General features: G+C 46.4%; 2 protein-coding genes across 2 annotated transcripts in view; both read right to left on the bottom strand.

Moving 5' to 3' along the window:
- Nucleotides 1-45,447: 45,447 nt before the first annotated feature.
- NTSR1 (neurotensin receptor 1) lies at nt 45,448-109,952 on the bottom strand. The gene is made up of 4 exons (XM_026054905.1): nt 109,184-109,952; nt 61,777-61,978; nt 48,489-48,579; nt 45,448-45,889 (listed from the first exon to the last, which is right to left on the bottom strand). Exons 1-4 carry the CDS (start codon nt 109,874-109,876, stop codon nt 45,640-45,642), a joined length of 1,236 nt encoding a protein of 411 aa, XP_025910690.1. The 5' UTR covers nt 109,877-109,952; the 3' UTR covers nt 45,448-45,639.
- A 30,397-nt stretch (nt 109,953-140,349) lies between these two features.
- Nucleotides 140,350-144,179, bottom strand: part of SLCO4A1 (solute carrier organic anion transporter family member 4A1) — a 16,018-nt gene continuing 12,188 nt past the window's right edge. Inside the window, exons 10-11 of the mRNA XM_026068322.1 lie at nt 143,866-144,014; nt 140,350-142,828 (exon numbers count right to left, since the gene is read on the bottom strand). Coding sequence (XP_025924107.1) covers nt 142,679-142,828; nt 143,866-144,014 — 299 coding nt within the window. The 3' untranslated portion in view covers nt 140,350-142,678. The remainder of the gene's footprint in view (nt 142,829-143,865; nt 144,015-144,179) is intronic.

The following is a 144,179-nucleotide window of genomic DNA, read 5'->3' as shown; positions in this document are numbered from 1 at the left end:
GGATACAAATTCGGGGGCTGCAAAGCATGTTCGGGAACTGGCTCATGCTCCTGCCTGTCTGCAAACAACCTGTCCCTTCTGGGTTGGATTTTTTGTTCTTGTTATTTAATATGATTTGCAGCCTAGCAGTGAGCTGCCCCCTGCTTTGCAACGCACCCTAGCAAAACTGAGGGGCACCTGCCCCATGGCAGGTAACACCCAAGCTGCAGAGCCGGCACTCACCAGCTGCAGTGGGAGCCACCGGCGAGAGGGCAGGACTTGTGAGGCGGTTCAGACCCCTGCCCCATCCCGCCGGGACCTCRCGATGGGATAAAACAGCCTGCACACGCTGCTCTGGGACATCAGATCCCTCACAGAGAACGAGGGCTGACCCACGGCAACAACCCTTTCTCAAGGTGACACACCTGAAATAAGGCAAGATTAGCAAAACACCTGGCGAGCCCCTTAACCTTGAACTCGAGTTAGGCAACGGGAACGGTGCTAGCGGCCAGTTTTGAATCACATCTTCAGTAAGGTGTCAGCGCAGTCCTGGTTTCCTGGTGCCTTTCTCAGTTGTGTCCACGAGACCGACAAAACTACAGGAAACTACAGATTCTGGGTTTTTCTGTTCCTGGGGAGACAAAGCTTCTCCTTTAGCTCAGCAGCTGATCCCTGGGCTTGTGAGACATCTTTTATGTTGTGTGACACTTCACTTAACTTTGATCAATAAATAGGATGTTCTTCCCAGCCACTGCATTTCTGTTTCCTCCGCTTCTGCAGTAGTGCCATTGATATTTGGGGTAGGCTTTACGGAGAGCTGAAAATACCCTCTGCCCCCGTATTTTTTTCATCTTTCTGCTTTCACCAGCTCCACAAAAATACTCCAATGACATTTCTGCCTCTCTTTTGCCATTAACAACTATTTTTTTTGTGACAAGAGCTATAGTTGCAGCCCGCATGCAAAATTTTGCTGTTATTTTAAATAACCATCTGCTCTCCCCACAGTCTGCTACCTCATCCTTAATTTCTTTATTTTTTGGGATGTTTATTTTGATTAGCCTTGTCACATGGCGCTATAAGGAAATCTTGCTTCTCTTCACATGCTGTTGCCATGTTCATACAGAAAACTGGCTTACAACCAAAAATATGTTATTTTTTTCCATCTCTCCCCCATCTTTTTTTTTTTTCCAGAATAAGTTTTATGTAACAAAGTGTTGTGTAAGGAGGAGAACAGCAGGGAGTGCATCAGGATTTGTGCATGGATTTTCTTTTCATCTCTTTCACAAATCCACTATGACACATTGGGCAAGTCGGTACAGCCCAGATGTTCTTACTGGGATCAGTGCAACATTTACTGAAGTCGGTAAAGTAGCTCCCTGTTCACACCTGCGTAACGAAGATTAAACCCTAACCTTGTGCAAACAGAAAACCTTGCAACAACCATCAATACCGGCAAAGAGCTGATGTGTTAAAGTAGGTCACTTTTGTTTTTTTACTCTAAAATTACCAGTACAAACAGAGCCTGAATTTCACACTAACATTCACATTTGCATGSCAGGTTTGCGTGTTTGAGATTAATAATATGCGTGCTGTTCCCCTGGTAGATGAGTGACTGGTCTGCGTGCACCAGGCTGTGGTAACTAAACAGGCGCAATTCTGGCTGGGAATTTATGCATGTGATGGAAATCTGGCATACTAGAAGAAATCTCTGAGAAGCAAAAAATCATGAAGAAAATAGTGCTCATTTTGCAAATGGAAATTTAGCTAGTCTGGGTTGAATGAGGAAATGTAATTTGGCTTCTTGAGACAAACATTTTCTGAGGAAATATAGTCCCGCTGAGCGGTTTGCCTGCATACATTACAATTCTTGCATAACTATGGGGAACAAACCGAAGAATGGTAGTATTGAGATTACTCCCGTGCTGCATTTCAGTTGTGCTGTGCTTTCCTTGGGACTGATTTTGATGTTGACCCTGGTGATACAAAACAAAAGCAGCTCCGCCGAGCTCGGYTGAGTTATGCTGGTGTAGATGCAGGGAAGAGGGACTGGAATCGGGCTCCTGTGAACAAGCTGTAATTAGCTTAATGAGTCTTGGTTAGTGTCGGTGCACAACCTGGTATGATTTGTTCTCATCTCTTTTATCAGTATAAACTGTGAGTAATTCTACTGGTAAAAATTAAAGGAGAGTAAGGCCTTTTGGTTCTCTCAGGGATTTCAGAAGTTCACTTAAGGTGTAGTTCTGTGGTATGAAACACGAGGGATTCCTCCAGAAGCTTTAAAAAGATATCTTCTGCAGTTTTAACACCACGCTCTGCTTTCAGTGGTGTATGTCGGGAGTAACTCTACCGAAATCAAAACATTTCTTGAGTTTCTTCCTGAATTAATGATATACTGATCTCATTATGTAGTAGCTTTTAGATAAATTTGAAAGCATTTATCTTGCTTTTTCTGCGGCTAAGCTAACTCATATTATTTCACAATTTCTGCAGACTGAGCATGAGCACAGGTAATTAGCAAGTTCATTTCATGGGTGTCTGAGCCCAGAATTGTTATGCCCCTGACACATGTCATTGCAACTCCTCTGGAAACAAGAGTAGAAGTCTAATTAGGATGGTTTATCCATTTTCCTTCCCTTTACTTATCTTAAACTCCATTCCAGATCGACTCCTTTCACTATTTATTCTGCCTACCCATTCTGCTAGTTTTTTTTCTGAAAAAGATAGAGAGGTGCTGCAGCGATGTACTAACACTTATCAACACTGGCCAACAGAAAAGAAAATCTTCATTACTGCTGACAGCCAAATAAACATTTCTTATGTTATCTACACAGTGCAGCCATGGATTCAACACAAGAAATTCTTTTTCTATACAGTATCCCTTTCTCTAGGCTGCTGTTGACTGTCCTTTGGTCCTTGTGGGAATTCATTGGGTTTATCTGGTGAATTAACACCACGAAGGGCTAGGAAGTACATCATTTCTTACAGCACAAGGATACACACTGCTGCTGCTCACGTTACTCAGTGAACAGCCGTGATGAATAATCAAAAGCAGCTCATCTGTCCAAGACAAGTGAAAGCCTCATAAATCTTGTTAATGCAGAGACACAGACTGGGAAGCTGGAATCACAACTCCGCAGAGGATAAGTTGGGAGATGTCCCGGGGAAAGTTTCCTCAGCCCATTTACAGAATGCTCCATTCTGATTATTTTTAACCTCGGGCAACACCAGGCAATTCTCAAGCAACCAGAAAAAGAAAAACTTTCCAAAATCTTTAACTGATTTTATTTTTAAAAGACGAATGAGTAGCAAAGAAAGTATTCATTAACTTAAAAAATAAAGGATTGTAAGTATTAATTTTACTCCCTACCCCAATTACATTCAAAATGATCTTTTGCCTTATCCAGTGACTGAAAAGACATGGATTTTCATTCAATGCCCAGATCTTTTTTTCCTCTTCATACRACTGTAGCCAGGAAATCCAATGAGAATCTCTTTGCATTAGGCATTTGTATGTGTGTCTTATAAAAGCAGATCTTGTTCCCAAGCTCTTACAAGTCTATAGCTACTGAAATAAAAAGGGTTGATAAAGCCAGGTATTATAGAGTAAGCCAAAGCTGCCTCACTAAGCTTGAAATCCTATGAATCCCAAAGAGTAAGAGAGAGAAGTTTTGGTTACATTTGATAAAACAGAAAGAGTTCCCAAAGAAATTCTTATCTGGTAAACCTCTTAGGAGAAGGTGGCCTGGCAAAGGAGATGGACTTTATTAGTGTCCTTGTTGAGGGAATGGTTGCAGCATGAGCACAGCCCTGAACAGACACCAGAGAAGCCACACAAGAAAGAGTCATTATGAATACTGCAATCTTTAAAGAAAAACTCCAGACAAAAGAGCATGCCTTAATAAATATTTACAGAATCCAGCTGTGAAACAGGCCTGTAGGCTACCAGGCTTCATTGGTTACAGAACAATGTGCTTATGAATATCCTGGGAGCATCCAGTTTTCTTCTTCCCTGCTGTTACCACATGCCTTGTCCTGTAAGTGACTTGATTGATAGACTTTTGTCAGTGAGTTCCCCCCAGTCCTGCTGGAGAGTCAGGCGGGTAATGAGCAGAGACACTGGAGGAACTAGATGGAAGAGGAAGGCAGGCACAGTTAAAGAACTTCTCTGTCTTCCCAACGGTGCTTGGAAGGCAATGTGGTGCCCTTCGGCTTCTTTATAGAGTGCTGTGAAATCTACAGTGCAATATTTCTTGCTGTGAAAGTCTTTAATCATGAAGCAGCTACCTGCTGGACGTGGGAACAGTGCACATCTTCGTCTTCTGCATCCTGCTGGCTGTGACTGCRCTGCCTGATTAACAGCAGTAGAAACCTTCCCTTTCCCCCACTCCTCCAGGTTCTGCTGCAGGGCTCTGTACAGGAGAAGCTCCCTGCAGAGGTACTCCATGGCCTCAGTTTCAAACTTTCTCCCAGAACTGGTGTCTTTCAGGCTTGGGACAGCTAGACCAAGCCATATTCCAAACCTCTCCACACCACTCCTGAGTCAGCCAAGGGAACAGCTATTAAATCATGTGAATTAACMCCTCAATCCCTCTGGCTAGTGCTGGGCACTTGTCCCTGCACCTCTTGCCCGAAAGAGCAGAATGCAAAAGTTATCAGTCAAGGCAAGACACTGGTGGAGCAGAGCAGGCAGTTCTCATAAGACGATGCACTGCAGTTACAAGGAAAGCTACAGCAAATCGCAGAGGCTGGGGCAATGCTCTTTAGTTCAGTGCTTCATTTCCTTTTCTATCCTGAGAAGGCACTTACCAACCAGGATCCCTCTCCAGAACAGGAGTATAATAAAGACAGYCTCAAGAACCTGTGATTTAGCTCTGTGCCAGAACTGGCAAGACTTGAAAGGTAAATGCTGGATGAACTGTATCAAATTTCAGCACACCGCAGAGATGAGTACACAACACAGGGCAAAAGGCGAGTGTGAAGGACAGGTTAAAGAACTGATCGACATGCACTACCCAGTGCCCTCTTCCTATTCAGAATGGGCTTAACTGGTACCTGTGTTTAAATCATACCTACCAGCTGGTATCTTCTTCTAATTATGCCTAATGATATTTAGGGTATGAAAATTGTTGGATCATRCATACAGTTCTACCTAAATTACCTCTTAACTAGCTAAATCAGGAGTTACTCCATTGTACTCCGAGGCATTGCCCCACTATAGAATATATCTGACAGCTCAGATGCTTACTTAATTTCCAAGGGAGGCTTTGCCAGCCCACACTGAGTTCCATAGTACTTATGTTACTTRAGCAGTTTAAAGCTAGCTGGAGTCTATCTACAACGACAGTCATAACTGGTACATACCCTCTGTGGTGAGTACGACGACTCACCTCTGTCCCTCTGTCATCTGCCGATGGATCTGCCTCTTCTCCGTCTCTTGTGTTTGAAGACTGTCAGTCTTTATCTTGGGGATAAAGAAATTCTGATTCTGATCCTGAAATTCTGTAATTCTGATTAACAGCCACAAGTGACTAAGTGTTGCTTGTGGCTACAGCTGCAGGGAGCTCTTTGGTGGCTCTGCACAGCCTTTTCACTTGCAGTTTGAGCAAACGCCTACCAAACTCACAACATCCCAAGGCTTGTCAGAAGGCTGGTGGCACCAGTTCTTGCCAGAACAATGGCATGAAATTCTTATCGGTGTCTGACCCGGTGATTACATCCACTTATTAATGAAATGGCAGTGTAGGCACCAGTGACACAAGAGAATTTGAGAAATCCTTTTAGAGGCAAAAAAGACAGCTCTCTTCCTTGGAAATCCTCAACCCACTGGACTACTAATAAAGGCTGACCAGCCTTCTTGCTCTAGTAGTCACAACCTGAAAGTTGCAGGGGGCTGAGGGTCACAAGACCCATGAGACATGACTCGGAGAACTGAGAGCACCAGGTCTGCTTCAGAGGAGGACATCAGCTCTGAAGAACACCTGCTCTCCTAAGTGGTACGTTTGGGTGTGCGGATTGTGTGGCTGGTGACCATCCTCCCGTAGCCCCAGGGTTTAGGATACTTGGCAGCCCCCATGCTAGCCACATAGCATAGCCTAGGCCTAGGAGCTGCACATCATCCAGCATGCCCTACTTAAAGATTATTCGTGAGCAGAAAGATGGGGAGGCAGGAGAGAGTCTAACTAGAACGACAATCCATATGGACAATAAAATATACTAAAAACTCCTTGGGAAATCTGCAGGTCTGGCTGAGTTGCCATCGGCACAGGGTTGAAGGCTGCAGACAGGCAGGCAGCCTTAATGCTCCCGGAGTGTGTTTCCATGGGTTGCTTTGCCCGTGCCCCCACGGATGTTCTGGCACAGGGTGTCCCTGGGTGTGATGAAGTCTGCCCTGGCTCTGAGGAGTATTCTCACACACAGAAGACAAGTCACATTTTCTAGTGTTTCACTCTGTTCAGAGCAGCACAATTTGCTAAGCTCTACTTGTGGATTCGACCCATTGTTTTTGATCAGCAGCTTCAATTTTTGGTTGTTGCTCACCCCTCCTCTCCCTTCCAGAGATCCTTTGGTTCTGCTTGGAGAATATTTAAAATAAAAGCACATCTGATTTAGCTGGAATGTCTCTCTTCCCTAACAGCTTGATACATAATCTGATGCCATCATTTCTGATTACATAATTTTAACATTTCAGAACCTTAATCCTAAACTGCAGCTGGACTTGATCACAGCATAAGAAGTTTAAATGCACTCTGGTTTGAGGCAGACCTCAGATCTGCACTGATTTTCAGCCTCATGCATATCTTGGGTAACAGAAATTTTTACTCAGCACAGAATTTGCTCCCAAGTTTAGAAGACTTCTGATTTTTGCTGAAACAGAGGCCAGTACTCATCTTTTGAACAAAAAAGAATGAAGCTGTAAGCTCCAGCAGAATAAAAATATCCCAAATCTAACTTTTTTTTAAAATGTATTTACCCAGTGCAGTGGGTAAATGGACATAATGACTCCAATATTTGCAATTTTCCTTCTGCTTCCATTATATGGAGAATACTCAAGAAAGACTGTAGGTAAATGTAAGATAAATTATGAGCAGACCTTTAAACCTGGCCAGTTCCTTAAACACTCYAAAATAGATTTCTTCAGGCCCTGCCAAGCTGAATTCATTCATCTTCCTTAAATATTCTTTAACATGTATATGGCCTGCACTGCTGTCTCCTTTTTAAAATTGATTTCATCACATATCTGGTCTCTACTGAGAGAGTATTTTTTTGTTTATTTTTTTATTTTTGTTGAAGGTATAGCAAAGTGGGTATTAAATATTTCAGCCTTTTCTGAGTCACCTAATTTGCCTTCTTTTGCAATAAGTAGCAGATCCACACCTGGCTTGGTTATCCCATTTGGCTAGGGTTCTTTATGATAAAGAATGGAATAATATCTTCAGAGAATTAAATGCACACCTGAAAACGTATAACCAAGTCCAAGAATCAACATCTGATGTTTCTGAAATTTTTTCCTAATACTTTATCCTGACTTCCCCAAACAATAACTTAGAAGCATTAATAGCAGGAAAACAGCAACGCATTAAAAATTTAATAAGACGGTGCCTCTCTAATGGCTAAATTACGTCTTTTCAGCTGCGTGTTAGTTCCGGATACACTGACTGCTAAAGGAGATCAGGAACTATGGAGATGAAGCCTAAGTGCAACACAGGCAGGATGACTGGCTTTTTCTGCGGAGGCTTTGGGATATGTCACCTTAGGCTTCCGTAAACACTGCTTCAGTTAGAAGACTAGTCTTAACTTCCCGTATACTCAGTTGAGAGGAAGGGAGAGGTTTTTCCAGAGGGCAATGTGGGTAACTTAGGTTAGACTTCTCCTCTGACTCACCCTCCGGAGGGGTTTGTCTCCTCCCGTTGATCAGAGATGAGCCGGCCGCGGTAGGTGTTTGAGACGGGGAGTCGTGCCTACCCCATTTGCATTTTTTCTGATGTGCAGTACATCGTRATGATGAAGTCTCTACAGAGCCGTTACGATATATTGCACTCGAGGAACATAAGGTACAGTACTTCAGGGGATATTACTGAGAACAAAATTTTAAGCTCATTTTCCTCATGGTCTTTAGTGACCCATTTAAAAATGAACCTCAGAACAGGCTTCCCACATGAGGAATTTGAAGGTGCATGGCAAAATTATAGAGAACTCAGAGCTATTGTCCTGCATTACAGTTTAATTATTTCGCTGTTGTTGTCTCACTTGTTTTGTGCTATTTAGCAGAAGGTTGACCAAGCTGCGCAGGGAAGRTGTCGTTTATCATTAGGAAATTGTGTCTAAGCCATCAGGATATGGGTACTGCTATAATGCTTCCACTGAGAAGACAAAAAAAGCCTTGAAATTGTGAGGGTCAGAGATGCTCCGATGAGAACATGCAGCCCCTAAAAACAGTTTTACTACTTAAGTTTGTTAAATGAAATTCCAGCATGTTTCTTCCCTTCTCTGGGTTGCACACCAGAAAGCTATAACAGTTAACTTTTAAAAAAGAAACTTTTCTGAGCAGGAGCTAAAACACAAGACCCYGAAGGACTGGATTCCTCTGTCAAGACCAATTCCCCCCTTCCTTTGGGCTCTACCATGGTATTACATGAACAGCTCTGACCCAGGGCTACTTTAGTAGTCGTGATACTGTAATATGACTTCATTGAGCTTAAAGCCAGAAGGGACATTAAATCATCTAGTCTTGATCTGGGAATAACAAGACMTGAAAGACATTCTTATTTATTCTACTTGGAGTGTTTGGCTTCAAATTTTAGGTGCTGAGTCTTGTTGTGCCTCTGGGACAGGCAGCCAGATCCAACTGTGTATCAGGGATGGCAGGGGACAGTCCACCATGGTCACCCTCAAAGGGGGTTTGGGTAATTCCGCTCTTCCCCTGCCAGTAATTCCCTGTTGTGTGGCAAAAGAAGACAAAAAAGGTGCAATATGGGGATCTGTACCTGGGTATGGACAGATATTCAAACCTGTGTCTCCCAGCACTCAGTCCTCAGACTCTGGGTGGATGTTGACCCTATGAACAGCCATGCCTGGTGGAGATGAGGTCTCCTCCTGCTGAGCAGTGGTGACACATTTCRGAGAGCTTCACTGTTTTTAACCCTCTTTGGGAGAAAGCTTCTATCTGCCATCTTATACTCCCTGCTGGCACTTTACTTGACAGGTGGAAGCAGGAGAAACCTGATAAGATGTTAGCCGTGAATCACTTGAATCTAAGAAGGGATTTTCATTTTATCTCTTGTTTCCAGCCTTTCTTATCCCTCCTTCCAATGAAGTCCTGAATTAGGGGTGAAAGGCCTGGGAGTTTCTGTCTGGAGTAATAAGCGTTTCTTCTGTCAGCTGCTCACAGCCCTGAAAAAGGCTTTTTTTTCTAACCGTGGGACCAGTGGTGCATGTCCATGGCAGGGCTTTTCGTGCTTCACTCACCCGCTTTGCCAGCCCAAAGTGGCTGTGATCCGTCTTTGAGCCCTGGAGCAGCTGGGGCGTTTCAGGGTGCTCTGCAACTGCCGGACACATGCAACTGCAGCGGCAAAGGGCTAATCATCCGAAGACCTGCRATACTTTTTACCTCATGGCCAATGCTATGTACCACCTGCCTTCTTTACACATTTGGGACCTGGTTATGAGCAGAGGATGTTCAGGATTTTTTTCTTTGGTGGGAAATGCAGGTTTTGGAAAGGAATCCTTCACAGGAGCAGCAAAAAACAGTTTGAATAATGTTTTTTGTCAGAGTTCGGCTCTAGTGTTCTGAAAAATTGAACTTCTGGTTAAAATGAAAGAGCATCTGAGTGAGTCTCACTGTCCCTTCACAATCCTCAGAGCAGCCTAGGATGATACCAGACTCCCTCAGGTTTAGGTTACATCCCAGACTTTCAGGAGAATACTGCTTCTTTTCGTCATGGCATCACCTTTTGGTGACTACGTTTTCAAATAATGTAGTAATCCTTGTCTACGTTAAAGACGCTCGTAAACCAGGGCGTGAAGTTTGAACAAGGCAAGTAGTATCCCGACACAATGAAACGGCTTTCCAAGAGAACATGATTCTTGAAGGGGTTTTGACTGCTCCGTGTCGCAGTGTCTGGCAAGTTTACCAATAATTAAATACACTGCAGTTTAACTCATTGTTTGATTATGGGAAATTCTCTAGACATTAAAATCTGCCAGTTTTTCAGTGACAGGGCTGACAGATTAGTCTCTCTTTTTTTTTTTTCTTTTGCTATAAATCACAGAGTGTGGCTTGCTAATAAATCTGAAGGACGGAAATGAGATACAATGAAATGCAAAACCGCTCCGAGACTGCAGTGTTTACGTTTTATTCTGAGCAATAAAGCAAAGGAAAATAGCTAAGGCACAGAGAGGCTTTGTGTGCAAATGGATCCCTTATGAGCAAAATTGAGCCTTCCTGAGGCACAATTACGTAGAATAAACATAGAAATTTACTTTTTTTTGTGTGTATTCAGTTAAAGCACAGTTTGCTTCATCAAGAGTTCACAATAAGGCCGTGGTAGCAAAGCAAGGGAAGGTAAAAGAAGTTGTATACGAGGGTGAAGAAAATGGATGTGAACAGAGCAGCTATAACTTCAAAGGAACCAGCCTGAATTTCACATATTTCTACCAAGCGAACGTCTTCCAGGAAATCTCATTCAGAAAAGAGCTGTATACAAACAGAAATAGCTACTACCATTTTATTAAGTCATTTACCATCAAGCCATAAGCCATGTCAGTGGAAGGTGATGCTCACATGTGTGTTATTTGATAAGGTACCACGAAGCTTTTCCTAAGTCTGAGACTGCCTAGGAACTGTTTTTTTTTTTCTGAAAATGCCCCAAATTACTTTTCAAAACATTTCCTCCAAACTTTTCCATCAGAGCACTGAATAGCCAGTGGAGACGATCGTATCCCGCCTCTGGAAAACCCTGAGAGAGGGAGCACGGGGAACGGATGATCTCTCGGCAGCGTTTGAAGCGGACCCCTCCACGGCACGCGCGTGGGCTGCACCGCACGTCTCCTGCCGGCTCCCGGCAGAGCCCCGCGAGCTGCTTAGCGCCTGCCTGAGGCTGGTATAACCTGCCGTGCGGTTTAAAAGCGGTGCGGTGAAACGGGGTGGCCCTGTGCATGGCCATCGCTGCAGGCCTTTACGCAGGTGCGGTTTGCACCTGCAATTTTCTGGGGAGAGCAAAAACCCACTGCAGACTAGATTATAGCTGGTATGGAGGTATCCACATTTTGATCTCGTTTAATGACATCCGTTTCTRAAGTGACTCAGCTCAGTCCCGCACTGCGTCTATGCGTGACGGGCCCCGTCGCACGAGGCCAGCTCTGCGGTCCCCGTACGTGCCTGTGCCGGCTCCAGGCTCGGTGCTCCTTGCTCGCTCCCCGGCAAACCCGAAAGCAGCAGAGAGCCCTCAGCAAAGGGTGGGAGAGGACGAGCAGGGAATTCGGTCCTCGCCCACGTCGGGGTGAGGGGGATCTCTCCCTCTCCTCTCCGTCCCTTGTGGATAAAAGAACATGACAGGGTTCCCCGTCAGCAGGCGGGAAAGAAGAGGTATGTCTTTCTGTCCCTTTGCCAGGAGATTGCTCTGTGGATAGAGTTTGAATTTGCTGTTTCAGGTAGATCATTGTCCTCGCTTTTGAGAGCACTGCTTCATAATCTGGTGTAAAAAAATGCAAAGATCTTTGGTGGTAAAACAACTGCTTTCAAAAACTGCCCCCATTTTCTACAGGAACTCTGACACTGTCTTTGTTTAAAACCATGACCTGTTTTGCACTTCCATCAATCATCAGCCCTCCTTCTCCATGAAAGCCTGCCTGGGAGCTCCAGATCCATTTCTTTTCATGGACATAAACGCATTTGCCAATGCCTCGATGGCTTTCAGTACTTGGAATTTCACTGTTCCCTTTGTCCTTGCGTCTGAAGCAGTTTAGATGCAGAGCTGCTCTTTAAAGGGACCTGGAGCATCAGTCAAGTGGGTTATAGTGAGGCTGGCAGGTTCCAAAAGCTTTATGAAAAATAGACTCCTTGTTGGGGCAGAAATTGTCCTTTGAAATGAGAGTTCCGTCAAAGCTGAATTTGTCAGGATCCGAGAGTTTCAGATCGCTTGGAAAACATACACACCTCATTTTGCCCACAACATAGATACTTCTGATGAAAAGAAATTATTTATCTTTACCATTTCTTAATGTCCCATAAATTAGGAAAGAGCGCTAAATAAAACGAGAGTCCATTATCACTTATTATTCCATAACCTTTCCATTCAGACATAGTCTTTGAAAAACTAATTAAGGAACTAGCGGCGGCTAATGCATTCACTCAAAATAATGCACATTCATAGTTTATTTTCAGCAAGAGCAGCTGAGGTTCATTAACATTATACATTAGCAAATGAATTCAGTTTGGGATAATGCCATCCGATTAAACTTTCCACAGCCCACTTAACTGGAGCTTTGGTGTGTGTTTCATAGACACTTTAAACTCCCTGGAGAGCTCGTGGTTTCCCTTTTTCGTTCCAGCCTCTTCTAAAGGCCAGACTCTGTCTTTGCTCTCAAGTTGATTAGTGACTTGCACTTTGTGCAGAGTTCCCTGGGTTTAAATGAGATGATTTGCAGAGTTAACTGTTGTCCCAGGTGCCGAAAGGTGACAGAATGAGATTCAAAGTGGTGAAGTCAACAAAACAGTAATTTTTCAGTTATCCTCCCTCAATCACTGCTCAGATGATGAGTTTTGGATAAAASCCTTGGCTAGGATTCCATAAATGGGCTAGCATTGAGCTTAATGCTTAAGCTTGCCATGGATTAGCTGTATGGGGTTGTGGACCCTGACTGTTTCCCTGCCTCAGTTCTCTGCTTAAAAAATGAAGATAGTTACTATTCCCTCTTCTTACCTACCACCTGCCTTTAGCCTGAAATTTCTTTTGACAATTTATAAAYCGTAAAAATATTCTAGCAAAGAGACTTCACTTTCTTTGCTGCTTGGAGGTTTCTGTGTGGAACAAGTTGGTGCCAGACGGAGGGAGCTTGGGGTATCAGATACAAACTAGCTTGGTTTGAGCTTCTGGCCCAGTAAAGCTATGCYGGATCCGGGCCCTGAGGGAGGTTCTTCAGCGTGGGGGCAGGTTTCTCTGTGTGCCATTGCAGAGCACCAGAAAGATTCCCTTTGGCACAGAGACCATTCTCTGCGGGAGCTGGGACCAGTTCTGCAGAAGTTAATGGGCTTTGCGTTTGCACTGGGGTGAATGARAGCAGCGTCGCCAATGACTGTCTTGTATTTTAATGCCTGTATGTTACAAAAAGGAAGAAAAGTGTGTTTGATTTAAGAGCTCATTGTACATTTTTTAAGGGAGTWAAAATGCTCTTAAACAAGCAAAGGAAGAAAATCTTCAGCATCTGCTGGAAGTGCTAATGGACAATTACAAGGGATGTTCTTAAACTRCATTCTTCACTCTTCCCTGTTATGCAACACAAGGCAGCACATTAATGCTTCAAGGTGACTGTCATAAAATTAGGGGGTTATTGCAAGACCTTTCAGTTGAACCCTTCTGCATAACAGTGAAAATGAATAGAAGCCGATATCGAAAGTTTTCAGCAATGTAAATGTGTAGCAGCRCTTTGGGTGAGAAGAGAGGTCACTCGTCTTTTCTGCTGCTCCCTGGCTGGCATCCAAAACTGCCCACGGATCCCTTCTCGCAGAAGCGCTGGCCTCCARTGTGCCTGGTTTGCATGAAGCAGCAAAGATCACAGCGTTAACCCCGAAGGCAAGAAGAAGAGTCAAGTGTAATGCTAGGAGCATGCTGCCCAGTGACAGATGCTGTCTTGGAGGTCAGATCCTTGGGGAGAAAAAGGTTAGAAAAGAACAAGCATGGGAGGATACAAATCAACAGAATTGCGCAAATCTGTGCTGTCAGGAGCAGCAGAGTGGACAGCCAAGTCTTGGAGGCTCGGACAGATGGTGATGGCAGGACAGGACCGTCCTCATCTCACGGGGATGACATGTTATGGAGACCCAGGCAAGCAACCAGCCAGGAGCCCTGCAGAGGAAGCTGCTGTCTCCACTGGCTGATGTTCACAAATGGATCCAGTTTAAGCGGCTGTCCGATACGCGCGTTCGGTGCGGTGGGTGTCCCTCTGCGTATTGTGTGTATTTTGCTGAAGGTGAGGCTCAAATAAGGGCTTTAATTTTTGAAGGCAGCAGCTCCACACAAATTAAAAAAAAGAGCCTCAATAAATACATATTTAGGGATTGCCTTTATCATGCATTATGATTTCATCTTAGTGTTTTGCTGCGTTTCCTCAGAAAAGTGAAGAAATTAATACTATGATAATTAATGGGGCAGCTAATTGAGTGGCTGCCCTTTTCACTTTTGTGATTAGCCAATATTCACAGCTTTTCAGGGCTGTTTCCATTAGGACAAGAAGTGGTTGGTGTGTGACTAGTATATTCTTTGACATTAATTTATTTATCAAAAACATACACAAATTTCCAGCAAACATAGTAGAAACGCAGCAGGCAGTTCCTCTGATCAGAAACCCATTTTTTGCTCTTCCTGCACWTGCTGTCGCCAGAGAGATCTGCCCTTCTGGGTATTACTGAGAAATCACAGAAAGCCAAGGAGCGTGGCAGAGCTCTGTTTCATACAGTGTCTCTTTACAATAAAAAGTAGGTGTGAAGTGGCAGTAGCAAGAGGTCCTTCAGGATAGTTTCCTACACTGTGCTTTATAACAAGCACATGGCACTATTTCAGCTAAAACATCATCATGTTCAAAAGCAGAGAAACTCCTCAAACCCTTTAGACCACTTAATTTGCCATGTACCCTGGTTAATCTGTTCATTGCCTGTGGCCATCTGAGCTACCAGAAAGGTCTTGATTGCACCATTCATGAAGCTTTGTGGTGCAGGGGCACGGAGTCCAGCTTTCATGGTCATGCAGAAAACCATCAGAAATCATCGACAACTCCAAACAGAGTATGCAAAAGTCCCAGCCTAAACTCATGAATTTCCCAGAAACATTATGATTTTGCCATGAGTGAAGGAAAGGGCCTTTTGGGGAGGCTGGATCAGTTGGATGGATGTATTCTACAACAGTGTTTTTTTTCCAAATAGGCCTACTGTACAGTGTTTTCTTTTAATCACTTTAATGTAGTACTGTTTTCTCCTTAGCTTTTTGGTGGATATATACAAACACGCACACACACCAACTCCTGCATACGTGCGTGAGTGTGTGTTTGTGTATAAATATACATATATACATATGTACATAAACAAAACTGAATAAAATTCTTTCTTTTTTCAGTGCCCATAACTAGGCAGGACTGGAAACATGCCTTGCAGGTCCGTAAAGGGTCACCTGGGTTTTGAGATGTCCTCTTTTGCCCATCGGCTAGCATGTGCTTCCTGGCACAGGGAAAATGTACCCAGTGTCCTGAGCTGGGCATGCATGTATGTGGCAGTGAGTTAATTTGGACTGAGACAGCTCAGATGGCAAAAATCCTTGACTTATGTGCCAAGAAAACTGAAAATGTGCTTCAGCTGAGATCTGTCAACATGAGGGGAACAGAGGGTTGCCCAGTCAGCCAGAAGAGGAATTTGTGCTTGTTCTGTCAACTGCTGGAGATTGGAATGTCAATATAAAGCCTGATAAACTTCTGGTTTCTAAAGAATTAGCTGCTCCGAGATCATGTTTAATGACAGTCTGTTCTACCTAAGGTCATGCAGCCATCTGCAGCATCGTCTCCAGGCTGGTAGTGTTGCCCATACACTGACTTATCAGTTCTGTTCAGGTGCTCAATCCACCCAAATTAAATTTGGGCCTCTGACAGTCTCACTTCTCCAGCCTTCTGTGTGCAAAGCAAAGGAGATGATTAAAAATAAAAGCCAAGGACAAGGGACTGCGAGATGAACAGATTTAATTAGATTGCTTCAGAGACTGAAGCAGAGACCGGTTACTCAGAGCACGCAAAAAAAACATTCTCACGAGAAGGGTGTGACGACCAAAATTTGATGGGGGCCTCACCAAAGGGCTAACAAAATCTTTGTGACTGTTCATACTCTTAAGTGGCTGGAACCCAAAAGCCTGAGATCTGTGAAGGGGCACGAGTATGTCCTCTCGGGTGCAGACACCTATTTCTCTTCTCAGGAGCTTGACACTCGTGGGGCTTACAGGGGAGCCGGAAGGGAAGTGCAGGGAGTGCGGTGGATRTCTGGGTACCAAAACGCCTCCCTACGCTCTCTTCCCCAAAGATCATTTCTGCCGCATACAGAATGTGCAGAGAAAACACTGAATGCGGAGATTTCTTTCCTTTRTTTTTATCTTGGCTGGATTAATTAAAGATGTCATTGATCCTGACAGCACTGCCTTGGGGTAACATGGCTGATGCTCTGCTTGCTGCAAATAGCTGGTGATGGGGGTAGATGCAGTGATCTTTTTGTGCTGTATTATTTCATCCGAGTCCACTTGAATTCCATTTGAACAACATTTATCTCTAGAACTATTACATTCCTCCTCTATTTACTGATAATGTATGGTAACTTATTCCATTACACAGGAAATGAAATTGGTCGTTGGTGGCTGCAGGGTTTTCATTTGAATAGTCTTTAGACGTGAACCAATAGTTTAGATAGACTTAAAGAGAAGGCGGGAGATGCTTCCCACCACAGCACACTGACATCTAAGCACTGCTGAATTAGACCACATCTTTCAGCTATCACAAAGCAGCTCCTTAAATATTCCTCATCAGAGCTGAGATTCAGTTTTCAAAAGCTGGCAGGCTGGAACTGTGCAAAGATGGGGACGGATGGAATAAACGTGTTTGTGGGCAGAGGGCAGGTGAAGGGGTCAAAAGCACATCACAGATCCATTTCTCCCCTAGCCCTGCAGTTTATCATGTGACTGTCACTTCCATTTATAGGGCATGMACTGACTTGGCGCCCTGTAGGTGAGTGGTGGGCCACAGCACRAAGCATCTGTCCTGGTTCTCATGTGGCTGTAGTCATGGCATTACTYTGGGGCCTTAAAGGCATGAATGCATTTATTGCTGTAGTACCCTTCTGAGGTCAGGCAATAACATTAATATTTTTCTTATTTAATTCATTTATTGGAGGCAACAGGAGAATAAACGAGATGTTAAAGGTCAGAGGGAGCATTTCTTGCAGAGCCAGGAACYGAAGCATCTTTTTCTAACTTGCAGTCTAATCTCTTGACCACAAGACTCCCTTGTCAGGTGGAGTCCTAAAAACCTGTTCTATTTTCTCATTTCTTCCAGGGTCTTCTGAATATATACATGTTGAAAATATGTCTGCAGAAGATATAGTTTAAAAAGGTTTTTACTACTTCTCCAAGAATGAGATCACTTCAGGATCAGCTGTGTCCTGTTTTCAATGTTATAGATTATAACCTCTGATGGAAAATTATCATTTGTACCTTGGCTTTAACTCCATGTCCATTTATGTTTGATTTCTTTCTAAATCAGTGATGGCTAAATTACAGGTGACTCATAGAGAGGGATCCAGTGCAAAATCAGGTTTCATCGTTCTGATGAGATGCCTGGAAGACATATGAGAAATAAGATGTCTGAATCTTTAGATCTTTCCCAGAAAACACCATATTCTTCCTATAAACCCAATAAATGCTTATCAGTTATCAGAGACAGAGCTTCTAAATGAGGCTATTTCCAAAGGGCATCTCCATCAATAGTTGTTTACTTGGGGGCATATAATTTCAGAAAAAAATAGGATCCTTCCTACTTTAAAGAGAAGTTGCCCATCCAGTTTCAACTTCTGTAACAATAATTCTTTTTTCTCCCATTCTGTATTCCCTTAATTGCTCCCTTCTTGCTATATTTAGCCTGTGCGTGCCACTCCCTGAACCCCCATAGACCTGTAAGGAGAACTAGGAAATTCCCACTCTCCCTGTTTTCATTATGTTTGTATTAATAGTCTTCCTCTTTCAAACAACCTTTGCTGACAGCAAACCATTACCATATGATGCACATACATACACTAAGTACAAATTCAACTTAATACACCATGATGCTGCATAATACACTGTCCTACCGCTGAGCTTAATCTAACACAATGTGATGTAGGAGGCACCACGACACAACTCAGTATTTTATACCAGGATGTGTGATGCTGCAAAACCTTACGGGGGGCTTATTTAACAGCTCTCATTCTCCACCAAATTCTGTGGCCCAAGGCAGTGTACGGAGGCTGCCCATTGCCTGCAGGCCTGGTGTAGGAGCCTGGTGGCACCAGCGGGGTGGCTGCTGGCTCCTGTGCTATCCTGCTTCTCTTGGCTGTCTGTGAGGAGTGCGGCAAGGAAGGAGCAGCGTCAGAAGGGAATCCCCCAAATCCAGTCCCCTGACAGCGAGATCAGTAGGCTTCTCTGTTTACCCCATTTAGACAAAAACGTGCTGCCTGAGTCTGAGGTAGCAGAGGGCATGGAGGACGCCAGAGGAAGATGGGCATGAAGGAGAGATCACCCACCCAAACAAGATTAAATTAGAGGTGCGAGCACAGTGTCTTCATGGATCCCGCCGAGGAGTTTAATTAAGGCCACTTGCTGTAGCAGGGTGACCCACTTTCACTCCCAGCTATCACATCGGATGTGATGTTTTATGAGATGGGCTACAACAGCAGAACAACATTTCTATCTTTCTGCCTTTTATTTTTTCCTGCAGAGGAAACGGTAAACTCACATTTCAGGCAAGGAGAGCAAGATGAACTTTTTCTGTTGCAGTCCTGGTAAAAAAAACACCGACATATCACGTGGCTCTTCTGGATCCAAAGCTGTGTCAATGGCTCTTTCAGTCCCTTCTCCTCTGAGAATAAAGTTCAGATGGGGGGACAACTCTGTCTGGAAAATTTGGGTGCTAAATGTCTTGCGTCTGTCCTCCATCCCCATAAGTCCCATTGAATTTAGAATTACAGAACCTGGACTGCAGATCCCTGCACTAGTCCTTGCTGGGTATCTCTTGCCAAGAGTCTGGGTCACAGTCTCCATTCCCCCTTGCTTCCCAGAGTGCTCTTCCCACAGTAGAAGATCGCTGCGTTCCAGTAACTTCCTCCACCCTGCTCTGCAGAGTTTGCACACACCACTATGGCACCGTTACATCTCTCTAAGACGGGGGAATTCATCCTAGCTGCCTTGGTCTGCCGGCGGAGAGAGCAGTGCAAAATGATGCAACACGTCCGAGAAATTGTTCCAAACATTCTTGAAGAGCTATGTAGACCATTTTCATTCTGTTCTTTCTCCTAAGAATGAGACTAGACCATGAACCATAAGAAATAGCAAAGTGGAAATAATTTGGCTGGTTATTTTTGGAACATAATAGAGGATTTGTATTTTCTCTCCAATGCAATTACAGCTCTGTAATTCATTGGACCTCAGTGTAGCTCCATTTGGCATTCTGTAAACAGGTCTGAGCCCCAGATCTACCATCTGTAAATCAGCAACAAACTCTGCTTTTCTTTCCACAGAGAGACAGATTTATGACAGCTGCTGCCTTCTCTTCATTTTTATTGCAGATTGTTAATTTAGACTTTTCATTCCTTTCAAATCCAGAGAAAATGCCAGTCCACAGCAGCAGCACTGATAACCACTCCTTTTCTCGAGACAATGGCACTGTCTAAACAATAGAATCTTTTTTTTTTATGTGAAGACTCAGTAAAAGTTATGCTGACACTTGGGAAAAAAATGACTTATCTTCAGACAGGGGAAAAGAAAACTCACCTGCCTGTCACAGCATTGAGCCCAAAATGCAACTTCTGATCTCGTGCTCCTGAACCTCTAGATCCTGGGGGAAACCCATTTAAATTACCAGAAGAGAAAGATTCTCCTAATGCATGTTTTTCCCCTGTGTAAGGAGGCTATTATCCCCATCCAAATCAGCATTAGCTGAAGAAACTGCCATCAGGCGGGACATGCAGACAGAACGATCAGCTGAACAGAGTAGTACCTCAGAAACCAGAAGGTACAGAAGACATTTTCTAGCTTRGCTGCATGACCTGGGGAAGAGGTCCACAGGCACAGACCACCAGTAAACACAGAAGTATGCAAGAAGAAATGCAGCCTTTGCCCAGGAAATTTTTACACTGCTCCAGTCTGCCTGTCCTCATGATCTTGGGGGATTTGCTTCTCTCTTTGAGTTCTTCATACTCAGACAGAATTGTCTTGGCTTGGACTGTGAGCTTTGAGGAAAGGGACTGTCCCTCTGAGTTACAGCAACACCAAACACAGAGGGACCCTGGCTTTGCTGTTGTCTCTAGATGCTACAGTAACCTGAATAATGGTGAAGAGAAATAGCTTCTAACAGCAGGGAGATGCCCATATTGCCATACTTTTTCCTATTAATTCTTATTAACTAGGTGTGCCAGGGTAGTGATGTTCTGTTTCCATGGCTCACATACACCCCATGTCTCTGCTTCCCAAAGGCACAGGTGGTTCTTTCACCTCTGAGGGAGGTACATGTTTTACTGTGGACAGGGCCAATACTAAACCCTGAAAAAAAAAACATCACTAGAAAAAGCATCCTCTTGAGGAGAGGATGAGGAAGGAGAAGCAGTGCCAGGAGACCTAGGCTGGCCGTTTAGCCAAAAGACTCAAGCAAAGAAAGATATTGAGAAAAGATATCCAGAGAAGTTTAATTTCCTCYGGAGGATACATTGGCTTAACCTCTGTTCTCATTTCAACACTTTTGCACATCTCTGCCCTTGCTGTATCTTACATACTGCCACTGCAGAAAAAGAGAAGCTGAAGAAACAAAAGAGCCACAGAAAAATACCTCATCCCCTCCTTTGCCCAGACATCCTTCTGAACGAGAGCCCGAAGAAGCAGCCTCATTCAGGAAAGCACTCCTTCCAGCCRCCTCCACTGCAGCTGCTCAATGCTAAACGCTTTCATCCTCGCAGTGAGTCGATTGCTAATTGCTTCCTTGCCTTCCACCCTCCCCCAGGTTTGCCTAATGCATCCAATTCATGTCAAAAGGAGCAAGTGAATGGCAGAAAGCTCAAGGGTTCAGCAACTCTCGCTGTGGATGTCACGAGGAGTCGGGGAGAGGCAAGAAGGCAGGGAGACGGTCCTAATGGATGACAGAAATTGCGAAGGGCAGCCTTTTGCCCTAGCACAATCTGGCCGTTATGGGCCAACTTGCATCTCTATAATTAAATGTAGGGATCTTCCTGAGATGAAGGAAGTGCCTTTCACTTTGTTTGGCAACTGATTAACTTTGCTTTTTGCCTGTGTTGTTTAATCAATATAATTAAAGCTGAAGAAGTGACAGGTGCTACTGATATCATAATAGCTGGTAATCACGTAGGCCAACATTTGCATATACCAGTTGCAGCAAGTCCCCATACATATTGACAGGAACTTGACATTTTGTTCTCCTGTTTGAAGTCTGGTCTATGCTACTGGATTCAGCAGGAGAGCTGCTTTCAAAGGCTCTTGAAACAGGCTTTGGTAAGTCTGAGAACTCTGCTTACATGGTTCCACATGAGAGATTAATAACTCTAGGAGAGGTTTTATCACAGACGCATTATCAACAATACACGACAGAAACTATTTGGGTCATTGAGAGCGAAGAGCTTGTGAAAGCCAAAGATATATGTGAAACACAGCAAATTTTAGAGACTGCCTTTTAAAACTAGGAAGCAGAGAATTTAACGTATGAAATTTCTTATGCCATATTCTTGGCCAGAACCAGATCCTCTAGATATTGAGTGCCAGTGGGTTTTATGCATAGATTTGTTTCTATGCATGGTCACTCCAGCTTAAAAAATGTTTAGTGCAGGTTAGTGATACACAAACCAAGATGAGAGCCTCTTGACAAAATGTGCCTTGATCCCTCCTGTACCAAGGCTGTGCCATTTTGTTCCCAATAGTGCAATAAAAGAGCAGCAGCTGAGGAACTGTGTGAACATCTGATGCATAAAAGGACTGAAATAATCAACCCCTGAAGCTGAGCAGTGCCAGCAAAGCGCGATGGAAGGGGCGTGTAAGGAGGTTCTTGTCAAGATCTCAACGTGGAGGAATTGCTGATTATCGCGTCAGCCAAGACCATGTATGTTGTAGCACAGTTGACAACCTTCTCTTGCATGTCCAAGACAAACATGTCATCTGGGCCAGCCAGGTTGTGCAAATGCGCGGTCATTTTTCCAAGAGCTGAACAGAAACTAGATTTTAACTGAACTGATGGGTCACTGACAGGACATAACTGTAAATAAAACCAGGGCTAGCTTCATGCTGGGGTGATCTGCTCCCATACACCTGAGCTTGTTTTGGAACAAGTTTTATCTCCTCCGTCCCCAGATAATTATTCCAACATACTACAAGTTATGTCATTTTCTGCTTCTTTTTTCTTTTTTTTTCTAGAAGAAAATGTGAACTTCTTTTGTCCTTTTCTCTTGAACATATGGCTTTTGATATTTATAAATCAATACACTTAATAGAAATAGACTTCCTGAAAGAGTTTAAAGAGCAAGTTTAAAGTAGCAAGAGCCATCATGAAACACGCACAGAACATCTATAACAGAATTGTATCACGTGAGTCTATTTGTAAACAATTTGTCATCCCAGACGGAGCGGTGGCCAGCAAGGAATATTACATGAGAGTTTTCTCCTTCCACAACATACTGCTGCTGGCACAACTGGAAACACACAAACTGAGAAATCTTTTAGTTCGTTTAAGTGCCAGATGTGTAATTTAAGGCAAATTGGGGCCGATCCCAAAACCTATCAAAGGCAATAGGAAGTCATCCTTTGAATTCAGTTGGCTCTGAAACAAAACTGCAAGTTGGTCTCTTCCAGGAATGTTTGTAGCACGTTCAGTGTCACTGACCAAGAGCATTTATGTATTACAAATCCCCTCCTTATATTCTGGTTTAGGCTACGCTTGCTAACACTTAGAAGAACTCACAAATAAAGACTCGTTGAGTATTTGGCCTCAGTTTCCATATGAACTTGAGAAGTAGTGGTAGTAGTATTCTGAGGCTTCCACTGCTGAATTAATATGCTTGAAATGGTAGGGGAAAAGGAGTTCATTAGGAGATTTTGTGTTACACAATCACATTGTCACTATCGTTCAGTTCCACTCCATGACAGAACTGAAAGCAGGTTGTAAGGCCACGGAGAGAGAAAAGAAAACCCCCAAACAATTGGATAGCGTATAGGCAGCAAGACACAGAGACTAAGGAAATACATAATGGAGCTGACTTTGAAAAATAAGCAAAAAAAGGAAAGCATCTGTAGGCAAAACTGGATAAATAAATTAAGTGATCCTTTCCCCAGGCTGACTTCCCAGTAGCAGATCCTTTCCCCATGTTTTAAATCTCTGCTATATTACACCCTGATGTAGGGACATGCTTTTTTTTTCCCAGCCATGTTAAAATAGCACTTAATGCACCTACAATTGGGCATTTTTTAGCTGGATGGCTGCTTTTTCTCCAGCTTCACTTAAGTAGCCCTTTGGCATTCCAGCAACCCTTGATGCTGCCCTGCAAACTGGTGCTTTCTAAGGGATAGCTGGAATAGCAGGGGAAGAATAACGCGTGTTCTTATGTGCGCATCTGGAGTCTGATGAAGAGAATGAACAGAGCTGATAAAGGATGTTCACGATTAAATCCAGGACACATAATAAAATCAGGTGAAGAACAGACCTTTGCCCTGAAGCTTTAATTCTTATTGGCAAAGAAAAGAGAGCATTAATACAATTTCATATACTAGCAGTTGACTCACTTGACTTGACTCACTTCTCATTTCTTCACCAGCAAGTACACAAGTAGCAGGTATTTCTGCTCAAATGGGAGCAGAGAAGCTGCACTGGCTTTGTACACCGAAGTCAAGACTCGAGTGAAAGTAATTAAAAATATCTCTTCCCCTTCTGCATAAATTTTAACTTTGGAAGCCTGGCTTTAGCTCCGAGCTCCCAGAGGGTCGTCTCAGCTGGCTGTTATGGCAGTACCTGCAGCTCACAGAAATTCTAGGAGGACTGAGGGGAGGGAGAAATAGGTCYGGTCTCATGAAGGTTAGCTTTTCAAAGAGAGAGAGCTGCAAGGAGAGGACAGCTCTGTGGCGTTGCGGAAGGGTAACAAAGCTGCCCAGGTGCTGTTTTCTTACCATCGGTTCATCAGCCAGCACGTTGCTGTCCGTCTTCCATGTCACCGTTACCCAACAGCAGTGCAGGCTGGGCTGCTTCCAAGGAYATAATTAAGGCCCCTAAATATGCTTGATAGCTAATACTTGCCCCTGATGGTAGAAGTTAAAGTATTACTATCCTCGACTGCATAGCAAACATCATCTCATCATCTGCCTTGCTGGAGCTTGCTCATCCAAACTCCTCGATTAGCCAGTCCTCACTGGACTCTCTGCTCCTCCTGMTGCTGCTCATTTCTGCATCTGCCCGTGGATTTGGTACATATGCATTAATGCTAGTGCTTCTGTTTCTGCTTATGCCAAGATAGCTCTCTGACTGGTGAGAGACCCCACAGCACAGCTGAAAAGTGGGTACTGGCAAGAGTAATCACTCCAGCGCAGGGATAATCACTCCAGCGCAGGAATTTGAGCTACTACTAATTCAAAGCAGGACACAGTGCCCAACAGTCRGATTAGCAAGGTTTCACTGCATGGGGTGTTTAACTGAAGATTAATCATCAGACATGTTCTCTACCCAAAAGGTTTTCTTGATCCCTTGATTCCTTTTACTTTGATACTTGATTCCTTTTACTTTGGTAGAAGGCCATTGACATCAGCTCCTCCTGATTTTAAAGTGCTGCCAAGGAGATAAGATCTGCGTAGATCTAAGCTAGTCTACAGYCCTGATTCATATGGTGCGGTCAGTGGTAATCTTAACTGTGGGGTCTGCAGGGTGAGGCAGAAAGAGTCTGTGTCTGGTGACTGCCGCTAGAAAAACATACTGAAACACAAGAGTTTTGTTTCCTGTACAAATTGTCTCACTTCTACTTTCCTAAGTAAACAACCAGCTACAGAATTAGCTACAGTGCTAAATGAAAAAAAGGGAGTTGAAAKAGAGTAATGTAGAATAATTGAACAGGAAGAAAGGAAATATGTGTGTAGCAGACCTGAAAAAGAGCCAAAAAGCTAGTTAAATGCCATACATAATTTTACACAGTGTCCTTCACATGTGGCATCACAAAATGTTTTGTTGAATGAGTGCACCTAGAATCAGCCGCGCTTTCAGGAATTTTTTACCTTTCTTTTGCTAAGGTTTATTTTTGTTAAGCTGATGCAGAGAGCTGTTGAGAGGAGAAAACATCAGGGCTCACCAGTCCTTTCTGAGATCAAGCTGAAGTTCCTCCATCTCAAGCAAAGAATGCTAAAGTGGGCAGCACAAACAGGCTGAAAYGCTGGCATGGGCCAGGGGTCACCAAGCCAAACTATCGCGTGCATCTACAAGAATCCATGTGYGTTTTTGAAGTACGCATGGACCCCTTACCATGATCTCACAAATTGCCTCGCTCTGTATGTGTGCAACGTGGAGCCCGTTCCAGCGCGTGCACCTGTGCAAGTGTTTCTTTGCATATGCCTAATGGTCTCCTTGGAGCTCGGTGCCATCAGTTGTAGGAACGATTTCCTTCCTTTCCTTTTACAAATGTAATCCCTCCGTTGCGGCATTTTGCCTGCGCTAAGCTCAGGAATCGAATCTGAGGACAGGCTGTAGGCCCTTTAATCATTTCTTGCTTTCAAGTGACAGCAGCACACTTCCTAGATCAGGTTTCAAGAGTGCTATTTTGAATGTGCAGCAAATTGCAGGATAATGAAAATAGCATAAATTTCAGTATTGTTAGAGGAACAAAAAATACAACTGGAGCAAACTGAGAGTCACCGGAGAATGATAGGGCTGAAAGAAAGAAATGAAGTATCTGAGCACTCTTTTAGGATACTGAAAGCTCTGTACCAGTGATTTTGTGCAAGAGGCAGAGCTCATGAGTGATATTACTTCCCACTGTGGCTCTAATCCTCACCAAACTGTCTGATTTTCTTTTATCAAAATTTGCAGCATCTGTGCTTATAGCACGAATCACAGGTACTTTGGGGAGCTGCTGTAGAGCTAAGCAACTGGTCAACACATGCAATTGTGGTAACTGGACATACAACTCAGACACATGTGGAACCAGTTCCTCTGCTCTCAATTCCACCTGCTGCATCTCCTGCCCTTTCGATATACTCTGATGGTGAGCCATGCCCATCTCAGACAGGTAGATGTCTTAGGCAGGAGTCTTTGGCTTTGGATAATTTTTCATCAACTGATTGCTGTGAGTATCACAAACAAAGGCAGTTTTTTTCTTGGCCATGTGGAGAAGACTCCTTCATTAACATTATCTGTTAGTTAACAGCCCATCTCCAGGAATAAATTAGAATAACAGGGTAGAGTGAGCCATTTTCTCCATTTGCCTTCTTAGCAGGATGTCCCTCAGAAGAGAGATGCCCTCCAGTGTGTTTCTACTCCTACCCTAATTTCTCCTTTGGTTTTTGTCTATGCGGGGTCTAAATGAATCATAAGATATTTTGGATGTCAGTGCTAACCTCCTGGGTCATCCTCTTTATGCAGGATGTAATGAGTATAAGTAGAGACTTAGCTGCTTACATTATAGTCTGTGACTTAGGAAGGCATCCCTTTGCTCATCAGTGAGCTTGAGGTTGCTACATTATATGGTTTTCACGATGGAAAAAAAAAGCAATTATTATAAGGCACTGTTAACTCCTGTCACACTCAATAAAATCAGCCTGGCTTTCTGAAGGCCCTATGAGGAAGGCAATGGGATAAAAATTCATGAGCACAGACAAAGAGACATTGGCGAATAAAACCTTCTGTCAGTCATTACTCTACAGATCCTTTTTTAGGGAGGGAATGAGTAAGCTGGGGTTAGGGGACCTTGCTGTGTGATTTGCCAGGCGTTTTAAAATGTCAGCCCTAGGTGTAATGACCAGTGATGAATGCAAGATGTATTAATAAGCTCTATACTGCAGCAAGGTGAGGAAACAACAGCAATGCAAGTCTGCCCAAGATGCTGGATGTTGACTCAAATCACCTGGCCACCGTGGCTCAGAAGCTTCTTGCAGAGAAGAATTGGCTCTCATTAAGGGGGAAACTTTTTGAAATGGTTTYGTATTGTGAGATCTCTCATAGACTCACTTGTGAGCATGGATGACTGGGCACCATCCTCAAAGATCTTGGTGAGCATCCCCGAATTAAGTACAACAGAACTTCTGACAAGGCCACAGGAGAGAGAAAAAAAGTTTGAGTTCAGGCTATTTCACTGAGGTGAGATCTCTATTTTTTCCATGAACTGYTGGCCAAGGAAAGCCAGTGGCTTCTTTCTTGTTGTTGCTATGAGAAGGACCTCCAGGGCTAGTGTTAATGCTTTTCTAAGGAGGAGCAACTCACAGTCTCATTGCCTCCGTCAGACTAATAAGCATGATCCTGCTTTGTATCCTAAAGTTAGAAGAAATTAAAACAGTGACTTGATTTCTCCTGCCATCAAAGGAAGTGTTTGGCTGAGCAGAGTTTGGAATCCATCATTTCAAATACTGGGAAGCCAAATTTGTTGACACCGCTGTGGCCAGTTGAGCATGTTTGCAGATGTTACCCTGCTTATGAGGAGAAGACTCCCTGGGAAAGGGGTGAATGCTTGTTATTGCTTCTCAGTGTGCAGCCTGTCTGGGGGAACAGCTTAGAAATCTAGCATAATCAGAGAGCCAGTGGTGACACGATCCCCAAAGCTGCAGGGTCTGAGAGGAGTTGCTGCTGCTGGTGTCTGCTCTTCTTGCGGAACAATAAACCCAGACTGCTTCTACCCCGGTCTGCAGGGTTCAGATTTCATGGTACTTTTTATAAAGTGCAAGTGACAAAAAGCAAGTTGATTTTCTGGACAAGATTCTTTGTCTTAGGAAAAGCTTTATCCTGCAAAATGTTGGCAGCTCTCCATACCTACTGACTTCAGGGGGTAGCGGGAAGCTTGCTTAGCATCTTGCAGAGTAAAGCTCAACAGAGGATTTTAAAACATTAAGGTCCCTGTGATTCATAGATGCCACCTCAGTAATTTCATGCACATTTAATTTGCCTGGGGATTTTGCAAACGTAGCTAAATTACAGCCTTGTTTGCTGACCTTGACTTCCACTTACTGTTATTAGCTGTTTAGGATCTTTGAGGTGGATTCCCTTAAATGTGTGGATTTAAATTCTAATTGACCCTGGGAGGGAAAGAAGACCATCTTCTGCTCTTGTGTCAAGCCTGTGTGATGATGAATTGGCAGGACCTGCCTTTCTGACATATATGTTTTCACTTAGATCCTTTTTAGCATCTGATATAAAATGAAAAATTGAAGTCAAATGGCCCATCTTAATAGGCTGGTCCTTGTCCTTGGTGTATATCCCCTGCTAAGTATCAAATTGAAACAGCTTATGTCTTTCTGAGACACTTCATTAGCATCCCATGGGAAAATGGGAGCGAGAGATTGCAGCTAAGCATTTCTGCAAGCTTTGTTCCAGCCCGTGTGGATAGCAGAGCGGTGTGACGTGTGGTCCCACCARCCGTGCTAGCAGAAGGTCACATTACCCCATTAGCTGATGAAGAACTCAGCACCATCCGGGTTTAAGCAAGAGGGCTGTGATACTGGGGATACGGGGCTGCTTTAGCTCCCTTGCTCCAGGTCAGCCACCAACCGTTAATACAAAGGGGTGGGGAGAACTGAGGAACATCTCCTCTTAAGAAGCCGGGCACCTGCGAGCAGGATTGTTTTTAATTGGTTTCCACCTGTCAGACTTGTCAGTGGTGAAACTGGATGTTTGCAAAGAGAAAAAAAAATCCTTCCTCCTCACCACCCCCGCGCCTCCTCCCTTCCCACTGGCCTGTCTCCAAGCACTGAGCTGACATCTGAGCAAGTTTATTTCAGCACCCGCTGTCAGCAGGAGTGGAGGAGTTTGTGAGAAGAGACATCCCACGGCCCTGATTCCCAGCGGATATTTTGTGTCTGATTTGTGTTTGGGACTCATTGCCTTTGGATGCTGTTGACAATCTGGTGTGATCCGTGCCCTAGCCTGTACACTCACATGGCTTTAACAACAGCTTTGTAGGTCTGCACAAGTAGTGTGGGATGATCTATCCATCTTCAGAAAGTCCCAGATACCACAATATTAATTTGTGAGTGATAGTTGTCAGAGAGAACTGAGGACACAGCCAAGGAGCTTACTAATGAATTCATGATACCCACTGTGTGTACATATTAGTTGTTTTTTTACCCACTGCATCCCATGACGCAATAATGGCTTTAGCTAGGGGCAGCAAGGGGAAATGGGAAACCTAAAGCACTCACTGAAGCTGTTCCTAGCAGTGAAGGTCGTGAGGCAGAGGCTGTAACATGCAGAGCTTTGTCCTCTCCTCGGTACTCCAGGAGCGAGTGTATGCTCATCTCTGTATTGGCGAGCAAGATTTCCAAGCAAAGGTTTCAAGAGTGAGGTCTAAATGTAAAGAGGATTCTCTCTTCTCTATTTTCCATCATTTAAAGTAAAACGCATTTAGCTAAAGAGTCCTCGTGCTGAATGGAGATATTCAGCCCAAGAAGAACCCCCCCCCCCCCCCGAGATGGATCTGTAGAGATGAATAAGACAAAGGAGTTGTTTTCGGAAGTCACCCAGTAACTGATAATACGCAGCATTTGTTATCTCCAGCCTTCCCTCGGAGAGAACCATCTTGAGAGCTCCTGGTGTTTGAGCGTGGCCCGTACAGCAGTGCCGCGTTTGTGGAGGAGCCGGTGAGGGAAGTAGGAGCTCACGAGCACCAGCGAGCTCAGCACTGCAGCCTGCAGGAACCAGGTTAATAGTCATTGCTTTTCACTGCAGGTCTGTCTCTGGTGAAGGGTTATATCAGAGACAAGTGTGAAACATTTCATAGTAGGGTACAGTCAAATCAAATCATGGGAGGACACAGGAAAGGAAGAGTCGAGAGGCAGAGGAGTGAATGGCCCAGCCACAGCTATGTTGTTTAGCTGGACTCCAAAGTTGGGACGTCAGGGGGTATTAAGTCTGGACCTTTTTATCCAAGCACTCTAAAACACACTGAAAGTTAATCACTTAAAGTCTTCTGTGGTGTTTTGAGATGGTAGGAAGCGTGTGGACTCTGGGTCTGCTTGTGGCCTAAGAAGCCACAAGCCTTCGTTGCCTCTTCATCTTCATCCTCTCCTGGAGGCTCAGGGCCATGAGAGTGTCAGGGAAATGAGTCAACTTCCTACCTACCACAGCAACATGCTCAGATACAACATCCACACCAGCCAAAGCAAAGAGTGTCTCCTTGGGGCTGAAGATCGCACTGTTCAGGGATTTAGATCAGCAGGTTCAGTTAGTCTGCTGTTGTGCAGAACAGGGCTGGAGGATTTCACCCCGCTATTCCCCTACTAGCGGAGATGAGGTGGCAGTCATAAATCATACTGCTGAGCACACCAGCCTGAAGAAGAGTTATCTGACTAGGAGCAAGCGTGGGTTATGGGTTGTTGCATGGTAGGAGCCAGGCTTGGCTTAGTCTGCATGCGCCATACCTGCTGTCTCATACACAATGCACATGTCCACACATATGCAAGAAGAAATCAAATTTGAAGTTCCCTATCATTCTGCAGATGACTTCCCCACTCATACCTCTTCTCTTACTTGAACTGTAATATAGGAAAGACTAGATGGTGAAACTGAAGTGAAAGAGGACTGTAACTTTAAGTTCTGGGGAAAATGCAATTTGTTGATTTTGTATAAAAAAGAAAAAAAGGAAAGAAATTCCCCTTGTACACAGTTTTCACCTGAGAGACCTCTGCTTCCACGAAATTGCCTGAATTAGTGAGACAGAACGTATCAGTCCAGCTTTGTGCCAACAGACAACTGAGATGACAATATTATTAGTGTTCTCAGGTAAAAACTGTCATGTTGAATTAGCAGTTCTTAAGGCACAAGAAGCACTGTTCCCTCATGTGTATCAGGACTGAAACATCACCTGCACAAATAATTGCATTAATTTTGAATCAACAATGTAAATAAAGGATGAACAATTATCTACTTAAGTTTTTCATCCTTTTTGGTAACATCATTGTGCAGAGTAACTGAATTATCTTTGTCTTCACATTTGTTGCGGGGTTTATGTGACACCCTTTCTCCCTTTCCCCCCTCCCCGCGCACTTGTGCGCACGAACACTCATACTAAATAGCCAAATGTGCCTCTGTCTCAGGATTTAAAGACGGGATGGTTGGATCAAGTCATCCTGGTCCCAAGCTAACTGCTTCCTGGGGATGTCTCTCGAACCACAGCTTCTGACTGATTGCAAACTCCTGGTGTGGTGTAAAAGGGATCATTTAAAAGTTCTATCCCTGTTATATTCTCTGTTACTGTTACTTTTAAGGGGGAGCTTGTCACACTTTGGAAAATAAGAGGGGTCCACCGCAGTCAGCTCTTGGATGGGAAACCAAGAACTGAGGCTAGTGGAGATGTTTGAGAAGGCAACTTTCCCATCTCCAAAATGAGCTCCTCTCTCAGAATGATGCTTTAAGAAGAGCTGATCTCTGCTTACAGGGGTGCTCGCTTTTGCATGAGATGGAAAAGTGAGATCCACACATGGCTGCTCATGATCCCCGTGACGGAGCTAGAATATCTGGCTGTGAATGTCAGTGTCTTCACCTAATCCGAGCAGTGCAATCCCAGTTATGCCTGTCTTTGACTTGCTTTCTATGTGTCTATGCAAATTTGATGTATTAAATCTCGGTGTATATCATTGCTCCCACCACAGTTCATGATTTATTTGAGACGAAATCCATTTTCTGCATCACATTTTTTCTGGGTACATCCAGTTGTGATGAGCTCTCAGTATTTGACTTGAAATATTTCCTAGCAGCACAGAACAGTTTAAGGAAAAATAAGGACTTTTAACTATGAATATTTATGATTAGAGTTGAATTGTATTTTAGATTGCAATTCATCTATTGCTGGTAGAATAGTAGAAAGGTGAAAGCCCAAATTCAATTTAACTGGAATATTTTCTCTCGTGTGTCTCAACCAGTGAACAATTTTATCTGAAATCTGTATACTGTAAGTCTCAGTATTTAAATCTTGTTAAAGTAACTGTTTTATTAGAGAAAACAAAGCTAGGAATAAATCTGTCCACAATGCCAATAAGCCAGAAATATTTCTGCTCACAACCAGTAAAAGCATAGAATTGACTCGAGCCACTTTATAGAACAGATACTCTGATATGAACAGAAACACAAGTTATCCTCAATTTAAACATTCATGGAGTGTAACCAGAGCTGCTCAAGTGAAACTTCTACTTATTCACCTAATAAAAGGAGCTGGTTGGAAAGAGATGAGTATTTCCAATGGACACAAAACCAGATCAAACAAAACACGCAGTCCTTTTAAGGGTCTGGAGTTAACCTTTTTTTCCCAAATGGAAAATTTGGAAAATAGGGCTGACTGAAAATATCTGTGACTGAAAAAAATGGGCTCAGGGATGTGGTACTGGTGAAGCTTGATGTGCTGTGAAGAGGTATTTGGCAGCAGATAATCCTGCAAACTTCCCCAAATCTGAATGTTTAGCTTCTTCCTTGCTATCCGGCTTCTCTCTTTCTCCTGTAAAGCAGGTGGGTGTCCCATTCCCCAGCCTTTTCAGCACGAACGCGGATCTGCTTTCTCTTTCTCCCCTCCTGCCCCTTGCTCGCACTGTCCTGGCTGGTCTCCCTTGGTATTTATGGATGGGAAGCAAAGGAAAGGAGATGCTTTTAGGTGGCCCAAAGAGCTACTATCAAACTGAATGGAAGCAAATTTTATTTGAGCAGAAGGGAAGATGTCCTCAGCCACACTTTGAAATATGGTTGAGAAAAGTTAAAAATAGAGAACTCTGGCCAAAAAGAGACAGCCCTTGAGGGAACAGGCCTCTGTTTCCTGGGAGAAGTGAGCAAGCTCAGTGCTTTGCTCTGCTTTACTGTGGTGCTTGGCGAGGGGAGGCTTCATTGAGGAGGTTATTGGGGTTTTACCCCTTCTCCTTCCTTCATCCCCCCTCCGCAGCGTTGCTCAGCGTGGGGTGCGCTTGGGGTCAGAGCTGGCCCTGTAGCAAAGCGCTGGTGGGTTTCAGAGCTGCTGGGGTGGAGGAGACCAGCAAGGCAGGAAGCCTGTCTCCTCCTGCCACGGCCACCTCCTCCACAGCCATGCCCGCTGCTTTCGGCACGTCGGCTGATCCACCCTCCTTCCCCTCCATTTCATTTGCATCCTTGCCCTGGTCCATGCTTCTCTGTCTGTGCACAGTTCAACAGCTTCCTGAGAAATTTCACTTTGTTCCTGTATCACCATGAGAAACAGGCCCCATTTCAAACAGATGTACAATATCCTCAGCTTTATCGTTTATACCCCCACAAAACATCTTTCCCATCCTATCTGATTCAGTCTTGCATGTCAGTCCTATAGCTCCTAATTCTCCATTACTCTGGTGCCAACTGCTAAGGAAGTATATTGGAGTCATCAAAGTCTTGCAGTGAATCACACCCCCTTCTTTCATTAAACAGCCTTTTCATGTTGCTCAAGACAACCAATCTTCAAGCCCTGCAGTGTCTCCTGGAGAGATGAATATAAAAAATAGGCAGACCCTGAGCCCTGAAGCCAATCTGCAAGGAAAATGAATAGCACGGGAGGATAAATTGTCAAAAACAAGTGGAAGTGAGATTTTGGTTGAAAAGCTTTTGAGTGATTTGTGAATATGTGAAAATCAGACAGGAGCAGAATGGTTTTTTTTCTACTTTTCCTTTTCCCAGTGTTTTCCATTATATGACAATGTTGCTAACACAACTGTCTTCTCTCTGGAAAAAGTCTGCAGATCCTTTTGATGACATGAGGTGTATAGAAACACAAAAAGCAAATAGAATTATCATTGTGCACTTATCTCTCCCATGCTATCTGACGACATTTGGAATCCTTCGTACCTTTTATCCTACATCTTAAGCTGATATAGCACAATCTTCCCTAAAGCTGAGCATTAAAATATCTGTAGCTTTGGGACTGGCATGCATGTCAACGGGGGGGCGAAAAAAAGTGAGATATGCTCCCTGCAGAAGCCTTTCCTGCCTCTGTGTCCCCGTACAAAGGTTCATTAATTTTGCATTTGCCTTCCAGACTGATGAGTGGAGCAGAGATCCCTGTTCCTCCCTGAGTTCTCTGTTCCTGTTCATCTAAGGGTAGCTCCAGCTTTCCTGTTCACCACAGGTATAAAGTTGCTATTCACACTCTTACAGCTGTTCTTTCTCGAGCTCCCTGATGAAGCCTTTTCCCAGCAGAAGAGCGGAGGCCCAGGCCCGGCTGACCTCAGATACTCCGGCATCCCTGAGCCYGGGCAGCCCTTCGACAAACTTCCTCTGACTGTCAGCAAAACCGAGCCACTGCCACGAAAAATATTGTTCTGAGCTGGCAAAATCCAACATACAAATGTTTCCTCAGAATTTTTCTCTTCTCTAGCTGATCTCATGGAGACGATGTCGCCTCTAGGACAGGCGGAGAGGCGTTTCTGCCAGCTAGCTACGCTACTTCTCTCCTTTCCCGGTCGCTGCAAAGCACCCTGTCCCCCCACAAACTTTAGGGCCCATCCGCAGCGTGTTGCCTGCCCATTAGCCTGTGCGGAAGCTCGCAGCCTTTGGCCTTTGCACAGCACCAAGCACGCCCTGGGTTTGCAGCAGCAAGAAGAGCCGTCGGAAGAAGCGGTGCCTGATGGCGTACGTTCGCTCGCACAGAGCTGCCCGTGGCCTGTTCAGACAAGGACATCCCTCTTCCTGCAACGAGGAGCTGGGTTTAACTGCGTATGAACAGAGTGAGAGTGGCAGCAGGGGAACAGCATTTGTTTTTATCTGTCTCTTGAGGTCCCTGAAAACTTATTAAGATACAAAGTGAAAGCCGCTAGAGTGTTTTGCGAGTGCCAGTGAGCTCCATATGATAAGCAGTATATTAAAAAGCACTGAGGCATGCTGAGATAAACCCTCTCCCTCCTTTCCCTCGTAATATATACAACGAGCAAGAGATATGGTCCTGTATTCAATCAAAATCAGCACCGGAGTCTTTGTTCCTTCCAGCCACAAGCTATGAAATGTGATTTCTGTTTTAATCTGATGAGTGCCTCTGGCGTTTAAGATTGGCTGCGGAGCTGCTAACTTAATGAACTGCTTCATTTTTTTCTCTGCTAAATGATATTTGAAAGAAAAAAAAGCCTTAGAAAAGAGAAGCAAACAAAGCTAGACTGGGTCACTTAAAAACACAAAGTGAATTTCTCAGCGGATGCAAACTGATTTACACCACTTGTGTATCTGGGCCTTCATCTAGGCTCACAAATGCTCAACAAATTCACGAGTATTTTCTTTCCTGTGGAAAGTCCGTAGCCTTGTGTTTACATGTCTTGCTAGATTAGGTACCCAGAAAGGATACTCACTTCACTGGACAAGAAAATGAACCAGTCTGGCTGCCTTACTGTGCTGTTATCCGTGACCAGCTTTAATACCCATGTACCTTTTGCCTGTCCCAGTCCAGGTCAGACCAGAGGAAAGGGAGGGGCAAGTCTCAAGCTGTGAGTTAGTAAATGCCGTTGGCTACGTAAGGCATTTTTCTAGAAGGGTCCCAAAAAATCTGACATGCCTGTGGTGATGGTAAAGAGAAATTCATCTTATCCCAATCACCAAGCTGAAGGGAGACAAAAAATAGTTTATTGCAATTATGAGGAGCGTTGCAAGAATGCATACTCTGCGTGGGGACAGTGCTAAAAATACTGTTGACAGTCATAGCTGCCTTTCAAGTGGATGGATGAACTAGAACATCGGAAATGTCAGGTGGCACCGACTTCTTTATAGTTCTCCATGGCACCGCTAAGGACACTCCCATTTAATGGCGTTTGTTCCTGCGTGGGTATTTTTTTTATTCAGAATAGAATGCTTCACCTTCTCCCGCAATCTCTGTGTTTCTATAGGGAAGCAGGCACCAAGGATAACAGCACGACTCCAGCAAGTACACTTTGAAAAGCTGCCAAGTGCGAGGCCAAGGTTGTTGCTGAGAGCCAGCAAGAACTTGCTTTTAAATGATCAGATGTTGGCATGTTTTGCTAATATACCTCTTGGAATGGAGTCTTAAAATAACTCCTGGACTACCTGCTTATGCTGAATGCAAGGAAAGATGAATCAGAGTTGACTGGGCCGGAAATACTGGAGTTTGAATCTCTGGCTTACAAGATTTCATTAGAGAGCTTGAGTGAATTCCTTAAGGTCTTTGTGCCTTAAATCCCTACCTAGAAGAGAGACAAGAGCAGCCTTGCTGTGCCAAAGGGATGGAGTATGAGGGGTTGTTAGCCATGTGCTAACGCTGTTAAATACTGATAGTGACTGCTATTTAATCTTGATAGTGTCCATGAAATGTTGGGGACATCAGTGAGTCCAAAAATGACTATGCGCTGCACGTAGGCACAGGGCAGCAAAGAAATGACCATGTGCCTGTTCTCCAGCCGAGCCCCTTTAGGCAGGGGGCTGTTTCCCAACATGTGTGGTTTCACAGGGGCAAGTGTCACATCGTGCAGTGCATGCTCGAGGCGTGGGGAGCACCTCCGACATAAAGCCAGCTCGGCTGCCGGCAGCTCTTCCTTCCTGCAGAGTCCTGGAATAACCCTTATGAGTGTCCCCTGCACGACCCGCTCTGGGACTCTGCGCTTGCATGTTTGTCTTCAGCAGGGAGACTAACCACCGATCCGTGTGACCTAGTGTAGATGATCTTCTCAGACCTGAGACATTTATGCAGAAAAAATTCTAGGTGAATGCTGGCACTGGATATTACATAATTAAGCAGTAGTGATGAGATATAGAGCAATCAAGCCTCCTGATTAATTATGATTTGTTTTATTATGAAAGCTGTGTCGCATAAATGTTGGACATACCCTTCGCTAACTAACAGTTTCTAAAGATAGGAGAAAAGATAAGCAGAAGAAAGGAAGAGAGAAATCCCAGGTTCAGCCCTTACTGTAACTGAAGCTGAAGAAATGGCAAAGTATGGTGTGTCTACCCATTCATTTTCATATTGTATTTTATCAAGATGAGGGAAGATGAAACAGAGCGTCCAAGATACTGGTGTTACCCACAAGTGAGGAGCTCTTTATTCTTTCTGTACCTTTGCAGAGCTAGAAGGAGATCTTCCAGGCCATGCACTCGTAATGGCTCCTTTTTGTAGCTTCAGTTTACAAGGAAGCTGTGAGGTCTGCACCACCGATGTTAGCAGTGTACAGCAGAGCGGCAGCGGTGTGAAAGCAGGCAAAGTGGATTGCTCCTGCTTTACAAGATGGTTTTACATTTATGCGTTAAAAGGGTGGAGGATATCGCTTCCCATTTCTTCAGGATTTCATAGAGAAGCAGCCAAGTGTAATTAAATGTCTTGTCCCTGGAGATACAGACCAGCTGAGTCAGACAGTACGTTCAAGCAAGAGGAATAGGTCCCCACTTGAAAGACTGAAAATTTATAGCAAGTGTGTGCTCAGGTATGTGTGTGCTGTTGGATTCACACCCATGATGATACTCCGGCCATCTCTGAAACAGGCATGTAAGTTTCTTGGACTCTTCCCACTTATTTTGCTTTCATTAAGCCCATCTTCAAATGAAACAATTACAGGAAGTTGTTCTCTCTCGCTCTTTCTTTCTTTCTTTGTGGATATACATGCAGAAACTGATACATGTGGAGGGCTGACTGGATCATCGGCTTCCTTTTTAATGAGAAGTTGCCAAAACTGTGGAGGACAACATGCCCATACCCTTTGCCAGCACGCCGACCGTTTTGTTCGATCCAGCCGACCAGCAGCACTCTGGGCCATATCTGTGCTCATACACTTCTGCAGGGGTTTTGCACTTGAGTGCCCAAAGTCACTTCACGCTCTGCTTCATGCTTCACAGCCCGCACAAGGCTTGCAATAATAGCCAGGATGTGCTGCCTGTCATGGCCTTATTGCTTAAATACCCCCATGAATGTACTCCAACCTGATCTACAGTTCAAACAAATTCAATAATGCAGAGGAGGCTTTAAAGACATTGTAAATAAATTAACTTCTGGATGGATGTTTATTAAGTTTTATGAAGCCATTTGCTATAATGCAACATTTGTTTCAAAAGGCCTCTGAAATTTCCCTCTTGTGAACTATGGAAATTACTTTTATAATTGAAATGAGAAATATGGGCCAAACTGAAAGCATTCCTCATTGCTTGAGGCACAGTCCTTGCACCTTTCTAAAAAGAAAAACAATTCATTGACTCCCCACGGCCTTCTGTTTTCTTTTGCATTGGTGGGGCTTGATGTGATACCTGGTTGCTTGACATCAGTTGGGAGGGTTATGTGGGTGGAGAGAGTCTCTCTCCTTCCCAGGAGTTTTGCTTTTCCAAGGAGTCAGCTCTGAGCTAGAGCAGTGACTAGTAGAGGGCAACATTTTTCACCCCTGCTTGAACCTGGTCTCTGTTTCTGCATGAGCAATGGAGACTCCACTGGGAGCATCCTGCCCTGCACAAAAACCTTGTGCAACCAGGAGACGAGAACATTGCCGTGTATTGTGGGTTTTCACTGCTGAAGCACTAACTGCCGCTCCTCAGGCAGTGGACTGAAAATGCACCTTTTAACAGAGTGGGGCTGAATAGCAAGTAAAAGGATCCATCAGATAACTGATTTGATTCTTTAATAATTGATAGAGTAAGGACAACAGGGGATCCTGCTCTTCTCAACTGAAAGTAGCACTGAAATGCTTTCAGAAAGACGGGGTATTTCATTTTAGAAGATGAATTTTCCAGTCATGAACAATCCCCTATATTTAAATATTATTTTGTTGCTGTTTTCCAAGGAACCTTTTCCTCTGCCAGAAATCAAATCATCAGGGTTGGATGGCTGAAAAATATGAAGACTTTGTTGTTTTTTTCTGGTGCTCAGCTGAGCTGCTTTACTGCAGAACTTGAACTGGGAGCTGCAGGGAGAAGGGTTGGGGAAGACTGATATATGCTTATTAAGTGCAAGGACACTTTCATATAGTGGGCAGTTCTGAAGTATTCTGTTCCTACAAAATTACATCTAACATTACATGTTAGAAAAATCAGTGCCAGGGTATAAATGAGATGGGTCATGCAAAAAAAAGGGRAAGGTAGGAAGGAGAATCTCACAGTTATGGTGTGGTCAACCTGCTTTGACTTTCAGCATCAAATTCTTTGGGGCAAGGGCTGTCTCTTTTGCCATGTATGTCCAGCTCRTAGCACAATAAGGCCCTGAGCTGTTTGGAGTTTTCTAGGTAGAGCTGCTGTGGAAATAATGGCCAAGRTTCAATGTCTTTAAAATATCCTCTACAACAGGGGAAGGCAAGAGGACAAGAAAAGCAAAACAGGATTTCAGAAAGCAACAAGACTCCYGTTGTACCACTGGTATCTCAACGCAGCATCTGTCCTCTGTGCAACACAGGTCTTTCCTGAAGCCTGGAAGATCGCCGCTCACATGCTTCAGACTTGTGTGTGCCACACGCTCAAAGCCCAGGGGTTCAACCAAAAGGGGCTGGATGCTCCCCGCTGCGGCGTCTAACAGTGCAGTGGGAGGACTGGCAGCCGGCATGGATCCCTGTCTGCTTTTAGCAGCTCTTAGGAAGGATTTCTCAGGGCGGAATTTGCTGATCTGAGACTCACTCAGATCTACCCAGAGCTGTTCTGCCTACTTGCAGGTGCAAGTAGCAGCTGGCATTCAGGTGCTGCATGTGTGCTGAATAGCCAGCGCTCGCAGGCTTTGGGAGTGGAGTGCTCAGAGGGCTCTTCTGCAGAGGAGATGCAATGTTCGGTTCAAGGGCGATGAGATTTCACACATTTAGRCCACAATCAGATAGCCTGTTCCAGTAAGCAGGCTGTGTGATAAACACATGGCTGCCATTTCAAGCACAACAAGTCCAAGCCTTAAATTTGGATATTTATTTCTTAGGATCAAGAAATGACAAAATAAAATAAAATAAAGTAGAATAAAATACCATACAGTACAAAGGCTAATACCAGGAAATAACCGTTTCATTGCAATTTGATCAGTAAATACAGTATCAATAACAGCATATTACATTTAAAGAGTGTTTCCCATTGCTACACAAAAGGATTTCACAGCCCGCTTCCTTCCCTTTGTCACAGTAACTATTACAAAGGCGACGCTGACACACTTTTAACATTCATTATTCCCAATGCGCAACAGGCCACGGAAAATAAAGCACATCAACATTTTKGAGTTCAGAAAAAAAAAGGTGCACTTTAAAAAATGTTCACTGTAAGTACAACATGTGCAGGATTATCAGATTGCATGGCTGGGGAAGGGACTCTCGATCACAAAGCTGGGACACAGCATCATGAAATTTCGGATTAGCAATTTCTGTTTTCCTATTAAACCAATTCAAACTGAAAACAGAAGTTGTTCAGCTGTGATTTTAAGAATCAGAGTTCTTGTAGATACAGCTTTTTTTAAACAGTTACCAAACAACACAGTCAGAAAGATATCAGACTAACACTCAGCATATTGCACATGAGAACTCCAGCTCTCCCGTGCTGTATGAGTGCGTGTCCCCTTACAACGGGCACGTACGAATGGTAGCCACACAGATGCTCAGTTCAAATCTGCAACACAAGTTGCCTGCAGCAATAGCACACCTTGTTTTTATATTTCACTAAACATTTGATGTTATAAATGGAAAGGTCCTTTTACCGTCATGTTTACAGCGTGTGTCCTGCTAACTCTGACTTTTCCATTTAGTTTTCTTCTTTGCGGGCGCAGTCACTGAAGCGAGATCTCATGCACTTTACAAAAAAGACGAGCTCAGCAGAGCATTCAAACAGAGATGTGTACTGGGCCTTTGGTGAGAAARTCCTGTCTGGGGGCAATTTCTGAATAGCATAATGACTTTGGAAATCTGATTTTGCATACTGACAAATGGRTGGCCCTGACACTGCAATAGATGAATGAAACCTCAAAATTATATTTGAAGAGGTCACTTGATGGAGTCTCTTCAGATGGGAATCTCTCTGAATCCATCTGGCAGCATTTCCCATCTATGAGCTCAACAGATTTTTTTTAGTTGAAACAACTGGTTCAAAGCACGTATAGGAAATTTGCATAGATTAACGGCATGCTGCACAGACACTCCTCTCTGGTCCACAGAGAATTCAAACAAGACAGGAATAAAGGAAAGTGATTATGTACTTTGTCTAATGGCAAAAGCCACTTATGCTTGACTACGTTGACAGCTAAACCTTGTTGGGTTAGTGGTTTAGCTGTTGTTAAAAAGGCATGGAGAGAAAGAGAACCGTATTTCTTACATACATCCCTGGTATATACTGGGCAGTTTGTACCTTTTGCTTTGCTAGAGTACCATGCCATCCTTTAGGAAACTGTGGGATTTTGTGGAGAGTTACTCTCACTTTTCTGAGCCCAGTGGAATGAAAACTAGGTTGTATATAGCAGAACTGGGAGTGGAGGCAGGAGAGGATGAACTTAGCTGTGACTTCCACTTCTCAACACAGGTAGTCAGATTTGCCCAGTGGAAGAGGTAGCTTTGAGCTGCAATCTCAGATTAAGGCTGTGTTAAACTACAAGAACGGAGCTTTAGAAGCCAGCACATTGCTTGGATAAATCCCCCCAAATAGTCAACTCTTCAGGACTTGAGCCAGAAAAACATTGCGGAAAGAGTTTGTGATAAATTAATTTTCACTCCAGCTTGTTCCCATTTTCATGTCAAACCAAAACCAAACCTATCACTTTCTCAGAGCTGTGGTCAAATATTCTGTAAGCTCCCAGTGTATATCAGTAATGAAAATCTAAGACAAGCATCTTATGTGAGATCACAGTCTTTGTACAGTGTTTTCTAAGATACTTAAGCACATTTTAGCAGGTTGATGTTTAACAAGCATATTAATAATGTTTAACATTTCAAAGGTGGATATTCAAAAGCAACTGAGACACATAGGATGTTAAATCCTAATGAAGTCAAAGCAACACACAGTTACAGCTTCCTTGGGAGGTGTCAGAAACTACCTCCCAGCTTTTGATTCTATTTAGAGGTGAAGTTAAAAAATTTGGGTCCTCTCCAGAACCATTTAAACAGTGTCTTGCCTGGAAGGCCAATATTAAGGGTGTGACATTAAGAGTCCTCTTCCTCTGCTCATGGTACCTGGACTTTGCCAGTGCAGGAGCTGTGAGAGCAGTGGAGATGATCTGTTATGGGCAATGTCCACAACGAGTTATTTCTTCCATTTCCAGCCCTCCTTTTTCAGCTTTATCAGCTGGAAGCTGTCAAGGTACCGTGAGTGCTGGGTGCTCCCTGCACCCATGTAAACCTGCATCTCCTCAGGACTGCCCCTCTCAGCTACAGTCCTCCTACACGTTCATAAAAATCTGACTGAACTTCAACGGACAGACGTTAGATTAAGGTCTAAGCAGTGAGTAAACTATGTATCGACAGGTCTGTTTGTGGTTCTGCAATTCTTACCCATTTTACAGACAGCCCACAAGGCAGTATGGATAGACTGCTGTAGCCTCTTCTTCCGACCTGCTCGTGCCATTTCGAACACACGCTRATAATATTTACTGGTTCCTTGAAAGTTTTGTTCCAAAGAGACATCACCCTCCTTTTTACTTTCTTTTTTTGTCCCATAACTTGTTTTTCTCACCAAAGAGGAGTCAACTGTGCATGAGCAGCAAAAGTGCTTTGTCAAATGTAATCTCTGCCCTCTGTTTGGATACAACTAGGGCAAGAAATTAAGAGAAGGCATGACAGGACAGAGCCTGTAGTTTGGCTGAATCAGAAGAAACTAAAGCCCCACCGATTTCTATTTTGAGCCCTTTCTTTTGGAGTGATTTTGTACTAGGCATTAAAATAATCTCCCATCCCTGGTAGGTGTGGTTGGAAGTCATGGCTGATGGTAGTCTGTGGTAGCTAGGTCTATACAATGGCCAGGTTATAAATCTCTCAGGAATATATAGCTATCACTCAACTCCATGGGCATTTTCTCTATGTCCTGAGCCCAGTGGGGCCTGTCGCATGAGATACCRTACCTGAAACAGGAAAAATCACTGGTACTCAATGGGTTGGTAACTGATCTCCCTGTGGCGAGACAGACTTCGCTGGAAGGGGAGATCTGTCAGCCACGTGTAGCTGGTCATGGAACTAGATCTACGTATCTAACATAGTGACTGCCTAACACTGGGCACAACGTGGGTGCTCGTCAGATGAATAGAACCAGTGGAATGGGCAAAGCCTGGAAAGCTCAATTACCTGAAGCCACATGGCACTTCTGGCTTGTCATCCTAAAGAGGAAAGCCTTCCTATCCTAATGAAGCATCTGAGTGGAGGTATGTGCACAGAGCCTCCTCTCCCCAGGGCACAGCAATGAGTCCCACCTCCCATACTGCTCTCTTTATAGAGATTCTCATTATTTCGGAGCAGAGAGCGCTGAGCTTTCAAACAAGAATGATCTACCTTCCCATTCACACAGCCACTTTGAACAGCAGAAAGAATAGCAATGGCTGTTACCACCAGAGAATAACCATTCTCGCAGTTACTCTAGATGAGATTAAAACCTAGCCTCATTACAAATGCTCTCCCATCTGTCCTTTGATCTAATGTGCAGCTTGCCTCTTTTCTAGAGTCTGTTTGAATTGCTAGCAATGGTTTGTGACAACCTCACTTAGAAAAGCCCAGACCTTTAATAAAATGCATTGATTTTCCTGAATGGATGTTTTATAGTCATCTTTACATGAGCATAATTGCTGGTTCACTGGGTGGGTTTCCAGCTTGGACTGCCCAAGGGGTGGGATATATTAGGAATACACCTAGCAAGGGAACATGGCAACAAGTCAGTGGGCAGGGACAGCACTGATCTAGTTTCTGCCCTGGTATAAAAGGGAACACAAGGTTGCTTACAGCAAAATCACAGAGCAGGTTGCACAGGATAATGGGTTGGCTCCTGGGTTCATGCAGATCCCCATCTCGTGCTGTGACAGCAGGGAAAGCCCATTAGCTTATCCCCAGCGGCCCATGATTTCTGGTGCTGAAGGCTCTGGAGCAGTTTGTTGCATCTCATGGTTTGCTGTTAGAGATAGAACCATACAGCAGAAAACCTCAGGCTACCTCTCCTGGTCAGCTGAAAAATTTCAAATTCAAAGCTAGAATCAAGGGGATAAAGAAGGGGAAGAGAAATTACGTTTTGCGTTCTGTGTTTTGATCCTGGTTTCTGTTTAGGGCATGCAAACAGTCAAGGTTCAGCACAACCTCTGACTGTCAATATCAAGCAGTCTGACTTACTATGGAGCTTTATGCCACAGGAGCCCTGCACCACATCCTCTGTTTTTGAATCACTTATTCAGACCCAACAGTTCTCGCTCCCACTTCTCTGGCTTGTTAAAAGAAAGCTGTTTCAGAGCAAAGACTCCCCAACTTCAACCTTCTTCTGTTTTTCATTTGTACTATCTGTGGATTTGTGTTTACAAATCAGTATGCAAACAGGTTTGTTAGCAAAAAGAAATAAAAGAAAAGGTAGAAAAAGAGGTCTCTCTGCCTATAGCTGGAATCCTGTGAGATGTCAGCCTTGTGAAAATAATGCGGAAAGAAGCAAAACTGGAATAAGAATGGGAAAAATCTGAAGGCCTTACATCCCACAGAATTCAGGCAGGTTGCTTCTATCTCAGCAGCCTGTAGCCCTCATGAGTCTGGAAATTTCTCACCTCTTAATGCAAACCAGCTAACTTTTTCCTCCGGTAAAAAATAGGATTTGGCTTGTGGCACAAGTAAGATTGTCCTTCTTTGTTCATTTGCAGCATTCCAGCTGGGTACAGTTTCTGCATTCTTGACTTTACCAGAGTTATTTATTGGTATTGCAATACCAATATCAGCAAGAGTGGGGACTCACTGTGCCAGGCACTACATGTATGCACTAAAGGAGAAGATGATCCCTATTCCAAACCCAGCACTGATTTCTGTTCCTCCAGACCACACCCACCCCCATCTAGGTAAGGCATCTTCTGTTCTTATTTAATTTCAAGGAGCTAAAGTGGCTCTCTTGAGCACCCGGGTAATAGTAATCAGAATTTAGAAGTATTTTTAAAGTAACCACCTGGCTCCCTGAGTGTTTCACTCCTCATTAATTGAACATCGCATAGACAAGTATGTCCATTCTCCAAAAACATCCCTTTCTGTTAAAAACTGCTTTCTCCTCATTAGACTCTCTGCTCAGTGCCACCAAGAGAAGTGATCTCAAACCCTTGGATGTGAACATGGCATCTCTGCATTGAGAAAAGGATGAAATGCAGTATGAATTTGCCTACGTTTAACATGTTTTGGCTTCCCAGTTAACACTGCATCTGGATTTACGCCAGACTGAAGTTACAAAACGTGTAGACATTACTCACAAGAGGCAAGGCCAATGCTTTAACATAACCTCAAAGTTACTGGCAGAACAAAGCCTATTTTTACAACAAAAATGACTTTGCTAAACACATTTGTGTTACGTGAATTTGGAGACCATGCATGAAAGTCACCGAGGCCTCTCTCAAGTTTTGATTCCAGGTTAATATACATTTCCCTTCCTCCTTTGGCTTCAATATGTAGTTTCCCTTGTGACCTGGCTGGAAAACGTGTGGTTGCTGGAGATGCTGTTGGATTTCCTGGTGAAGGCGAGTCGTTTTTTCTTCTTCCTCCATGGCAGGCACAGGAGTGTGAGAGTAGAGATGAAGATCTGTCGGAAATTTGCAGATACCAGGTTGTAGAGTATGGGGTTGATTGCCGAACTGACGTAGAAGAGGACATTTGTCAGCATGTAGAAGTAGTGGTAGAAGTTAAAAAGGAAACTGCAAGAACAGACAAAAGATAACAATCTAAGTAGCCTGAGGAGAATTGAGATAATTTAAAGCCACAAGTGTGAGAAAAACACAAGCTAAACTTCAGCTAACCTTTCTTGGTTAGGGACATGGGCTTGGCAATGGGTGTCAATGCATGGTCCACCAGGGAAACATCCATGTTTCCACCTGGGGCTGGCCAAACATAGGTCAAATGCCTCTGCAGAGGTCTTGCCTTAACCCCTAATAGTTAGAAACTTAATTGTGCCTAGGACCAGGTGTGATATTTACCTCATGCATCCATTTTGTCTTCAAAAATAAACATGCTTGAAACAGAAGAAAACACATGGAAATTTGTTTGTCATGCATGTGTCAAACTTTAGCTTGACTTTTCTGGCTCCAGCTCTGTTCTACAAAGCCTGTGGAAGAGCCAAGATCTCGTAATGGGTGTAGCTATCTCCTCCCTCCAGGCAGTGAGAACTGCATCAGCTCGTTTGATGGGTTCCTGGATTGGGATTAGTTGGTATTCTGGGATGGCATGTTGAAGACAGCATGCTTTTTCAACCTATGCTGACCATCCAAAGACAATATTTTCAACTAGAATTGGTGGAAATTTTTTCTTTTTTTTCTTTTGGACATATATTTTCTTGGGAAATATACTCTCATGTCTTTAAAGGATTTTCAGGGTTTGGATGAAGTTTTGTCAGCCCTTCCAGTAAATTTGCCTGTTGTCTCTGACTGCTGATGGACCTTGGATATCCTCATACAGCTTTTAAAGCCAGGGTTATTATTTTTAGTGGGAGAGGAGATTCTGTTTCAGTCCCGATCCGCACCTTAGTGACCTAAGGCTCCCAAGGTCTTGCGAATGGTTCTGAGCTGGTAAAGGGTTTATAAACAACTTGGGTCTCATTTTCAGGAAGATGCTCCCCAGGATCATTTATCTCAGTGGAAACTGCAGGCCTTTTGTTAGTCTGAGCAGTGTCTAACAAAGGATAAATCAGCTTGTGCTGGAGTACATCACCAGTGCCAGACACAGCCCGCCCAGGACTGGCAAGTACTGGATGGCCCATCCCAGCTCTTACAAGCAGAGTCTCTCTATATAGTTGTAAAGAATTAATTTAGCAAAGATTTCTCTTCTTCAGGGGCAGGCACATGCATTTATAAATGATTATGTCAAGCTGCTGCAAGCTCTTATTAGCCATCATACTGATAGTTCACCATTCATAATATGCTTGTAAATTCAGTGTTTTCCTAAAATCACTCTTGGCTTTTAAAAGAAGAAAAAAAAATCTGAATGCAACCATTATGAATGAATTCATACTAACTGCTGACAAAATTCTCTACCCCTCTTACTCAAAGCAAATGAAGCCGTTACATAATTGATTACTGCTTTAAGTGCTTTTCATATAGAAAAGCAAACAAGAAACAACAGTTTGCCCCAGTGAGTGCCCAAAGCTCTGTTTTCATGCTTAAGTGTAGAGTTTGTTTTTTACTACGGCTGGATGTACAATTCTATTCAGTAGACTGCTGTATGGTAAATTACTATTATTTGTGCTTGGAGTTTATGAAATTTTAATGTCTCTGTTGATCTGCTTTTTGGTATTGTAGATGTTTTCTTTTTTTCTTTTTTCCTGTTCATTGCAGGAAACAGACCCTGTCCCAGAGAGCACAGGGGATGTAACACTGTGGGAGGATGACCGTATGGAAGGTCACATTTTTCACCAAACGCCTCTTATGCCGTCTTCCCCTCAAGTTCCCTGGGTGTATATTCCCAGACAGCGTTAGCGCTTAATTGTGTATTCAGAATGAATGGGCAGTTCTGCGACTTCTCTGCGTAGGAACCTGGCCTGACACTGCAGAAAGGCTGCATGTAGCCGAGATGACGTTTGTGGGCACTGTCATACCCATGAGCAATGCCTGTGCATTCGACATAGGTGTGCAATTGTGCATAGCCTGCTATCCCTAAGCTCTCTGATAACCTGGATATTTTCTGCTCAGTGACAACTGCTAGTATTTAATTTTGATTCATTGCCTCTAAAACCAAGCAAATAATCTACCCTAGACTCGGTAAACAGTGCAGTTATTTTCCCGTCTGTGTAATCTCTCCTCTCACTTAGAAAACGTAGCATCGTGGAACTAAATCGTGTGTTGACATGAGCTGTTCCATCCTAGGGCCAGTGATGGATGTTTCTGTCACGGAGACAGCAATCCACTGTATAACTCCCCCCCAAGTCCAAATGTCATTTTACCAAGGACTGTCACAGGCAAATATTTGTCACTGTTGTTAACAGGGGACAATTCTGTGGTCTCAATGAAAGCAGCAAGGGCTGCTGATGCACTTAAGTTCAAGCTAATGCTTCCTTCACCCACATCTGGGGGATTTAGATGTTAAAATGAAGACTGTAAATTTGGCTAGCGATCCCAGTAAGAAATCCAAGAGAAGAAACAAAACAGCAATTAGAGGGCTGAGGCTCAAACGCCTCGCGTGGAGAGTGTCTGTGCGCTCCCATCCCCTCCTCCAACTCCAGGCTGTGAAACGAGGTGCTAAGGGCCCGGCCCCCTCCCTGTCCCAGAGCGGTGGTGTGAGCGTGGGTTTCATGTCATGACTCACTCTGTCCAGTGACTGGAGGGGACGTAGCAGAACATGAGCCGCCGTATGTGGTAAGGGAGCCAACAGACCACAAAGGCAATCACCACAGCACCTGCAAGGTATGAAAAGAGTCCATTACTTTCAGTGTGCAGTTCTTCATCTGAGGTGAAAAGGGGACCTGTCTGTGTGCATGTTTATCACTGCAAACTGTTTGTGGAAAGCCTCTGTTTTTTCTTACGTTGCTGCTGTGCAAAGCATTAATAAGCCTGAGGGACAGCCAGCCTGGCTGTAAAGACAAGTACAACAGAAATCAGAGAAAACAGATATAAGCATAGAGGCAGTGACATTATGAACAGAAGATACACTACAGATAAACAACTGCTGATGCCTAGTTCAGATTCTGGCTAAAGTAATATTGGAGTGTACCTGCATCTGCCCTTGTGGCACTAGTATTTTGTCTAAAGTGCCCACAGAGACAGTTAGTATATGTTTTTCATCCCAGTAGGCAGGGAATTGGGGACACTATAATCCCATTAGTTTGTTAGGTGAAGCTACATCCACAGCACGGAGCCACTGATTGCGGTCCCCACGGTGTTTGGGATTCTTAACAGCTTCAGAAGCTGCTTCCTGGGGGCAGGATTGTCCTTGCGTTCTGCGTTTGTGCAATACCTGAGTAAGGAAGTGCAAGACGTTTGGGTCTGGGCATTGCCATAATAAAAATGATTAATTAGAAAGGTAAGCAGAGAAAGACATTATGTTTTTCTTTCCAGATTCTAGCTGAGCAACATCAGACAAAGGAAAATAAAATGCAACATGAACTAATTCTGAAGGATAAAAGCCCAGTTGGTAGATAGATTTTGTCAATCTAGATTAAAAAGTAGATAAATCAGGCAATCAAGGGAAATATGTGTTTCCTTTTGTAATATGTATTTCAACCTCTGTATGAAATGACAGGATTCTGCAGAATCCAAGCAGGAAATAAAGAAATCTCAGTTAAAACATAATACAATAAAAGTCATGAAGAAAATCAAGGCTAAATAAAATAATCATGTTAATTTTTTATCCCAAATTTGCTCTACAGAGAATAAGGGCCACATCACTCTTGTCCTTTATGTGACCTGTAAAGGGATAGGAAGCAGCAAAGCTCTCTCACAGGGGAACATACCAACAGTTCAATGTAGATTTGGTACTTAGAAGCAAAGGCTGTTTTTTCTTCTGCCTTGGGATTGAAAAAAAGAATTGCTGCAGATATATTCCAAACCCCATTCCTCTCCTCCCCTGGGGACTATGCCATAACTCAGTGGGAAGCAGGGTAGCAGCCTTGCTTCCCTCGGAGAACACAGCCCACGAGGAGAGCCTCTGGCTCTGGTTGTGTCTCCCCATCGCCATTACATAGCCGAGAGGCACAAGAAGGCTTCAGTAACTGGCCCTGACAGTGGTGTGCAGTAGGGAGAAGGGTCTGTGCCCTCTTTTTGTGACTGTCACTGCTGGAGGAGTCACTACCGGATTTGTATGGAGATTCAAGAATTCCTGGAGGCCTTACTTCAGCTCCGCGTGCTGTTTCTTTTACAAAACACATAAACGCAACACTGGAGATGGCTGTATTCCTTTAGTATCAGGATGCATGAAGTATGAAAGCATCTACCAGGAATGCTGAAAAAGCCATTTATTTGATAAAGTTTAAGGCAACTGAAGAGATGTGTTTTAGAAGGARGGCTAGAGGGTCTGCTTTCATTCTCTTGTCCAAGTAATTCACTATTTCTATCTGAATATTTTTGGCTGCTATGTGGTCATTGTGATCACAGCCGTAACTCATCACTACAGGGCCTGCAGCTCTTCAGCCAGTCTAAAAAGACACAATCAAGCGAATGAATTTGACCTGTGTCTGATCCTGCCCCAAGGAGCTTTGTTTTGAACTTCAAAGGGGACAGCCCCTAAATGAAACATGGCATGGGAGAAGTGGGAAGTGTCGCTTCAGGGGTAACAGAGCCGCGATGTCCCCATGGGGATGCAGAGAGCCCTTCTGGGACAGAGAGGGTCAGAGCTGGTCCAGCTTGCCAGYGCCGTGGAAAAGGCAGCTGCACACACAAGGATGTTTGGATAATTTTTGCACCAGCCTACACACACTGGCACTTCCCAGGTGCTTACTACTGCATGTAAGTCTTTAGAAACAGCATAAGATGGATTCTTTCTGGAATAAATTTTAACAATCCTACACATCTGGCTGTTAAATTTACCAACATGTTAATTGAAAGTGTTTTCCTCCTTGTAAAAGACCTATGCTTCTGTAGCTTGGAGAGTGTTGTGCCAAATAATATGGAGGCACATCTATACCAGCAAAAACACAGATTGAGAAAAATAACTGCTTAACCTCAGCAAACGAATAGTCAATTAAGTAATCTGTGGTAATTCTGTAATATTACATGCAATCACTCTGCAATTAAAACTCTATTAAACACATAGCTAAGTGCATTGGAGACACTTATGGTCTGATTTTAAAATCCCAGATGGTAGTGTGCTGTGCTGTATATCAGAAAGGATTCTCTGCCATGTATTTTTGTACCGCGAGCCTCTGTGCTGCTCAGATTAGGAGTCCCTGACCTGTGTTTGTCACCCTTAATCCTTATGTTTCAATTTTATCATACAAGGGATCAAGCAGATTTAGGGTGGCAATCCCGCCCTACTGGGTGCCCTTCCCAGGGATGAATTTGAAATGCGGGAATGTGTTAACTGTCATCTAATGCTGAGTGAAAGTGCTCTTTTCACAGACACCTGGTGCCCTTTGCTGCTGTCTTCCACCTCCCTGAGCACATGCTTATCACTGGAAAGAGGTAAGTTGTAAAACTAATGCTGGACAAAGTTGCTGCCAAAATTTCTTATTGCTGTTGTTGGCTCCTAGGACCTGTTCTCGACCATCTTGAGGCTTCACACAGGGGTTTCTTCAGGAGGGTAGGGATGAGACGGGGCAAGCCGGCTTGGTGGAGCTGAGCACTGCCTGGGCAACTCCTGGGGAAGGGCTCAACCCATTCCCATGGAGGGGAGACTCTCCAGAACAGCGTTTGCAAGGTTGGAGAAGATTTTCTGCCTCTGTTTTGGAATTAAAAGAAATAAAAGAATCGGTCACTTGTTTGCTTCTACCTGGTGGCATCAGTACTGGAAGGAACATGGCTGCTTCCCACCCTCTGCTGACCTGGTCCTGCATCAGCTGCACCACGCTGAAAGGGTGCATGTGCATTCACTGCATCAAAACCAGGCACTTCTGCCATTTCTCATTAATTAAATCATTGCTTGCAAATGTGGTCTTAATAGAAGCAGGGCTGGCTCTGTGAACTTCTGATATTTCCCACATTTGAGCAAGTGAGGTACCACATGGCGACCCAAGGCCAGGGCCTGCGGGAGCAGAGAGGGAGGCAGTGAAGCCCAAGAGTACGGCGGCCACCTGGAAATGATTCTTCTACATGGCTGGATTTTCATTTCCCTTCTAAATCAAACTTCCAGTTTAGAAGTATATTAAAATCTGAATTATTACATCCTGTGGCTCTATATTTTGTCTTATAATGGCTCTATTTTCTGTCTGTTGGAACTGAATCCCAAGTAAGAAGGGAGCAAGAGAAGAAGGAGGAGAGGAGGAGAGACGAGCTATTGTTTGTTTATCACACAGGAAGTCCTGCAGAGGGAAATATAAATTTTGAGTGACGTCTTTTTCATTTTGCAAAAGGTGATTTAAACTATGCCAGTCTTGATTTTCAGACTAAACTGGATATGGAAGCAATCCTAGAAGTTAAATTATATTAGATTACACTGAGAATTTTATTTTACCTTGTGTTTATCCTGTGGTTATGGCTGGGAAACAGCCTAAGTGACCTCACAGGCCTTTTCCATGTCTAACCTCTCTGAAAAACTCAGGTTGCATAAGCATGAACGTGGAGAAATAAATCATGCGTAAAAAGGCCCTGAAAGGTGTTTGGAGGCTGGCTTAGCTGAGTGCAGGAGCTACAGCGAGAGGAGTGATTTTTGACCTCTGTCCTTCTTCAGGGACCATCTGAGGCCCAAAATGACTCATAGCACTGGAACCGCCCCAGGGGAGAAGGGGCTGCTGGAGTAGGATGCCTTGGGCAGGTGCTTTCCTCCCTGCCCTGCCTCCTTCTTCCCCTCCGGGTCACAGCAAGTCACAGCTTTGGGGCCCTGGGGCAGCCCTCCTTGAAGACTCTCCTTGGGCCCATCCTTTCTTCTCATTCCTTCAGGCCAGTTTGACCAAATTACTTCTTTTTCTCTGCGTTGCAAGGGGAGCTGTGATACATACAGCCGGAGAGCAGCGTGTCATAACTTTTGAGCAAAGGCAGAAGCCGTCTGGCTGTGTATGCCCCATCTGAATGAAATCTCTCAGTCTTTTGAGTTTCGCCTCATCAGCAGTCATGTGTCTCCAACACCGCTCAAAGAAGGCACTCTCTTTCTGTTACTGAATAACATGTAAGATTGTGTCACAGTGCTCATATCTGGGATTTGCATTAATACTGATTTCTGGAGAGACAGTCTTTGTGTATTCAAAACTTCTGGGTTTTATATGCTTATTTAGTTGATGCCATTACAAGAGAATCTATCACAAAGGGCAACAAATATCACTGTGCCATTTGATATGACAGATGGTAAAAGCTGGGCCAAGCGTAGACGTAGTTGGCACTGTCTAGTTAAACCTCGAGGCGCTGTTTATATGAACATGATGCAGCACCTGACAGGTCATAGGCAATATTTATACCAGCAGGCCCCAAATGAGGGATTATGGCAGTTATAAGGGTGGGTAAAAGCCTAATAAAATTAAAACTGCATATGTTGGTATTTGGGTCACAAGGCTGCAGAAGGATCTCCGTAAAAGTGGGTAACAACCAGCAGAGATTGGGGACCACCGATAGACACTGATAAAGTCCAGGGAAAAAACAGCAAGGCAAAGCTGGGAATAGCGATAGGCCTGAGGCACCAGCTCCCTTAGATACCGCTGAAGGCACCCAGCATCTTGCTGGTTGCAACCCCCTAATGCTGTCGTACATGTTACTCAGCAGTGTAAACATTACATTTAAGTCCTTCATTTCCATTCCTAGCAGTGAGAGATCTGCTTTCTATCTTTCCATATTATTTTCCTTCCTTTATTTTCCTACTGTTAGAAGATTGTCTCATTTTTGTGTCTCTTTTTTGGATTAAGGTGTGGAAAATCTTATTTCTTTTGAAAGGACCCCATTCCTCTAAATGCACATTCTTTAACTACAGAGAGACAGAACAGTGAATAGAAAAAACTTCTGTCATGAATAAAACCACTGTATTTCACTCAGACTATATTCTCCCATCCTGATTTTCAGTGGCTTCAGCTGACACAGGTTTGAAAACAGGTATGAATTCCTGCCCCCTCTGGCACCATTGAGGCCTGGCTTTTGTCCATAAGGAACAAGGCAGAAAATTAAGATTAAAAGAAATTTTCAGCATTGGCCCCAGCACAGCAGCACTTTCTTGCTGACCCAGTGCAAATGGGGGAGTGTTCCCCATTTCCTTCAAAGACGATTAGTCTTTGTCTTTGGGAAAAGAAAAAAGAAGTTGCCTGATTCAATTTAAACTTCATCTGTGTCATTCTCCCCAGGGACATAAGGATGCTCTTAGGGAAAGGAAGAAGAAAGAAAGAAAGAAAGAAAGAAAGAAAGAAAGAAAGAAAGATTCCCCTTTGAAGGATAGAAAAGACCTCCTGTCTTCTTCTCTTGAACCAAAAGCCTCTCATCAGATTCAAGCCTCCTTTTATTCAGTAAAATCAGATATAACCCAAACTGGAATCCTTTGCAGTTCCCTTCTTTCCCCTTGTGTGTTGTTTCATGTGTCCCCAGACTGTTTCTGCTTGCCGGTGGGAACCCTGTGCCTGTACTTGCTGCCTACTTTTGAAGTGACTAAGGCCCTGGCCAGAACTGATGTTTGAAATTGCATTAGTTAGCTTTTTAAACACTCTTACAGACAGGGTTCAATACCTGGAAAATCTGCTTGCTGGGCATGACCAGCTCTAGGGCTGTGTTGGAAGATGCAGCCACTAGAACCCAAATGCCCAGAGAAACACCTCCCCAGCTCRGCTTGCAATGCAACCAAAGCAGCACCCAGAGGAAAGCCTCTTGGGAGGTGAGAAAAAAGGGTCTCCCTGTCCGAAGAGGTACAACCATGCTTGCATTTCTGCTCTACAGTGTGTGTTTACACACTGCTCTGATACTGTTTTCTTCTGTCACTTGGCAGGCTGTAAAGTAAACCTGCAAGTACAAACATCTCTGAGAAACATATACAACTGTTATASAGCTAATTTATCCTCTTGAACTTCAGTGTGACACTTCAGTTGTTAAACTCAGTTTCTACTCATGCTTAATGTCACAAGGGTTTTGCTGAACTCCACTTGGAGTTGTTCAAACTTTTCATTAGGGATACAAACAGTCATTATGAATTTAGTTCCTTTCTTGTGAAGGAAATGATTCATGGACAAATCTGATTTCCTTAGAATATATTAATTATGAAAGAGAACTGTTTATGTGCAGATTTTCAGAGGTAGGTCTTTTGTGAGTTGTGACTGCAGAATATTAGCTATTCCTGTTTGCTGGATGGTTGAGCTAAATCTCATAGCAGTATCCTCCTCTTCAGACGGATAGCTCAAACTCAGAACATCAATGAAGAGAAATGAATGAACTCTTCAGAACATTTTTTCAGAAGGGAAATTATTCATGCACAAGTTAACAAAACATGTAGGATGCATGGATACTTCATTAATACCCGGCTTTTGACTAGTATTCCTTAAAGGAATGTAGATACTCCAATCTCATACTTTCAATTTTAAAATTCTTAGAGGTTCAGTAAAAAAATAGTGTTTGGCTCCATCTTCTAAAAAGAATCTTATTGAGGCATCACTCAGACAGCTGTGGAAGACTGAAGGTTAGTCTTTTAATTGGTTGAACCTCTCTAAGTGCTTTACAATTGCTTTCATTAAGCAGCTTTTGTAACAGAGCAAATGTTACGTGGAACTGATCACATTTTAATAAGCTTAACCAATGTCCATCCAGGGACACACAAAACCTCCCCTCAACGCCCATCAGCTTGTCTCAACATTGTTATCAGAGCTCAGCTTGTGTCATTCAATAACTCTTTCTTTCCATTCACTTAGTAGCCAATCTGACAGGCAATCACGAAAGTGATGAAAGATGCTCAGAGGACAGTGACTTCTCTTTGCATTTGCTGAATGGGCTGCAGGCTTGTGTGTGGATTGGGGCAATTAGTACATGTCGCAAAGCCATCCCTTTGGAGAAGGCACGATGGCCAAATAGTGCTTTTAACCTGAGCCAAGCTCCAGTATGTTCCTATTTCTGAGCAGCTGCTTTGAAATGCAAAACTGAGACCAGAAAAGATTTATATTGCCTCTGTATGTCTGGGTATAGTATGCAACGATTTGGACTGTGCATGTGAGATTTTATATGCTGAAGGCTGCTTTTTATGAGGGGTGTGTATGTGTGTGTGCATAAGATCTGGGACTTAGTGCTGTGGTTTGGATTTATTTAGGAAGTTTTCTACCTCATGAAATGATTGGTATATGAGGATATGTAATCAGAAAAGATTCACCCTTCCAAGAAGCATCACTTAGTGCCAAAGAGACAGCTTTTCAGTACTCCTGCAATATAACCAAGGAATAATAAAGATTGGTGGGAGCTTTTAATAGGAGGAATGGAAGGAATATTAGATGGATGAAGGAGGATTCTCTTGGTGGAAAAGATTTTCAGCAGCAGTGCTGACAGAAGCTGCCCAGTTACCCTCACAAAAGAGCTGGAAAGCTGCCCATTGCTCAAGCTCCAAATTTGGAGCCTTGYACCTGGTGAACACCGGAGCGGTGAGGGAATTGCAATCAGAAGTCAGCATGAGTAATGGATTAATGAGCTGGCTCACAGGCAACAGGGCTGACATGTTCCTTGATCCCCATCTCCCTAATAATTTTGTACACAACAAAAGTCAGACAGAGCCAAGAAAATACATAACCGCTAGCAAAGAGGAGGAAGATGGTGATGTGGAAGCTTTGAATGAAGCTGTTAGCATGACCACTTTTAGCTCCTGTTTTGGTGTAAATAAATACATTATCTCATTAGATCTGGAGGAAGGAAGGTGTTTACTGCTCTGCTGTCAGTGAACAACTCTGCACACCACAAACTGCAAAATTTCTTATCTAAGCACTGGTTTTGTGTGCTCTGACACATAAAAAAAAMCCCTTGCTTTTCACTCTTAAAAAAAAATCAAGGTTTATGTGCCCCGTGCCAAAGTCCATCTCTGGAAATGGAAAATACTTTGCCRACTGTGAAGCTCTGATTTTATGCCAACAGTTTTATTAGCGTGGTCACGCGTCATTTTTCCTTTCCCTCTGTCTTCCATAAACTCTCCTAGGCTGGGTACAGAGTTTTGGCTACATGGAGCCCAGGATAAACCATGGATAAACCACATTTATTTTTGCTACTTTCCAGACAGCTGAGAGGTCTGGTTTATTAAAAAAAAAAAGTTACAAGGAACAGATGACAGAAGCAAATGTGAATCAAGCCCCTAGTAATTGAGCGCATCTGAAAAATGAAATGAAGCCAGACATGATGTAAACACAAAACCGTGGCGGATTATTATTAGATGGCTCTTCCTCAGCACAACCTGCAGGAAGGGAGCCGTGGCCCTCAGCACTCTGCCTTCTCCTCAGGGACAGGAGTGCCCTCCTGCTGCCGGGGTGCCTCTGAGGCGTGCGGGTGCCTGCACCTTGCACCTGTGCCTGCGCCTTATGGAAACACCTCACAGATGTGCCTCATGGATGCACCTCAGGGATGTGCCTCAGGCATGTGCCGCAGGGATGGGCCTCAGGGACGCACCTCATGGACGCGCCTCAGGGCTGTGCCTCACAGACGCTCCTCAGGGACGCGCCTCACAAATGCACTTCATGGATGAACCTCAAGGATGCGCCTCATGGACGCGCCTCAGGGCTGTGCCTTACGGACGCTCCTCAGGGATGTGCCTCATGGACATGCCTCATAGATGCGCCTCATGGACATGCCTCATAGATGCGCCTCATGGACGTGCCTCAGGGGTGTGTCTCAGGGATGCGCCTCAGGGACGCGACTCAGAGATGTGCCTCATGGACGCAGCTCATGGAAGTGCCTCAGGGGTGTGCCTCATGGACATGCCTCAGGGATGCACATCATGGACACGCCTCAGGGACGTGCCTCATGGATGCACCTCAGGGATGCGCCTCAGGGACGCGCCTCACAGATGTGCCTCAGGGGTGTGTCTTAGGGCTGCGTCTCATGGATGTGCCTCAAGGATACATCTCAGGGATGCGCCTCAGAGATGCACCTCATGGACGCGCCTCATGGATATGCCTCAGGGATGTGACTCTCAGACGCGCCTCACATCTGCATCTTGTGCCTGCGCCTCACACCCGTGCCTCACACCTGTGCCTCACACCCATGCCTCACACCCATGCCTCATGCCCATGCCTCACAGCGATGCCTCACGCCTATGCCTCACACCCGTGCCTCACACCCATGCCTCATGCCCGTGCCTCACAGTGATGCCTCACACCTGTGCCTCACACCCGTGCCTCACACCTGTGCCTCACAGTGATGCCTCACACCCGTGCCTCACACCCGTGCCTCACAGTGATGCCTCACACTCATGCCTCACACTCATGCCTCACACCTGTGCCTCACGCCTCTGCCTCACACCTGTGCCTCACAGACGTGCCTCGCAGACTCTTCCCAGGGTCGCGTGCTGCCACATCTCACCCACTTCATGGCGATTCTGAGTCCCTCATTTTCACAAGCGTTTCTGGGCCTTTGCAGTACACAATGAAAGCAAAAATTTGCCGGGGGAAGGGGAGAGCTGAGCTCGCGGTTCAGAGGAAGGTAGGCTGCCTCTCCGCGGGCCTGGCAGCGAGGGATGTGTTCCCGAGCCGGCCTGGGGAACTGCGCAGGCTGAGGCATCTCTGTTATTATTCATGAAGAGCTCGCTCTCCCCGACGTTGAAAGGGTATAAAATACTAAAAGGACAGAGAGGGGTGTGACATGTTGTGGCTAAAGTGAGAAAAGGCAGCTAAATGGAAATAGGCGGAGACGTTAACAGGAAAAGATGCCTTTAACACCTGCAGGCCTAGCGCCCTGAGGCAGGGTCCCGGCACCATGCAGCTATTTTGGATACTATTTTTGAACAGCTTCTGCTCTTTCATCTGTCATTTTAAACTTCCGGATACTTTGGTCTTTTCCTCATTTTATTTGATGAAGACATCCAGTATTCCACAGTACAAACCAATTCCTGGGTTCAGGATCTTTTATTTAACCTTAGTCTGAACCAAAGCTCTGCAGAAAAAGAAAGAGAATAAAGCCCTATATGAAAGGCTTAAGTTGCTATTGACTGAATCATTAAAATGCTGTGCCAGTTTTGCTTTTGAATTGATTGGAAAGCTCTTCCTCAGAGAGTCTGTATGTGTGAGCAGGTCTGTTGTTTAGCTTTATATATCAACGAACAAAGGCAAAAAGAAAAGATGATTTATGATTACTCTAATTGAGGTTGTTTGGATGAATAAAAAAAATGCTCTCTTTCTGTCTTCATCCACATCAACCACAATTTTGTCTAATTTCTCCATACACTTATGAATAGCCATGTGAGCAGTTAATAAATAGCCATTTCTGCTCACAGCTATAAATGTTGTTTGAGCAACTGCAATAATTGCATGTACATATGTGAACCCTTTATTGCATGTGAAATATGTATGAAAGTGTTTTCCAGAGCAGGGCTTGGGAATTTGTCTGAAAAATGCTTAGTTAGCCAGTCCTCAAAGGGCTGCAAAATTCAGCCAGAAGTGTTGCAAAAAGAGGCTTTTTCTTGAAATTTCTGATGCATACTAATTTGGTTTGGGACAAATAATGTCTTTCTTGTGCTATTTTGATTAGGTTAGAGTCTGCAAACCATTGAGTGCAAAATATTATGGGAGCAGATGAATTGCAACTCACAAAAGGAATCCCAGAAATCAGTTCTGGCCCCCAGCACAGATCACCAGGACAGGCAAAAAAATACTGTGTTGCTCAATCCCCTTTGTCATCCATCTCATCCATTTAAAAATTTCATCAGCCCAGTGGGATTCGAGGAGTTTTCTTTACAAGTGCAAGCCAAAAAAGAAGAAACCAATGAAGAAGCAGAATGAAAGAGGGCCATGTGTGTCCCTTGAGAAATCTACAGGGTTACAGTTATAGTGAGACATTTGGCTCCCAGGAAAGGGTACAAATCTGAGTCACCTTCCTCCACAGCCAGGCACTTGACTTTGGGAGAAGCAGGGACCTCTCCCAGCATGGTCAGAACTCATCGGGAGCTACCAGCCATTGCCTATCACACATTGGTCCTAATGTTTAGCCCTATTTGATATAATTTTTAGAGTAGTGTGTTTATATGGCACTATGTAGGCTGGTTTTGGAAGCTTTTGGAGAGAGAAGACATGCAGTCTGCTGCTGTACTAATCAGAGCAACACAGAAGATTCAGATGGATTGACCCTGGTTATGTGCAATGCAGGAATAAGTGAATTGTGTCACTGCAGAGAATACAATGACGGGTTCTGTCACTGTCTCACTTCAAGTTTTCAAGTATGCAATGAAGTAATCTCTGGGTTATTATAAAACATCAAGTATATGGGATTATGTGAAAAATGTTTTGCTAGCAAAGCAACAGAAAAGTGTGACTTTTTAGAGAAAGAAAAGAGTGACATTTTAGCGTTGTTTCAGATTTCAAACAATTGGAAGTCAGAGTTTTGAAGAGGAGAAACATTAAGAAAAGACTGAATTGATCAAAACCCTTTTTTTTTAAATCTGAGTCATTTGGTCACATTTCTTTTCCAACAGAGAGAGGAGATTTGAAATCTGAGTCAAAGCTATGATTGTTTGTGAGAAACTCTTTTCTTCTATGTGTATATCTTCAGAGGAAAACTGGTTTTCCGCACACCTTTAACAAAGCAGAGAACATCTTCACAGCAGTTCTTTTTCCTTGAGTGCAAGGGAAAGAAACACATCAACACTGTGTTTTGAAAGTCTCCGCTTATAACAACTGAGAGGAGTTTGTGTGTCTAATTCACTGCGGACAATGTTAATCTGGCTGCAAATTCTGTGCTATGAGTCCACTCTACAGGCAGTTTGGAGCTTTTTGAAAGTTTTGCATATATCACTAAATACAGATCCCACATGAATCTGTTAGCAAAACTGGAGATATCATTAAGCCGACTTGGTATTTAAATTTTGATTAATGAAGAGCATAGCTATACAGGATGACACTTACATACATATTTAGCTCTAAGCCTGTAGTGAAGCACTCTCTGGAAGAGGAATGAATTTAAGAATATGCTTAAGTGCATTTCTAAATTGGGACTGTAGCTAGTTATTTCAAAGCCCTTTGCCTCTCCCCTCAGCTCCCTGGGTTTTTTTGCAAAAAACACTGCCTTTGTGTCTCCCAGCTCCCCTGGCCCCAGTGCACAGCCCACACCTCTCCAGTTTGCTGCACTTGCTCTTCCTCTATTGCTCTGGCATGATGGCTTATGCACCGAGATGTGAAATGGATGTTTGAGCCCATCCATTCAAAACCAATCCCACAAGATGAGTTTGTCTGGATTTTATACTATGCTAGTCCCCTGATCCACTCACAGTCTGAAAACAGCAACATGTGAAAGAGAGGTATTCAGACTGGAGCTGGCCAAAAGTAGAAAACAGAACGGAAAAGCTTGTTATTTTCAAGTTGTTTCTATTTCACAGAATATGATTTTTTTTCTTAAACTCAGAATTTTCATTTTTCAACTTCTGCTCCACTGAACACAATAAATTAAATAATGCGTAAATCTCTCTCTCTCTCTCTCTCTCTCCCTTTTTCTATATGAAACTTCCTTTTATCCTTTAACTGAAGATTAGAACTGAGAAAAGTGACTAAGAGAGAAAAAGATAATAAAAAGGAAAACAGATGATAAAGTTCCCTAGAAAACTCTTGGCAACTCAACAATAAATTGAAGAAGAAGGAAAGATAGCAAAAGAAGAAAATATTTTTTTCCCCCCAAATTTTGGGCTATGAGAAAAAAACTGGACAATTTTGGAAATGTCGAATCATTTGGGGGCACTTTGGGGATTCAGAAAAGCTACTTTTCATTGAACATATGTTTTGAATGAAAGTGTTTACCAGTTTCAATCTGTTACTCGTCCAAGCACATTTGCATAGACACCTCTAGCCTGCTCAGTGCCAAAGTGTGTGAATACTTACGTAGGACCCTCACGCCATGCTTCAAGGCCTGCACCCGGCTGGGCTCCATGGACATGCTGAGCATCGTCTGCTGCCCTCCAATAGTGCAAACCTGGTTTTCTTGGGCAGCCTGCTTGAACATGACCATGAGTTGGTTGGCAATGACGGTGTTCAGCACAGAAATGACGACCATGGGGAACACAAAAGAGATGAAGGTGTTGACCTGTGGGGGAGAGATGTGGCACAGTCAAGGGAGGAGAATGATCAGTGAACCAAGAGATTGTATTTTATTTCACACGACAAGCGACAAACAGCATGCAATGGTAATCTTTTCCAAGCTCTTACTCTGCTGATTTTGGCTTTTGAAGAAGAAGGCTTATTGCACAGAGGGAAAACTTAAACAACACTGACATACATTCATTCAGGTGGGTCAACCTCAAGGAAGACAAAGTCGCTTGCATCCAATTATGCTGTCTTCCCCTTTTCAGTGCAGTTCATCGCCAGAAATGTCTTGACTGAAATATGCCATTGATCTTTTTATCTTGTGAACAGCAGGATACTTCTTAGCTTTCATTGTGCATAGAACGATTTCTAAATAACAGTATATTACTGTATTTTTTCTTTATTGTGAGCTCTCCTTGGAATCTTTATACTCTCTTTTTTGTGTTATGGCCTTTCCTAGCAGGTTTAATGACAGCTTTTTGTTATCTGCTGATCAAATTATCCAATAAACCTTGTGCCTTAAAGGATTAAAATTGATCGGAATAAACAAGTGGAAGTTATATTGTTTTTAGTACAAATTATTTGATTACTACAGTTTTGATAAAATTAAATGGAGGATCAGATTAAGCAGTGATTGAATCAAGTGGAAGTCACTGTTCGTGTCAAATAAAAGCAGGAAGTCTTTCTGAGTGCCTTCTGTGCTGTCTATAAACCCAACTGGAAACGAGTTTAACAAGAAGCAGCCTGGGGAGGAAGAGGCACCTATAGCTCCGCCTGTGTGTTTGTGTCAAGGCTGACATGATGGGATGGTGCCCTCCTCATCAGCACACCGGGACTGAGAGCAAGACTCTTCCTCTCCGTGGTATGGCTCAGGAGGAAGTGTATCACATTACTGTGATGAGTGCAGACCAAATCAAAAGTCCCTTAAAGTCTTCCCAGTGATTTAATGTCCCATGGCCCAAGCTGATGAGAAGGATGCTTTCTCCCTCATGTCTTTAAGTGATCTGCGATGGTGGGAACTGTACATTTGTAGGAAGTGAATCGGTGCAACTGTACCTACATTAGGATCTCTATTTTAACCTTGATCTTTGTACAGAAAACTTCTTAGTTTTGTGTCTTTCACTTCCACATCTTATGAAATCCTTTGACTGGAAGCTGACATTTTCTGCCTGCCTGTTTGTTTGCAATGAAAGCAGTGGCATGGACGATGACTGTACATCTGCAGGGGTCCACAGACACCGTCACCAGCTGGGCAGGGTTTTCCTCCCACAAGCTTCTGTGATAACTCATGTCTCTTGGAAGCTTGACAGGTCATAATGCAGCATAAACTGGGACAGTTTTAAAATTTCAAAATATTAATGGTAGTTAAACTGCGTGCTATAAATCACTGGAAGTATGGAAGCAGTTTTATTAAAAGTGATAAAACAATAAAAATAATAAAACAGCAAAAACAACAGGGAGTTTTGCCCATGTCGTAGCATTCCAAGCATTCTGACTTTTTCTCCCAGATAGCTGCATTACTCTTGTACCTGAGTGCCCTAAAATACAGAAGTAACCCTGCACCCTAAGCCAACCATGCATACTTCTGCAGACTGAAGAACTAGGAAAGCCTCATCTACAAACAAGTGCTCCATCTTCTTTGATGGAGACATCCCCTCTCCAACCACATGCAGCATGATCACCGAAGTATACAGGCACTCACCAGCTGTATATCCAAATCTAGGTCAGATATGTATTCTCTTTGCTCTGGAGGGATTCAGAAATGCCAGAGTTGAAGATAAGGGTGGAAAAAGAATCCCAAACCACCCAGAATGCAACACAGTATCCGTAAAACAAAGAAATAAGTAGCACATAAGCATATGGGTAGCAGGTGCACTGACAATTAGAAGCACTTAAGTTTCTTTTTTCATTAATTTAAGAAAGATACAATTCCTCTTTTGGCAAAGACAGGCAGCATTGTTATTGCCAAAGTTTTCTTTAGTTAGATCAAATCTCTGTACAGTATGTGCTCCGGAGCTTGATGCATTTAACAAAAATACCAGCTGAGTTTTGTCTCTAGCAACCCACAACTGTGAGAACATCTCTCTTGGTTTATGCTAGTAATAACAGTAGAACTCTATGGACAACTTCCTGAGGAAATTCCTAGATACACACCACCATTATAAGCTGTAATGACCTCTTCTGTTAAAGATATAGTAGTTTTCTAAGCTACCCTTACCTTCTATAAGGTAACAGACATCACACCCCCTGAATATAAAAAATGACTTATTTTTTGGAGTCTTCTCAAGACACTAAGAAAGATCATTAAGCAGCAGGGACCAAGTTCTCATCTGGTACAAAGTGAGAGAGTAATTTGTGCTTGTAAAGAACTGGGTTTATTTATTTAACCTTCACAATACAGCTGGGCTGAGCAGGAGCACACAGGGGTGAAATGACTTGTCCAGACATATCAGGTCAGGCTCAGAAATGAGCCCTGTGGTCTTACACGCCTATTTCTATTGCTTTAGCTGCTGAATGTCCTTATTTCCTACCTGTTGTACAATGTTTGCAAATCAGTAAAGGGAAATGCTTAACTCTATCACCTGAGATTCAGAGTCTGTTGGCTTTTGTTCAAAAACTTTGCCCTAGCTACAAATTAATCTTGCCTAATATAATTATACAGAGCTCAGAAAATCTTTTCTGAGCTTTCTTTAAAACCTTGATTCATTCCTTAATTGTATTGTACAGTCTGCAAAGAGCTTGAGAAACTGTCTAGAATAGTATTGACTTTCCCTTTTATGAATTGTTATGATAAAATTGTAAAAATTGCATGCTTTCCACGAAAGGCTATATTTAAAGATTTTTTTTTCCTGTCTTCATTTGTACCAAAACTCTCATATAGTTAAAAAAAATTCAATATTTTCCCCAGAGACAGAAGGTTTTAATTTGGGGAAAGAATTATTTGCAAGCACAAACTCCTGAGCACAATAAAAGCTACAAAAGCTAATCTCCCTGCTCTGAACCCTTTGTATTTCAGTGTTATGTTTTCTGGGGTTTGTGAGTTCAGACCCCAGTCAATTCTGTAGGGCAACACAGCAACACTTCATTTTCAGGTGACTTTGCACACTGCTGGAGCTCACGCCTGAAACACCTCTCTGCAAAGACAACAGAAAGTTCCCCACTGGCTTCAAGAGGAGCTGGTCTGGGATCCCAGGACTACACATTCAAAGTTCTTCAGGAGCAGAAAACCTTATATAGGTGTTTAATGGGATTTCCTACAGTGCTGAAACACCTAATGTCTGTGGGACTAAAACAGCTACGGCTGTCAGTGAACACCTTTGTGAGCCTTTGTGTCCTTATGTACCTTACAGATCTCTCTCTGGGATCTAGCTGAAGCAATCAGAGTCGAAAATTAAAGTTAAAGATGAAGATCTCCCACATGGGGAAATGACTTAAGCTCCAAAGCATTCATATCTAATGCTGAAGCAAAATTTTCACTATTTCACAAGGCCATAACAGTTTTCTTTTTTTTTTTGCAGCTTTTTTTACTTTCCCTTCACTAACAGTCATTTTTTATGAGGGTCCCTACACCTCACAAAACACATGCTTCTCACCAGGACAGGAGAAATTAAAGTGGGGCTTTAGACAGAATCCATGTTCACTTCTTCCCTGAAAGTCTAGGTCTTTAGATTGGCTCATCATGGAAAGGACATTTTGTGTGATGCTGTTTCTAAACTATTTCAGTATTCAGGGTTGTTTGGATCCACAATCAGAGTGGCTTGGACTCATCTCTGCTATCACCAGGAAAGGTTCAGTTTGATTCTGCTCTCCATTAAAATTGATATGTTTGCATCAGTGTAAAATCACCAGATCCAACATCTCTACTTGGCACTGTGATGGGTAGTGACATCTGAAGCTTGAACATATTGCAGAAGCACAAAGCTGCACACAGAAAGCCTCAGCGTGGACTGCTCTCTAGTGTAAAAAACCCTGTAACTGTGTGCTAAATCCTCACGGAAAAAAAAGAAAATTCAATACTGCAGTGTTTGCCACTGGCAAGAAAGAATGAAACACTAACCCACTTCCATGCTGCTATCGCTCCTGCAATCAGTGAGGTCCTAAAAGCCGTTCAGGCACCAAGCTTGTAGCGTTTGTGGGATGGGATTATTCCTCAGGACTGAATTGCACTTTGTCTTGTGTAAAATAACAACTTTTTCTTCCACCACCGCTTGGGCAGTAACACTCAGTGCTGGTTTGTTGTGTTTCTCCTGGGATCTGCTCCCAACTTGGCCACAACTGTCTGATATCAATATGGAGGAGAGGGATGAAGGCACCTGAAAACATTCATGCATACGGTCCTCAATTTACCCTCTGCCTTATTCACTGAGYGTGAAATGGAGAGGACAACTCCCTCACAGGACACCGAGAGGATGAGAGCCTTTCAGGACTGGGGGCCAGTGAGAGCCATGTGTGCAAACGTGGGATGAGGCTCAGACTGGCTCTTTTGATCGGGAAGAGCACAAGCCACAGCAGCGATAGTGGTTGGCTCTTTTTCCTACCCTCAGAGAACATCCTCCCTGTCTACATAGCTTGTCTGAACTGAAGCTCCCCCACAGAAAAGGTTTAACACACTGATGGTTGCTTGATACATGAACCAGGATATGCCCAGGATAACAGGCCATGGCCATCAGCACAGTATTAAGACAAAGAGACACACTTGGAAGGATAAATAGAAATTACTACCAGATGTGTAAGCATCTATGGTGTTTAAAGGAGAAAAGGTGGAGGAGACCTTCAAGAGAACTGCCTGCTCTGTGCTTTGTAGGGAGGTGCCTTTCAGATTATACAGCCCTTCCCAACCACTAATTTCATCCCTCCTGGCTTCCTTCCTTTTGCAGACAGATTGCAATTCTCTCCTAGTTTAATTTAGTCAGAATTTTTCTCCTTCTCCTCAATGGACCAAAGCTGGCTGCCCAAAACACCCCCTAACTTCCAGAACCAGCCACCCAAGACAGTGAATTTCCAGTTTACACAAGTCTCATAGACAGCAGGATCTGGCCCTCAGAAAGGCTACCCTACAGACACCAGTCACGCTTCCTTGGACTGTACTGTACTCTATAAAATTGTGAAGAGGTGTATGCCAGCTAAGGGCAAACTCCCAGCAGAAAGCTCTGTTTAGACACTCTCCTCATGCAGGAGTGGCTGAGATATTTGATTGCTTGGTGGATATAAAGACATGACAGCAATATGTGCTCTGACGTATCCAGTTCTTAGGAGTGCAATGCCTGCGTAGGCTTCCAAGCTGTGACGCTGATTGCTCACTGCTGCTCCGTGTCACATGCCAAAGCTGCCTTCACAGCTTGGATTTGATGGCTGCAAGGGCCCTTTTCTGCCCAGGCTCTTGGAGAACTGCCCTGAGCCTTCCTGGCCTCTGAAGAACTGCTACCAACAGGGGAAGCTGGCTTTCCTCCTGAGTGAGTATGACGTGCACAGCGGGTCTCCCAGACCCAAGAGAGGTGGCTTGACCTTGTTGTGGGTCCATTTAGTCAATCACATCTCCCGGCATACTTTTCATCCTTGCTTTCTCTTAGCCCTCTGTTACCAAAGGAAGCTTTAATTCAGCCCCACATATGAAGCCTGAAAATGAGCCAGGGTTTTGCTGGGCACAGAAGACAGAGCAAGGTTGGCGATGGGGCTTCATAAACTCGTGAGAAGACAAATGGAAATTCATGGAAATTAAGTCACATTTCTGGAGGGGAAAAAGCCAGTTATCAGCCTATCTCAATTGGCTCAATAAAAATCCTACTTTGTGTTGTTTATCTGAGCAGGAGGAGACTGGAGAATTCAACGTGATGTGAATTTTCCTGTTCTTTCAAAATAGGAGGATCAGAGAGACACAGGGGAATGGACAAGCAAAATCAAGTGAAAACAAATAAGAACCCAGTTCTTGGGTTTGTGACTTTTCCTAAATCTTTTGTACTGAAAACAACTCCCTTGGCTCTGCTTAGCTTCATGCTGACATGATTTGCTTTTGCCAAGTTGTCCCTCAAATTATTCAGCTGCCATGGTTTCCCTGGGTTACCACCGAAAGCAGACATCAGTTCATTCACAGTGGTGGTAGGTAAGATAGGCATATAACTTAGCTCAATGACTCTCCACAGGGTTTAAATAGGTCCTGTAAATTAGAAGTTTTGCAAAGGTTTGTTCAGTAGTGCTCCAGGGTCACTTTTGGAGGAACGTATACCCAAAGGCCACTTTGGAAAGAGATGTTTTTTCAGTTGGGAACTTCCATTTCCCTTCTTCCTACAAACCCGGACTTTAGCATCTATATATTTGAGAGTGAGGAGGGGAAAAACTACATCTGTTAGAGGAATTTTATGCACTTACAGAGAGTAAGGGTGCAGCTTGCTCTGTGCCTCACCCCAGGGTAGTGATCCCTGGCTGCATGCCCAGCCCAGGCATGGGAACAAGCTCTCCCAGGGACTGCTGGAAGCCATACAGGTTGGGTTTATCTACCCTGTCCCAGCACACGAGGGGTCTTTAACTGCTCAGGTCATGGCTCTTATCTACTTCTGCATAGTAGCCTGGAGCAGTATTTCTAAAAGGACAAGGCAGTGGCAAATTCCCCCCAAAAAGGCTTTTTCTAGTATCATTGTGCCAAAGGAAAAGCTTACCTCCATGTAAGGAAAACAGAAGAGAGACCAGTTTGCAGGCCCCACTGCTTGCTAATGGCAGAGGTGTGTTGCTGAGGGCTAGGGACGAGCTGAGAGAGGTCAGAAGGTACGAAGGGAATTTGTCTAGTCACTCTGCAATGGCACAAGCATTCGTACAGGTCTGCTCCGCTTCCTTGCTATTTAATGTTATGACTTTCATATAAGATCAGAATCTTTCCCTAAGGAATCACATCTGCATATAAATGTGCTGAGCTACTACGGATTTTCAATTAAACTCACAGGGCATTTCCCCTTTAATAACAGTCAGCAAAAACCTTCCTAACTGGCAACCCCAGACTTAAAGCACTCAAGAGGGAGGCTCACTCCAAGTGAGGAGAAGGAGAGTTAGTGGAGTCCTGGTGCTCATTTCCTGATTTTCTTTATTTCTGTGACATTAATGACTTTTCTTTTTAAAGCAGGAGAAAAACATGTGTAAAATCAAGGGTCAGTTCCCTGATTAGAAACTCTTTATCCCACCTGAGGGAACGTCAGAGGAAGATCCTGCTCTAGCTGCAGTAGGGCAGTTTTGCTCCAAGCCAGATTAGATTGCCTGAATCACCTGAGTGCCAGTAAGTGACTATTTCCATGGTCCTTCAGTGCATACTTTTGAAAAGGTAAAGAACTGTTAACAGATATTTTTAGATATTTTACTACGTCTGAGACTGCTAAATCAGTTTAAAGTTTAAAATCGGGTAAAGCCTGGATCTAGTCTAGGGTAATAAATTAAACATGTCCACTGGAAGTACTTATAATAAAAAAAACCCAAAAACCCAGAATGATCCAAATATTTTGAATGAAAGAGTTTGTATCACAAAATGCCCTTTTATTGAAACTGAAAAAGTAAATATTTTTTAAATTTGTGTTTTGTATTTACCCATGAAAAGTTCTCTTTTCCTAAATAAATATATAACACAAAGCACGAAATAAAAATGCCAAAGTATGAAATAAAGTATGAAACGCCAGTAGCCATGGCAGTACCGTGCTGTGTCATATGGCACTGGTGCCTCCCACAAACCAGCAGTTCCAGATTTCAAAGAGACCTGCCAGGAATCAGTGACAGCAGGAACAAGTTACCATAAGCGGAGGTGTGGGACAGCTGGAAACAAACAGCCTGAGATGAAGGGATAATTTTAGCCCTGAGTTATGACAAAGTTTTCGTGGCAGAGACCAGAGCGGTTCATCCTGGTAACACTGTTGGAGTGAGACGCAGGAGTAAGGCAACCTCGCGCCTCCTGCCCTGCACCTGATTAATGAGGAAGTGACAGCAAAAAACTAAATACTGGATTTCTGTCAGCAACATGTGTCCTGAGACAAATGCAGCTGCCTGCCAAAAAGACTGACCAAAGCTGAGGGAGAGGTGAGGCCGGAGGCCCTGGCGCGGTGAGGGGTCGTTTCCAGCAGTGAGTGCTGCCACTGGGGCAGAGGGATTTGTTCTCCCTCCTGTCTGGGGACATGAGAAGCGGGGAAGACAGTGAGCTGGTGAAAACTCACCCGGACTGAATAAGCTTATCTCAGTCTTTGTTTCCTCTCAGTTACATTTGCCTGCGGGAAGCCTTCAGCTTCCCCCAAAACCTGGCTGAGAAACACCTTCAGGTGCGGGAGGGAAACCGGCTGTGATTCTTCCAGCTTTCTGCTGGAATCTTTCTTCATGCAGAGACTCTCCATCAGTTCAGTGACCCCTTGGATCCTGAGGACATGCCTTGGGAAATGGCTGCTAAACCCCCAAAGGGCTGAAAAGCATCTCAGGAGAAGATGTGCCTTTGCTGGTTTCTGGAAGTGACGAYAGAGAGGTCTCAGCTCCTAAGGATGCGCAGTATCATTCAGCGTGTGTTTTTGAGTAAATCAATTAAACCACATAGATGGGATTTAACAATCTACCACATTTTGGTTCACCTCATTTCCAATGGAAATGAAAAGTAAATTATCCTCCTCCTGGCTGTGGAGGCAGTATTGTTAGCATATGTCAATCAGAAAAGCACATTCTGCTACATCAACGTTTGACTGCCAAAAAGACTTATTTGACTAAATGTACTTTACAAAATTACTGGTTATCTCACCCAGTGTCCAGAATTAGCATTTTTTAACCACCCAGTGGATAATTTCAGCCTTTAATAAGCAAACTGCCATAATTCTTGATATGGCAACCTGTGGAAGACAAAGCAGAAAAAGGAAACGCACATGACATTGGCATGCCAAAAAGAACATTTGGCAATGATACTCATATTTGATGTTCACAGAATGTATCTGATAAAATCCAAAGGTTTTTTTCAGAAAATAAATTACCATCTAATTAAAGCCCATCTTTGCATAGCTTTCCAAATTTCCATGCCAAATATTTAGCAGTTATCAGCTAAATGCCATTCCTTAGATATAACAGGGCAGGATAGGTTTGCAATTGTGAGTGATGAAAGAAAGTAGTAACTGCTTTCATAACCAATACCTGGGAGAGGGAAGAATGCGGAAACTGAAAAACTGTACCCTAAAAAGGGAAAAATGGAGAGGCATTTCAGTGCAGCTTGGTTTAGAGTGTATTACTTAGCACCAGATTTTAGTATAAAATCTTTCCAATATTTCATCTCTCAGGTCATTTATTTAGTAAATGTCTAAATTAAATCTGCGGATCTGAGGAAGCCTAAAAGAATATGAAAGTAAGAGAACAAACTAAGAAGCCTGAAATGCTTGACTGGATATCCAATACCAGTGAGGACTTGTACTGCAGAATATGTGCACTGGTCCTTTTCCAAGACAAGTGTGTCCTGGTGTGGAAATATAAATAATGGATAAATAGGAATAGGGCCAGGTGACAAAGCCTGTGTTTGATTTGGAGCTCTAACAAGGTATTTGAGCAAGGGCTTGATCTTTACACATTTCTAGTTTTAACTTACGCAAACCTGCCTGTCATATTTTATTGCTGTGGTTGCTATTGAAAACACCCCTGACAGTGTGATACAATTTGACATAGCTGTCATCCTCGCATCAAGGCTGCCCTGAGACGTGGACGGCAGGGGTAGCTCTAAGTGCTCTGTGCCTGCTCACTTGGCAGCTGCATGTACATATGCTCACATCCTGCCACCCCAGCAAGGTCCTCTCGTATCTCCAGAGAGTGATGCATGTAACACTGCCTCTACGCAGAGAGCAGGGGAGTTTTGCTGGCCGAGTGAAATTATTCCCCCTTTTCCCCAGTAACCAGAAATAACACATAAAAATCTGATAACAGGCATTATATCCTATTGTTACTTTAATCAGGGGACCAAAGGCAAGATACCGAAATCCAGCTGCTGATATTTAAAACGATATGAGAAGTGGCCACAGAACACTCTGGTTATTATCACACTCTAGACCCTAGACTATTATATCTAGCTCTAGGTCAATATGGGTTCCATATTTCATATCCAAGGCAACAGAGTATGATAGCTTGAATTGCGCTAATCTAATCTCAGATGGCTCCCTGTCCATCTTGTGGGAGCTGTAAGCACAGACCAAAAAGATTGAGGAGCAGCTTAACTCTACCCCAGTGAGGCATTTTCTAAAGTGTTAAATATCATCCTGAGACATTTAAAATAAAGGTTATAATGATACAAAATGTTGTTCACAGGCACAGGTATCTGATGCCAAAATATTACAGTCAGCTACCAATTACAGAGGCAACCTTTGAAGCTAGGACACAGCTGAGCAGGGCCAATGGGGAAATACGGCAGCATCCTGGCACCTGCCTGGGAGAGTGGCTGACACCAGACACAAACTCTTCCAAAAGGTCCTCAGAATTCATATGTTTCCCACAATAAAAGGAGCAAAAAGATGTTGCTGGACTGGATGCTGGGTGGGTTCTCAGCTCAGTTTCATTACTGAGTGCAGGGCGGGACTTGGAATATGGCACCTCATCCCTCTGGGCCTTCCTGTCACCTTTGGCAGTGTGGGAATTAAAGGGCATAGTCCTAAATTTGTAGTGGGCCAAAAGATCACAGGGTAAGTGCTAATTGTGATTAGATTATTTCTGTGCTCATGTCAGGAGACAAGCATTTTTCATGACCAAAAAGAAGGAAATTGGAAATCTGTTAGGATCAAAGACTGACACAAATTCAACCGGCGGAGTGAGAGTGTGAACTCCTTTTGGCATGAGTTTGGAAACAAAAAAACAGCTAAGATCTCTTTTCCACATTTCTGCCTCACTTCTTAGAGTTTAATTTTGCTCTAGTATTGAGATCAGAAAGTGGATCCACTTAAACTGCATTTTCATTAGCATTTTGTGTTTGCTCCAGCATAGTGATGTTTTCCTGGTAATAAGCCTTCTCTCCTTAGATCCATGAACATCACAAGAGAGTCAGTGCAGATTAGGATATTAAGAATAATTAACATGTAACATTTTTAAGCCTGTGTGCGGTCCCACAGTGATGAACTATAATGGGAATGCAGAACAGCTAATGATCTCGAGAAGTTAAGTTAATCACACACTCTGCAGGAGTTAATCAGATACAGAACAGATGGAAATAAATTGCATAGAGACAAAAAAATCTATCATATCGCTATGGCAGAAACATTCTACTAGCTTTCCCATTCATAAATCTCCCTTCATGGAGAAATCATTTGTTCATAAGAAACAACATCTGATGCAGAACAACTTAAATGCATCTCTAGCTCGTGATGGGATTTGTGAAGATGTCAGAGCACTGAGTAATGGTAGCATTCCTGAGCTTGACTGGATACCTGATGAGATCATTTAACATTATTTCTATGCACAGTTTTAATCCTGTGGCTAAAGTATTTTCAGATTTATCATAGGTAATAGCAAAAAGGCATGATTCATACATAAGCGTGTGATATAAGGCTTATTATTCCTAATTGTACACAGGGGTAATACTGGAGTATCCACACATCTGGGGACCTCAGAGTTCCCTATTACACTGCTAAATGCCAGAAAACCTTCTTCGTTATCACTGTTCACAAGAAAAAACTTCCTCCTCTCCTGATCTTCAGGATACCAGTCTCAAACCTGAATGGCTCTTCTGGTCCTGCTCCCAAAGAAAGAGACAGAGCTGTGAAATTTGGGAGATTCTGGAAGGGTATACTGGAGAACTGGGCAAATGTGAAGGTGCAAGAGGCACCTGGTTTTAAGATTTGCCACACATTTGTTGCAAAATGCCTTGTTTTACATTATGGACATTCATCTTTATCACTCAGTAAAACTGAAGGACAAAAGATTGTTTATTAAAAAAAATGCAAGAGTAAAACAGCTACCAAAAAAGAGGGGGGAAAAAAAGAAAGAAAACASCTCACTAGGTTTATACTTGATGAAGATGTTTTTGGCAACTTCAGCATCTCACTTCAGTTAATCTAGAGCCTCTTGCTACTGACTTAAGAGGGAGATGTGGAAGCTAAAATGGAGATATTTTTGTGCAGGATGGCTGCTGCCTCCCCGTACCTGGTGAAGGGGGAAAAAAGAAGCGACAGAGCAAAAGTGATAACCCTCTTTTTGCTGTCAGTATGTTTGCTGGGCTCAACTGCACTCCTCAGGTCTGGTTGTCCRTAACACTATCTATGGTTGAACAAAATCTCAGTGAATAATGTTCTTGATTTTCCCTTTGAACATGCAAATCTTCATTGCTATTTTCCCCCCTTGACAGCTATATTCTACTGAAGGGGAAATAATATTTCAGCTTCAAATGACAGGTTGGAAATATGCTTTAAATAATTTACCAATGCAGTTGGATTTCAGTGCTTGCTATCTGCTGGTATTTTGGTTCTTACTTGTTTTTGCCAAAGGGCTATTRCCCATCACCTATCACAACCTATTTCATTTTCTCCAACTCTGCTGCTTGTCAGACATATAAATAATTTAATAAATGTTGATATAGTGCTTAATGCTCCTGACATTTGAGTAATTTAGTCCTAACACAGACTTTGTTGTCTGGAGACTTTTAGTTATTCTGTGTCTATCATCTCTCCTTCCTTCTTTCTTACAAGATATTGCAAAAACAGTGGGGGCTCGTGTGGTGGACATTTGTTCAAAGGAGGTGCCTCCATGTGTTAGTGCTTGCCCTGGKGCTGGCTGATTTTGCTCTGTTGAGGGTAGCTAATGATGTCCTTGTCAAAACTGAGAAAAATCATCCTGCTTCCTATCCTGCTAGACATGACTGTGAGCTYTCAGTACAACCGATGCTCCAGCTCCTGCTGGGTGGGTTTTGCAACCTGGGGCTGGCGCYGAAGTGGCAGCCGCTACAGTCTTGAGAGTGCAGACTATGTGTCTGGCTTAGTGGTGTATCTCCATGCGAATAAATCACAACAGATGTTTTTGTGAGTCAGGACCAGGATCCTTGCTTCTCTAACATCTGCGTGTTATTCTGTACTCTTCAGTTCATGCTCAAGGATATTCATTGTAATGAATGAGACCATTATGCTTGGATATTTTCTCCYGAAGCAAGTCAAAAAATAATCAAACTGTGGTGACAGTCAATTATACCTCAACTTTTCTTGTTCTGTCTTTTGGTAACATTGAGTCATTTCAGTCCTGATAATTGGGATGGATGGCTTTTGCCTACGCGTGTATTAAAACACTTAAAGGGACCAGGCCAGCATGGCAATTTCTAGCCAGTGTTACAGAAGTAAAATAAAGCAAAAGGCACAAAAACACCAGCATGGAAATATATAAAGCACTGACTTCTAAATACTAAGACCAGTAAGCAGTTAAATGAAGTGATGTTTGATTTCTTTCTTCCCACACATTCTTGGCAATGTATGGTAGATGTATCATGACAGAAAAATAAGGGTCTGTTATGCCCACATAGTGACTGTAAGACTTCAGTTTTACACTCAGTCCATGGCGATATCGCAGCTGAGCACTGTCATGCAGAAATGGGGTGATGGGCTCCTCTCCGCTGCTGACGTCGAAGCTGCATCCAGGCAGCGGGAGGCAAAGCCCCTGCCACAGCCAGGGCATARGGAATACGAAGCTGCAGGGTGGCATTCCTCTCCTGCCCTTTACAGGGGGAGAAATGAGAAATGGGGATGCCGCCAGCAGGTGAAATGAGCTGAATCACAGGCAGCCACAYGCTCGTTAGAGGGAGTGGGGGTGTAGGGGAATTAGAAAATGAGCTCCAACACCCAGGATGGTTTTGAAAATTTTAGGCAGAGACTTTACTATAAAACAAGCCAGTAACTAAAACCTTTAGCCTGATACATGAAGCATGTGCTTCAAGAGAGAGTTAACTAAAAGAAGATGGGAAGAACACGTCCTTCTCCCATCAAACACATTGGACCTGATTCTGGTTTTGCATGTTCTTCGGGAGGAGATGGAGGCAGTCCTGTAGAAAAGGCTAAGAGGTGATATAGATGTCTGAGAGGCAAGTGAGAACGTTGCAAAGAATGCTTTGTCTGTTGAATTATGTTTCAGGATCAAATATTCTGAAGCTATTTGTAGTATTTCACATATGCTGAGAAGTTACATTAACATAGCTAGTAAAATAACAGCTTGTCTGCTTAAAATAATTAGTAGTTGACAAATGGGTTGAATTTTAAATCCATGAGGAGCTCTGGTTAGCACTAATAAACTTTGATTAAGGTAGCAATTAAAATCTAACAATCTCTCTGGGGGTCTGAACTTTAAAACTGAAGTTTGGAATATTCCTCAATTTACTAAGAAAATACCATAGTTGCTCCCCAACTTGCATTATTAGGCCATGGTAGTGCAGGTCTGTTGTCTTTATTTTTTTAAGTTAAAACAAACTAATTTCAATATGAAGTACTGGATCTCAGTCCCACAGCCAGGGGCAGAAACCAGCATCTGTCCCAGGATAACACCTGGTCCACATAAACAACAATTCCTGGTACAGGTGATGTTTAGCAGTGTGGTTTAGCATTTCTGTAACGGGAAAACTTCCAATACAGATATTACTACAGTGACAAAAAAGGCCTTTGGCTGGTTGTATTTAGTGTGGGTATGTAATTATGATGGGAAAAATACTTTTCCCCAGGGTAGCTGACAGCTTTCCCCATGAAACCTTTCCAGGAGAAAGTGGCTTTGCACCCAAGAAACTCAACCTTTTCTGGAGGTGCGATGGGAGAGCACAGTGGTTGGGGAAGTAAAGCTGGCCAGGACAGGGGACACCAGGGTTAAGGAAGGTGAAGGACAAGGTAAGAACTGAATTAAGCACCACTGTGGCTTTGGGGAGAGGCAGCTGTAAAAGGATGCAGAGATGGAGGTGGCTTTTAACCATGCTTAAGGAACAGCAGTGATTTTGGACAGCCTCTTCTGTCATCGGCAGCATAGGCCAGAACTAGTCTTCATGCTTCTGCTCAGCTCAGTCAGAAATGTTGTCCACAGACAGACACATAGAAAATCCATGCAACTATTGCTAGGTTCCATTGTTAATCAACAAGCAAGTGCAATAAAATTAATTACACAGGCTGTGGTTAAAATCATTACACCAAGTAACTCTGAGTTTCTCTAGAGGAAGTTAATGCTGTAAGACCCTCTTGAGGTCCCTATTTCCATGGCAGTCCTTCCCAGGAGGCTGCACCTCTCCCTTTTCTCAATAGGCTCTGAAGTGGGCTGGAGAGATCTCCAACTCTCCTTGAAGATGTTTTCCTACTTTGGAAATGTAGCTGACCTCTCCAAAGCAAACAAGGTCAAGTAGCACTCTGTGTGTGTGTGTGTGTGTGTGTGTGTGTGCACATGCATCTCTCCTGAATAGCCCTCCTGCAGCTCTGAGAGACTCGACTATGCATCTCTTAATCAGGATGATTGGATTTGCTACCAAGAAAAAATGTCTTCCAGGTAGTATCTTGAGGAAGACTAAAATTATCTCCCTCTGCTGTGCTTGAACAGTGTGACTGAGGCAAATCAAGATGCACATTTTTGTTTATAGACCTGCTTCACTGATTTATGATCATGGGGCTACTCACAAAGGTCTCTGGGATTTTCTGATCTAGTCAAACATGAGAAAGTTTCAGTCACTTCTCTGCAGTTTTCTATTTTCGAAGGAAGAAAATGCATTTGTATTTCACTGAGCACCTATTTTATGGTGGCCAAATCCTTTTGCTTTGTCATTCTCTTGCTGTGGGCAAGGCATAAATATAACACAAAATAAAATTTGTCTTTCTTCTTTTATCACACACTAGCTGGGCATCCTCCATTAATTACTTTTCCTCCACCAACACATAAGCTGAATGCCAGGGGGACAAAAATAGGAATACGGTGTGAACTGGGAGAGACTTGCTTCTCTAGCGTTCCCAGTGTGAATGGAAGTGGATCAGTAAGGCTGCCTTTGTTGGCTGGCTTTAATCACCAAACATGTTATAATATTGTTATGTTACAGTCAATTTTTTCAGGTCTGTTCCTGCTGACTTTGGGAGCAGCTGAAATAAGGCCTTTTAACTCTTGAGTATTTCTAGTAGCCATCGTTGAAGAAATAGAACAGCAAGAAATTTGTTAGTGTGCATCTTAGTCCCTGYGCTCAAATGCAGGGTCTGTTTACGTGGGAAAACGAGGGGGGTCTGACGGAAGCCATGTCCCCTTCTCCTGCCAGGCCTCGGTCTACAGGACATACCTCTGAGCTGCTGCTCACTCATCCTTTAAACTCCAACAGCCTGATGTGTATTTTTCTAGGCCAGGATTATTATCTTTAATTTACAATGCGAAGCTCAGACCTACTGAGGCCTGAAGAAAGTTAGAGACAATGCTGTCATTGGACTGCAGGACATTTCCCATTTATCCTGCAGAATCACCTCCTCTTTTCAATCCTGCTTTGAAAATCACTTTTGCTTCCACAGATCTGAGTGAAACTGATGGTTTCTCCACCGCTCTGCTTGTTCATCAGTACATTTACAGAGTCCACCCATTGCAGCCAGGGAGTTAAGGCTGTTTACAGCAAGAAAGAGATGGAGAGCTGATGATGTAAAGCAATGGAGGAGGAATGGGAAAAAGAAGTCTGTCCGGAGGATAGAAAAAAAAAAATCACTCTCAGTTCAATGTGTGTATCACCTTCTTTTCTCGGTGTTGTAAGAGTGAAAAACAAATGGCTCAGATAAATGCAGAAAGGGAGAAAAAATGACAGCATGATAGCTAGAAATGCTCAGAGCTACCTTTTTCAAAGGAGGCTTGAGAACCGGGCACAATTTCGCATTTACATTTGAGTGAGTAATTACCATGCCCGAAGTGTTGAGACAGGTCACTCTTCATGCAAAATGGATGCATGGGTTGACCTGGCCTGGAACCAGAGCCCTGGCATGGCATGTGAGTCCTGCGGGGTCAGTGTTGGTAAGATTTGCTCAACACTGCAGTAGTGTGGGCTTCACAGAAAACACTAGCAGCTCCAAGAGGTTCCTAGGTGGACATGGACAGCCTGGACCTCTCCACCCACRGCCAACGCTGCCTTCTGCAAGCAGGTGCATTAAAGCCGGCTGAGATGGGTCTACCAGTGCTTTAATGGGCACCTTGGGCTGCCCTGGAGACTTCACTTTACATCTCAAAACATTATAATGCATGGGAAACTATGGGCTCTATAAGAGAAATTGGGGTGATTATTCATGCACAAACCTCCAGACTACTTTTTAAGGGCCTATTTGATATTTTCATAGTAATACTGTGCACTCTACTGCTCTTACTGTAGAATTACAGGTGTCAACCTGGGGGTACATCTTTGGAGAAAAGCCATTTTTCCAGGGAGATAAGACCAACAGCAGTTGTATAGCGGCCTGGTATCTCCCAGAAGCTCAGTGGATCTATTGGTTTCAGGGTGCTGAACCTGCTACCTCACAAAATCCTAAAGGTAAATCAGCAGGTAAATACACATATAGTAGGGAGATTATAGAGCACAGTGTGGACGACCTTATTGGCTAAAGATGGGGGCAAGGAAAGGCAGTAGCAGAGAGAGTAATCCCAAACTAGCGGAGAGGAGTGCAGCTAAGAAAGCCATGTCCCTTCAGTGGTGAAAATGTCTCTGTCGGCTAATTAAAATCCCCTGTGTTGAACAGGTCAGATCCCAAGGACCTCAGGCAGGTTTCAGAGCTGCAGCTCTGAGGTGTAACTGGGAGATGGAAGGAGTGAGGGAAGACCACCGTGACCCTCAGTCCACAGAGGTGCAGGGCGCATGGTCCTTCAGAAAACAGTTCCAAGGCAAAACATATTAAGAAGGTCATAGCTCTACTTCAAACAACAAAGACAAGTCCTTAGCCTGATGGCCTCCCTACTTCACAAAATTGATTTTTTTTTTTTTAATAGAGTGCAAAATGAACATGTGGAGCTAAATGCCACAGGATAAGACTGCAAATGAGGCTAGTAGGACAAATGTCACGTTTGTTCCTGGTACAGCTACTGAAAATTCATTGCTGAATGCAATCTTTGTGTAACCTCCTTTGCTTTAAGGYGTAATCCAGGCACTAAATGACCGGCATGAGGAAGATATTTTGTTTGTGGATAGGTTTCTTTTCTGTTATAAATTTCTGTGGACTGTGCCGCAAAGTATCTGGCTGTAGCCAGCATTTGAGACTGCTAATAGTCTAATAGATGAGGCAGTTGTGAGATGCTGGGTTCAATGAACTCATTGAATTCTGTACGGGAGCTCTGGCTGCCTGTAAAGGTACAAATTGCTATTCCTTAAATTAAGATTCTGATTGCAGGTTTAGAAAAATCTCTAAGTATTTTGCCACAGTATTTCAACCTCCTGTATAGCAATTTTCAGCCTGTTAACAGTAGGGTTGTTTTTCAGACTTACCTTTCTCGAAACCACAAGGGTCCATGGAGGAATGGTTAAAAAAGCTGAACTAGAAGACAGAGCAGAAATCAGCCTCAAACACCTGACTTTTGCAGTGTAAGAATCAGGAGCTAATTCTCTGCAGATACCCAGCAACTCTTGGTCCAGTTTAAGGATCTGAGGGTGGCTGCAGAGGTCAACAGTAACATCATCGTCTGCTTACAGAGATTCTGCAGCTGATGTTGCTGGTGCTTGCTGACCCCAGCCTTTGCTATGCATTGACAGAAATCATTTCCTTTTTAAGCACAAGCACCAGAGAAAAAATCACAGCATTTATCCCTAAGGAAAAGAAAGGCTTTCCTGACAGAAGAGAGTCAGTCTCAGGTAGAAACCATTCCTTTCAAAACAGTTATGGAGGCAGAGTCCTTGCAGGAGAAGAGGTGATCTAGCAAGGTGAAATAATCACTATGCCATGAGTGCAACCAGGATTTCCCTGTTAATTACCTAGCTAGTTAATTAAGGGGCCATTTCTTTATTAAAATTAATTCTCATCTTTGTAAAATACATAGCTTAAAAGGGGGATAGTACAGAAGTGTTTATCACTGACGCCCTAAGATGCTAATTTCCCAATGTTATGACTTGTAATCAAGATTAATTTTCTCTGACTTATCCTCCAAAGGAAAGACTTTACACCAGTTTTGACATTTAAATTACCTTAGATTTGCAAGTCCAATATTGCCATAAATATTCATAGCCAAGAATTGAGTATTTAGGGTTTTTTTAATTTTTAATTCATTACTAAAAACTGGTTTCAGAATAAGCACAGAAAAATGAAGTGTTTTTTATTTACTGGCTTTGCTACCCCAGCAATGGGCCAACACATCAAATTTCTGCTTGATGATGCTATTTAACAGTTCATATGCTAAAAATTTGAAGGCAAAATCGTCCTTTGACCTTTTTCTTTAAGTTTATTTGCAAAAAAGCTACCAGAGGCCACCAGAGCAGATCATGAGGCCACCGCCAAGGCCCACAGGGAGCCGCTGCCACACGCTGCAGCCTGGATTGCCGGCATCTCTTCTTGCCACTGTGGCAGGCAGAGGGCTTGGGCTTTCTCAGCTCTGCAAACAGTGGGTGCTTGACTTGCCCTGAATGCCACCTACATGGGCATAAAACCAAGCTCGGCGTGGAAGAGATGCCTGCTGAAAAGAGATGCCCAGGCATCTGTGAGAAAGTGCCTTTCAGGTGCTTCTTGGTTTTTTGAGGGGCGGTGAGAACATAGGGCACTGTTGAATAGGAAGAGGGAGCACGTTCAGCCCATCCATGTGAGGAGAGGGATAGCTCTGCTCAGCCTCCCAGAGAAAAGCTGACGAATCCTGCCAGGCAAATACCTCTGCGTGTCTGTCTCAATAAAGGGCAAATTGGCTTTCTAATGAAACATTCTCCTCATTTCAATGACTGATGACTTCTTCAAATTTCTTATATCTGATACCTTTCAAGTGCAATTAATTTCTCCAGTCTTTTTTTCTCCCTCCAACAATAAGGCAGGGATGAAAAAACAGCAGTATTACTATTCACTTTTCAAAAATATTTCTACTTGCAAAAGGCTAATAAAATACCAAGACTCAAAACAAGCCCTTCTACCCTTAAACCGAGGAATGTATTTTAAGCATAAGCAGCTACTTCTGAGACAAGCCACTGCCAATGCTTTAACTAACACAATACAGAACATGACAAATACTGCTTTTATAGCATGCTAAAATCCCCCCAGCTTGCCCCCACCCAAATATGTACCTCTTCTGTTGCCAGGGACCCATGGGTGTTAGTATCCCTATCTTCCTGTGTTAGCATCTTTGCACCGCAAGGACTAAATTGGCTCTCAGATTTGCTAATTTCTTAACAGGCAAGTTATGCTCAGACCAGTTTTCCAATATTTAACTAAGGTATTTTCTCCTGCTTTAAATCAAAGAAGGGCCTGTTTGCCCGGGAATGTGCCAAGTTTTTTGTTTGTTTGCTGGCTTGTTTTTCAGTTCAGTTATTTATTCTAGTAAAAGATATTTTCTCTGCCTACAAAATCATGCCTCACAGTGGTTTACAGAAGCACTTCTACTATTATTTACCTCTTCCAATTGAAAATAAATTGTTTATAATGCAGCCCAGAACTGCTAGAGGGATGACCTATTCAGTTTGGATCTGAGCCTGGCCTTAAAAAAAGAAAAAATGAAAAATTTTGAAGGTGTGAGGAGGCGTAGAAAAAATCTGGGATTCCAAATTCAAATCTGCCAAAAATACTGAAAAAYGGAATTTTTCGGTAGGGTGATGTACCCTGTGATTCACACCCGAGACCCCTCTGTCATCTCTGACTTGGGTTCTAGGTCACCCAAATCTGCTGATTCATGCTCTGGATACTTGCATTCAGCTGACCTTCAAGACCAACACAGTTCACAAGGGTAGAAGATATAATGCACCCAAAACACCAAAAAAGGGTGTTACTGGACCTCTGCTGACTTGCTCCAGATGAAGACCTACACAAATAGACAGAGCGATTGAGAAAAGAATATAGGACAAACAGAAAAAGTCCAAGACTGGCATCAAACCTACACTGAGGCTTAGAGGAAAAAATCAGTTCTACAATGAGATTGTGTAGACATAAGTCAGTTATTTCAAGAGAAATCTGCCTTTGGCACTAGACCTGTTGATGCTCTAAATTGAATGTCAGGACAGTTAATTTAAGCCCTCCAGATTCACCCTCTATGAAGAATCAGTGACAAGAAGGATCAGTCATGAGCACCGAAGTTGAAGATGAAGCTCTTTAGCTCTAAATTGTTTTGAGACACTCCATTTGGGCCACAATGGGTAGAGAAGACACGTCAGAAATCTCAAACTACGATTCCATCTGTTCTCCCAAAGAACTCACATCATTGTAGGAAGACATGCTCCTGTGTCAGTCTAGTAGGAGAAAATATGACAACAGCCTTAAACTTCTTGATTTCTGATTCAGTAAAAACTGAGAGTCTTTTAAGTGACAAGTTCTCATAAATAATTTCATCTAATGGCAGATACTTTGGTAATTGAGGTATTATAATTTCAGTCCTTCAAGTGCAAAGAATTCTCTTTAGCTCTCAGTATTCAGGCACTGCAATGAATTTTCATAGAGAGAGAATAACATATAAAGTGTTGAAATGGTGGAAGTAAGTTGAATTTATTCAGCATTTTCTGAACAAAGGCATTATGTGATTCTTTAAGTAAAATGGCCCTTTTCCACCTGAGCACAGGAAACTAGTTGTTATTCCCATTTTACAGGTAAATAAAGGGAGGCAAAAAATAACCAGATCTGATCTAAACCCCTTCTTTGCAAGCATTTTCACACTGATTTTTATCTGTTTTTTGCCAAGTTTATTTCTGAATGAAGCCTCAAGAGACGCTGAGAAGTCTGACTTTCCATACCTCAGTCTAACTCCTGTGTAGTATTGCTTTGACTACAGGCAATAAAACCATTCACAGGGGATTTGAAATGCCAGGCTGGCAGACTGAGTACACAGATATTACAAATGAATAAGACAAAATTTAGATTTCAGGAAAAAAAGCATGCTATTTCACTGATGCAGTTAGAATTTGGCCCTCTATCAATATTCGCGATTGTTTAAAGGAATTAGCAGTAGCTTGGAAAAGTGACTCTTCTAATTGCCATATGTTGCTAACTCTGAAACCAAATCATGGAAATTAAAACATCAATGTCCTCATTTATTCTACTGGCAGGGAAAGTACTGAAGGAAGAGGAGGGATATTAAAGCGGGGTGTGCAAGAACGAAGACAAGCGCTCGTCGTACATTGAACTGATCTCTCTGGTGAAGCAGTTGGTTGTAATGTCTTGGCCAAGCAGGGCTTGGCAAGGGTGGCATCACGAGCGAAGCCAGAAGAGTGGTGTCACATTTCCCTTCTGAATCTCTCTTATCTTTTACAGGGCTTCAAAAATGAGTGTAAGCAAGGATATAATTGCTAGTGCCTTCATGTCAGATGAACTTAAACAGAGTTGACTTGGAACTCTGTAGGTAATGCTGGTGGGAATGGAAACCACTGATATGAGTCATTCCTTCCATTTAGCTTGCATTGAATTACAGACTCAGGAGGCATTGCTTGATTTTGTTTAAGTCAGAAATTAAACGTTTTCAAGACTCATCTCCCTGCTGGGCTGTTGTTTACAACCAACACGTGAGTGATAGTGTCAGAGAAGAGGACAACCAGCAAAACGGAGCCAGATCTCAGGCAGCCCAGAGGATTTGCTGTGCCGGTTTATCACTGCTGAGAATGTTTTTCTCTGCGGATTTTTAGCCATGTCGCCTGCTTGCTTACACAGACAAGGCATTGCAGCTCGGTCACCCTGATCCAGACATCTCCACATAAAGGTGCATTTCAGTTTCATCTTCTTTCACTGTCTGTCTTGATCATCTGAATCTTACAGTGTTTGTTGCTGGTTATCATGATTTCTTTCTAGTCAGATACAGATCTTTTTGATATTCTCCTTTTTGTTTGTTCATATAAGAACCTTCCATCCACAGCCTCAAACACACTGTAATCCTCTTTTGATGGCATCCAGCCTACTTCTGAAGATACCTCTCCTCTCCATTACTTACAACATTTAATCATTTTACCTTGTATTTCCTGCACTGCTTAACTCGGAAAGCAGAGCTACCGCTACAGGGTTATGCCAGCGTTGACCACTTTGAGAGTTGTGATCAGTGGCACAGAGTCTAGTTGGAGGCCTGTAGCTAGCGGTGTCCCCCAGGGGTCAGTACTGATTCCAGTCTTGTTCAACCTCTTCATCAATGACCTGGATGAAGGGACAGAGTGCACCCTCAGCAAGTTTGCTGACGATACCAAACTGGGAGGAGTGGCTGATACGCCAGAGGGCTGTGCTGCCATTCAGAGAGACCTGGACAGGCTGGAGAGGTGGGCAGAGAGGAACCTCATGAAGTTCAACAAAGGGAAGTGCAGGGTCCTGCACCTGGGGAGGAATAACCCCATGCACCAGTACAGGTTGGGGGTTGACCTGCTGGAAAGCAGCTCTGCCGAGAAGGACCTGGGAGTGCTGGTGGACACCAAGTTAAGCATGAGGCAGCAATGTGCCCTTGTGGCCAAGAAGGCCAATGGTATCCTGGGGTGCATCAGGAAGAGTGTTGCCAGCAGGTCGAGGGAGGTGATTCTCCCCCTCTGCTCAGCCCTGGTGAGGCCACATCTGGAGTRCTGCGTCCAGTTCTGGGCTCCCCAGTACAAGAGGGATGTGGCACTACTGGAGCAAGTCCAGCGAAGGGCCACAAAGATGACTAGGGGACTGGAGCATCTCTCTTATGAGGAAAGGCTGAGAGAGCTGGGCCTGTTTAGCTTGGAGAAGAGAAGGCTGAGAGGAGATCTTATCAACGTGTACAAGTATCTGAAGGGAGGGTGTCGAGAGGATGGGACCAGACTCTTTTCAGGGGTGCCGAGCGACAGGACACGAGGCAATGGGCACAAACTGAAACACAGACAATTCCATCTGAACATGAGGAAAAACTTTTTCACTGTGAGGGTGACAGAGCACTGGAACAGGTTGCCCCGAGAGGTGGTGGAGTCTCCTCTGGAGATATTCAAAACGCGCCTGGATGCAATCCTGTGCAATGTGCTCTAGGTGACCCTGCTTGAGCAGGGGGGTTGGACTAGATGATCTCCAGAGGTCCCTTCCAACCTCAGCGATTCTGTGATTCTGTGATTCTGTGACATCTGGTCCACAGTTTGCATGAGGGAGCTCTGACATTTTCTTCTGCCAAGAAGTGCAGGTCAGTTCCTCATCCCCCCAAACCCTTGCACTGTGCATCCAGATTCCTTTGCAGCTGCAGCTGTACAAGTGGCAAAGGCTGCCAGCTCTGCAATAGCTCTTTCAGTGTGATTTTGAAACCACCTTCTCAGGTCTTTTCTCCTTTTGCATGGAAAAATGGCTTTTTGTTTAAATGCGTGCAAGTAATACAAGGAACAACTTTAATTCTGAAGGTAGAGTTCAAATCTAAATTGAGCGTGTCAAAATGTTTCACAGTCAGAGACCTATCTGGGGTTTGTCAAAAAGGTATTCAGAAGTTCTGCTTTACTGCACAGCTGTTGGTAGAGCAGGGCTTATACAGAAGAAAAAGGGATTTGTCTGATGTTTTATGATACAGCCAAAGTCCCTACACAACTTGGGAACAAAAATAAAGAGCCCAAACCAAATACAAAGAGGAGAAGCACCAGTGATTTTAGTGCTATTTGGATTATTAYATTTAGAGCCTGTTAGAGAGCCTATTAAATACTCTTCCTCCAGGATCTGTCTGGCACAGACGAGGGAAAACTTTTGATCTTTAGCAATGGAAGAGCATGAGGAGGCTTAAAAAAAGATACACTAGAAGACAGATACTTTAAACAAAATGAACCAAGAGAGAAAGCCAAGAAGACCGCACCTAACTTTTAGAGGATAATTTATGCCTATGTTTACCTAATTATTATTCATCAATTAACATGCTTAAAAAAAGTAGAACCTGGCTCACTATCTGATGTGGCGGAAACCATATCAGACAGGCTTTGACTCAGTACAGTGAGACAGTGAAAGCTGTGTGAGAAACATAACCKGAGAGATCTGTTTGAGAATTTAAAAGCTTTGTGCATTTAGAGATAAATGACACCCTGTCCTAAAGTAATGAACAGTACAGGGATTGAGACTCAGGAAGACAAGATGTAAAAACATCTAAAAATTGTTTTTAACCTATGAGGAGATATTAAAAATTGAAGCAGTCATAATCACCTTGCTTAATTGAAAGAACAAATCTTGTGCCCCTTGGACCCTGCTCTACCTTTATTGCCACCTATGAGTAGCTCCTTGCTGCGGAAAATGTATGTTTTAGGCCTCCTTCTAGAGAATGGAGCCTTTAATGCAAGTTGTAGCACACTGTGCTCTGAATTCTAGAGGTCCCTGCTCCAAACCCTAGCAAAGCATACAAGGTAAAGGCTGACGTAAAAGGATCATGCGTTGTAAGCCTGAGTGCACAGTATTCTGCTCTTGCTTACGTATACCAAAATTACAGATAGCTTATCTTCTTCAGAGAATGGTGAATTTGATGAAAACTGAATTTTTGGAAGGAAACCAAAAGCTACTTGTGGATTCATGTTAAAATTCAATAAACAGTATCGACAAAAAAAGGGGGGAAATGTTGAACTATTTCAGTGTTTTCAAACAAACATTTTTCTTCTGTCTGGAAACGCTAACACATTTCATTTCAACATATTTAAATGAAAAATCATGCCGAACTTCTGTTTTATTTCAGAATTGTCCTAAGCTAAAAACGAAAAAGAAAAAGATGGGTTATAAGCCAAAAAGGAAGCAGTGTTTTACCTCAGCTCAAGGTAAATGTTTTATTTGCAAACAAAGTGCAAATAAAGTGCTGTAGGTCAACCCCAAATTAATCGCTTTGTTTTATTTAATCTCTGATAAATTACTTAAATATTTTTTCTCAGTTTGATCCAAACACATTTTCTTTCCTTTTAAAGTGAATTATTTCACTATGGAACCAAAAAACCCATTGTTCTCCCAAGTGGAGGAGAAACATCTCCAGCAGAAACAGAGGATGAAGGAGAAATAACGGCTCCAGCCCATAAGCATCAGCTCCAGGAATCCAGCTCTTGCCACAGGCTTTGCGGTTGCAGTGCTTCACTTGTACATSCTCTTGTCTATACTGATTCTCACAATGGCAAAAGGCCTACACTGGGTTCCAGTTTTGCTGCCCAGGCAGCAGAGACTCTTAAGAGACATTTCATTCAACTGCAACAAGCACTAAATAAGAATTAGACCAACTGGAATGATCAGCCCCTCCTAACAGCAGCGCAGAGACAGCACAAGCATCTAGTGAAAACCAGGCCTGAGATGAACCTCTCTGTGCCCCAGGGCTATTTCTCTATTCTGTAGCAATRCTCTACTGTGCCATTTCATGAGAATTAGCCAGAAACGTCCCCAGAAGCACATCTATGCAAGCGACAGTTGGCTCCTTGGTAATGACAGCTTTAGAGACAATTATGACAGATGATTGTTCAATAAGAGGAGCCGTTTTTCATGAAATGAATTATATTGATGAAGCAAGAAGACATTTTAGCTATAGTGCCTGGCTTTTCAGCCAAGCCCCTCTTGATGGTTGGCAGTCCTACCTATATTACCCTGACCAACCAGCTCTGGACTGTTCATATTCATGGCCAATGCTTTTTGGTTGATGTACCATCAAAATCTAATCTGTGAAATCAGACTGGCATCCACACAAACACAAATACAGTCCCATCTTCAGGCAGAAAGCCCGCTACCAGATTTCAGAACTTCATTTGACATTGCAGGTGGATGTTGCAGGCCTTAATAGCCCTGCATATTCATCTCCCTCCAGGGCTTGAAGCCTTCTTTCTATGCAGCATGCTATTGAGAGTACTCACTCTGATCTTCTCCTAGAACTTGTCCATCCAACATCTTTCCAAGCTCCTAATACCAGACAGAAAGAAAGTCAAGATTTCTCCAAAGTGAAATTGAAGGTAATTTTGCCTTTGTCTTGAAAAAATGGTGGCCAAACCTCATCAAGCATCATGGATGGCCAGGAGAAAAGGCAAAAATTAAGAAGATATGTAGGACTTCAGAAAGTCACTGGTGAATCCTCCTTCTCCAGCTATGAAAAGCCACACTAACGTCTGGGCAAACTTAGGGTCTTCTGCTCCGAGTACAGCTCAGGACCAGGCAGGGATCACCTAGTCCCAGAGGTCACAGTCTGCAGTAACAGACTGCGTCTGCCCTTGGACAGGCAGTGACAGAGTGGGCAGCCCAAATTCCTTCCCTGATTAGGTTCTTTTCCAGCCTCCCCTCCCTGTCGCTTCTGATTTTTCACCCTTGGCCACACAAGCTCTGTTTTGGGCCTGGAATCAGATATTCAGAGTTGCTACAGTCACAGCACCAGTGAAGGCCCTGCAGGGTCAGAGTATGCAGGTRGGAGCTTGTTCTGTGCCCAGAGGGAGCCTGGGCAGAGGCAGTTCTCCCCATGTGTTCTCCCAGATCTCTCACAATAGCATCAACACACATAGCAATGATATAAATAAGCCGGATAATACAGTAATGGCTTATGCACCCCCTCTCTTCATGCTTGTTGAGCAACTGTTGCCATTTTTGATGGATATTTCTCTGCAGGGAGCATCAAATATCTTCATTTTCCAGGTATCATCTGTGCTGAGATTAGTCATTCCTGACATAGGCATTTCCCAGCTAACAGATTAAGCTTCTCCTAYCAGGCACAAAATATTTGGATGTTGTCTTGCAATATTTACTGARTTGCTTGATGGTTGCTGTGCATTCACAGTCTCCTTGGCTTTCAGAAGGAAGGACCACCCAYGCAGCTCAGAAGAGATGGCAGGGAGGTTAAGTGGGAATTGGCAGGTGTGGGTGAGATGCTGCCCTCCTCCCAGCCTATCTCCAGAGGTGGAAGATGGGGTTAGAACCAAAACAGGAGAAAACCAGCAAATGTGAGCATGGCCTTGACACCCAAAGGCTCATACCACCACTTTGAATTGCTGGGGCCAATGGTTTTTCCATGAGACTTCATACTTTGCAAAACAATTTCCTCTCTCCTTTTAGCTAGTACAGGGATTGCTGTTCATTCATTTAGACAGTGAAAGCATGGAAAGTTTTGGAAAGAATGAAAAAAAATCTGGTAACATTTTCCATTTCCCTCAAATCTTGCCTAATTTGCTTTAAGGTTTTCTTAAAGACACAGAATTGTTGACAATACAATTATTTTTTTGTGCCGGGAGTGATAAAGCAGATTGTGTGAGACACAGAGAAAAGGGAGCTGACTTCTCTCATAAATAAGTCAATGTGTTACTCCTGCTAGACTGGAAGTGGAATGACAGCTCTTCCAACTGCTGATGCTCTACTTCTCTGCAACCTTCAGTAAACTTAAATTTGCTAAAAATACCCTACAAAAGCACACGTGCTTCAGGGCTACAGAAACACCTGAACGAGGGGGAGATGTTAAACGATCAGCTCTGGCTCCCCTCCTCCAAAGCCAGCCATGCTGAGCGTTGCACCTCGCTTGGCAGGCGCTGCCGCTCCTCTCTCTGTGCCAAGTTTTCTCTCGACCACCTCCGCCGCCTCCAGCGGATGCTCTTGGCATTCAGGGAGAGGGAAAGAGCGACAGAGTCCAAGGCTGCTCGAGCTCCCAAGGGTGGGTCTGGATGAGTGCCGGCTTCACGCCGGCTGCTTTTGGAGCGAACCGCGGCATGCGAAGGGAGAGGCAGGCTGCCGAGCTGCAYGCGCTGCCGGCTGCGGCGCGGGGGAGGCTGGAGGGATGCCAGCGGCTGGCCCGTCTCTCCACGGGAACTGGCATTTCCACGTGTGCCGTATTTCTCGCTCGTGGGGCAGCTGGCCACCAGCCAGGATTGCCAGCCGAGCTGCATTATTTATGGATGAGATTGTTTCAGATTATGATTTTAGCAGAGATGCTTGCACACGGGAGTACTCTTGCTCTTCTCCCTCCCTTTGCCATGACACACTGAAGAGGCAGGCACTTGGCAGTGATAAAACACAATGAAAGTAAAAGGGAATGGGAGAGGGATGCAAATTCCATTTTAGATTAAACTGGATTCAGTTCCAAAGCAGAGCTTCGTTTTGGGATGTAAGTTCCCTCGTGTCCCAAAATACAGCTCACATGCAGCCAGCGACTGCCCCAGCAGCAAGCAAGGGCACGTCACCCTGCCTCCATGGGAACCCAACGGAGCAAGCAAAACCAGCGCCATCAAGGCACAGGCTTTTTCTCCCTTTTTTTTGCAATTTGATGTCTGAGATGCATAAGCAAAGAGAAAGCACTAATGCTGTGAGAGTGATTAATGTTTATCTTTACCCAAGCGGAGCCTAAGTTACCAATCAGCTGCTCTCTCTCTCTCTCTCTCTCTGTCCCCATCTCCTCCTTCCTTTTTTAAAATGCAAACTAATATGAATGAAACAATAACGTTTTAATTAAATGGAAATGGAAAAGCTACAGGAGAATGATATTGTTCCAGCAGTCTGAGGTTCCCAAGCCACTTGTAATTACTTTGACAGATGACACACTAAAGGGGGAGTTAAACAGCACAGTTTCCACAACACTTTTTGGACCACTCCATGTCATTTCTCACTTACAGTGATATAAACCAGGAGCAACTAGTTTGGGAAATGACTTTCCTTCCAGTGCAGCAAGGACAGCCTTTGGGGGAGCAGATCCAGCCCACACTGCTAGCCCTATCGCTAAGTTGCCTGCCTTGAATTAAAAAAAAAAGCTCCGAAGCTCCAACCTGGAGGAGGCTCACAAAATATTGCACAAAGGGGGCAGGCAGGACCTAAATCCTGATGCAAATCTGGGTGTGCAGGAACCCACCCTGCCAAGGAGCTGTGATGACAAAAACCGGCGGTGAGTGGCATGGCCAGGGCAGCTAGCATCCCTGCACTGAGGAAGGAGAGGAAGAGCGAGAGGAAGAGCAGGTGCACGCTGCTCTGAAACGGTTCCCGTGCTCCCCATCCAGCGACAATCCATGAAATGACTTCAGAAAAGCTACATGCACATATTCCCCTGCAGGAAAGCAGGCAGCAAATAAATAAATAAATAAAATGCAAGGAAGACTGGAAGCAAAGTGAGGCATGAAATTTCCTATAAATTTGAGGAGTTGCTTTAACTAAAAAAGGTAATGGAAGGCTGCTCTGGTCAGCTCTGGTCCTAGCTGACTGGTGCTTGCACCTAAAAGAGCTCGCAAGGCAAACAGCGAGCTGTGCGTCTGGTACGGTCCAGGGCCATTCCACCCCCAACCCCACATGTTGGCGAAGCAGTGCCCAGGCCCGCGGCGTGCCGAGGCCGCTGAGACATTGCCCGTTGCCAACACGAGAAGTGTCACAATGAATCACCCGTGCGCTCGGCTTAAAAGTACAAAACTGTTGCCTGAATCGTGGTTAAGAGCACAAATGTTCTCCTCTCAAAAAGGAAATTCACTGACGACTTCTTGAGCCAAAATCAGGGGAAAAGGTTATGTAATTCATCCCGTTTGAATAATAAGTATTTCACAGTTATCTAAACAGCACTACTAATGGGGAAATCTCTGTTTATTTTATCAGTCCATTTTTGCTATGGAATTGATAGTGGTGCTCCAGGCAAGCRTGTCTCATTTACCTTAAAACAATTTAAAGGCTAAACTTTAGCTATCCAACAGCTGTGAGAGGCTGGAGAGCTGGCCGGGCAGCRTCCCTGCTTTCTACCTACTTACTGTTGCCTTCTCGGGGTGACGGGGAGGCCCTAAAAACCAGCCCCTATCTGCCAACCGATGAGTGGCAAGCAGAAGGAAAAGCGGGAATCGTTTTGCGGGAAAGTCTTGGCACAGGCTGTTTTTTTAGGGGGACCAATGTACATTTCATCACTGGCTCCCCCTGCTTTTACAACCCAATCAGTCTGGTGTAGCCAGATTTTTGACAAGCTGATGTTTGAATTATTAATAAAAAGAGCCATGCTTATTTTCAGCTGCATTTCTTGCCTCCYTGGATAATAACTCTGCTTTCCTCAGCAGTCTTCGCAATTCATTCTTTGTRCCTGGACACAAAAAGCCTGTTTTCTCCGAGATCACTTATCTCCAACAAAACTTTAATAGAATATCAAATGGAGGGATGAAAACTCCATCGAACAAGCGCTGTTGCAGGCTGGGAATTAATTCCTCAAGGCTTCTTCCGTGCTGGGTGCTGATAATAATTTTCAGGAAGCTCGCTCCGGCAAAGGGCAAGCAATTTGCTTTCCCCCGGCAGCCCAGGACCCTGAATGCAGCCCGTAGCAGCAGACGAAGAGGCCTTTGACTCGTCAGCTGCGTTTCTGCGCTACAGCCGCGTATCACATCTGGCAGAGCTTCTCCCTTAGCGGTTTGCTGCGGGTCCTGATTTGTGCCCGTCGATACAGCTGTAACGGCAGCACGGGCTAAAGGCAGCCTTTGAAAGCCCCTAGGAGCTGCCAGCTGCCGGTGGGAGCGACGGGGCTCACGCAGCTCCCAAAAACAAAACAAGTGCAGCCGGCAGCGACGTGCCATGGCAGGAAAGGGGATGCCTGCACCCACTGCTGGGCCTCGAACGGCACCTACGTGGCCGGCGAGCACCCAGGGCAAGGAGGAATTTGTAGGAGTGAAATAAAGACAGGGAAATCTTATGCTAAATATGAAGCTATTCCTTCAGTGTAATGCATGGGGCTGTGGAATAGCTTCCCAGAGAGGAAAGAAAACCCACGGCTGGAAAGGAATTAATGTGTAGAAAATTTTCAGCTGGGCTTCAATTTTGTAGCAACAGTACCCACAGGGCACAAATCAAAATAATCTCTCCAGCAATCAATACACATGTCCTTAAAAGCAAGCTACTCTCTGGAGTTGCTTAGTGAATGCTTTAGCCCGCGGTGAAAACCCATACGGAAAATCAGGGGACTCAACCCTGCCAGACGCAGCCCACTGTCCCCACCCTGCACCTTCACAGCCGCTGGTGCCGGAGCAAATCCATTAGTAGCAGCCAGGCTGGCCCAGCCACGTAAAACTGGGAAACAGGAAAAGCCCAGCAAATGACCCAAACCAGTCCCTTATCCTGGGATTAGAGAAAACTCATCTGAAATGCCCTTTGCTGAATTTCAAGGCACAGCTCTGATTTACAGCATCCAGTGAGGATGATTCCTGTCTCTTCTGGGGACAAATGCTCTTACACAGGCGTACGAGCCAGCACCACTGAAACAGTCAGCATAAAACTTGGAGGCAAAGACGCAGGCGGAGCAGAGAGGGGCAGATGCGAGGAAGTCGGTCCGTTTGCAGGCATACGGCTTCTATGCAAAGCTACAGCTGCAGTTGCAGAGTTTGAGTAAATAGTTGCTTTAATAGGAAACCAGTTTTGTTTTACGGGCACAAAGACCTCTTCTATCACTACCCAGCATGAGGCATATAAAGCTCTCATTCCTTGCCCCGTCTCTGCCCCAGTCTCTTGGCTTCTCCTTTTCACAGGCTGCCTGTGGGTTTTTTATTGCCTTTATTTTCTTTTGTTTTTTTAAATTTGAAACTGAGCAAATTACTTCTTTCCCTAAATAGCTGGCAAGCATAACAAAGTTTTCCATCACTGCATGGTGAAGAAACCAACGATCTTTGAATCAGGAAACAGAGAAACATTATTTGAAACTGCTTTCTGTGCAGGAGCAAGGAGCCCTAACCTCAAAAAGAGCAGAGCAGGCCCCGAGAGCACTTAAAAGCAGTTTTTTCCAGGGCAATAATTAAGGGATGGAATTTATCGCAAGAGTAYGTGTTATGAGCTAACCTCCAGAGCATGCCCTGCAATTTGCCCTTTCCCGATCACATTTGTTTCAGAATGATCTAGATACTAGCCCGCTTTATTTTCTACCATAATATCACTATATGTACGGCAGCCTTTCCCGAGAAGTCTCCACTGATAAGAGGGGGAGAAAGGAAGGAAGGAAAAGGGCCCTTTTCACTAAACTGAAACATCTCCGGTGTACCTACCCCGTGACACGAGCATTCCCTGGAGAGTCACTTCTCTCTACCCTTCCCGGAGAAACTCAGACTAGACAGTGAGTGATGGCGGGGGCAGAGAGCTGGAAATCAGTAAGCCACTCAGCATTTCACTCTCTGAATAAATAGCTCCTGGCATGCCTTGTCTTCCTCCCCTCTCCCTGGAGGAGCCCAGCACTAATGTCACTGGAGGATCCTGCTCCTTCTCCTAGAGGAGCAGAGCAGCACTCGCTGGTCCAGCCCAGCTCCCTCTTCGAAAGCCTCAGCAGTGCTTGGAGCCCCAAATGCTCTTCTCGCCGGCAGCACCTCCCTCAACAGCCGGCCTCCCCCTAACCTGTGCCCCTTCAGAGGGTGGTTTTAAAGAGCAGGTTTCTAAAGGATTGGGACAAGGCGAGTGCCACAAAACAGAGCCCCACTGGCAAAACTGTGGGAGGCACCAGTGGGACCCACCAGGTTTCGGAGGAGCCCCCTGTGCCGGGGAGGGTGCAGGCGTAGGTTTGTAGTTCGGAGCTGAGCTTATGCAGCTGGGAGCTGAGGCTGTTTTTGCGTTTTATTATTATCACTGCTCTGCCTTAGCCCCTTTCAAAAGTCCCATTTATTTTGATAACGGTGTTTTCGCTTTCACTGAAACCGCTACCTGGAGACACACTGTCAACAAGGCCCTCGTACTCTGGCTTGGTGATGAACCGAGGGGAAAATACATCCGTAATGTAGCTCTTGTTGGAAAATTCTCTGAGCTTTTTGCTGCTCCCAGACAGAGCTTGTTTAGCGGTGAGCTAGCCGGTCTAAGAGGTTTCTTTCATTTTCTTTGACTCTCAGAAAAAAGGCTACTGTAGCTGCCTGGTGCTTTCGGATATTATCTTCAAATGAAACTCCTTCCTCACTGTACAACGTGCTAAAGAATAAATGATACTTGCTTGGCTCCTGGATGCTATCAGCAACCTGCGGACCAGGCAGTTTTTCTGCCCGTGCTGCTGTTGTATCGCCCTTTCCCTGCTCAAGCTGGGCTGGTTATTCCCTGCCCGTACCCCGGCGTCGCCCTTGAGCCTTAGGGGGTCTCTGCATGGCACAGCAATCGCTTGGCAGCGGAGTTTCTCTTAGAGAAAAGGGGGGCTGAGGTCTCCTTTCCCCTCCGCAGCAATAGGAAATCTTTTAGCAAACAACAAGTATATTCATCTATTTGCGGCCGATGCTCATCGRATGAGTCCAGCCTCCTCYGTGCTTTGGGATCTGTGGGAGAAGAGTGCTTTAAAAGAGGGTGGCGCGCTTCCCACGGCGGGCTTGGTGTCCCTCCAGCACCACGGGGAACGAGCGGCATCGGCCGCGTGTTTCTTTAGACTGCGAGGTCCTCGGCACCGTCCTTTCATGTTGTTTGTGCAAGACCGGCTGTGCGGGGTCGCAAAGCGCACAGCCGCGGCTGCTGGCCTGCAGGGCAGCGCGCTCTCCTCGAACGCCCTCCGCGGCAGCCAAGAGGCAGGCTGAACCTCGAGTTTGGACTCTCATAACCGTGCTTTGAGGGCAATCTGCAGAGCAGATGCCAAAACAAGTCGCAGTGCGATTTGCCCAGCCGACATCCTGCAAAAGCCCCTTTGCATGATCCAGCACAGCGGAGCTCGAAGCAGTTTCTCTGCAGAGCTGGAGCACAAGCCTTACCCGTGGTAAAGCACCCAAACCTGGTTCCTGTCCTGGCGGCTGCTAAGGGCTTTGGCCACGCGTCCTCCGTGGCACAGCCGGGGTGGCGTGCGGCGACGGGGAGCGCTGCGAAAGGGTGACGGGGAGGCAGCAGAAACCGCCTGGCACTGTCCGCTGCGCTGCGTAAAAACCTCCTCTCACCCAGCCTGATGTGGCAAACGCACCTTGAACTGCTCCAGAAATACCTAATACCGAACAAATACCTCCGCAGGCCCAGGGAGAGGGGGCTCTCAGGCAGCGCGGGGACCCGTTCGGGCGGCGCCGAGCCCTCGTGCCCGAGCAGGGGCAGCCGACAGACCCGGCGCCTCCCTGGGTTTGGCCGCCGGGATGCTCCTGCCCTGTTTGTGTCACTGCCGGGACAGGCAGGTTATCTGGGAGCTTCCCAAAGCTCCCCGTTTTCCTTCCTCGAAAACCACAGGATGGGACAACCAAACCGCTGCAATGCGAGCACCGACGTCCGACGCCTAACGCCCCTGCCACGGTCTGGGCCTGCCTGGCTTGCGGGTAACTGGTTCCCTCGGTAAACGCTGAAGCTGTTTACTAAATCTGCATGTCTTCCCTAAAACAGCCCCCTGGAAGGCCGGTTTTTGGTTGCTCCAGCTAACCCGGCTCTGCGTGAAACGGTGGCTTTGGGTTGTTCTTTGCTGGCACAAACAGGGAGTGGGGCAGGCTTATTTAAGAGCTCCTTTCCATCCGCAGGCCGTTTCCCTGTGTTTTGCCGTGCAAACGGTCGTGTCCACGCAAGGTGGCACGCTGCCCGGCACAACCCTGCCACCGCCCCGGGGCGCAGCCACACGCGACGCTCCCCGCTCGCCACGGCCTCGGCAGGATGTTCAGTTTTCCAGAAGGGTGGGGAAGACACAGAAGGACCCAGACAGAAGATCAGACACGAAGCTATTAATAAAGTTCCTAACGAGGTGCTGAGCCCACGGCGTTGCACCTGGCAAATGCATCACATGCCTATATAAGGGAATAAAGCAGCTCCAGATAATTGCGGGGCATGGGAATATGTTCAGTGTCATCTTAAACTTGGCGAGATTAATTCTCCTGACAGCTTGTTTAAAATGGAAGCGGGCTATATAATTAAAAGAAATAAAACCCACACAGATGGCATATTCCGTGATCGGCGGAGTTTACCTTTCCCGTTCCTTATTAAACGCGGTGCCGGGAAGGGGCCGGGCTTGAACGGACTGGCCTGTTCCCCTGGGTTGTTGCTGCACGGCCCTGTGCGAAATCCAGCATTTATATTACCCAGTGCAAACATCTCACCAGGCTGCGGCCGTTTGTGCAGATACTCGTCTGCTGCCTCGGAGCTGGGGCTAGCGGGGTCTGCGCCCTCCTGGGTCCCAGCCCTCTTTTCCCTCTCGCTTATTTGGATGCCAACAATTCCCGGAGGTTCTCCGTGCCTTGGGCCCTTTCCTTCAGCTGCGGAGCCAGGAGCAGCACTTCAGGCCCTGCTTTTTGCAAAATGGCAGTCTGAGGCTGAGATTCCTTGATTCAAGTATTCTTAGCACTTGTCTGCGAAGCACCAAGCACAAATCAGYGCCGTATAAATAGGAGTAATAGAAAAGCCAGGCTGTTAATCTTCATAATGTGCCTCTCAGTGGGGATTTCTCTCGAATGTTATTTGCATTAAATATGATACCAAGTGCCGGATATGGAGTTATAAATAAATTAAAGGCCGTATTTAAGTCAAATACTGCCCCACTGTTGACTGCAGACTCGAATGCAAGAGCCGTTAATGGTGGACTGTAGAGGTTCAGACGTCTAGCTAACTTGCTGGAGAAAATGGTAGTGGCAAGTTCCACTGCTTGCACCCTGAGAAACTGGTTTGGGGTGCAATTAAACCTCTTACTGGGGTTTACGGTGTAGACCAAACTCTAGCAGCGCCGGCTGTATTGAGAACACTGTGTGGCTTGGGGAGAAGGGAATGCAGGTCTGGTGGAGGTAGCGTTCAGCAAATACCTCAGGTGTTTGTTTTTTTTTTTTTTTAATTTGAAATATAAATATCTTATTTATAACAATATGGTCAGTTTTGTTCTTCCAGAAAAAATTAAAAAAAGCTTGTGCTAAACTACACTGAGACGAACCCTTCGGGTATTTTAGGGAAATAACTGAAGAATGCTGCTCCTGGTCTCAGCATGTATGAAGTGATAGATGGGTTTGAGTGATTAAAAGTCAAATCAGAGGGGAAACTTTTGATTACTGCAATTAAAATCCCTAGTGCAACTGCAGGCTTCTTCCAGCAATGTTATTGTCACGACAAAGTCTTTCGGGGGGAAGAACTGCGGGGCTGAGGTCTCCTCTGCCTTTCTGATACGACCTGGCTGAGGCTGAAGGCAGAGGGGGATGARGACGAGAGCATGTCACGCAGCACAAGCTGCGTTTTCCTTTCCACCCGGCCCCTCTGCCGTCGACAGCCTGGTTTCAGCGGGAGCATTTAGGCAGCAGGGATTCCGCGTTCGGACCAGGGAAGCACCTGCCCACCGGCCCGACGAATGGTGCCTCCCTGCGAACCTTGCCCCCCTCGCACACTCCCAGCCGCAGCAACGTTGCTGCGAACGCTGTGATTTTGGAGTCAGATAGCTTGCAAGCTACTAAGAAACGGAAATTTTTCTACCCCCTTGGTTCAGTGCCCGGCAGGGCAAGCGGCAGGGGACGTCACTTGATTTGGGGCTGGGAGTAGTGCCAGGTGGCAAGGGTCATCTGAAAGAGCAAGACAGAAAGATCTGGGGGTTGTTGTGTTTTGCTTCAGAGAGGATAACAGCTGCCGAGGTCTGACTCCACCACCAGGAACAGCCGGGTGTCCCGGCAGTGAACCGCTTGGCAGGATGGGAGTGAAACCTCCCACCACCCCGGGGCATTAGACCACAAATATTTGGATRAAGGCACACGATCAATGCAATGTCACATCACATCGCCGTGCCCTACTGACTGCCTAGCCGGGCCCGGCTCGCTAATCCAGCTCTAAAGCCCTGAGCAGCTTTCAGAGCCTGCTAGCTTGTTTTTAACCAGCCTGCTACAAAAGCATGAAAGCCAGGCCCTTCGCTTCCCTCTCTCCCTCCCCTCGCTCTGTGGATTTTCTTCATGAAAATCATACAGGTATGAGGAAATACTTGYACCTCCTCCTGTCTTGCTGAGGACAGGAGCAAAGAAAATTCAGACTTCCAAAAAAATAAAGATCATACCCCAAAGGGGTCAGTGAACTTACAGTTACTTTCTTTATTGCTACTTCTTCCCAGTATCTTCCTCTGCCTCAGCTCTTCTGTCACTCCTGCAGCCTTAAATATTAATGAATTTGTTTCCCAACACGACGTGGTCTCAGGGCTGAACCAGGGCTATGGACCAGCACATGCCATGCTTCCCTCTGCTGTTGCACTGCGAGACACTTTCTGACCAAATTCAAGGATATCCCTCTGCCCTTTTGAGGAATTCTTTCTCCTGCTCTCCTGAGCCTTGYGGGAAGGCAGGGAAAAGTCCTGCGAGCTGCCAAATTGGTGCAAAGGAGGCGAGCCCAAGCCGGAGTTTCTCCCTTGGGTTAGTAACCGCCGATTATCAAGGGTTTAGGGCATTACACAGCACTCAGTCGTTGTATCTTGAGGCCAAATGTCTAATATCTGAATCCGTATTTCCCTTTCCTCTGACAGTACTTTATCGCACTTCACACGCTTGGAGTGACAGGGCAAATGAGTGTGATAATGGTCATAAGACCATGACTGACAGCGATAGAAAAAAGAACTTTGGGCTTGGGGAAGGGAAGAGCATTCCTGTGAGTTTCTCTTTTGAATGAAATGARTGAATTAAAATGTATAAATTGTCCYTGTGARGGTAAAAYCTAAGGYCTTTGCAGGAGGAATCAWTAGAGGGATGCAAGCAATGAGCTAAACTTTTCCAGTGGCTGTGCGAGTTGCATTTTTTTAAGATGATTTTGAAAAATTAATAGAGCAGCAGACAAAAGCAAGTTAATAATAAATTGGTATCAAACACACTCAAATACTTAAGAACTTATTGAACAAGTTCTCTGAGTGAACAAGAAGATGTAGTCCTGCAAAGTACTGAGACTACAYTAATTTTGTTCAGCATCGCAGACCTGCATTGCTCTCGATTATGTTACAGTTAATAAGATAAGGCATTATAACGATTGCATTAATTCGCTCCTAGGAGYCCTGACCGAGCACAGGGCTCTGCTGGGCTAGCCACCGTCCTGCAGCAAAGTGCTAGAGCTGACGTGCAGCAGGTCTTTGCTCCACTGAGAAGTYGGTAGACACATTCCTTCAAGGTTAAAAGAGGGGGCTGTGAGTTTTTGGCCCCCAAAGAAACGGTACCTGGACAACTGACAGTATTTTAACGCATGAAAGTGCCTAACGCAGCCAGTGTCTGCGGGAAGCAGGGACATTCGCGGGCCCTGTGCTGACCCATCCCCTCCAGGCACGCATGTCCCGAGTGCTGCGCCGGACTGTAATCTCCCTTGGGGTCATTCAGCAAGGAGGAAGGCATGCAAGGATTAAACCAGGTATATCCTGAGCCARTGAAGGCCCTCAAACAGCTTTCAAGACCCCAGGGGTCTCGTGCAGGGCATACCATGTGCTAAAAGAGTGTTTTATAATCTCATTCATTTTAAAGTAGACTCTGGAATAGAAGAGCTCTCTGAAGGAAGAACTAATCTCTCGAAGCAAGGTGAATCATTTGCTTCAAGAGTGCAAGCTGGCTCTAGCCGCAACGGCCCTAAATTTATTCTTTATTATCTAGAGGCAGTAATAGCTGGCAGGAATGTACCAGAAGGTATTTGCAAAGAGAAGGGAAAACGTTGCTGAAATCAGATATATGCCCAGTCCTGTCTAGGCTGCTTATTCCTTTTTTATATTTTTAGAAACCCACTTGGCAAAGAGACAACTGGAAGGTTTTATAAGGGAGATTTGCTGCACAGGGTTCAGCATCTGGGGAGATGTAGATCCGCGGGCTGGGTGTAAACGCTGGGAGGCGAGCGCAGGCGCAGGGACGCTCGCAGCCGGGACGGCTCCCCGGGCCGCGGCCGCTCAGCGGTGGCCGCCTTTCCCGCCAGACCCCACAACGTAGCCATGCATAACACTGCTGAGCTCCTTCTGCTTAGCCATCACTCTAATGCCCCGCTGATTCGCAGATAYCGAAAATGCTATTCAATACATGCGTAGCTTTATACCTTAGAGGTACTTCCAGCTCTTTCATGAGCGCTTTGTATAAAACAGATGCTTTTTTCCCCCTTGAGATGCTAAAGACGCCATGAAAGTTTACATTTTACTCTTTTATTTTTCACTTCCACTAGGAAAATCTCATCTCTGATATTTAGGTCTTCAACTGGTAATCATCTCTAGTCCCCGAGAACTTAAAAACTTCAAAGAAACTTCATCAAACTTTCTCTCAAAAAAAAGTTCAACTGAAAAAGAACTTGTTCATCCTTTTTTTTTCTTGTTGGAGAAAAAAAGCTCCCATGAAGCTGTGACCAGTGGTGCACTTTCTGCCTTGAGAATTACTGAAGTGAAAAAGCCAYAGGAAATGAGGAGCAAATCTCATATCTGTGAACCACCTGCTGGTGCCTGGCTCTTCCATCCCRCCAGAAGCACCCCTCTTCGAGGACAGAAAATGATAGTTGCTCCACGGCTACGTCAAACCCTCAAAATGTCCCTCAGAATCCTCCAGCCTGGGAGAAGAGGGGGATTTGAGAATCTGGTGCGAGTGCAGCCAGGATGCTGCTCCCGGTGCCGCTGCCGAATCGCGGGAAGGGAGGTGGAGGTGATGCCGGGCGCACGCGAGGGGCTTTGCATGCGGGAGGGAGGGATTTCGCCATGGGTGACCGCAAGGCACCAGCGAGCAGCACGTCTTCACGCGGGCCAAGTGCAACGCTTGCCATGGCGAGGGCACATGAGACCTGCGAGGTCACTTGGCCAGCCCTGCCGGACGTGGGGTCCCTCCTGCCCCCCAGCCCCAGCTCGGCTCCCCCTTGCCGAGCCCCACGGGGGCAGATGATCTCCAGAGCAGGCAYGCAGGCTGGGGGAAAAGGCCCGGAAAGCTCAGACTTTCCATTCCACCTTTCCTGACCCCTCCAGACCAAGGATGTTGACATCCAATTGTGAGTGAGACACGGAGGTGTGAGGATATCAGAAGTATCTCCAGCTTCATAAGGCGTGCCTTAAACTGTAGTGCAAATATACCAAGCTAACGCTAGGGACAAAGTTTCACCTGTTTAATATGAGGGGAAGGAAGGGAATCAATACTAGGGCTGTTAGTTTTGGCATCTGAAGGTATCTGCTTTGGGACTTGATGGCACAACACTGATTTCATGCCTCAGCTCCGGACGCAGACACACTCCCTGTTTCACCAGCTTCTCCAGACACTGTTTCACACTCCCTGTCACCACCGTCCCACCGCACGGCAGCGCTCCAGCCCGCCTGTGCCCTGTACCCCCGTCCCACCACCTTCCATGGGCTCACCTCCTGGCACTGTCCCCCCACCCTGGGCCGTGAACGGAGGCCATGACACGGAATGGGCCGAGGAGGACACAAGGGARGGTCTGGGGGGGTGGAGAGACTTTCTGCATCTCCTACTTGAGAAAAAAAAAAAAATCGATCATCATTTTAACTCATTTTGCACCYATTCCCATTGGTGTAAACCCAGAGGGGACACCACGAGATGCCCCAGCACGGTCTCCCCTCAGTGAYGCGCCGTAGCCCGTCACAGCCACCCTGCGTGTCCTTGTCCTGCCTCCGCGACGCTGCCCCTCGGCCACGCGTCGGGCCTGGGCCAGGGGAAACAGCAGCGCTTCTAAACGTCAGGAAGCAAAAGTGCCATCTGTGCGTCTCGAGCAGATGCTACGCGGAGACTCTAGCAAAAGCCTTCGAGGGGAAGGAAGGGRGGAGGGAGGGAGAGGACAATTAAATAGCTGTTTTAAATGATCTGGAAGAAGATTAAAGCCAACTGCAGGGTTTTTTTCCTCTGTGAAGAGGAGCCATGAGATTACCTTCATCTCTTCTGCCTTTACAAACTGCTAAGAGAAACGCATAAGAACTAAATTGACTGGCCACCCTTCCTTGTTCTTTTATTCCTGCCAGCTGACATCTCGGGAAAGGGGAGGGGGAGGAAAAAGAAATCAAGTGAATTAAAATCAATTGGAGGGAAAAAAAATTATATAAGAACTGGCAAAACGCAGCATGGCCAAGTGATTATGTAAAGCGCTGAAAACAAGAGCTTATTTAATTTAGCTCTAGCCGTACAGCTGATCACAGTGTAAACGGGCCGGGATTAGTCGGGCTGGGGAAACGCCGCACGCGTGCTGGCCATGAGGTGCTGCATGGCCGCGGTGGTGGGGAAAGGCGACATTTGCACATCTGGCCCTCCGGTTGGGATGCTTTGCTTGGCGGAGCGGGCGGCCCCCGGCTGGGTGTGCTGCCCGTGGGGTGGCCGCCGGCCCGGATGTCCCAGCGCCGCTTCCCCGGTGCGAGGCGCAGCCCGTGGTCCCCGCTGCTCTGCAGGGCATGACGCACCTCCCGTGGGGCTGATTTCGGTGGTGCTTTAGCGTGCACTTTCAAGCTAAACTCGTGCACCCAGGCCCGGCTGCATTTTGCCTAAATGAAGGTAAACTGAGGTGCCTGAATTGAGAGCACAGCTGCCTGCGGCTGCCTGCATAGGCAGCTCTGYAGGGATGCTTGTGCCACCTCCGAGGGGCAGCAGCTCCGTTTCCCTGCCAACCTGCAGAGCTGGCACCGCTGCCAGGAGCGCTGTGAAGCAGCAGAACACCTTTAATCAGACACAGTCCTACCACAAAGTGCTCATTTTTTGTGCTCTTACATCTGTTTCTTTGCGGAAAGGGGTTAACCATGACCAGGCTTAGACTTCGCTGTTGAGTAGAGACCCTACACGTGTAGCCAAAATAATTTTATCAGCCAGGCTCAAGGGGTAAGATTAGCACTGCTTTAACAGGATGAGACTTAAGGTAGAGTTTGCAATATCACGCAAGGAATTAATAACTTTATGGACCTCTCAGACAGATGGAAATTGCATAGATGTTTTTGAAAGAGGGATGAAGAGGGTCAACGTAGCATTTGGGTCAGGCAACAGCTGCCATGCAAAAAAGATTTTGCTAACAAAAAGGGATCCACCAGGCAGATGGATGTGCAGGCCACAGAGTTTTAATRAACGTGCCAAGAGGCCGGGACTGCCCCTTGGGTCTCACAGCTTGATCTTCTGGTCCTTCTCTGAAGTTCCTCTTTTGACCTGAAACTCTTCCTCATATTCCTTTGAAGGCCCCACAAGAAAGAATGCAAGGAGAAATAAAATAGAGAACCTTCTTTGGCATCCTATTGTTTCATGTGCCGAGTTATTTACTTTATGGATCATCTGAACAAAGACATTATAAAACATAAGAAACAAGGGACCTGGACACGTTCACAAACTGCAGCCACGCAAGGATGGGCTGATACAGAGCAGAACTGTGTTGAAACAGCCGTCCAGCAAAACCTCTGAGGAGGTCCGGAGAAGTTCCCAATCTGTTTCCTGAGAAGCTGGCATATCAAATAAGCGGGAAGAGCTTGCAGATCAGCTCCACCTTTCTGCAATCTTTCCTGCCACTTTTCCAGCCCGTGTTTTTCCCGTGCAGCTCAGCACCGCCCGGACTCTTGGAGCTGGTGGAGCTGTGACAGTCTATCGAGGCTCAGGGCCTGTTGCCGTGTGTGTTTTAATGAACGGGCTCATACCAGCTGCCCATGCAGATAAACAAAACATTAGCATGTGCCAGATACTGTGCCTCCAGATGCTGCTCGCTCTCCTGTGCATTACGGGATAGCAGAGCTGCCCAGCCCCGTCTTCCCTTGCACATATGCCCAATAATCCAGGCTTAATTAAAATCCTAAGGACTTAGTACAGGTCTAGGAGTTGCCTGACTCTCTGCTATGTGCTGGGACTGACAGTCCTCTAGTGTCACAGCTATTTCTTTAAACTTCCCCTTCTTTTCCCAGTTCCTCTAAGGACCTCTCTAGAAAAGAGGTAGAAAGGTAATAAAGTAAGAAGTAATAAAGGAAAATGGTATTTGAGCAGCCATCTGGCCTTAAAATCAAGACTCCCTCGAAAGTCAGGACTGAGAGCGCCAACGGTGCTCACAGCAAGGAAGGCAGCTCCCGGCGGGACCTGGCGCTGGTGCGCTCCTGTGCCAGGGTCACCCTCATCTCCAACCGCAACGCCAGGGAACAGCCAAAGCCGCAGGCACTGACCTGCGAGCAAGCAGAGCAAACATCCTCTGCCTTGGAGCTCTTTTATCAGTTCCTGCCACAATGAGTAGCTTTTAAAACCTACTCCAGCTGAAGTGGCATGAAAACATTAATTTACTTGTGTGGAAATGGCTTTGAGAGGCGCTCAATTTATACGGAAAGAAAAACACTGAAATTGGCTGCAGTAGGAAGACTGCCAGTTAAAGTGTTAACTAGACCTAAATAACACAGCTATAATGGACTTAACGTCTGTTACCAGATTCCAGATTGATGCCAAAATTCAAACCAGGCGTCCTTGACTGACAGAAGTAACGGGGAAGCTTGGCAGTGAAAACTAAGTTAGATCCAGAACTTGACTGCAAACAGCTGCAAGGATGGTGATAAAGCTCAGGAACAGTCCTGTTTTAAAAAGTTAAATAACGCAGGCCCCAGGGATCTCACACCTTCACAGCATGAGGCATCGTGTTCAATGCCCTGCCTCACTGACCATTCAGAAAGCCACGTAGTGACGCCCTGCTCCCTGCTCTCCCTGTTGCTCCCTATTGCTCTTCCTGACTATCAGTACATAATGCCCGGAGTAATATATAATTACAAGAAAAATATCAGTAAGTATTTTCTACAGTTGCTGTTTAAGTGGTACAAGTTAAGATATACGCACAAAAGTGAAATATGCTGCATGCTGTTTGAATAGCTGCTCCTTTTCCTTTTCATAAAGCAACCTGATTGCTCACGCACACATCGGGTTTCTCTCSGAAATGCCCATTAAAACCTAAATATTTAAAGCAAATAGTGAGGAACTTTTGCAGAAAAGAGATCTTAAATTAATACAGTCAAGTATTCATCCTGGGGAATTTGTTCCAGTCCAGGGAGGAGCATTATCCCGCGATTATCCGAGCAGAGCCATTCAGTGTAACTCATAGTGGCTCCGTGTCTATAACTGGTTGCAATTGCTCTTGTTTTGGGACTTGCTTTCAATCAGTCAACAAACAAAACCTCTTGGAAAACTAACGGATTCCAAAAAAAATCCCAGCGTGCTGTAGACATTTTGCCAAACAGGAAGAGGAGTGAAATACGTTGAGTGATTTATTACCAGTGATTTGTCAGCTTTAGCAAGTGCATCGTTGCTCTGCTTCATTTAAAGACAGCAGATGAACACAGACGGATGTAAAGACCTGCTCTAAGACAGTTTGAATCTGCTGCAAAAGCCCGGGGCTCAGGATTTCCTAGCTGCAAGACCTGTGAGCATCAGGCTCTCCTGCATTACCACTGCCCTTTCTTTCTCTCCCAGGTCTTCCATTATTTCTCTYTTTTTTTTTTAAAGCTGAACAACCTAGTGCTCAAGATGTGCAAATGCCTGATCACACACTGTGCAACGCTTTCCATTACTGCGCTTCAAACCTGACTTGCAGCTGCTTTGCTTATTCACTCTGGAGCCTCTCCTGGTCCAGGGACCTGCTTCACTTTGCGTGCTGCTTCAGTGAAAGAGGGATGAACCGGAGCCATTAAACCAGCTGCCTATGTTAGCAAGCCGACATTTGGGGCTAGGTCCCCCCAGAAGGACGGGTACGGTGCTTTTTTCCAACAGCTGCCAAGGGCCCTTTTTAGGCTGTGAAGTTCCTCCTTCTTTTTACTTATAAATTAATTCTCGTGTGGAACAAAAATAGAAAGAATAAAAAACCCAACAACGCTTGAGGTAAAGCATACAAGAGAACTTCACATACTGTGCATTAATGTGTCTGCTTACTTGGGTAACAGGATAAGGTATATAACGAATAACAGTGATATTGTGAAATATGCTCAGAATTGTTTAAACTGTAATCTCAGAAAACGTAGCTGGGAAATAATCCTCTCTCTTTAGCCCTATCATATTAACGCTGAGCAGCAGTTTAATCCTAAAAGGAAGATGGCTGGAAATAATGCATTTCAGCCACATTGTTCTCCGATTAGATGGCTCGTGTCTCCGTAGAGAGTAGAGAATTTGGGTTAAGTACACTGAGCTGGCACTGACAAAAGCTACAAAGCACCTGCAGGAAAAATATAGCCTCCATGATCTCAAGATGAAAGTTAGGTATCAAGACAAAAATCAGAGCAATTTTTCTGTGCTTCTGTGGGGGCTCGATTTCGGTTTTCTGGAGCGACAAACCTGAAACTTGGGGAGAGATGTCTGAACATCTAAGGGCTCTGACTTTAAATCTAGCTGCATCTACCCTCGCCCACTCCTAGTGGAAGAGATGATTCTGATTTGCTTCCATTTAAGTTCCTCCCTCTAACTGTGGGCACATTTCAAAGGATTTAGTACGCATGCAGCTTTAAACTCTAACCGGCTGGTGATTAAACCCACCTAAAATTCGTGTTCAAAATAAAAATTGAAAAGCTCTCGCGTGTAAGCCTGGCAGCAAAGGAGCTGTGCACGTTGGTGCCTTGCTCCTTCCAGCTCTTCTCCCAGTTCTCCTACATTTTTCAAGCCTGATGCTCCAGTAAACAAATGCTCCCCTGAGCCCTGCGCGGCGGCGATGGTGCCGGTGCCAAAGTCCGAAATCCCTTCTATGCACGGGAGTGTGAGACGAGCAGGTGCTTGGAGACTCCTCCAAAGCCTTTCTGGAGTTGGGGGGGGCTGATAGTTAAACCAGCTGCAGATCTCCCCCAAGCAGCCAAAATATCAGCTCCTAGCTTTGGAGGAGCGGTTCCTTCGGGATGCCTATGCTGCAGCCTGTGCCTCAAACTTTCTGGAATTAGGATCTGCTACTACACAGAGGAAATGGGCTGTGAATCCACCAAAGAAACAGGGAGAGGGGGAGAGAGGGTTTTGTTTTCCCTGATCGTGCTGGCCCCTCTCCAGCAAGAGGAAAGGAGGCAGAGAAGATGCAGAGAAAGGGTGGAGAGTTGTGGGTTTTCTGGCGATGAAGTGCCACTTTGGGGGAGAACCCCAGCACCCCCGGGGCAGCCAAGGGAGCCCCTGCCCCAGGGCAGGGCAGAGCGGGGGCCCCGGCGCCCGGGGTCTGCATTGAGGGGGCTCCCGGCCCGGGACAGCTTTAGACCCCAGCCCAGCCGGGGGGCAGGGGCGCTGCGGGAGGGTTGCAGCCGGGTTTAGCCCCGCGCAGGCTCCCAGCCCGGCGCCTGGCAGCCGGGGGGGGGGGGTCGAGCACGGAGCCGAGCCCTTCGGGGCCGAGACCCCCGCGGACCYCGCTGCCGCCAGCGCCGCCGGGCCGCCCCGTCGGGGCTGCCGGGACCCCCCCAGGGCCACCCCCCACCCCGGCTCCCCGCCTGCGCCGAGCCGGCACCGCAAAGTTTGCGGCTCCCCGCGCCCGATCGCCTGGGTCCTCACCTGGATGACCGTCTTCAGCGTGGAGGCGTCCACGATGGTGGTGCAGATGAGGGAGTCGGGCTTCTGGTCCTTGCCGTAGATTTCCCCCATGGTGAAGATCATGGGGATGGCGAGGAGGAAGGAGGCGATCCAGATGCAGCTGATGAACTTCTTGGTGCGGCTGCGGGACATGATGCTCTTGGCTTTGAAGGGGTGGCAGATGGCCATGTAGCGCTCCACGCTGAGGCTGGCGATGTTGAGCGCCGTGGCGTAGGTGCAGGCATCCCGAAGGAAGTAGTAGCCCTTGCAGACGGCATCCCCGAAAGCCCAGGGGTGGTGGACCCAGATGAAGTTGTAGAGCTCGATGGGCATGCAGAGGAGGAAGATGAGGAGGTCGGAGAAGGCGAGGCTGGCCAGGTGGTAGTGCACGGTGCTCTGCAGGTTCTGCAGCGACTTCTTGCGCACCAGCGTGTACGCCGTGATGGAGTTGCCCACGGTGCCCACCAAGAAGAGAGCCAAGTAGATGACCGTCACCATGACTTTGGAGTAGATGTCGGTGTTGACGTCCAGGTCCTCCTCGTCGGGCCCTTTGGGGAGCAGGTCGGAGCGGTTGGAGGCGTTGCCGGCCGGCAGGGCATAGCCCGTGGGGTGCAGGCGGAGGGGGCCGCCCGGCGCTGCCCCCGGCACGGCCGGGGCCGTGGCGTTCAGGTGCATCCCCCTGCCCGAGCCCGAGCCCGAGCCCGAGCCCCGAGCCTCAGCCCGAGCCCGAGCCCGAGCCCGAGCCCGAGCCCGAGCGCAGCCCGAGCCCGCGCGGCGCTGCCCGGGGCCCGGCGCCGGGCTGGGTCCGCGGCTGCGCCCCGAGGTGCCACTAACCCCCGACGTGGAAACTTGGCTCGTTTTAATGCGTCGGGGAGGAGGCGCCTGCAGCTCCCGGGCTGCCTGTGCGTGCGTGTGTGTGTGTGCGTGTGTGTGTGTGTGTGTGTGAGAGCCGCACATACACACACACACACACACACACCGGAGCAGCCTCGCAGCGCTCAGCTGCGCTCAGCCGGCAGCTCGGGCGCTCTGCTCCCTGCAGCTGCCCGGCGCCCATATGTGCCCTGGCTGGGCAGGATCCTCCCTGCACGCACACACACACACACACACACACACACACACACACTCACACACACACACACACACACACACACGCTCACCCCCCACGGCAGCGCAGGGAAGCGCCGCGCCGCACCGCGCTCCCTCCCCCGCCCCGGGGCTTTCCCGGCGCTGGGAGGAGGCTTCCCCGGGGGGGGGGCCGGGGCTGCACCCCCCCCCCCGGCTGCACCCTCCCTCTCCACCGCGAGCAGATGCGGGCAGAGCAGTGGGATGCCCCGGCCGGGAGCTGGAGGGGGCCGGGGGAGCCGGCAGTGCCGCCCCCACCCCGGGCATTGGGGGGGCACCGGGGATGCTCCATCACCCCTGGGCATCCCCGCAGCCCCCAAACACCCGCCCGCCCTGCTGCTGCTTCTGCAGGCAGAAATGCATTTGAAGGAGGCAAAAACCCACCYAAAAAGAGTTGCCTCTGCCCTGACCTGCCTGGTGCCCCCACAGCCCCGTGGCACAGTGGGGACAGCAGTGAGCTGCCTCGCTTTGGTCCCCATCGGTGTCTTTTCCCCCACCCCAAACCCTCCAGTCTGGGGATTTAAGGTCCTCTCTGAGTGGCTCTGTGGCAGGCGCAGGCGTGCAGAGAGGGGCTGAGCGGGGGGGTGCCATGGCGATGCCGAGGGGGCAGGTGTCCCCCCCCCCAGGGATGGGCACCCAATGCCTGCAGTGGGGACACCCCCTCTCAGGCCAGGGACACTGCACCAGCCACCCTGCCAAACTCCTTAGCTGATTCAGTTATCTTCATGATAAGGGTCTTTACAAGTGCGTAGAAGAAATCTGGAAAAATCACTTCCAGGGAATCATCGATTTGGCCAAAGAGCCATAACTGTTCAGTTTATTCATTGGCAAACACTGGTATCTGGTCCCCGAAGCCTGTGGGCCCACTGAGTGCACCGAGGTCCTATAAATCACGTAGCTATTTGATGCAAGAACATATCTAGTCCTGCAGTCAATCACATCATCGCTGCTCGCAGACTGTGAACTTTCCATAGCTGCCTGCCAAGAGTCAATATGCCCCTAAACTTTCCTCCTATTGGCTTCAGCAGATAGGATTCCTATGGAAGGCTAAACAAAATCAGATTTATTTAGTCCTATTTAGTCATACAAATACGGAGAGAAATATTTTCTAGCACTCATCCCACACTAGTTTAAAGAATGACTAATAATCTCTCAGCACCAATGTTCCTTTCATTTAAACGCTTCTGTTATGAAATTTCCATTACTGGAGATTGGTTCGTCAGGGCCGGTGTTCCCAGCTGGTCTCACCAGTTGTTTCTGTTTCTTGGATGGGTTCTCGAGATGAATCAAGAATATTTATGCTGAGGAAGGAAAGCGGGACATGAAGCAAGCGGCTGGTAGTGCTGATCAACTGATGTCCGAAGGAGCGAGCCGTGGCTAAGTATGCTCTTCTTCCTCGGTATCCTCAGAAACAAGATGCCCATCTGCTGGTCTAATTTTAAAGTATGTGTGTGTATATATTTATATCAATAGCTGTTTCTAGAAATGCCCTGCTAGGGACTGTGTTGCCTCGTGTGTCTGCGCACAGACAGTACAAACACAACTGATAACAAGGGAAATATTATATCTCCTGCTCTGTCCTAGCAGCTGCTCCCAAGCGCTCGATGTAGCAGCTCCTCCACTTTCTTTCCACACCAAGTATTGGCAGGCAATATCAACGGATATAGTCAAAAAAATAACACTAATTACACACTGAAATATCAGCTACCTGGAACTAACGTGACCGTTGATCTAAAATCAACACTTTAACAGGCCGGTAGAGCTGGTATWTATTGCAAGATATCTCCTTTTGTAAAAGCGCACTGGAAGTGTACCTATCCCTAATGAAAAGCCTGGGTGCTCTGATCAGTAAATGCCTCAGCAGGATGCTTCTATAAGTTAATTAATTTAATATATTCCATTAATTACTYGGCAAGCCTGTTTCAGCAGCAACTGAAGCATTCTTACTAGCAGGGGCAATTCTTTTTCTCATCGATCTGGGTTTATCCCACGGCCTGGGATAAAATCRACTCATGCAGAAGAGACCCCAAGAGTGGTCTCACAGCTGCTATGTGTKTCACRCTTAAATGAGCATCCCTGTCTTCTGGTATAAGTTGATATCTGGAAGGAAGGACATGGGGCTTATYGGACTCTTTTTTGGGTGTCCCTGGCAGGTGAGGTTCTGTACAAAGGATGCCAAGACACTGCTCCTCTCCCGCCYGCATGCAGTCATCCTGCACCTCTCTGCCAAAGGCATCCCCGAGCCTGGGTGCACCACTAGATCAAGACGCGGCTCTCAGAAGCACACCAGTGTCGGTGACTTTGCCCCAGTTTACCCCAGTCAGGGCTGCGTTTGCTGGCTTTCCAGAGCCTGTCTCCTGAGAGGCAGCGCTGCCACTGCTCCCGCTCAGCAAAGCACCCTCCGCTCGTGCCCAGCCACACGATGCGTTCGCTCTGGGGTTGCACCCTGAGCCTCCTCCGGCTCTTTGTATATCCAGGGCAGTATATCAACAGAATTACTGTAACAGAGCCATGATTTATGCCCCATGAAGGTGTAAAAAGAAGCCAACTCCTAAGCACTAGAAGGGGACCACCTTGCAGTTAGCTAAAGCAGAAGAGGAATAACCTGGGATGAAAACACCAGCCCCGGGCAGACCCACAGAAGCAATGTGTGTTCTTGTCCTCTTTAATAATTCTTTATAAGAAAAGTCCCTGAAATCTTCCAAGGGATGTTCCTCAGTCCCATGGGATATTATCACCAGCATTTCTCAGCTAGGATAAGGGAGCAGTGAGAGCAATACCAGACCTGAAGCGCTCTTGGACATTTTAAAACACAAGCCTCTGGTCAAGATGGCCTTGCTGCTTTAAAAGGCGAACAAAACCATACCAAAAAATATTATAGGAGTCTTGTTGCCCTGCTGATGGGTTTAAAACTCAGCTATTTCAATCATATCCAGAGCAAAAGTGTGGATCACTTCATGTAAAGAGGAAAGTAAAAGAAAGTCTTGTCCTTCTCTAGCCAGAAAGGGCTTAACCTCTTCTCTCTCTTTTTAGAAAGCTTTTTGTCTGGATGGGTTCTACCTTTTGTCCTCACCTCCTTCTTGCAGAGCTGGATACCGACAGCTGGTCCAGACCTGACACCCTGCAAAGCCTGCGCCAAAAGCAAGCAGAGGCTTAGCCCTCTCCTCCAGCCAAGGGGGACACCGACCCCGTTCCTGCCACGCTGCGTAGCACGTGTCCAACACAGCTATGAGTCTCCTCACCCCGCTAACTGGTGACCCGAGGGATGTGCAAAGGCCCTTCCCTGGTATACGAGATTGTGAACCGAGTGACAAAAGCATCTTTTCCTTCTTGCACCTCTGATCCCTGCGAGGCTTTCAGCCGTGTTCCCCTTCAAACAGAGGCAGAGGCGGAGATGCCCCGTTCTCTTAGTGCGCACCGAAGCTTCCAGCCTAAATCCCYGCTGTTTGTTTCCGAACTAGCCGACCTTTCCGCTAAGCTGGGCTCGTTTTAATATATTTTGTATGTGTGTGTCTGTGGCTTAAAAAGAAAAAGAATCATGGAAACCCAGAGACACCGGATCTCAAATGTTACAGCAAGGCATTTACTTAAAATCTTCCAGGAAAATGTCACCCAAAGACCTTGTCTATTAAAACTACCTGGACTTTGAGCAGAGGGTCCCACAGTGCCCAAGACGTGAGGCCCACAGGTTGCCTCACTCCTTTTTATATTGACCCAAGCGTTTTTCATCTTTGCTTTTTCCTGTTGCAATTGGGAACCGGTAGGAATTTTTCATATTAACCCTACTCCAGTCTGATTTTGCCAGGTGGGATTCTTCCGAAGGACACAGAAAGCAGCAGACAGAAAGCTTTGCAAGAGATGGCTGCCAGGAGAATGGTGTTAGCCTTGTTCCCTGCTGAGGTCCTGGCACCCAACCCTAAACACCTATTAGAGCAGGTTCCCGAGTCAGGCAAGGCTGGGCTTGTTCAAGCCTTTAAAAACAATTCACGGTGGGCTCACTATAGAGAGGTTCTCACTTCTTCAAACAGCCCTAAAAGTCAGGAGCTTATGAGGTGGCTTTGGCAAGTAAAATCTTGGGGGATCTGAGGCTATTTGAGGGGTGCTATACTTGCAAAAAAGGAAGTGAAGGAGAAAGTGGGGGTAGGGATAGGGACATATATCAGCTTTGTTAATGGCAATATTGACCGTGTCATTATTTATGGGCATGGAAGTACATCCTCCCCCCGCTCCTCGTATTGCAGAATAAAGTATTGCTAGTTTGGATGAGCAATAAAAGGTTGCTGATTGCTGTATATTGTTTACTGTGTTTGACTGAACTTATTGAAGGAGAGTATTTTAAATCAATATAGTTGACACAATATTTATTGCCTCTGATTTTCACAGCACAGGAACCTCCTGAGACTCCTTCAGTCTGAGCACACTGCTGTATAGGCTGGCAAACAGGACAGACCAAGCCCAGGAAGAGCAGTTGGCCACACAGACCAACACTTGTATTCCAGCTAGTGCGACAGAGCAGCTAGAGACATGGTTTGGAAAGCAAACCTAGCAGCCCGACCTCCTTATCCCAGCACATACACACGCAACATCCCCATGCGTTCATGCACCGCATGGAGGCATCTCACCCCTTTCCGTCCAGCCTTGGTGACTGATAAGCGACCAGATATTTATTGTGCTGTTCAGTGAAGGGCRAATAAGATGCATGATACAGGCCTGTAAATATGGTCGGCGCTGGGCCAAGCCTCTGCGAGATGTAACATCCGTGAGCATTCAGCAGGAACGAGTTTGGCTCCTTCTGCCAACCTCGTTAGCTGGTTGCACGGCCAGTTCCAGGCGTTCAGTCAAATGAGAGGAAATATGATCGTGATTTCAGACAGGTGCCTGGGCAGATTTTCATAAACCAGGCAACCAGAAAAGCAGAACACGGGACGTGTGTGATGGTATTGGGGACAGGATTACCTGGAGGTCAGACTGCTCTCTGGGAAGGGTCAGCGTGGAAGTGAGGTGTCCAGGCACCTTTGCGGGTCTGGTCTGCTGTCTGCTGCACGTTCAAATCCAGTCCTTTACTTCGTCAAAACTCTTTTAAAGTTAACAGATATACTGGTTAAAAGACTGTCTAATATTTGGCTCCAACAGACAGACCCTGATACGTTAACTGGACACGCACAGGAGATATTGGCTGCTTCGGTTCAGCCATTAACGCGGTTTTTGGGTCCCCTGAGTTACTGCAACAAGCCCAGATCAGAGTCCCTGGGGCAATGAAAGCGCTCGAGCTTCCTATGTGCGACGCAACGGTTCAGCACGTAGGCAGCTGCGTTCATGCACCGCCACACAYGGGTCGTTCCCCTTCGCAAACGCACCGTTTTACCCACATGCAAATATAACGCAAAGGGCCAGAGGAGTCCAAGGGGGGCAGGAAGGTTCCCATCGAGGCGGCCGGGAGGTCCGCGACGGCCCCACGGGGCCCAAGCCCTGAGCGGGCATCCCCGCTTGCCCCCGAAGCCTTTGGGGTCGCAGTGCCGATGCCGCCCAGCCGACACCGTATTTCGGGAGGGCTGGATTTGCTTTGCCCGTTCTCGCTCTCCCCTCGGCGGCAGCAGCTCTGCCGGTGCCAACAGCACCACTTAGCGGCCTCCCCTCCCAACACAGCCCTCGTCCCCCTGCTGAAAATATTCACGTTCCGAAGGCTCCGGGTCCCCGTTCGTYGCTCTCCCTTCCACCTGCACATCACAGACCACACGTTCGGGACACCTCGGTAGGCACAGACTAGGCTGCTTTTCAGACTTGTGTTTAGGCACCCAAAATAAATGGGTAGGTTCTGTTGTGTTTCTGAGAAATCCAGGATCCAACATGCCTGGCAATTTTGTAATGGAAATGAAAAAGCATCACAGTAAAAATCCCCGGCAGCCAAACACTTTGCTGTCTTCTTGCAATGACCTTCCCGTGTGTTTGGAACATACCAAAAACCCTTCTCAAACTCTTCAGATTTCAGGAAACACATAAAGCACCAGGCATGCTCCGTGCTCTTTCCTAGGGGGGGCAATACCACGGCCCACCGTGTGTGCCACCTCTCCAGGACGGCACGCTGCATGCTGGCCACCAGGACCCTCGCCCCAGCCCGCGGGCAGCACGGCCACCGGAGGACTCCAGCTGGCAGAGACCGGGTGTTCGACCCGCAGYGCTGCCCGCTCCCCTACACCCATCCCCTTCTCCACGTCGGGGAGGCCGGGGCTGCAGGAGGCACCRAGCTCAGCCCCACGGAGACTCCCAGTGGGAATTTTCCTCGGATGCTCTGCCCTGGCTCAGAGTCACTCTGTGCTGCTTTTGCAGAACAGAAAACTCGGCGCTTCGTGTCCCCCGAAGCACGCCGTGCCCTGCCTGTGAATAGGTCTCGTTTATGCTGTGCTATCTGGCTTGTTCCTGCTATTCTTCCCTTTAAGAGCCTACATCCTCCCATTCCTATGCAGCACCGGCCCCCCTGGATTTGTCTGAGATTCGGCTCCCTGCAGCATGAAAAAGTCATATTTTTTCCCCGTTATTTTCTCTGTAACTTTGCTGCTCTGAGGGCAAATGTGACCCAACAAGGTAACAACTACTCTGGTTTTGCATACAAAAACAAAGCAACCTCTTAGAGAAAAACATGGAAAATTGCTTGCAGAAACAAATCCAGTCGATGGGTTGGTGGTGACCAGGCTCTGCCAAACCAGCCTCAAAGCCCATCATTACAGCCACGGGGGAAAAAAAGAAACWGCATTTCAAGGAAAATCAGACCTTTGTTGCTGTAGCTGAGAAGGACAAAAAGGAGCGACTGTTGTCGCTGTCTCGCACAGGCAAGCAGGCAAAAGCCAACTTTCTGCTGCAGCAAGAGGTGCCAGGGAGAAAAGGGAGCGGGCTTCAGCAAGGGAGGTGGAAGGACTGGACGTGCCAGGGGTGGAAGCTGTGGTGGTCRGAAGCCAAGACCCGCAGTTGCCATATAACTAATCCACCAGAGAGCAGATACAACTAGGGAAGGAAAAGCAGAAAATAACCCCAGGCAAGAGGCAAATGTGAATGATTTCCCGGCTGCAGGGGTGAGGACAGCCTGCCAGGGAGCGATGTGTGATCCAGGCAAATTCGGGATTGATAGGACCGTTTCCGGCGCAGGGTGAAGCACATTTGGCAGGAGCCCCCCGCGGGCACCCACCTTGACTGTGCCAGCTGCCAGCAGTCCCTCCTAGCTCGAGGGAGCTGGACATCCTGCAAACGCTCCAATCCTTCCTGCCTTGCAGAGAACAGTAAGTAAAAACCGGCCAGAAAGCCACTGGCCCTTGCTGCCAAGCAATCGCCCTGTGCTGCTTGTTCYACAGGTGAAAGAAAATAGTTTAAACCCTGGTAGAGTGGGCAGAGAGTCCCAGGAGAAGGATTTTTCCCCCTTTTTCTGATATGACTCCGTGGTTGGTTGCTGGACTCGCCCCAAGGGAAAGGGCTCCCGTGCTTCCTCCCAGCTGGGACGTGGAGCAGCCCTGGGGCTGCTCTGAATTAAGCCGAAGGAGAGCAGCCGGGGGAGGCAGGGAGCCGAGGAAAGGGAAGTCCGCCGAGATGGCTAAGGGAGTCCAGTCCACCTCCAGCCGAATTAGACAGGGAGCTCTTCCAATGCCTTTCCAGTCTGACACCAAGTCTTGACCGTAGCTGCAATCAATGCCTGAGATCTTATGAAAATCTTGTGCAAAGTTGTTTGGGGAACTGCAGGTACTGAAAAAGTTTGGAAGAAAAACCAAGCTTGTGCAAAACGAATCTTTGCTTAATTTACTGGAAAGGTGTTTACYAAGAATGGGGAATCCCCAGACACTAGTTATCCTTTTTAAACTTTCTCATAAATCGCAAACAAACTGTTCTAACTCTGAGGGCAAATATTTCCATCTGTTTGATTGTCAAAAAGAAAATGCATCTTTCAGAAAACAATGTCTGCTCTTTTGGTATTGGCATCTTATTTGTTTCTAGAGAATTCCCTCTCTGCTTTTGTCCTATCTAAACTGCAAATGTCTTGACAAATTTTAGTTCAAAAGCAAATGGGCAATGCTAGGGTATCTGCTAGAAGCGATCATCTGATCCTCGGGGCACTCTGGTGCAGCTGTGAGAAGGGCGAAGCTGGTCTCATGAGAGAGCCGAGCAGATGCTGCTCAGAAAAGSACCAAGCAAATGAAAAACTGAGAGTGGAAATCAAGTCCTTACTTTTTGATGACTTGTATTTTTCTCTCTACCATCCTAAATTTCAAAGATAATCTGTTTCTCTTGTTGAAATAAGGACTACTTTACTGGTGAGAATCACTTTTAAAATAACAGCTTGTTTCTAGGTCAGACTTTGCAGCATCTAACCAATCTTCATAAACAGCCTCATCCAACCCACAGTTTCACATAGTCTAATGTCACAGTGGAGCCACAGGGACGGATTTGGTTTAATGCAGTAGAGACACTTACTTCAAGCACAGGGGAAGGGAAACCTATGGACCTGTTTCAGCCCAAAACGCACTCAGTTAACAGTAACTAAGTATTGTGTTTATGTTTCTCCAGGTATGTGGAAGTACGTAGACCTCAAAAATGCCAGGAGAGATTTTGAAGGGGAGCAGAGCACAGCAGCATGGTTATAACTGAGGAAGTGTTAAGAGCTTATTCCAGTGAGATCCTGAGACATCCCAAAGACGCCTGAGCGAGCCGTACCCCCAGCTCACGTATCTGTGCAAGAACATCAGCTGCAGGTTTTCAGGTTTGCTTACAAAGCCCATGTATACATGTCGAAAACACAATTGGTTCTCTTTTGGTGCGGTATATGACTTTACTGCAGTGCCCAAAATAGAAAACATTGTCTGCTCTCCAAGGTTGAGTGCTGGAGGAAAGAGTCTAGAAATGGATTTGGGTAGAAGGATGAATTCATGTAAATAATTGCTGAACATCAGCTAAGCCACACTAACGATGGGGGAAGCTGAACAGGCTAGAAAGGTTAGGCTGGAGTCTTTCTTTCTTGGTAAYGGTCATTTCATCAAAAAAAGTCATATGTCACTGCATGGCAAACACAGAAGTAATGATGGTGATAACTGCCACAAAAGTAGCTGCGAGATGGACTGGCGGACAGGGCAACAGACTTCAATTAACTAAAAGATCTCGTTAAATGATTTGATTCTCTGGACACCTGCTTTGATTTCTCAGCCAATCCTGCAGCAGGTTTCGCAGGCACCAGTCARCTGGGCCGGGATGTGGGGTAAGCCGAGAGGGCAGGCTGGTTGGTAGTCTTCGCCTTTCCTGCAGCTACACCGAYGAGAAGATGCCTGGTTGATCCTTCGGGGAACGATGGATGTCCCTCTGCCATCAAGGCACAAAGAGAAATGGAAGCTGCAAAAATCAAGAATAAAGAAACAAGCGGGTAAACTGCAGTGGGAGCAGCAATCTGCCCCCATTTCCATCCGCGCAGGTTGCAGCTGCTGGAGCAGAGAAGGACACGTGCAGCACCTCCTTTCATCTCAAGAGTTTAACCTGTAAAGGAAAGCCAGCGCTTGGAAATGCTTCTCCAATGTTTATAAAGTGTGGGTTTTCCTGGCCCTAAGTGTCAGGAGTTACTTATAAAGACTTTTTGGAGTATTTCATCTGCTGTCTGCAAACAGCTTGTCCCAAGGGCATCTCATTTTGGTATCTTGCTAGAGAAAGAGAGAGAGAAAGAGAGGCACCTGAGATGTTTCAACGGTGCATCACACTGGGAGAAGGTCTCCTTCTGAAAAGATACGCAGAAAAAGAGCTTTATTTTATTTTATTTTATTTTATTTTAGTGAGTGCCTGTTTCTCTTACCTTCAGTTGTAATTATCCCCTGTGGTGCATTGCTGTCAAGGATGATTTCAGTAAAAGCAAGAATGCGTTTTTTTGCATCCCAATAAGAAGAGTTACAATATCACATCCTGTGACATCCGTGGTAATGCTATGGAAATAATTATGTCACAAATGGGACTGTGATCTTCTAATACAAATTSCTTAATCTGACATAACAGGAAGGACTGACAGCAAGAAATATGCACATAGGAAGAAAAAGCAACTGGATATTGCCCTTTTTCCTGGATAAAATGATGCCAAAGTGAAATAACCTGCAAAGTGAAGTAACCAGGGTCTTGCGCGAGGATCCGTGCTGGGATCAGTGCCAGCTCCTTGCCCAGCCTCCAGCTCCAGGGCCTCCTGGCTGGGAGCTGCATAAGGACACGTATGCGGAGTCCCATGTCACTTCCACCAGCCTGGCGGGGTGACAGCGTAGCCGGGTGCTAAAGAACGATGACTTAAACTAACAATATTTCGTGAGCGTTCGAAACAACTGGCAAACAGCTGCTCCCGTAGCAAGGCAGCATGAGGACTTGCTTTTCGATGCATTACGAGGCCACGCACTTCTCGCTTGTGTCTTAATGGAGACCTTCGCTTGCTCCGAAAGCTCAGAGACGTGCCCCTGCCCTCTGCTACTCTGTGTTTGCCTTGGTAAGAACGCAAACATTTTTTATCACCAGCCTAATACACTCGATAGAGTAAGAAATTGATAGTGCGCCATATAAAGAGATTCGAGACTAGGTTTGAAAAAGGACAGACTTTTGAGGAATAAAATACACATCCTCTTGCAAGGTAAGGAAGCCACTTTATCCATTCAGCTTTTATTGGAATAAAAGGGCATTTGTAGGCAGCGAGTGAGCTGCATGTCTCAGGCTGGTCCCCAAGTAGCACAAAAAGAAGAAATTCCCATCAAATGTGCTTTAAAGAGGTTTAAAAGGCTTAAAAGGGATCGTGTTAGGAGATAATTTTGCATATTTAAGCAAACCCAGTTTAGAGTGGATTTTTGACAGCAGGTAGAGACGGCAGGTGTGTGAGTCCCGTTCCCACCAGCCAGCGCGTAATTCCGGTTTAGCCTCGTCTTCGAGCCTCAGGGGCGAACCCAGTGGCCAGTTTGTGGCTTTTGACTTTAATCACAGAGGACTGGGGAYGAAGCGACGCTGCTCGTGCAGAAGAGGTACAAGGTCTCATGTTGGGTAACTGAAGGGCTGAGTTTCTTCTTCTAGTGCTGAAAGTCAACTAGAGAGGCTGGAGGAAGGGTCTTCTAGAGACTCGTAATTCGCCTAATTGCCGCCTTAYGCTGACGGATGCCCCAAAAAGCAAGAAGCTGTGCTGCCACGCGGCGCGGAGCGGAGCGGCTCTGCCCTCCTCTGCTCCACGGGGAACCGCGGCTGCCACCCAGGACACCCGTCCAGCCCCGATGCCACCGGCGACCCTCGAGGACGCGGCTCCGGCGGCGCCGTTTCGGAGAGCGGACGTGGCATCCCTGCTCCCTCCTGCCAGCCGAGGGGTCGCCTCCGGCTCCCGGGAGCTCCGGCAGCCCGCGGTCTGCACTTGCCCCTGCCAAAGCCTGGAGGAAAAGTTAAATTTTCTTGGCCTCAGGAAGGTGGAAGCTGCATTGGGGAGGGGGAAAGGCCAAGCTGAGCGGTGGGTGCCGCAGGGGCCCCATCGGGAGCAATGACGCCACACAGTGCGTCACCCCGGCCTCTGCCCAAGCCCGAACACGCCAGCATTGATCGGCATCAGATCGCGCCGGAGCAGAGCCRCTGACGGCGGCAGTCAGCATCGGCRGCGGTCGATGGCGCGGGGGGATGACGCCGGGGCCCCCCGCCGAGCGGCTCCGACCTTCCCTTCAGGAAATCRCAGGTTCTGCCATTGTTTATTAAAAGACATTGCATAAAACTCATTAGGAAGCCGATTAGAWTTGATCCTTGTCATTGGGCGGAGGGCGATGCCGAGACGGGGACACCGGGTGACGCGTCTCGGCTGCGTCCCGGTGCGGTGGCCGGGCTGCTCCGCGGGATCCAATTTCGCGCGCCCGAAGGCGGAGAAGCGCTCTGGCCCCGGTGCAAAGCAGGGAGCAACGCCGGGCTCGGTTTAGCGCCGCCCGTTAGCGCTCGGAGCCGCCGTGCCCGGAGCCGTGCAATCGCCTGCGCCCGGCTCGGCTCCGCGGCTGCAGCCCCCCAAACCGCAGCCGGCTCCAGGCTCAGCGTCCCGCTCGCAGGGCACGTGTCGTCCGGCGAGTTTAAAATATATAACTGAGCCCTCTGCTGCGCGAGGTTAGACTTAGTCCGGCATGAAAACACGAAATGCATAGTACAGGTAAATACCGTACGTAATACGCTATGGCCGGCAGGTGAGAATTTGTGTCCGTGAGGCTGTAGCCTTCCGCAGTTTTCTYCTTGAGGTTGTTGAGGTTTGGGGAGGAAAAACCCAACTCCATCACAGCCCAGCACAGATTGCCCAAAATTTTGGGCTCTGGCGCACACGAGTGAAAAGGACARTTTAAGTATTTTGTCCCTCGCCCGAGGCGGTGGGGACGGAGGGGAGGAAGGGTCCCCCAGGCTGAACCTCCTGCGGCAGCTTTGGAGCCTCTGGCCGAGGCGCCGGAGCTCACAGGTTTTGCTTTAGGGGCCCCGGCTCAGCCCTGGGCGAGCTCGTCTCCGTGTGTTCCCAGAAGCCCCAAGGCAGCTTTATGGTATAGGAATTATAATTTTCCAAAGTGCTTTGCTCTAATTACATGCTTCCTTTAAATTAAATGCTTGAATAATTCTAGAAATTGGCTTGAACGAGAAAATACTTCACCTAGAACTGCAATTTGCTAGGAAACAGAGGAGAAAAAAAAAAGAAAGAGCTCAGGCAAGAGCTACTGCTTTGAGGGCAAAGAAGGCTGGGAGAGAGGAAGTAAGTGTGAATATTTATCACCAATAACTTATATTTGTTACCCTCAGAGAGGGGAGAAGTCTGAAAATAAAATTCATGAAAAAACGGTGATAAATATTAATCTTACACTTACGTTAGCCTTCACTTCATCAGTGCAAATACCTAAGCACATTAAAAAAGATTTAGCAATGCCCCTAAAGCACCCGAATGCATCGAAAAGGTGGTAGCTATGTTCCTATACCTTAGGAACACGAGYCCCATTTAACATCTGTAGCGGATTTGATGCCTGCGGTAGAATCAGAAATTAAAATAGAGAGGAAAAAGGAGGAGTAGGGCTGGGTTTTGTGGGTATGACATTTTAGCTTTAGTTCTTGGTCTGGTGATTGCATTTAATGGTGTAGCTGTGCCTGTCTTGGACTGCACCTGCTTTCTCTGCAGGAGGTATCAGCTGAGGACCGGCTTAGCCACCGCTGTTGTAGGTACTCAAATGTCTGGCAGACACTGTCAAACTTGGTTGAAATTGGTGAACAGGTCCAAATACTATGCACATATCTGCACCTYAGTTACCCTCATGTCCCCTAGAAACCAGCCAAAAAAGCAAGGCATCTGCAAGCAGCAGAGTAGAAAAGGGATCCGTACGATCTTGTCGCCTTTGCTCTGGGTTTCAGCTTCCTCGAGGAAATTTGAACAAAAAGAAGTGATTTCAGACAAGGAGAAAAGGTGAGCAAAGAGCAAACCGCTCCCTCTCTTGTGTCCGCCACACAACAACATCCTTTTCCAGGCTATAAAAAAATCTGGAAGGATTTGATCTGCCTGATGTATCCAGCAAAGGAGCTAATGACTGGAGCAGCCGTGTGTCCATGTGAAGGATTTGTCCTTGGGGTGGGAGATCCGCTTTTGGGATAAGGAAGAAGCCTGCAAATATTCAGATAGGAGCAAGCCTTGCAGCGAGGAGATAGAGCCTCAGCCAGAGACGTACAGACCCGGAGCAAACTARAACAGAGGTGGAAACCCGGAGAGTTTGTCTTTAGCCTGGAAACAGGGCATACGACGTCCCCGCTTCCACGGGGGCTTGCGCCCGTGGGTTTATTCTTGTTGCCCCTCAGTGGCTCGTGAACCTGCTGACTCGCTCGGATAAACTCTCCCATAGCCTGGTTCAGACGCGTAACCACAAAACCGGGAAGACAAAAGCCGCGCGGTCGGATAATTCACCAGCGCGGCTGCGCAGAGCACCGGACCCTGGAGCTGCTGGCCGCGGGCGGACGTGCACCGCGCGCCGAGGGCCCCTCTTCGCCAGCGCCGGCTCTTCCGAGGGCCTTCTGACAGAGTCGGCAACCCGCAGCGCGGCCCACTCGCGGCACCTTCCGTGCTGCGAGCGCAGAGGCGACTGCTAGGGAGGGAGAAGAAAATCTGCACAGCAGACGGCGGCCCTCTGCCGACCGACCGACCGGGGGCAAAGGACCAAAAATGCCCCCGGGCGATGCAGGTGCCTGCAAACCCCGCGGCAGGGCGGTCGCGGCGYGGCCGGACGGCGCTTTTCTCGCTTCGGGGAGCCCCCGTGGCCCGCAGGGTTGGTGYGCAGCTCCCCGAGGCCCGAGCCGCGGCTGGAGGAGAGGAGGAGCGCGGCAGCGACAGGCGGCTTCCGTCCAGCGAAAGCCCTCGCTCCAATCTGGCACGTTGCCGCGTGGATTCGTCGGAGGAATTCAAGCGCGACCCGGGGCTGGAGGCACGGCAGCTGCTAAAAGGCTTGTGGTGTTGGGACTGCCGCGCCGGAGGGTGCCGAGAGCTGCTCCTAGCGCCGGCCCGACGTCTCCGGAGGCCGGGACGCGTAGCCATAGCAAGTCTGATGAGGATGCTGAGATGCTTATTGCTGCTTAACTCGGGGTTTGCAAAAGTTGCTACAAATCTGAAATTTTGTTTGACTCGTGACTGTAAGCAGCATATGATTATTATAACATTTGGACCAAAGCATCAGTAAAGAGAAAAGCAGCATATGAGGCAACATATGGTAAATATGTGTTTAGAAGCGCAGAAAGCAGACAAAACTCAAGTGGGTCAAGAATTAATCAGATAATGTTTGGTTTAGATTCGGCATTAATGCTACTTAGGAAGCGCATTATATTGGAACCAATATTTAAAACCCTGTTAAAGGCAAATGAATATAAAAAACAAAAGAAAAATGAACGGGTGAATGAATTGTGTATGCCATGGCAAATTTCTATTTCTTTGGTAACCAGATCAAATCTAGTTTTTCTGTACACATCAAATCTCCCCATGTTCCTTGTAGAAAGGGCTATTCAGGATACRTGTGCATATGCAATACAGTTAATAACTAACTTCCTTCTGGTTTATTTTTCCTGATTCATTACCTTTCAGATTCCAGCTAGACCCACAAATGTCATCCTAGTCTCTGAGGCAGCTCCTGAAATGGAGCACAGCCAGGCTACGACCATCCCGGGGCCCTTTCACTCGTTAATGCAAGGTGGGTCCTGCCGGTTTTTAAGCACAAAGTTTTCCCCAAAGGCCAATGAATCACAGAGCACATTCACTATTGTCATGGCTTGGGGTAGTGCCGCAAGCGCCCCTGGAGAAATGACATCATCTAACACTTCTCCAGGGCCTTTATAATTTCCAGTTCCATCACTGCTTCCTACGTGTCATTTGACAGTCTCCATAAGCACATGCATATTCCAGCATGCAAAATACGCTGGCCAGATTCTGATCTCGCTTACTCAGGTGAAGACAAAGGACTGACACCACTGTCTGTACGGCGTGAACGGCATCAGAATCCGTCCATAAKCTTCTCCTCAGCCAAACAGCTCTAGCTTCGAGCCATGAATAATACAAAACGTGTGGGATCCAAGCATGAGCACGCATGAGACTCACGGTACATGTGAGCTGCCTCTGCGTCCCCATGGACGGTGACTCATGTCTGTTCTCTGTTGCACCTTCCACCCCAAGGGCAGTTGTGCTGTCTGCACGGAAAGTCCATCCGCGAGCAGAACCTCTCATGCCTGCTTTCCATCGCCTCCTGCCTGAAACAGTACATTTTGTAAATGTTCCTTTTTCCCCCGTTTGACTTGAGCCAGGATGTGATGAAATATTCATAAAATCTTTCCCCATTTGGTACGTGATTCCCTCCCCAGCTTTCATTAGCAGGTATGATTTCATTAATTTAGGGATGATGAGGGTATTGAAAAGCTCATGGGAGAATGCATGGACTGCGCGGGTCTGTGGCAAGGGGTTTCTGAGTAGGCAGGTCTTCCTTTGAGGGTCACGATTAGTTTAGGATCAGGTATCTGCTGGCTTCGCCTCTCTTCCGAGGCGAGTGAGCCCACRTGGCCTGTGTTCAGCACAGGGGCTCTGAATGTGCCACCTATYCGTGACTCTACACGTGAAAAATTTGTTGTTAACTTTTATCTCTGGAAATGAAATGAGAACAGTTTGGGATTTATTCCTTTTTAATAAAGGCACCAGGTGGCTGGCAAAGAAGCTGTGTTCCTTAATTGGCAGAAAGCAGAGCAGAAGGCTGTCTGCGGAGGATCGCTAGCGCAAGGGAGCTCTCTGCTGAAGGAAGCCAAGCAGATGCAGTTGCAACATGGAGCCCCTCCGAGTCCCGGGTTGCAAAGGAAGAGGGGCCAAGCCGGTGGGAAAATCCTGGCACCTCTTCCAGAGAGTCACAGAGACCTGAAACCTTCTTTTCCTACAACTGCAAAATCATCTTCTGTTGAGACACATGCTTTGCCCCAGACTGTGTATCATCGTTCCTGCCAAGGGCTGGTGCCCACGGAGCAGCGATGGCAATAGCCCCCCGGGCCCTGTAACCCCATTAAGACATATGGCCCTGCTCCTCCGCATCCRCTCTGATCCGGTAGCATCGGTTCTCACACCAGAGCCTCAGCAAAGCCAGAGCCGCGCAGCAGTGCTGCCCTGGTACCTACGGCTTTGCAGGAAAAAATTCCGCTCTCCTGGTTTTTGAACCGTCTCTCCTAATTCCYTCAGATTATGGTGTTAGGGAGGGCAGGAGAGGCAGTAAGCTAATGCAGTAACCTTTCAAACTCGGTGGGATTTACTACCCTGCTTTTCCTTATGTCACAGAAATGCAACGTTTGACACAGATATTCAGCACTAGCCCCGAGTCCGTGCGTGAGAAGCTTCTGAATTCAGGGAGTAATTAATGCATTCATCCACTTTAAAAAGACAAATGCAAAAAGCAGACTTACGGAGTGCTTGCTATGATGATTACTGAGAGGTAATTAAAAATATACGGCTTTGCTGTCTGCCCRGGAAAATCACCAAACGAGAAGGGAATATCTGCGCTTTGCACTGAACCGAGGACTCGGATAACGGCTCGCAAAGGCCTCCAACACTGCACGCTGCCTCACGGAGCCACAGGCCAGTAAAAGCACTCGCTGGGACGTTTCCCCTTTGCGAGGTGGCGGTGAGATGAGTTGCAGCAGCAGCAGCGATCGCTGCCATTTGCATTAGCAGCACGGGAAGTTCGAACCCAACATTGAGCGCTCCAGCTTCCCCCTTGCCGAACCCGTCCGAAAGGCCGAGCAATTCCCAAGCCATCGCACCCGCCCTGAGCTCCCCGGGGGATGCGGAAGCTCCCAATTTCTCCTCATTTTGCTCGAATAAGGGTTGCAGGGAGTAGCGGCCGGCTGCAGAACGGTGGCCCGCGGGACGGGCGCGGGTTTCCYGGGGAAGAGCCCTGGGTGCTCCCCGCTCCCGGCTCAGCCGCGAGCTCCCGCTCCCGCCGCGCTCGCCCGCCAGAGCTGACACCTCGGGCTGCGCAAGCCTCTTTCCCTGCCCTCCGGCTTTAATTAAAAGGTCACCTTCGACATGCCGGCGAGAGGAGCCTGATACTGCGCCGCGCTGTTTGCACAAAACAAATTAGCCGTGAAGTTCAGGCTGGGGAATTCAGCGGCTCTTAGCAACGATGGCAATTGTGCGCCGTTTCGCTTTGAAGGACTCTCTCGCTTTGCTCGTGCACAGCGGCGGGAAGGAAAAGGCAACAGTGAGGATGTGTGAAAGGCTGAGTCTTAAATACAATTTTATTGTCAAGRCAAAGAAGCCTTGAAAGCGGGTTAATAGACTCGAAACACAAACAGTAAAGAAAAAAAGAGGAAAGACGGGAAAGCTAGATCTTCACAGAAGTCAAATCCTGCTGCCAGTTTTAACTAGCAGGGTGAAAAAGGGGGAGGACTGGGAATATTCCTCCTATATTATAATGCACGTAACAGTGTTTATGGGCAGCTCACTGAAAGCCACGCGCTTTTCGGATAAATATTCAAGCACCGAGTGAGCCGGCTCCGTCCTCGCTGCAGCGGGGGGATGGAGAGCACCTGCTTCGCCCGGGTGGAGCAGGCGGGACGGGAGCGCTAACGAACAYGGCAAAGCGAGTAGTCAAAGCCACACGGAGAGCTTCATAATGCCGCTGCTAATTCGTGGCTGCTCATTAGTGTTTTGCCCCGCTATTTCGCAACGCTGGCTTATTAAATTTTGCTGTCTGCTATTGAGCCTAAATAATAATAATTAATACCTAATGAGAAGGTCTTCTAATTAAGAGCACTGCGGTCCTGCGATGTGCTCGATGCGGAGCAATGGGGTTAAATCGCACCCGAGCAGGGGTGCCAGCCCCGCCAGCTCTGCTTTCTGCTTTCCATAGGTCTGGGCACCCCTATGGGGARCACCTACAGCTGGGATTAGCCGGCCCTGGCTGGGGACAGCGGCCCCGCRCCGTCAGAGCGCCCTGCGAGCCGCCCGGCGTCGCAGCCGCGCCAGCCCCGAGCTCAGCGCCGCCTGCCCGCCCGCCCGGCTATTTGCCAGGAAAAAATGCGTCCACATCATAATTGATTTAAATTTTAGATTTAATGGACTTAAAGGTTGTCTGTGGCCGCCGCAGCGACCCCCAGCTGCTGCCCGCGCACAGGGGCTAGCTCAAGGGACGGGGTTAGATGGCAGCACGATGGCCCTCTGCCCCACGTGGGATGCAAGAGCAGGGCCCAGCAGCCCCCCGAAAGCGTTCAGTCCATCCCACAACTGCCTCCTCTTTTCCTCGGTGTATGTTAACCGTGAGATGCACCAAACCGGCCAATGGTGCCATCCGGCACGGTGCCCAGTGCTGTCGCTGGAGCTCAGTGAGCAGCACCGGGCACAGCGGCTCTGCCACAGCAACGCCCGGGCAGGGCGATTGCAGGCAGTGCAGGCCAATTGCAGGCAGGGTGGGCGATTGCAGGCAGGGCAGGGCAATTGCAGGCAGTGCAGGCCAATTGCAGGCAGGGTGGGCGATTGCAGGCAGCACAGGGCAATTGCAGGCAGTGCAGGCCAACTGCAGGCAGGGTGGGCGATTGCAGGCAGGGCAGGGCAATTGCAGGCAGGGCAGGGAGATTGCAGGCAGCCCATGCCTACAGTGAGGTTTAGCTCTTGCTTGGTGGAAAAAGACAGCAGCTCTGCCCAGGAACGGTACAAAAACATGCACTGGCTTTGCCTGGCAGAGGCAGCAGGAGCTCTTGTACGCCCGCGGCAGGGGTGTGTGACATCCCACGAAGGTGGGATATTTAAGCCAATTAATTTCAACACGAAGTGGRTAGCCGGCTCTCAAAGGCAGCTCTGAACTCCCTGGACTGAACCGCACGTAAGCAGCTTTTGTGTAACTTCAGCTCTGATGCTCCATGATGAGCAGGGTAACGCGAAGCGGCTGCGAGGCAGCTAGTTTCTCGGCTGAAGTGCAATCTGTGCATATGATATGCATGAAGAGCTGTTTAAATATCAGTTGCCAGAGCGTGCCAAACAAGAAATAGAGTTGCCTTGTGCATTCAAGTGGATTTTTATTTTTGTCAGTCTTGCTTCTCTTATAACATGTCCCCTGTGAAATGTGTTGATCAGAGATAACCAGGCATAATATATCCTCAGGGATTGGCAATGGCAAGAAAACGATCTTGATATTCACAATGAAAAATGTCAAGTAGATTTTTTGCCACTTACAGCATCAAATGATGATTTTTTTTTATATTCTCTCTGTGGAGAATTTGCTTTGGGAAAAGCTGGACTTTGGGAATTTACGTACAGGTGTATTTATTTGCCGCAGTCACCGATCAGATCAAGCAAGCTAGGAGAAACCATGAGCAAGCCTAATGATTTTCCCTGTACACTGTGGGAGTGCTTTTCTTTCTGCACTTGTTCCTTCTAATTACAGTGGTGATATTATCAAAATTAGCAGCTCCAAATGCAACATATAATACTGTACACAAACACACAGGAAAATCTCCCCAGCATCGGGTGAGATGGCAGCTAGGCAGGAGCCACGCGAAGCTGCTCCAGCACCGCTGCTGCCGGACGACAAGACGTTTGGGATTTTTGGAAGCTCCTTTGCTCTCTGTAGCTATGGAGTCCCCTAAATATTTTATTCTTTGCTTGTTTATTCTTTGGACAGCAAAATTGGAATTCAGAGCACTTCTGAAGACCTGCTGAAGACCCAACAGGGTTTAACCACCAAAGGGGATTAATTAGGAGAAGAGCAGCTGACGAACACTGCATCAATAGGAACTTAATTCATACTACCGTATGAACGTGTAGGAATGGGACAATAGCATCTCTGTGATATCCTTCCTTCCCAGATTTTTCCCACCGCTCCCTGCCCCTGCAGCCGTAGGGTCTGCAGGCATTTCCCCTCTCCAGGGGCTCCTGGAGGCACCATGTGTTTTCTGGTATCTGGCAAATTCTGCAGTGGGGTAGTGCTTAAAGGAACCAAGTGAGAAAAATAATCTTGTTTTCCATATATGTGTTATTGGCCCAGAGGAGTTATTTGTATTAATTGTGCCTCTCTCACTTTCCCTTGTTAAAAGACAAGTAAAACTTTTAAGTTTGCAGGAGATTTTTGTAGGGGGCGATCGGGAATGGATTCGAGCACCAGACCCGGCCCCAGCAGAGCACATAAGCACCTGCTTAGTTTAACTCCGCAGGATTACTCGGGCGCTGAACAACGACATCTCAGATCGAGCCCTCCTCCTGTTTTAATTCAAACCTAATGCTCTGAAAATCAAGCAAATGCACAAACGTGTGCGTAATCTGATCTGTAGTCAGAACTGAACCTGCCAAGGTTTGGCAGCATTTGGATCCGATAGAGCATGTCGCGTTAATATACCCGGTCTTCRCGTTATAGCAAGTCAAAATTTAGCTTTGATCTAGCTTTGATCTTCTCGAACGTTGAGGTGACTTCCAGTCTGGGCCCATTTACTGCCGTCACCCAGGTTTTTAAGACTTAATTAAGCAGGGGGAGAGCGAAGCGGGGCRGTTTTAGGCTCTTCCTACAGCGCCTGGCTGTGCTAAGGGAAGCTGCACCAAGTGCATTCGCCCGCAGAGAGGACAGCAAGGGCGTTCCTTGAATTTCATGCCTTTATGTTCGGGAGAAAAAAGYGCGCCGGGCTGCGAGGTGGAGAACCCCGGGTGGCAGCGAAAGGTGCGGAAAGCCCGTGACGGTCACGTCGGCAGGCCGGTGCACGGAGGAAAGGCTAGCATGAGTGAGCTCTCTCTGGTGTCTTATTAATTGCCTGCTTCAATTATAACGTTCGATCAGCTGCAGGTAGGAAGTGATACGTTTGCGCTTCTTCAAGCAGCCGCTTAGGAGTTTTAATTGCATATGCAGATAAAAAGAATCCTAAATAAAAACACTTGCCATGGGGGGGGGGGGCGAGTAATTTTTGCTCCCTTAAAAGTACATATTGTGTTTAGATTCATCTATATAAACAGGATATTAAGGAAGCAAATACGGAAATACTTAATGAGCGCTTCCTGTTTAATCCGTTTTAGCATTTGCATGCTCTCAGCTGGTTTCTCCAGTAATTACATTTCCAGTATCTTTAATTCATAACTTTATCTTTCATGCTCAGCTATTTCTCTCTCCCGCTCTATGTGTTTACGCAATACAAAATCCCGAGGCCGGAGGGAAGGCAAGCAGACATTCGTGCTGTGAAACCTGCTCCGGCCCCTCCGGCGCCCACGATGTCCCCGGAGGGGCTGCAAGAGGTGGCACGAGCCCTGCGGGACACTGCGGCTGCGGGGGCGCCCGGCGAGGCGGACGGGCTGCTCCAGCACCCGCAGCGCGGCGTCGGACCCGGCGCATTTATTAGCACCCGGCCTCAGGGTGGCCTGGAGATTTTTTTTTCCTCTTTGGAGGGATTTAGGGAAGGCGATCGGGAGTGACCCCTTTTTACTCTCCCGGCAGGATTTTCGTGAGAACTCCGTGCAAGCTGGCGAATGCATCTCTCAGGAGGTGGCGGGTGCATCGTGAGCTGGCGGGTGACAACCTGAGCTGCATTTCTGTAAAACTCAGCGGGACCCGGAGGCAGCCAGGAATCCCCGGAGCCGCAGCAGCGCCCGCGCAGGAGAGACCCGCGAGCAGCCGCTCCGAAGAGCGGGGCTAAAACACCATCCTCCGAAGCCACCGCTTGGAGCCCGGGTGTCCTGTCCCCGGCCGCRCCGGCTCCTCTGCTCCTGCAAGCAGGGAAACTTCTCCCTGGTCTTTCCCAAGCGAGTGCTGTTGGGGTTGGAGGACGGAGCCAGGAATACAGAGCAAACCCCGGTGCGAGCCCAGGTGCCGTGCGGCGCGGGGCAGCATTCGCAGCGGCGATTCTCTTTAACCTGTCAAGCCCTTGGTGTCTCTCCCCCGCTGCAAGGGAAAGCGCGGGCGATGCCGGGAAGGCAGGCGTCGGGGGGGGGGGAAATGTGCCGGGTGAAAGCCAAACAATAAACGCAGGCCAAGCGAAAATAGCGGCAGGCTGGGAAACGGATCCGTTGAACAGTTTATCGGTGAGTCAGATCGCAATGTACCAAGTCGCGGTGCCTTTCCCGCTGCTTCCCTTTCGAGTCAATGAATGCAAAAATAACTCCGGAGCTATAACGGCTCGCAAATGCTTCTCGGAAGTAATTTTTTGTCCCTCAAAAATAAAAAAAGCAGAAACAAAATGGAACAACGGTTATGTAGGAACCGAGCACAAAACCCAATCAGTTGTGCCTGGCGTTACTTAACTGCCCTGCAATTTTTTCTTAACGCACATTCTTGAAGAATAAAATGCTTTTTCACACCCTGGAAAGGCCCTGGCTATCGGAGAAAGCCGGAGCGCGCACGCAGCCTGCGTCGCTCGCGTCTCACCCCCGCCGGGAGCCAGGTTCCCGCGGCGTTTGGCAAGGGCGAGACCGAGCGCGACGGCGAAGCAGCGAAGGCAGCACTCGGGCCGCCGTTGCAGGGCTTTTCACACCCTTGTCCTCGCTCTGGGCTTTTGTTTGCCTCCCTGGAGCTGGGACACCAGCCGTTCTCAGTTTTCCTGGGAAAACTGGACCAGGGGAACGCGGGAGGTCACAAGCCCACGAGCAGCCAAGTTTAGACCCATCTAATATTAACCTTAATGAGACGCAAGCTCCCTACGAAAGTCTGGAGCTTCGGCTGTCAACGTGTTTATACGAAACTTTCTCCTCCCCTCTGGTGGGAATAGGACAAGGGAAAACGGGGCCAAAACCTGCGCTCTGTCACTCGCTGAAAGAGTAGTTGGATGCTCTGGGTTTATTGATGTTCATACGCTAACGGCGGCGGTGGAAGCCTGCAGGAACCAGCTGTGGACCGGCGACGCTGGAAAGGGAAGCGCCGAGGAAAAGCCGGGTTCGTTAGCAAACGGCCGCGGCATCGGTCTAATTAATCTGCTGTCTAATAACAGTCTGCCCTACTGGAGGGCTCAGCTGTGGAGTCTGAACTTTAATGAGTTTGTTTACTYGCTTAAGACCATGGTACTCGAGGAATCCTGGAAGGGAAGAGCTGCTAAAGGGAGTGGGCTGGGAATAACTGGAGGGAGCGTTTGTCATCTGAGTTGTTGAAATAATTTTTTGGTGGGGAAGGCTCGGTTTTGATAACAAATTTGCCATTTGGAAAGTTTCCTGGGGGAAAAAAATGGAGGATTTGAAATTTTCAGAGGAACYTTTTATTATATGCAGATTCCTGGCTTAATTTTCATTTAGACATTTACAATAAAACTGAAAAAAAGGAGAAGAAACACATAGTGGAAATATAAAATTCTGATTAATTTTGGTAGAAATGAATGTGTGTGTGTTCAGGCTTTCAGCTCACTAAAGCCCTAAAGATTAACATTTTGTTCTCATCCAGAAGGGGAGAAAATATCAAAACCTTTACGATCATTATGGGATAGGAAAAAAAATATCGCTCCCTTTTAGTACTAATGATGCACAAAACAGTGGCAAGCTCCCGCTTTCCAAGACTCTTGCATGATTCTGTATTTCGGGCTTTTCTCCTATCATCTCCTCCCTTTCCCCTCATCGCTAATGTTCAAATAAAAACGCGAAGCATTTTGTAAAGACACAAATGAGATGAGCCTTACAGACAGGCAACATGTTTGCGACTGCCGGCAAAGAGGCATTCGCCGCGGCGCAGCCTGCTAATGAGAGCAACCTCGCGTTGCGGGGGAAAGCTAATCAATTAGACACACCGCGTCCTAACGACGGCTTTTTGCCTAATTAGATTAGTAAAATACGTGCACAGCAGCTTTCCTTTTTTGCCTTGCAGCTAGCAGCCCGTGCCCCCGAGGAGCGCCCCGCATCCGGCCCCGGCTGCTCCGGAGGGAAGGCTCATTGCCTCCGAGAGAAGAAGCGCATGGTTTGATTCGGAGCAAGACGAGAGCCAGATAAGTCTCCAGAAATGCTCACAAGCCTGGAATAGTATTGACCTGCAAGGAAGCGTGGGATCCCTGGGAAACGCTGATAAGCTCTCCCGAGCCTTCACCGGTTTTGCTCACGGTTACCAGATTTCTGTGATTTCCGTGATTTCTGCGCATCGCCCGACCGCCCAGAGAAGGGAGAGCAGTAATGGGGCACCCCAAAACCAGTCCAGGGAGGCAGCGTTTGCAGAGCCCATCCAAGCAAGGTTATCTTCAAAGGATCACACAAAACCAAACAGTCTTCCAGGCTTGCTGGTTAGGAATTGTGGATTATCCTGTGGAAAAGAGAAAAATCCAGTTTTAAGATGCTGTTGAACAAGGATGAACCATGCATCAGAGAGCATGTTGCTCATCCCAGGGGCCAGACTGGGTTTCTTTACCAACTTTGGCTGTTTTTCAGGAGAAAGTGTTTCTCTGTCAACACGCCATGCAACCTCCGTGCCTGTCCTCGCTCCGGAGAAGCAGCTATCCCGCACTAGGAGAAGGAGCTTTATAAAGGGAGTTAGACAGACAGCCTGTAACTGATGCAGATTGATATTAAAAAATGCAAACTTAACAGTGGCCAAAACTCCTTTGCTGAGAGTCTAAACRCTTCGGGGTAATTCGTCACACTTTCCTGCAATGACGATGGTTAGCTAGCGATGGCAAAGGGAGGCAGCTTAAACGGACTCTCCCGAACGCTGCATTTAGTGCATCATGCCCAGAGCTCTCCGGGTGACCACAGGAGGCCGGGGGTTGCACATCACCGACGACAGCCCATATCTACCCTTTCCGGCAGGCCCAGCTTGGCCCCATTGCCTATTTTTGCAGAGAAACCCCAAAATATGCACGTGCACTTGGTGGGGCAGACGAATTTGTGGGCGAATCCGCCACCTCCCTGGGGGCACAGCTGCTGTCAGACCCAGCAGACCTCCAGGAGGAGGAGAGATGTTGCTCACCTCGCCTTACACCKCAGCTTTTGGATGGCCGGCCCGTGAGAAACACATGCAGAACTCGTCGCCTTGCTGTATCGGAAGAACATAGATGAAGACGTAGAGGTTTAAGGCGAGTTACAGTGATTTACTGCCCCGTATTCACGAATAGCAGCAAGCCATGAATTTACCTCCATCCCTAAGAAGGAAGGCGTGCGCAGGTCGCAGGTGGTTCACCTGCCCTGCTAAATACAGGTTTCCCCAGTATGGCTTGGGTGGCTGGATTTAACTGCTGGGGAGATTTTACCCCTAACGCCGCGAAGGCTGGGGCAGCTCGGGATTTTTAATTCCCACCTCTGCCGATGCGGGAGGCTTCACCTGCGATTTCGCGTGCTCCTCTCAGAGCAGACTTGGTGTTTTGAAACCGGCTTGCTGGAAGAGGGAGAGCCCCCATTTTTCCTGTGAGCTAGAACCAGGGCAGATTAGCACGGCTAAAATTCGTGCCTACAGCTACAGTTTCTATAGTTACTGCTGCATTTGTGTTTCACTGAGCTGCTGCAATATTAATTTTACAGGAGCTCTGCTTCCCCACGCAGGAAGGGCTCGGTCTGTCACGGGGGGGTTGGTGGGCTCATCCCAGGTACCTACTTTTAGGCGATTTCTTGGAACGCTTGATTAACTCAGTGCATGTTATTTGGTAATGAAGCAGGTGAGACGCGACACAGCTGAACCTGCCGCCGCGGGGACGCGAGCCGGCTGTCCGCGTGCCGGGYGCATCCGTGACACCGGACCCGTCAACCCGTCCGTCTCGTGAGTCAGGGCAGCGGCACCTGCCTCAACCTTGTGCTGGGCTCCCTCGAATCCCACCGCGGAYGTGGCGCCTGGCAGCGGATAAATCACCGCCGAGCGCAGCTGGGGCAACGGAGGCGAACCGATCCGAGGCACCAGCCCGAGCCGATGCGCTCATCCGTAGCACCTACTCCACGTAATGCGTTTTAACACACACGTCCCTAATGGGAAACTCTGAGCAGCCTCATTTTCGTCTTCCAAAATTGCAGGACRATATGAAAACTTGCAGGGGAGACGAGGTGATTACGGTGTTTATCCTGTTGCAGAGGACGTGGTTTTGGCCAAAGGAAAAGCCGGTGCACTGTGCTCCGTTGAAAGCCCTCAACCCGCTGGGCACCRACACGGTCCCGCTCCCGGCACCACGCGCACCTCCTGGCGACCGCGACCACGCGTGCCTGGGGCTCAGGTGCTGCCCAGCCCGGCCAAACCCCGGCACCCCCTTCAGTCTGCCACCGGCCTTTAGCTCCGCCTGGGTTTAAAGCAAGCTGGAAGAGAAAAGGCATCAATTGTGAGCCTGCTCCGAAGCCCGCTGGGCTCGATGACGGAGTTCCCACTGAATTCAGCTGGTGCAGAGCTCCCCGTGCTTTTCTGTGCTCCAGAACAAGTTTCGATCGCAAYGGACGGAAAAGGCAGGTAGCTTTTTTCCTGCATGATAAAAACAAATGAGGACTTCCCGCGGAGCAGTAAAGATTTTGTCCTCCTATAGCTTAATTATTCTCTCACTTTTGTTTCTTGCCCTGTGCAGCTTAGCTGACTCCAGCCGATTCGATTTCTGTCCTAAGCAAGGGGAGATCAGCCCTGAGGAGCCTGATCCTGCTGTCGCCGAACGCTGCAGCCTCGCTCGCCCCTTTGCGCTCAGTCTTTAGCCATTYGCAAGTGGTGTTTGCTGAAATGCCCCAGGCCCCGCTACCCAAAGCATCTCCCAAATGCCCAGGAGCACACGTTAGCAATGCTGCCAAGATGACGTGCTTTTGCATGTGCACACCCACACTAAGAGCATGCAAAACAGAGGATTTTTCCCGGCTGTTTCTTCCACAGAATAAGCTCACTCGATTTCCTATTTAGACTAGGCTACAAGGAGCGCCCAGGGTGCTAGACGGATCTGCACGTGTTTYTTCCTCCTTCGCTTAGCCCTGTTTTTATGATTTCTTCCAGCACCTGCTCTCCTGTGCAGAGAGGCAACTTTGCAGGGAAGCTGCACCTTGGATGAGGTCTGTGCATCACGCTGGTGGCTCCAATGTCTCCGCTGGTGTCCAGGAGAGCTGGAGGACCGTCCAGTTAACTTGGACAGGAGCGGAGCTGGCTTGTCTCATGCACCGAGCTGAGACAGCCCCTGGTGGCCTGTCCCTCCCTGTCGCAGGTCTAATTCCCAGCCCAGCAGCTGATTTACTCGGGATAAAATTCAGGGGGTGACGGGAACCAACCCGCCGGTGGGGAGCGAGTGCTGGGCTACCCCTTCGCCCGCTGACCCCTCCGGGCGCTCGATCTACTGCTGGGGGACGGTGCGGGAAGCGGAGTCCCCGGCTGCACCCTCGCCTACGCCAGCCACTTGCAGAGCCGCTGCCACCGCGGGGTCTCGGTCCTGCCTCAGCTCCCAGTTTCTGGGAGGAAACACACTGGCTCCCGGGAGCTTCCCTGCCRGCTCCTGCCTTAATTTTGTTGTTCCCAGGAGCAGAGCTGGGCATTTCCCAGTGCGACTCCTAAATCTTTCCCTTTTCCTCTCYTTTGCCATCAGGATGGGCTGGTTGTGATGGGAAAGCTGCAGTAACGGGAGGGATCTTCCACTTCATCCGAGGCTGTCGAGCTTCATTATAACCCTGCTTGGCACGTGCAACCGCCGTCCCCGAGCACAAGCTGCAGCGAGACCCCTGCACAGCCCGGGACAGCTGGGTGGCTTCTGGCACCCTGCGCGGGGAGCGCTGTGCCATCTCGGAAGCATTTCAATTTTCTAGCTGTGGGTAGTAATTAGCGAAGAAGAGTGGAGCGGTCTTAGCTGTATCCCTCTTTGGGAAGGGAAGGTTTAGAATACAAATTTGTCAAAGTTTCATACAAATAATACAGCTATCTGGACCCTCACGTGGTGCAGTATCACTTTCTGGTTACGAATGATGTCTGTTTTCCCTGGAAATGTCTCTGATTCCTTTTTTTTTTTTTTTTAGGTGCAAGAACCTCAGGACCTTATTCGTGTCTTTTAAAATATATTTGCAACTTCACTGGTGTAAATCTGCAACACGACGTATTGATCTGCATTCGTACTTCGCCGAGAAGAACGGGCGCTTGCTCTTAACCAGCGCGCAGAGATGCTGGGAGAAGTCGCCGATAACGATTAAGCGAAGGCCGCGCGAGCCGCTTTTAGCCTCGCGGCTTGGCGAAGCTGCCGTCTGCATTGCCATCTAGCGGCACGGCCCCGGGCCCGACCCCGGCGGCCCACGCGAGATCCCGACCCGCGGYGCTGCTCCGGGGCGGGAGAGGGGGCTGGCAACCCCCCGGCCAAGGCTGCCCTTAGCGGCTGCTGGTGTGATGCAATCAGATCACGCCACTCAGGTTTGTTTTGGTTTTTTTCCCCCTCCAGGCTATTTGCTGAACTAGATTAATCCAAGTATAAAAAGCGAATGACGTATGTTTACTCCTGTTTCAATCCCTGGAAAAAATGAAGCCCTGGGGCGTAACGTAGGGATGAAACGTGGGAATCCCCAGGCAGCGCGAGCGGGGCTGCACTGGGAGGGAAGGGAGCCCTTCACCGGCGCCTAGAGAAGTCCTGGCAGGAGAAAAAGGAAAGCGAACGCTGCAAAATCAGCTGTCCAGAGCTTTTCTTCACCATCCTTTAAAAACCTGCAGGAAGCTTCTACACAAACTCTCCACTTCGGGAGACAGCTCATCGACCGCCTTGCTTTTTCCCCTACAATAAATAGCAGTCYGTTCTTCCTGCTTGGACTCACTTGCGTGTGCTCATTTGTTTTTTTTCCCCATTGCATGTCTTCAATACCCAGCATTGTTTGTTTGCACCCTTTCACGGAACGAACCAGCCCTAAAGCAAATCATATGTGGCCCAGGACTCTGACCTCATTTGCGTAGGGCAGGTCTGGGAGAAACTCGGTGGCTTCGGCGGGGTTGCTCTGTGTGCAAACGAGTGACGCCAAGTTAYTCACCTTTCGCCCTTGGTTCTTCTTCCTTAACATCCCCAAACCTCACCTTGCCTTTGAGAGCCAGCGTCCTCCTTCTTCTCAGGAGGAGAGGACAGGCCAGCAGGAGAAGACACAAACCCGTGGCATATCGAGCGGCACCCGCAGCCCAGCGAGTGCGACGGCGCTACTTGGAGCTCCCTAACYGAGAGATGCTGTATTTAACACCTCGCTTTAAACACAGACCTAAATCCAAACTCGCCTCGTGGGGTGGCGTCTCAGACCCTCGTCGGTCCAGCTCAGGCACCGGTAAGAGGTGGCAACAAGGCAAAAGCCTCGAGGACCCTCTACACCGGGTCCAGCTTGGTCTGCAGTGACCGTGGCCRGGCAGGTCTCCAGCTGCTGGGGACCTCAGAGCAAGGGACGGCTGATGAWAGACACGGACAAAAGTACCTGTGAAATACTGGTTATATTTCTATTCCTTTTATAGCAATATAATACTCTATACAAGACTGAGAAACATACTTTCAAATAGGTTGGTTTTTTTTAATTCCCTGTACACCTACATAACATGTTTATGCAATAAGAACACATTTTTGCTACTGAATTAAGCTCATAACTTTTCAGTCCCACATTGACATAATAAGCTACCAGAACCCTGTGAGGTTTTCTTTTGCTCTTGAAACACACATTCAGATAAAGCTTCATTCAGATAAAGCTTTTATAAACACTGAAATTGCATTGCAATATCCATTTTATATATATATATATATGCATATATTAAAAACAAAACAACACAGTTCTACCTTTCATAAATACATCATACATAAAATATGTTCCCAAAATACATTCATGCATTTCCCCCTTCTAAAGATCCCTGCTTGTAGCCGAAGTGTCCGTACGCTGCGAAGGGTGGTCGCTGGGACAGGGTTGGAAGGACGGGCTCTCGTGTGCACGTGGCTACAAAATCGGGCAAAGGTTATGAAAACCTTGCAGCATTTGTGTACCACTGGGGTTAATTCCTGCCTACRAGCCCTCGGGAAAAGCAGCTCCCAGTGTTCCCTGTGGCTACCTGCCCATCCCCTTCCTGGCTGCCTCCGGGGAGATACTGCTCAGAGGTGCACGTGCTCCAAAGCAAGCGTTTTTGTGCCCAAAACCACACTCGAAGGCTTGCAATACAGCAAAAAGCRTGAGCCTGGTGCCGCGGCCACCCTCGCCGCCTCCACGCGGCACCAGCTGCTGATGTTCAAGCAGACCAAGCCCACCCTCCACCTCGCTGCTAACGCTCCCAGGTCTTTCAGCAGTGACCACGTTACCGGAGACGCCAAAGTCCTTCCAGCGCTAGACAACAGTTGGCAAATCTGGACTTTTGAAAAGGCAAGCCAGCTCCCGGGCTTTGGTTGAAGAGGATCTGCGAATGGAAGAGGTTTGCTTTCCGTAAAGCCGCTCAGGGGATGGAGATTGACCTCAGCCTCGTTTATACCCCCAGYACCACGTTCCCCGTTTGCAAGGGGAGAGGCTCAACCCCGAGCAGGCTTTGCCTTCACTCAGGGCAGATTTGGTCCTTTGATAACGAACTAAAACCAGCTTCCCATCCATCCTGCGTCCGCTTATGAGAACATAAATATACAAAATATACAAAATATCTACAGAGTAATTCTAAATAGCACCTGGCACAAAATCAGTGCCAGTTATGCAGCTCAGCACTGTGCGACCTGCCCCGGGGAGCCGGTTTCATACAGTGCAGGATCCCCAGGATCGGCCCCAGTCTTCCCATGGGCCTTCGCCTGCCCCCGGAGTTGTACCTGGATTTTTTGTCTGTGCAAATATCAGCAGACTGAGCAATAAACTGGCCTGATTGGGGATGTATAGGGAAGTCTGGAACCCAGAYGTACGACTGTCAGACACCGAAATCCTGTTCTTTACCCCTTAGAAATGACCTGTGTTCAACACTGCAAGCGCGCATTCGAAGGCCGTTTTGAGGACACTGCCCTCTCTATTTGCAAACAACAGTCCAGCACCCACTTTACACAATAAAGTCTGTCACTATGGCAAGCTCTCCCTTAAGCCAGCAGTCTAGAGAAAAAAAATTAAATTCATTCTGTTTTTTCACAYGTACCCCAAAACGACGTCTTTACAGAGCAAACAAAGAGAAGCTTTGCATAGATCCGTATCCCATGTGTTCCTGCACCCCAYGAGAAAGCATCCGATGAACAGCAGCAAGAAATAAGTTCAAGTTTCGTACAGTACATTACAAAAGGCATCACCTTCAAACAACACAACAAAAATGAAGTGTCACCACGCCGTAAATCCTGCAAGTGAAACCAGGCAGGGAAAGTGCAGTGTCTGACAGCACTTGGGGTTGCTGCCTGTAGTGTACTGATGAATTTGCTAGACAAATCCCATCTTAAACCTATCTCCCGTTGCACAGTAATATGAACTCTCATAATTAGATGCTGAACGGAAGAGTTCAGCACAGCCAGAGCACACCGGCGCAGACGGCAAGCAATGCTGGATGCGTCACGGGGAGAAAGAAGACACCGTCTGGGCTGCCTGCTTTGCGTACAGGAGTTTAAGGGCCAGTTGTCCTCTTTGCAATGCAGACTGCAGGGCAGCAGGTCTCTTTTCAGGCCCAAGAAGCCTCATCACAAGCTTTGCTACAGTTGGCTTTATAATGGAGATATTAGGGACCAGATCCTCTTGTGGTTTAAACCACACACGCTCCATTGGAGTTACCGGTGCCTACGTCCACTAGTGGAGGATGTGGTCCTTGCTTGTTACAGACATGGAATAAAGCTATAATAGCCCTTTCTTTAAATAAAATTAAATAACTGCATATGGCATCAGCGCACAACTTTACATGTGCTTCTGCTGTTAAGAAAACAGCAAGCACACCACTGGTTAATTAAATTATCCTTGAGCTAAAAAAGCAATAATATTACTATTAATTAAAAAATGCTAGGAACTGAATAATGTCTTGTCGTAGTATTTTTGAGACTGAGAGAGAGACAGTCACTTGCACGTTTATAGTGCTATTTCTCCTCTTCAGTCTGGAGCGAAGGTTTGTTTTCCTGGAGGTCACAGTTGCCATTTTCAGATGTGCCCGAGCTTCCCGGAGCGGATTCTGCCGGTGGCGGTTTGTAAAGTAAACAGGCGACTATAAAGAAGGCAGTTCCCAGCACCTGCAGCCACAAAGATATCTGTTAGCGCTTGCACTCCCCAAACTGGGCCCAGTCCTCGGCTGGTGCAACCCAGCAAAGCAACTGCAGGTCCAGCATGACGTCCGACCGCGCGGTGCCCTCGAGCACCCCGAGCCGCCGGCACGACGGGAGACCCCAGGGCAGCCCTGCTCGGCCCCAGGACTCAACAGAAGCCAAGCGGCTGCCAGGGATGGAAACCAGAGGTCTCCAAATTTGCGAGGACAGGTCTGGCATTTTTGGCACCAGCGGGCAACTCCGAAATGAGAGCGTGAATTTGTCCAGCGGCGGTTGCTCACTTTTGGGATGAGATTTGCTGACGAGGTTTTGGGGAGGAGATAAGGGTGAAGGCTAAACTGGGGAGCAGGGCCAGATATGGCAAAAATCTGAAGTTATTGGGCTCCCCAGCAGTGAGACACTGAGAGTCTGTCCAGCTGTTCAGGCACGGATAAATACCCGGAGCACAGCGCAGCGCAGACCAGCACTACCAGAGCTATTTTCTCAAAGGATTTTGAAAGCCTCTTTATCACAGCAACTGCTAAACCCTACTCTATAAGCCAAGTGCTTGTTTGGGAGCAGTTAAAATGATGCTTTAGAGCTAATAAATATGAAATGTGCAGCTAAGCTCTCGTATYTTCTAGCAGTGATCAGGGAATGGTTATTTACAGCTTGCCCATAATGCTCTCTCTCACTCTCACTAACACYGCCGTCATGTATTTAACTCCGTTTCTAGGAAAAGTCACTTTAGTAATTGCTAGGAGGAGATTTTTCATACACTGCAACAAAAACTGTAAGCCTAGAAAATAATGAGAATATAAGAGAATGATGGTGCCTGAAGCACCAGTACATGGCAAGAAGCAAATGGAGCTTTGCCTTTAGTAAAGAACATTTCCTGAATTACAGCATAATTTGTGTTATGGGCAGATCCACATAACACAGTTCTGCAAAACCCTCTCTCAGTGCAAAATGCTGCCTCCTACAGTACTGTTCATTTTATCAGAAAACGAAACAATCGGCATCACCTTGTAGACGAGTCCAGCAATCAGGGTGTATCGGCTCATGGCTGAGTTCTGGTAAACGTAGCAAGAACCTTGCTCGCCGCACTGGTCCTGCCAAAGCAGGCACGACTTATCAATCATCGAGCCAAAGGCGATGGGGCCGGGAATGCCTCCTGYGGGGAGAGAGAAGGGACCTTCGGGTTACAGAGCATCTCTCTGGCAGCCTTGCAAATGCACCAGGCTCTGCTGCTGCTGGGACTCCCCAAACAAGCTGCACCCTGTAGGGCTGTGATTTTCCAAAGAGCCCCTAGCAAAAYGGCACCCAAAGCACGCCGAGT

This window comes from Apteryx rowi, unplaced genomic scaffold (assembly GCF_003343035.1).
Source record: "Apteryx rowi isolate R43461 unplaced genomic scaffold, aptRow1 scaffold_0, whole genome shotgun sequence".
In the NCBI taxonomy this organism is placed as follows: Eukaryota; Metazoa; Chordata; class Aves; order Apterygiformes; family Apterygidae; genus Apteryx; species Apteryx rowi.
Note: the sequence above shows the minus strand (reverse complement) of the source record. Positions and strands in the feature narration are given on the sequence as shown.

Bases quoted from the DNA above. Each gene is read 5' to 3' on its own strand.
- NTSR1 (XM_026054905.1), bottom strand. From the start codon at position 109,876: ATGCACCTGAACGCCACGGCCCCGGCCGTGCCGGGGGCAGCGCCGGGC. The intron at 61,979-109,183 runs GTGAGGACCCAG...TCTCCCCCACAG, and splicing joins CGCTGAAGACGGTCATCCAG to GTCAACACCTTCATCTCTTT. The intron at 48,580-61,776 runs GTAAGTATTCAC...CATACCTTGCAG, and splicing joins GCATGGCGTGAGGGTCCTAC to GTGCTGTGGTGATTGCCTTT.